This window comes from Myotis nattereri (genome assembly GCF_964212035.1).
Source record: "Myotis nattereri genome assembly, chromosome: 12".
Lineage (NCBI taxonomy): Eukaryota > Metazoa > Chordata > Mammalia > Chiroptera > Vespertilionidae > Myotis > Myotis nattereri.
Window position 1 is genome coordinate 11,640,493 of NC_138087.1, and position 144,179 is coordinate 11,784,671.

Here is a 144,179-nt window from a genome sequence, read left to right on the forward strand (position 1 = left end):
GACCACCTAGGCTATTATTAGTATATACGAGAAGCCCAGTGCACAAAATTTGTGCACAGGTAGGGTCCCTAGTGGCTGCCAGCAACCAGCCGGGGCCTTCCTTCATTCCGTGCCGCCCCCTGGTGGTCAGCGCATGTCATAGTAAGCAATAGAACTCCCAGTCTTCCAATCGAACTCCTGCAGGGGCACTTTGCATATTAGCCTTTTATATCCTATATAATAAAGAGCTAATATGCAAATAGTCATCACACCCTCACGCCATCATGCCGTAACAGCTCAGACACTCAACACTGGGGAGAGAGGATGGGGACCAGCAAGGCACAAATGAGCTCAAAAGAGGAATGGGGACCAGACAGGAACAAATGAGCTTGGAAGAGAGGAATGGGGACCAGCCAGGCTGCAGCCTGGGAAAGGGACAAGCCACACCGGCCCCATGGTCCCGGGCACCTGCAGCTGCAGCCTGGGCAAAGCTGTCCACCCATGGTCCTCTGCAGTTGCAGCCAGCCCAGGTGAAGCCAGACTGGGTCCTGGGTGCCTGCAGCTGGCCAGAGGGAGGGAAGCCTAGGTCCCAGGTGCGGGGCGAGGCAGAGGTGGCTAGGGGTGATCAGGCCAGCAGGGGAGCAGTTAGGGGTTATCAGGCAGGCAGGCAGAGGTGGTTAAGGGTGATCAGGCAGGCAGGCAGAGGGGTTAGGGGCAATCAGGCAGGCAGGCAGGCGAACAGTTAGGAGCCAGCTGTCCCGGATTGCGAGAGGCAGTCAGACATCCCCTGAGGGGTCCTGGATTGGAGAGGGTGCAGGCTGGGCTAAGGGACCCCCACCCCCGTGCATGAATTTCGTGCACTGGGCCTCTAGTATATAAATAATACTAGAAACGGGGAGGTGATAGTGTGAAGCCCAAGTGTGTTCATTGGGGTGACCATCCTGTCACACCCACATCTTCAGGACTTGGTGCTACACTGGGAAGACTGCACCTGCGTTTCCACGGAATTACCAACCCCCTTCTGTTAGGAGGAGAGACAGCATCTGAAAAGATCTGCTCAATAGAGCTCGGGCCTGAGAGATGTGAAGTGGCCTTTTTGTTTATTTTTTACTAGAGGCCTGGTGCACGAAATTCTTGCAGGGTAGGGTCCCTAGGCCTGGCCTCCCCGCCTCCCCACCTCCTCCTCGCTCTCTCAGCATCCCGCCGCTGATCGCCCGCCATGTTCCGCACTGCCCCCTGGTGGTCAGCGCACATCATAGCGAGCGATCAAACTCCTACTCTCCTGGTCGAACTCCCGAGCAGACAATTTGCATATTAGCCTTTTATATGTATAGATTGTCTTTTGTCTATAGCGTATATGCTCTAAATACTTTCTTCCAGGTTGTCAGTTGTGTTCTGACTTGATTTAAAATTTTTTTGTCACACAAATTTATTAGAAATTTCATCTTTACCTTGGTGACTTAAGATGCCACCTCTGTCGTATACTGTTTCTAAATGTATTTGGGTTTAATTTAATTTTATTTTATTTACTAGTGCCCTGGTGCATGGATTTGTGCACACTGAAAGGAAATTAATTAGAAGGTGGCCGGTGGGACAGGACTGCTCGAGACGGGCCAGACACACCCTAGAGCCAACCTCCCGCAGTCCCTCCCTGGCTGGCTGCACCTGGGGTGGCGCCACAGCTCAGAAGGGTGTCTGCGGAGTGAGCAGGGTCCCTCCAGCAGGTGGGTCCCTCAGCCTGGCCTGCGGAGATTGGGCTGAAACCAGCTCTCCAACATCCCCTGAGTGGTCCTGGATTGCAAGAGGGCGGTTCTCGGGTGACACACCCCAGAATCAGGCTCCCTCCTCTCTAATCCCAGGGTGTGTCACCCGAGAAGCATAGCTGCCAAGTCACCACAGCTCTGCAGCTCCTGCGTTGAGTGTCTGCCCCCTGGTGGTCAGTGCACGTCATAGGTACCAGTCAGAGCGTCTGCCCCCTGATGGTCATTGCACATCATAGTGACAGGTTGGACAGTCAACAGTCGCTTAGCCTTTTATGTATATAAACTAGAGGCCCGGTGCATGAAATTTGTGCACAGGGGGTGGGTCTCTCAGCCTGACCTGCACCCTCTCCAATCTGGAGCCCTGACGGCTTAGGCCCACTCTCTATGGTTCTCTGCTGTCTGCGTGGCCTGGCCACTCCGCACCTGCTGCCCAGAGGCTCTCTGTGGATGGGGCAGGATGCTTGCCTTATTGTGGGCTTAATCCCCAGTTGGGGGTGTGCAGGAGGCAGCCGACTGGGGATTCTCTCTCACTGATGATGTTTCTGTGTCTCTCTCCTGCTCCTTTCCTCTCAGAAATCAATGAAAAGATATTAAATTTAAAAAAAGAAGAAGAAGAATGAATAAAACAAGGCAAAAAACAGCCCTTCTCCAGATCATAGTCCCAACCCCTTGAGATTCTGCTTCTTGGAAAGTGTGGACATTTTGGCTCAAGTAAACTCATAAAAGTTCTCTACAGGTTTGAATGTTTTTACATGAACACGACGTATACACCTGCTGGTTTCTGAGGGTGAGGAAACAGAATCAGTCCGTGAGGTCTGCTGTGAAACTGTAGAGGAATCTGTTTTTGCTGTCAAAAGCCAGGTCACCCTTAGAAAGAGTGTAGAAAGCCAGAAATGGGATTTACAAAGAGAAAACAGAAGCAAACAGAGGGATGCTTCCGCACTCTTTTCCACCCAGACAGGCCAGTTTCTCAAACATCCTCCCTCCCTGAAGTTGGTGAACTGTGGCCTAAGGGTGAGGGAGTCAGAGAAGCCCGAGGCGAGTTCTGAGGCCGTGATGTCACCGGAGAGCTTTCTGCATTTGAATAAAGCCTTGGAGTGAGATCCATTGGAATGAATCACCCTGACCTCTTCTCCTCCTGCTTGCTCCCTACCCCACCCCCTGCTCCCCGAGCCCAGGATCTGTCTGCTCCCAGCTGCCTCCCCTGAACATGCCGGGTGCAGGTGGATCCCAGAGCACTGCTCCCCACAGCAGCGTCCAGCTCCGGAGGGTGCCAGCGCCCTGCAGCCTGTGGTGCTGTAGTCCCAGGGACAACAACACCCAGCAATGGCGGGTCCTCAGCCTCCCTCCAGACACAGGAGGAAAGACAACCTAAGCAGCAAGCTTAAGGGACGCACGGGAGGGACGTGCTTGCCGAGCTTCCATGTAGAAGGCCGCACGCGAGTGTTGCCCAGAGGCCCTCCGGGGCCGGAGTGGAAGGCTTGCCTTGTCGCCACAGCGATGAAGCAAGCATTCTGCCAGGCCACTCACACTGCCCGCTCTCAGCAGCCATCCCCCCCCAGGACTGGGGGATTCCAGCGGGCTGAGGGGACTGGGCGCTGCCATCTTGTGGCTATGTGCACCTCCATCTTTGTGACGGAGTGATGGTTAATTTGCATATTATCCTTTTATTAGCTAGGATTTTAAAATCCTCATTTGAGGATATGTTTTTATTGATTTTTAAATATATTTTATTGATTTTTTACAGAGAGGAAGGGAGAGGGATAGAGAGCTAGAAACATCTATGAGAGAGAAACATTGATCAGCTGCCTCCTGCACACCCCTTACTGGGGATGTGCCCGCAACCAAGATACATGCCCTTGACCGGAATCGAACCTGGGACCCTTCAGTCCGCAGGCTGACACTCTAGCCACTGAACTAAACCAGCTAGGGCTTTATTAATTTTTTTAAAGAGAGAGGAAGGGAGAGAGAGAGAGAAAAAGAAACATAGATGTGTGAGAGAGAAACTATAGGTTGCCTCCCGTATATACCCCAACTGGGGATCAAACCGGAAACCTAGGTATGCACCCTGACCTAGAATCAAACCTGAAATATTTTGGTGTACGGGATGACACTCCAACCAGGCCAGGGCCTTGGGTATAATTTTAAGTTTATGTTCTATTCCACTGATCCATTTGCCTATTAACTTACCAGTACTACCCTGTGTTAATTATAGTGACTTATATGTTTTAATTATAGTGACTTATATGTATTAATAGGTAGTAAATTAGTCCCCACATAGCTTTTCTTTTCCAGGGTTTTCTTGGTTATTCTTGCATGTTTGTTTTTCTATATAAACTTTAGCATCAACTTTTCTGACCCTATAAAATGGCTTGTTAGTATTTTTATTGGGATTGCATTACATTTACAAATTAACTTTGAAAGAACTTACATCCTTATAGTGTTCAGTGATTCTACCCTATAACAGAGGATGTCTTTTTATTTTTTCAAGCCTGTTTTCATAGATTTCAGTAGTGTTGTAGCATTTCTTCTTTTTTTTTTTTGTTAAATTTAATCCTAAATACTTAATCTCGTTAGTTGCTATGGTAAATGAGGTCGTCTCTAACATTATGTCTTCTGTTTATTGTTTGTGTATATGAAAGCTATTGATTCTTGTATGTTAATGTTACATCCTGCCACTTCACTGAATTCTTCTATTGTTTAATTATATCATTGATTTTTCTGGAAGTTTCCAAGTACAGTATACTATCATATCATCTACAAATAGAGATATTTTTACTTCTTTACCCATCCTGATACCTCTAATTGCTTTATCTTGTCTAATTGCATGGGTTAATACCTCTCACACAATGTTGAATAGTGGTGGACAGGGCACATCCTTGTCTTGTTTCCAATCCTAGAAGAATTGCCTGCAGTGTTTTTCCATTAAATAAGAAACTAGCTTTAGGAGTAATGTATGTATATATACATTTTTTTCTACCATGTTAAGAAATTTTTCTTTAATTACTATCTTCTTGAGTGTTTTTATGATGAATAAGGGTTGACTTGTTCATTTTTCAGCTTCTGTGGAGATTACGAACTTCTTATTAGATTTATTAATATGGTGTATGATATTAATTGATTTCCAAATACTAAACCAGATCTGCACTTCTGGAATAAATCCCACTTGGTCATGGTGTATTATTCTCTTAATGTGGTATTAACTTCTTTTTGCAAATATTTTGTTTAGAATTTTTAAATCAATATTCACGAATGATTGGCCAATAGTTTTCTTTCTTTGGACTAATTTAGATATCAGTGTTATATTTGCTTCATAAAAGAAATGAGAAAGTTTCCTGCCTTTTTAGTGCACGAGATGGAGGGTTTGGTGAAATGCCCCTGTGAAATCATACCGGCTCAGTGCTTTTTCTTGATGTGGTTACCTCATAGTTTTCTCTGTTTCTTCTATGGCAATTAGTTTCTTTACGCTAACGCTAGTGGGCTCGATTTTGCTCATCTAAACCTCCCTAGGATATTATTTGCATAGAAGTCTGCAAAGTGGTCTCATATGGTTTTAAAGTTTTTCTTGCCCCCGTGGCTATCTCCCCCTTGTTGATATTAATTTATTGTGTGTTTTAAGAGAAAGCTAATATAATATGTGATGGTATGAAAAGAGAGGTTATTCTTTTTCTTGGTACATTTCTATATTTCATTTTTCCCAGTGGAAATATTCACACATTATATAAATGTTTTAAAAGCCATGTGAACAAAAGAATAAGGCCAATAGGACACATATATGCAGAGGGATGGTCTCTACCAGGTAAGTGCCTGCTAAATGGGGTCTATGGCTCCACACACTGCTTGATATAAACTAACATGCCGGGATACAGCCTGAGTCCGCCAGCTGTGTTAAACATTGCATTAGTATTTGGAGCACATTTTGGAAATGATTGCATTGCTAGTTAAATGAGCACATTATTTATGTGCATGCCGCCCCTCTCCCCCAACTAAAGGGAAAGCCTATTTGTGAGGTTAGGGGTAGACTTCTCCCATGGTAGCAGCAGAGGCCCCTGGTTATACCAGGTGTTCAAAAGCTGAGGACTGGCTATTACTGTGACAGGAGTCTACCACCCTGCATTTCGTGATGCAGAGCACTATTACATGTTTTCTTATTTGGCCAACAGAGGATCTCTACTAGGCAGACTTGCAGGGGTTTCTGCATTTTAAGGCTGAAAAAAATCTCAAAGAGATGAAGTGGCTTTGCTCAGCCCTCTGGCCCCTCGGGGTGGGGTTAGGGCGGCACCCGGTCCACTCCTCTGCCGTGCGCTCACTGCTCACCCAGCCTGGCCTCTCCCGGGCCGCGTGTCGATGGTATGCCCCATCACAACGTTTGCTAAACAAGAATGTCAAGAGCAGAAATGTTGGATCGGCAGAACGATTTAGATATTGACCTTTCAAATGCTCACTCAGCCTTAAGAGGGTAATTATGTATTGACTTAGGAAACTCAGCCACTTTAAAAGACTTACTAGAATGGCAGGAATGATCTGTGATGCTAAGCAAAGGGGTCCAGTACACTGTGTTGCTTAGCATTTCCTTTTAGCTGAAAGTAAGTTCTCAGTCATTCCACTCCCGTCCATTCAACAAACAGTTATGAATGCCAAGTATGTGCCAATGGCTGTTGTCAGCCCTGAGGACAGAGCGGCGGTAACCAAGTCTCCACGCTCTGGTGGAGGGAGACAGGTGACGCAGTGAGAATCCTGTAGAGGGACATCAAGTGGGAAAGGGGGCTTTCATCAAGCTGGTCAGGTGAGGTCTCGCTGATAAGGAGACATCTGAGCAGGGATGTACAGGAATTTAGGGAGTGAGCCACACTGGGGAAAGCTAGCTCCTAGCACCTCTGGGTGACGCAGCAGCTGCTGATTTCCATGGCATTTCCCCAAGCCAGCCATGGGTTTGATTGCTAATCCAAGAATAACAGAGGGAAGGTCCTAGGGCAGGAGAGAAAATTCTCTCAGCCATTGTGAAAAGTGTGGAGGAGAAAGCAAGCTCTCCCATCCATAGAGGGCTGCAGGAGCTCACCATCTCTTCCAAGCTCAGAGAATTAGTGTGCTCAGTGTCTTGTCTTCACGTGGTTGCTTTTATTTAAAATAACCTTTCTAGTAAATAGCAAAGCCTATTATGCCTCTGTTGCCGAGGTCAAAAGAAAATATTGACCATTTCATGTATCCATCGATTTTTATCTTTACATCTTCACCATGTGGTCCCTGTCTTTAGTCTTTGTTTTTTAATAAATTGAATTTTGACCTAAAGAACTTACTTAAGCTGCATAGCATGAGGCTCTTGAAAAATGTAGTTGACCCGGGAGAACAAGCAGAAGGGCTGTCTTTTTAGCTGAATGCCTGTTGAGGGAAACTGCCCTCTGTGCTACAGAAACTTGGCTTCCTGCTCCGCTGTTTATCTGCCTCGTTCTCCTGTTTCGCTCACTGGCTGCCGGGAGAATTTCCAGGACACGGGGTCTCTTTGCGTCACTCCCCTCACAGCCCAGTGATCTCCAAACCCAAAACCCAATGACTCCAAACAACACCCTGCTATTACCGTGCATGCTGTGGGTTCACTGGACTCAACTGGGCAACCCTGCTGGGCCTGCTTGCTGTGTCTCCCGCAGCTGCAGTCACATGGCAGGCTGCGCTCAAGCCAGCGGTGCAAGAATGACTGAGTTTCTCTCTCCTTCCCCATCGTAGGTTAGGGCTTCTCCCGTCGTCTGGGGGGCCTGTCCACGTGGCTGTGCGCTTTCTCACAGCTTGACAGCCGATTTCCAAGAAAAAGGAAATGGAAGCCGCCATTCCTCTGAACGGTGAGGCTGAGAATGGGCACAGCACCATCTCCACTTCATTCTTTTAGTTAGCAGGTCCCAGCCGGTCCAGATGCAATACGGGAGGGGACTGCACAATTATGTGAGTGTGGCAAAGTGAAGTTCATTGATAGCCATCGTCTCATCCCTTCGCAGTGTAGCAAATGTACCACCTGAGGAGATGTTGACAGTGGATGGGCAGAGCGTATATGGGAAAACTCTGTACCTTCTGCTCAATTTTGCTGTGCATCTAAAATTACTCTAAAAAAATCAAGTCCATTAAATATGTGTGTGTTTTTAAAATATATTTTATTGGGTATTTTTTTTTTTTTTACAGAGAGGAAGGGAGAGGGATAGAGAGTTAGAAACATCGATGAGAGAGAAACATCGATCAGCTGCCTCCTGCACAACTCCTACTGGGTATGTGCCCACAACCAAGGTACATGCCCTTGACCGGAATTGAATCCGGGACCCTTGAGTCGGCAGGCCGATGCTCTATCCACTGAGCCAAACCGGTTTTGGCGTGTGTGTTTTTTTAAAATGCCAAATGGTTACTAATAATTTTCTGAGAGGGTGGGGTGAATGGACAAATTATGAGGACTTTCTTATCACATATTTTGGTGATATTTGGGGCTTTTTTATTTTTCATATCTGTAAACATTTAATCAGAAAAAATATATAATGTATATATGAGAAAACAAAAGTAAGGGGTGGCTGCCCTGGTTGGTGTAGCTCAATGGTTAGAGCGTCCTCCCACTCACTGAAGGGTCTCAAGTTCGATTCTCGGTCAAGGGCACGTTCCTGGGCTGCAGATTTGATCCCTCGCCCCAGTCGAGATGTATGCATTCTCTCGCTCTCTCCCTCAGCTCCCTCCCTTCCACTCTCTCTAAAAATCAATGGAAAAAATATCTTTGGATGAGGATTAGCAACAACAACAAAAAGTAAAGGATGGCCAACTCCTTTGGGATGAATAATGAAAGACAAAGGGGGCAGAACCCGCCCCTGCCACTGTGTCTCGTGATAGGCCGGACACACAGCTGACGCCAAGTGAGGCTGGCGGATGTCTTCGCTTCGCGCTAACAGTCTCAGCCTGCACACGTGTCTGAGACATGCTGGGCGAGCGCAGGGCCCATCCCCTTGAAAGCCACCACTGCCCCTTTGCCAGTGACCCCTGGCTGGGACTGGGAACGTCAAAGGAGAGACGGTGCCTTTGAGGAGCAAGACCTCTGAGGGGTGTGGAAAGCTGTTCAGGTGCCGCAGGAGGGGTCGTCAGGGGAGGGCCGGCCACTGGGGCAGCGTAGGAAGGCTGGGCAGGGACTTCGGAGGGGTCTTGAGAGCCCATGGGGTTCGCTGAGACTTTTTGAGCCAGCACAGAAGAGAACAGCCGACTGGGTTTCCCCGCTTTGGCTAAATATATTTTTGCTAACACAGGAAAGCAGCCTGGACTTGGACTTGGGGCCTGGTTTCAACACCAGCTTTATGACTCCTTACCTCTGTGACATTCAATGAACACTTTAGGCCTTTTCGCTGTAATTTCCTCCTGGATAAACTATGATAACAACACCTATCTTTCCGGATCCTTCTAAGGATCCCCTGGCATGATGTGGGCACTCAGCTGAGGTTGAGGTGTGTCTGTAAGAAATGAACACTTACAGGGTTTGTAAGTGTATTTGAGGGATTTCTAGGTAGAAACAGGGAGAGAGGGGAGTATAGGACAAGCCTTCCATGCAGTAGATGGACCCTAGAGGGTTTTTAGCTCTGTTTACAGACACTATAAATGTGGAGTCTAATATAACAAGTTAAAAACATTCCCAAGGAGAATAAACTAGTTTTCTAAGGGGAGAAAGTGGACCCCTCAGTGCCAAGCAAAGAAGGAGGAGGGGGAGCTGTGGCCTGGAGAGCAGGGCCCTGTGCACTGGGCCAGGCCGGGTGGCTCTCCCGGTGTGGGCTCTGCTGATGATGCAGAGGTGGGAGAAGAGGCCTGGGCGTGTGAAGACGTCGTAGACGCCTTAGACGTCCTCCCTGGAGCGTCAATGGTTCCCAGAAACGCAGCTACGGCAGCTCTAGAGGAAGCCCTTGGGGACTCTGTCTGGATGATGCAGTTGGCTGCTGATTTCCATGGCATTTCCCCAAGCCAACCATGGCTTTGATTGGCCAACCCAAGAATGGGCTGTAAGCCTCATATCCATCGCCTCAACTGAAAACTCTCTTCCGACAACCACTCAAGTGGGAGGATATGTGTGTCTAGGGTCATACATGCCAGCATTGCTGAAAATGGTGAGACATGGGAAACACCAAAATCCGCGTCGGTAGAAAACTGGTGAAGGGCACGACATTGTGCCAGTTACTGACTTATTGCCTCACACCCCCAACTCAGCCTTCATCGCCTGTTCTACAAAAATGAGTCTGGGCCCCTTACAAACATTCCCTCTTGCCAGCAGATGCTAAGCTCTGGTAGAGGTGGGTCCTGGGAGGATGCAGGGAGAGGGAGAGCTTTTCTCTTTCTAGTTCTGGGGTGGACTGTAGCCAGGCTGCTGCATAGCCTGCCTGTTTCTCCACTGCCTGACTCCTGGTGGGCTTTCTTTCTTTTGCTTTCCCAACATTTATTGAGTACCTACTATGCGCCGAGCCTGTGTTCCTTATAAGAATTCAATGACACCTAAGATTTGGTTCCTGCTTTCATTTTTTGACAGCTTTACTGTATAACCCATATTCCATGCAGTGTCCCCTCCTGCCTGAGAGAAGCCTTCTCTAGCGGTCAGCAAGGGCAGGGGCAGGAGAGCCAGGAGCCCCAGAAGGCATGGGCCTGTGTCTCAGCCCAGGCCTGGGGGTCTAGCCACATAGTGGGCCAGCCACTGAGCTTTGCTCCATGCAGTGTCTAGAGTCTCCCCAGCCCAAGCTGCACATACAAGTGTTCTGGCTCCAGCCTTGTTGATGATGGCTCCAGAAACCCTGGTGCACCCACCCCCCACTCTCCCCCAACCCCTCTGCTTCAGCCTTGACTGCCTGAGCCCGGGGGGCTGCTCCTGCATTCCCAGGGATTGCGGGCCATCTCTGCCCTGACCACCCGGCAAACTTCTCCACTATCCGGTGGGCTATGACCTCACCTTCCTCAAGGGAGTCTGGCCTCCTTCCAACTTTGTTCTTCCTTGGGTCCCCTCCCTCTGGGAGCTTGTTAGAAATGCACAATCTCAGGCCATCCCTAAAGAGCCTTTAGGGTTATTTTTCCACTTTCATTTTAGTCCTCACCTGAGAATATTTTCCCACTGATTTTTAGAGAGAAAGGAAGAGAGAGGGAAAGACAGAGAGAAATACCAATGTAAGAGAAACACATCGATCGGTTGCCTCCTGCACAGGCCCTGGCCAGGGCCCAGGCTGGGAAGGAGCCTGCAGCCGAGGTAGGTACCTGCCTTTGACTGGAATTGAACCTGGAATCCTTCTCTCTGCAGGCTGACACTCTTTCCATTGAGCCAAACCGGGCAAAGAGCTACGTTTTTTGTTTTGTTAATCCTCACCTGATATTTTTTACATTGATTTTTAGAGAGAGAGTGGAAGGGAGGGGGAGAGACAGAGAGAAAGAGAAACATTGATGTGAGAGAGACACATGGATTGGTTGCCTTCAGGCACATGCCCAGATCAGGGCCTGGGATCAAACCTGCAACTGAGGTATGTGCCCTTGACTGGGAATTGAACCCCGGAGCCTTCAGTCCACAGGCCGACACTCTATCCACTGAGCCAAACCAGCTGGGGCATATTTTTTTTTTTAAACCACTTTTATATTTCCTCTTCTGTCATAGTTTAAATATTCTCTGTGTTACATTTTCCATTTAAATTACTATGTGCCTCTGTCTTCTGATTGGATCCAAAATATATGAAGCATTAGCATATGGCCACTAAAATAGTAACATAAATGCATTTGTTGACAGAACTATGTCTGTGACTTTCTAGAGTGAAAAAAGTAGCTATGTAAAATTACATGTGCGCACATGTATGAAGAAGACTAGAGAATGCTTAGGAGATGTTGGCAGTGGTTATTTCTGGGTGGTGAGATTTCAGATGAGTTTTACTTTCTTTGTGTTTTTCGTAGTTTTAATTTCTTTCCATGAATGTATAATTTCACCCAAAGCAATAAAGTTAATTCTTTCCAACCCTCAAAAAACTGGTGACACACTCTATGTTTAAAAGGTAAAGTCCAGCCCTAACCGGTTTGGCTCAGTGGATAGAGTGTTGGCCTGCGGACTCAAGGGTCCCAGGTTCGATTCCAGCCAAGGGCATGTACCTTGGTTGCGGGCACATCCCCAGTAGGGGGTATGCAGGAGGCAGCTGATCGATGTTTCTCTTTCATTGATGTTTCTAACTCTCTATCCCTCTCCCTTCCTCTCTGTAAAAAATCAATAAAATATATTTTTTTTAAAAAAAAGGTAAAGTCCAAACTCCTTACAATGCCACATAAAGTTATTCAAGGTCTGGCCCCTTCCTGGTGGTGCGGCCCATATTTTGCCATCAGCCAATCGGAAGCTCCCGAGGCCCTATCTGTGGGCATGTGTAATTCTCCCTGGAACAGCTCAGTGATTCACCCAAGCCCTGGTCTAAACCTCTCTCCTTCAGCGGCTTTCCCAACTCATCGCCCTTCTCCTGTGTTCAGGGGGTAAGTTCCTCAATGCACGTGGGGGGGGGTGGGGGGGAGGCCTTCACAATGGGGGAGGTGGCCTGACGGTTGCCTGACCCCTGCTGGCCCAGGACCCTGTCCTTCCTGGGTGTCCTGCAACCTTCTTCACTGTGTGCCTTGGTCCCAGGCTGCACACCTCAGCTGTCCCCGCTCCTAGATAACACCAACGTGTCAGCCACAAAAGACAACCAGGCTTCCAGCGGACGATCACGACAGATCCAATTGCTGGTTTGTATTGTTACAGGCCAGCTCCTCATATTTCCCGGGGCACAGACGTCTCTTAGGGAGGCTGTGAAGTGCGGATTCGGACTCAGCAGCTCCGGGATGGCCTGAGGTTGTGCGTTTCTAACAAGCTCCCAGGCCATGTGCAGCCGCTGGTCCCGGACCACCCTCAGAGAGAGAGGCATTGGCTTACTTTTTAGTACATTTCTGAAATCTGATCCGATCAGAAGAGCAGCCCTGTTTCAACATCTTAGTCAATTCAGACTTAACGTGCACACATATAGTTTTTATCCCACGAAAGGACATTTTAAGGGAGGACCTAATTATGGACCCCCCCTCTCAGCTCCCCTGCTGGGCTTATGTGCACAATAACACCTTCTCCCTGCTCGCATAGCTCTTTAAGGAGAGAGAGCAGTCCTGCTCCCCTCCTAGCTGCTAGCCCGGCGCTCAGTAAGAAAGGATAAGGGGTAGGAGTGCAGACTTAAGCCACACTGCCTGCACTCAGACCCAGTTCCAGCACTACCTGAGGCACTCACTCACTGTAAGGCGGGAAGGTACTAGCATCTCCCGTCTCAGGCTGTTACAGGGGTTAAGTGAACAGATAGAAAATTCTTAGGATGATGGCTCGCACCTCGTAAGCACTATATTTGTAAAATTCAGCTATGGCCTATTGGCACATGTGCAGAATAATGAATCTTTCAGAAAAAAAGGAACAATATCACATCTATTTGATCATCTAACATATATTAATTAATTTTCACACATTGATTTGTTTTATTTATATTTTTAATTAATTTTTTTAGAGACAAAAAGGAAGGGAGAGGGAGAGAGAGATAGCAACATCAATGAGAGAGAAACATCAACATCGAACGGCTGCCTCCTGCACGCCCCCTACTGGGGACTGAGCCTGCAACCTGGGCATGTATTCTAACCGGGAATCCAACCAGCGACCTCTTGGTTCATGGGTTGATGCTCAACCACTGAACCAGACTTACCGGGCTACTATATTTTTTTACATGTTCAAAATTGTCAGGAGCACATGTATACAAACAAGAAGTTCATTCACTACACAACAAACATTTCCTGAATGAAAGGCACTTTCCGGGCCCTGAAGATGAGACCAGAAAAGGTAAGGAAAGGATCCTAAATGAATGAGATGCGATGCAGGGCACATCATGCCAACCACATGCCCGAGCTAGTCACCGCCCGCGGGGAATTCCGTGTCACCGCCCAACTGCCCAGCCCGCTAGTCCTGCCTGCTGGGGGTGGAGAACAGTTCCCTCGGGGACCACGGCTGCCACTCCGCCTCGATGTTTAGGGGGTTGACTCCAGACTCCAGCTTGGTCTGGTGATCTGGGCCTGGCTGATGAGAGAATGAAATACCTTTGTTTATAGAAACCAGTTCAAGTCTGGGACCCCTGCCCGTGTTGACATTAAGGTCCTCTTCCTTTTTCTGCTGGGCTGACAACTGTAAGTCTTAAACACGGCATTGCTGGGACCATCTATGAAGAGAAACTAGTAAAAGGGAAGCCAGTGCAGAAGAAAATAAAGTAGAGAAAGTGGGAGGGGCAGAGAGAGAGAGAGAGAGAGAGAGGTCAGGCCCTGACATGGTTTACCCCAATCAAGCTATGCCTGATTCATTCTTGGCCTTTTTTTCGTGGGTCAACCAAGTCCTTTGTTTTATTTATTCCAGGTGGGTTTTCTGTCGCTCACAACTGGAAGAATCCAGAAGAAATGTGGGACCAAAAAGTTCCAAATTCAAAATTATTTAATTCAGCCTCGATGAAAGTTATAACTTATATCAAATTTTTCATATTAGGAACTTCGAGAGAATAAAATAACTGGGCTATGGGCACAGGGCTCTGAGAATGCAAAGCTCGGTGGTGCCGCAACATCTCGTCACCGGAAAGAAGGCTGGGAGAACCTCAGTGACAAGCATTAGTAGGTTGGTCATGGTCCTCTCCAGGCTTCAGCATCTTCTGTCTGGTCACATGGATGGATGCGGGCTTGCTACAAGTCCTTACAGCATCTTGATTGTTAATGGTGCAGGTTCTACAACTCCTAACTTTGAGACTGTGCACTTGCTTTATTCATTTGCTGTGAGAAACTGAATTCGAATTCACCTATCAACCTTGTAACAACTAAACCAGAAACTATAATTTAATTGATCTTATCACAATCAGCTTAGCAGGCATAAAGGACAGATGAAACCCTCTTAGAGTTCAGAAAAATATTTTTGTTCCTGCATATATTATCAAGTATAAACAATTGTAAGAAATGTAAATTTTTTTACCTTTTAAATTTTACTGTTTTGGTTTTATCTTCCCATCAAAATATGAGGAGTGCAGGACTGATTACAATCATCCTAATTTTAGAGAGATAAATAGTAAGCAAAGAGATAGCAGTCATCTACTTGTAAAACCGAGTAAATGGAATGCAGCTCTTTGGTGATTCACATAAACTCACACCTTTCACCGCCTGAGGGGCCCCTCGGCCTTGGCCCTCATCCACGTGTTGCTCCTGGCATGTAATTAAAAGTAATAAAGCTACAGTTTTTTAAACTCTGAACTGATCTCTCTGTGTATTTAAGTCAATATGAAAGATGTTAATGTATTTTATTATTCCTAATGGAAGTCATATGTTAAGTAACTCAATGTAATTTACATTTTATATGCAGTTAAGCTTCACTGCATTTCCACTGGTGCCAATAAACAATGGCTATGGAAGGGAAGGTGGTATGATTCAGCATCCACACCTCAGATTTTTTTTGTATGCCTTATTATCTAAGCTATATGAGTGTGTGTGTGTGTGTGTGTGTGTGTGTGTGTGTGTGTGGTTTTCATCTGTTTCTTTTTTTCTGGTTGGTATTATAATTACTAGAGATAGTTTTTATATCTTGGATTATTAGCAAGTTCAGTCTATTGAACTGACCACATTCAACATAATGTTACCAGTAACTCATGCTAATGTGGTGAAGTTGTATTTTAGGGATGGATTCATGGATGCAATCTCCCAGAAAAATGGTCAGGGGAAAATGTGAGGCTGCTTAAACAGTTACCAACAGCAAGTTCCACATTACCTCTCAGCCCCATAGGAGCTAATACCAGCTAGAGGCCACCATCTCTATTCCAGTGGTTGTAAAGGTATTCTTAATCCTGAAGCAACCAGGATTGGTTGGCTGGTAACTGCTTAAAACACGATTTGGAAATTAGAATGGAGTACTCCCAGGGCATGCCTTAAGAACTTGCCGTGGTTGGCTATGTTGGAAAGGATAGGAGGAGAATGGGGGAGTGGGATGTCTCCAGATGTTCACCAGGAGTATGACAGGCCCATCTCTCAAGTGGCAATGGTTCCTTGATGGTGTGGCTTGGCGATGGACAGCTTAAACATGCCAGTGACAACGTCGGCTTGAAGCGGTGCGTCTCCAAGCATGGTTCCTGGTGCATCTGGTGATCCTGTCATATGAAGAATCTTTGAAAATTTCATTCACCTCATAATGATGAGTGTTGTTAGGACTCTACCTAGTCTTAGGCCTGAATCAAAATTATGATGATGATGATGATGACGGTAGCCATGTTGATAATGACTGTGACCGAGAATTTATACTCTGTGCTGGGCATGGTGCTGAACACTTTGTATGTGTTATCTGACCTACACCTCGCAATAACCCTCTAGAGTTGGTAGCATTATTGTCTTCATTTTACAGAAAATGGAGGCAGAAATGAAAATGGCCAAGGTCACAAAGGTAGTTAGTGGCCAAGCCAGGATTCAAATCATGGCCTAACTCCAAAATATATGCTTTTAAAAAATGTGGTAAAATACACATAAAGTTTATTATTTTAACCACTTTTAAGTGTTCAATTCAGCCGAGACTGGTTTGGCTCAGTGGATAGAGCGTCGGCCTGCGGACTGAAAGGTCCCGGGTTCGATTCCGGTCGGGGGCATGTACCTGGGTTGCGGGCATATCCCCAGTGGGGGATGTGCAGGAGGCAGCTGCTCGATGTTTCTCTCTCATCGATGTTTCTAACTCTCTATCTCTCTCCCTTCCTCTCTGTAAAAAATCAATAAAATATATTTTTTTAAAAAAAGTGTTCAATTCAGTGGTGCTTTGTACATTCACATTTGTGCAACTGTCAGACTATATAATTGCTGAAAGTTTTCATCACCCCAAAAGGCAACTTCATGCCCATTAAGCAGTGACTCCTCACCCCCTTTCCCCAGAACCCCTGGCAACCACTCATCTGTTTTCTGTCTCTATGGATTTGGACATTTCATATGAATAACATCATACAATATCTGTGTCTGGCTTCTTTCACTTAGCATAATGGTTTTAAGATTCATTCATGTTACAGCAGGTATCAATACTTCATTCCTTTTTAGAGCCAAATATTAACCCATTGTGCCACATTTTTGTTGTTGTTTTATACAGAGAGGAAGGGAGAGGGATAGAGAGAAACATCAATCAGCTGCCTCCTGCACACCCCCACTGGGGATGTGCCCGCAATCAAGGCACATGCCCTTGACCGGAATCGAACCTGGGACCCTTCAGTCCGCAGGCCGACGCTCTATCCACTGAGCCAAACCGGCTAGGGCCCACATTTTATTTATGCATTCATCAGTTGATGTATACTTGGGTTGTTTCTAACTTTTGGCTATTGTGAGTAGTGCTGCTACATTCAGGTACAAGTTTTTGTTTGAGCACCTGCTCTCAGCTCTTTTGGGTAAAAAATATAGTCTTTGAATCATAAACCTATGCTGACAAAGCAGGAGACGACCAAATATCTCAAAATCTTCAGACATTCAAAAAATTCTGAGGACCTACTAGCATGCTAAGCACTGGGAATATACATTGCAATGAATAAGACAGGCATCATCCTATCCTCCTCAGGATTGAAAGAAAATTGAGTGAGTAAAACACAGACCTGGCAGCAGTTAGGATTAAGGGTTCCCTTTCCATTTGCTATTATAGGAAAGTACAAAAGGGCAAGGGTGCTCCTGAGCGAGATACTCTAACAGGGTGCTTCTGGATCCAAGAGACAAATACAACCTAGAGTGGCTTAAACAATAATGGCATTTATTGCCTTATGGAATAACTAGAGGCCCGTTGCACGAAGATTCACTCAATAGGCCTTCCTTCCCCTGGCTGCCAGCACTGGTTTTCCTCCGGCACCTGGGACCCAGGCCTTTGGTTCAGCCGCAGCAGCAAGGCTTGGCTTCTCTGCTCCAGCTGCTTTGGAGAAGCCAAGCCTCTTTAGTCTTCAGTCATCTACAGTCTTCAGTCATCTTCAGTCTTGGCTCCGTAACTGCATATACAAATTAACCGCCATCTTTGTTGGGTTAATTTGCATAGTCATTCTGATTGGCTGGTGGGCATAGCAGAGTAACACCAATTTGCATGTTTCTCTTTTATTAGTGTAGATAAGTCTGAGGTAGGTAGGTTCCTGAGCAGGAAAATCAGCAGCTCAGCATCAAGGAACTAGATTTTCTCTATCCCTCTGCTCTGCCATCCTCATAGTTATAACAAGAAATGGCAACTCTAGGCATCATGTCCTCCTCCTGTAACCAGGACCAAAGAACAGAAGTGGGAAGATGGCAGACCCCTTCCCAAACCCTTTTTAGGTATAAGAAAAAAGTTCCCAGATATCCTCCAGAATAATTCACCATCCATCTGTTCTGCCAGATTTGCACCACAAGCCTATTCCTACACTAATCATTGGCAAGGGAATGGAAGTACACTGCATGATTTGAGATTAACCAACTTTGAGGCTGAAAGAGGGCCCAACTTGCCCTGGGGCATATAGCTATCTAATGCCCTAACGAAATACACACTCTGGGGAAATACAAGAGGGAAAGATGGGCAGCCAAGAGTGTATGTATGGGCCCTTGGCAAGAGTTCCAGTTCTTTGAGCTGGGTATTCTTTTTTTGTTTTAATCCTTACCCAAGGACATATTTTTATTGATTTTAGAGAGGGGGGGAAGGTATAAGGACAGGAAAAAGGACTTTCTTTTTCTTTGCTTCACAACTTAAGACAAGCATCTGATAATTAAACTCCAAGATTGTTATCTCCCCTGATTTAAACAGCCAGACTGCAAGATAAGATAAGCTACTCTCAAGGCTGCATTCTTGCATCCCTTCCTCCCTTCTGTTTTCACAACACAGAGTCTCAAGTTAGCAGAAAGTTCCTTCCACCCCCTCCCTTCCCCCCCCCCCCACCCCCGCACCCCTTCAAACAAGCCTCTTTTGAACTCTTCATAACTTTTGCTCTATGCGTGTTTTACAGGCTTAAGAAAAACACTAATAAGATACCTCCCTGACTGCCTCCTGGGAAGCAAACAAACTGTAACTTTTCTTTTTTTTTTAAATTAAATCTTTATTACATTTGTTCCACATTATTACATTTGTTCCTCTTTTTCCCCCCATAACTCCCCTCCACCCAGTTCCCACCCCACCCTCCTCCCTCACTCCCCACCCACTGTCTTCATCCATAGGTGCACGATTTTTGTCCAGTCTCTTCCCGCATCCCCCTCACCCCTTTCCCCCCCAAGAATAGTCAGTCCACTCCCTTTCTATGCCCCTGATTCTATTATAATCACCAGTTCATTCTGTTCATCAGATTATTCACTTGATTTTCAGATTCATTTGTTGATAGTAAGTCTATTTCTTTCACCAGGTAGGGGAAGTTTTCTGTCGTTATTTCTTCAAATAGGTTTTCAATATCTTGCTCTCTCTCTTCTTCTGGCACCCTTATAATTCGGATGTTGGTACACTTGAAGTTGTCCCAGAGGCTCCTTACAATATCTTCATATTTTTGGATTCTTTTTTCATTTTGCTTTTCCGGTTGGGTGTTTTTTGCTTCTTCGTATTTCAAATCGTTGACTTGATTCTTGCGATCCTCTAGTCTGCTGTTGGGAGTCTGTATAATATTCTTTATTTCAGTCAGTGTATGCTTAATTTCTAGTTGGTCCTTTATCACAACATTGAGGGTCTCATTAGATTTCTTGTAGGTCTCATTAAGTTTATCAGCAGTTCCTAGAAAATTCTTGAAAAACCTTAAAAGTGTGGTTTTGAACTCTATATCCAGTAGTTTGCTTTCCTCCATTTCTGTCATTTGAGTCCTTTTTCCTTTGTCTCCGCATTTTTTATGCTTCCCTGTGTTGATACAGTGGTTTTCTGTGTTAAGTGTCCTCTAGGGCCCAGTGGTTCAGCCTCCCCAATTACCTGAGGAGGACACTCTTGGTGCACCCCCTTGTGGTCTTTGTGCATAGTCTTGTTGTAGTTAAGCCTTGACTGTTGTAGGTATCACTGGGAGGAATTGACCTCCAGGCCAATTGGCTGTGAGAATCAGCTGTGTCTGCAGTGGGAGAACTTCTGTGCTGGAGACACCCTTATGGGGCAAGACTTGCTTCAATGGGGCTTTGGTGCTCACTGAGTCTGCCCCCTGAATATGTCCTTTATGGTTCCACGGAGCTGCAAACTGGATGGTCCCACTCTGACCTCTGGGTACACTGGCTCCTGGATCTCTAGGGAGGTGCTAATCTAGCCTCTGCCTTAGGCTATCCAGCAAAAGCCTCCCTGCAGGGCTTGGGTGGGGTGGGTCCCATGGGATCAACTGGATGGGGCTGGCAGTTATGGCTGCTCTCCAAGGCCCCCCTTCTCAGTGTCCCGGCAATCGCTGCAAGCCCCTCCGAGAGAAAGCTGCCCTCAAGTTCCGACTGATGCCAGACAGTCCCGCTTCTCCCGTATGAGTCTGGGTCCCCAGAGACTCGCCTGGAACTGGAGCTCAGAGCCTGAGACTCCCTCCCGATTGAAAACGACAACCGCGCCCTCAGCCACCAGCCCACTCCTGTGCGCCTCTGTACCTTAGTATTTTACTTCCGCACTGCTCCTCCTCTGAGTCTCGGTATGCTTTTCTCTTTCCTTCTAGTTGTAGACTTTCCACTCAGCCAGCCTTCCTGTGGTTCTGGATGATGTCCGTTCCGTCTTTTAGTTGTATTTTTGAAGTGGTTGTTCGAGGCAGCAAACTCCGGTGTTTACCTATGCTGCCATCTTGGTTTCTCTCCTGTAACTTTTCAAGACAGCCCCAGGTATCTGCTCAACTTCAACACAAACCCCACCCTTCCTTGTCACCTAGCAACAGCAGTCATTACTCTTTAAAAGTGGAAGGCACCCTTTGTTTTTTGCCTTGTATTGACGAATGATACAGCAGCCCTTTCCTTGCTTGGTAAGTAAAATACACTTCCTCTCTGCATCTCTTCTTTTACTTGTGAATTCTTTCACAGCCTGTGTCACCATCCAAAACACTAACAGAAGGGAGAGAGACAGAGAAACATCGATGTGACAGTGAAACATCAATTGGTTGCCTTCTATATGCGCCCCAACAGGGGATGAACCTGCAACCTAGGTATGTGCCCCAATGGGGAATCAAACCTGAAACCTTTTGGGGTAGAGGATGAGGCTCCAACCAACTGAGCCACCCGGCCAGGGCTGAGCTTGGTGTTCCTTGAATTCTAGGCCTCAGTTGAATATCTCACAAGAAAAACAAACAAAACCCCATACCTCAGCATGCTCAAGAGTAAACTCATGATTCTCATCAGTGTTCTCTTCCAGTGCTCTAATTCTTTGTGATTAGCACCACCATTCCAGCTGCACCAGAAAAACAGACGTCATCTCACCCCCTCCTTTTCCTCGTCCTCACCCATATCTAGTGTAGCGCCAAGTTCTATTGATAAAACCTGCAAAATAGCTCTTGAATCTACTACTCTCTTCACTTCCACTGCTATCATTCTAGTCTAAGTCTCCATCATCTGCTCTTTCCTGGAGCTCTACAGCAATCTTCTGCTTGATTGACCTCCCTCCAAGCCCTTCATGTTGCAGCCAGGGTAGCCTTTTCAAGTATATGCTCATGTTTATCATTTGCTTCTCACTGCTCTTAGAACAATGTCAAGACCAAACAAGGCCCTCCCCCAACTCTTTGCAACCCAGGTCACTGGTTTTCTTTGAGCGTGTGCCTGGGCTGTGCAATAACCTACCTCAAGACTTCTTCACTTGCCCTTGCTCCTGCTCTTGTCATCCTTCAGATGGCAGCTTAATCAGCACTTACTAGGGGAAGCTTCAGGTTCCTTTTCCATCTCCTAGGGAAGTCTGTGCCTTCCCTTCAGCACACTTTTCTGTCTATATACTGTGAGATCCATAAGTCATGGAGTTAGTATCTCCTACAACATAATGCCTGGCACATAGTGTTAGGAAGGAAAAAAAAAGAAGGCTTTTCTTTTTCTTTGCTGTAGCCTTCCACAACTTACGAGGAGCACCTGGTAATTAATCCTCAGGATTGTTAGCTCCTCTGGTTCAAACATTCCCTCTGTTCAAACTATAAGACAAGTTACTTTCAAGACTACATTCTTGCATACACTTCTCCCTGCTGGTATACAACCCAGGGATAATTAGTTTACAACCCATTTCCCTTCAAACAAACCTCTTTTAAACTCTTCACAACTTTTGCTCTAGGAATATTATACAGACGTAGGAAAAATCATGATAAGACACCTCCCTAGGACATCTGCCGGGATTGTCTCCTAAAGAACTAACAAAGCCAACTCTCCTGATGTCTGCTCAATGTCCCCTAGCGACAGCAGCAGCCAGAAAAACCTCCCTGCCTTCCTTGCCCAAGGCTTTAAAAAGAAGGGCAGCTTTTTTTTTTTTTTTTTTTGTATTTTGCCCTGGCGTTGATTAGCACAGCCCTTTCCCTTTGGGGAAAGTAAAAATAAACTTTCTCTTTACATTTCTCTCTTCTTTTATTTTTTTCTATTGATTTCAGAGAGGAAGGGAGAGGGAGAGAAACATCAATGAGGAGAGAGAATCATTGATTGGCAGCCTCCTGCACGCCCCCCCACTGGGGATCAAGTCCTTAACGGGGCATGTGCCCTGACTAGGAATCGAACTGCGACTTCATAGGTCACGCTCAACCACTGAGCAGGCGGCTGGGCTCTCCTTTTAGCTGTGGATTCTTTCGCAGCCCTCATCACCGGCCGAAAACTCTCACAGTGAGTGTTCAATGGATAAATGAATATACAAACTTCAAAGAAGAGTAGCCAATAATGAATGTTGTGAATCCAGTCCCAGAGAGAACGCAAGTGGTCTCCACGCACCCACACGGGCGAACCTGCCTGGACCACAAACTCCGCGCTCCTCCCAGTAGCTCCGCCCCTTGGGCTCCGCCCCTCCCTGTGAGTCGAGGGGTGGGGCATAGAGGTCGCAGGACGTGACAGAAGCCGGCCTCTGATTGGCCTTCAAGGCGTGTCCGTAGAACAAGGGGCGTGTCTGCGTGCTCTGATTGGCTGTCCGGCGGCGGCTGGGCGGGCATCGGGGGCTGCGCGGGGCCCCGCGCGGGCAAGGAGGGCACCGGGCTGGGAGGGCTGCAGCGACGGGCGTGATGGGTCCTCGCCGCCGGCTTCGCTGAGACTCGCTCGCGTGGGCTGCCCCCGGCGGGCCCGCAGTGCCGCGGCGGCATGAAGGGCTCTCTGGGGAGCCCTGTGGCCGCGGCCGCCGCGATGCAGGAAAGTTTCGGCTGCGTCGTGGCCAACCGCTTCCACCAGCTGCTGGACGACGAGTCAGACCCGTTCGACATCCTGCGCGAGGCCGAGCGCCGGCGCCAGCAGCAGCTGCAGCGCAAGAGGCGGGACGAGGCGGCGGCGGCGGCGGCGGCCGGGGCGGGCCACCGCGGCGGCAGGAGCCCGGCCGGGGCCTCGGGCCCCCGACCCGGCGCGGCCGGCGGCCGGCGGGAGTCCCAGAAGGATCGCAAGGGCCTCCCGGCCCCCGGCGCGCAGCAGCCCGACAGCCCCGGGGGCGGCTCGCAGCCGCCCGGGACGCGCGCCCCGCCGGGCACCTGGACGCCCCCGGGTGAGCGCGGTGGCGGGAGGGCAAGGAGGACTGGGTCACGGAGGTCACCCCTCTGGACGCTGCGGTCGCTGGAACCTGTTCCCCAGAGGAGGGGCCTTTGGAGCGGCCGGGGGGGACTGGAGGGTCCGGGTAGCCCGAGCCGGTGGGGAAGCGCGGGGCGGGCGCTGTCGCCGCTCTGACCTTCCTGCCCCTCCGGGGTGGGGGCCGCAGAACCCGGAGCCGAGCCCCGCCAGCTGGGCAAAGTGAAGGGACCCTGCTGGGCGGTGTGCGGGTGAGGACGGGGTCGCGGGACTCCTGCCGCCCGCCGCGCACCCTCTGCGGGAGCGAAGGGAGAGACGCGGGTGGAGGGAGCCCCACTCAGGCGGCGTGGGGGGAGGTCGGGCGCCCGGGGCGGCGCGGCGGGAGTCGGGTGCGTGAGGAGCCGCGGGGGGAGGCGCGACGGCCTCTGTGACGGAGGGGCCTGGGTGACCGCGGGGGCGGTGACGTCGGCGCCCGCGAATGCGGAGCGTGGCGCGGGGTCCCCGGCGCGTCCCCTGGCCGGAGCCTGCAGCCCGTGCCCTGGCCGGAGCCTGCAGCACTCGGCCGGCCTTATGTTTAGATGCCGCACGTGGCGGCGGTGGGAGGTGTGACCTGTCACTCCCTCCGCTGCTTCCGGTAACCTTTGCAACGCGGCTCTTCGGAGTCCCCTCCCGCTGTTTCGGCGGAGGGAGGGGCGCGAGCATCGAGCCTCCCCCGACCTGCCTCGGTGGGGGTCAGCAAGAGCGCACCTGTGCTCCCTGTTCTCCTGAAATGGGTCCTCGGGTTTGCCCCAGGGGAGTGTGAGTGTGAGGCGTGCGGTTCCACCGCTGCGGCTCGGCTCTGCGGGCTAGTGCCCTGCTTGGTAAACATCGTGCATCCCACAGATTGGCATTGCAGGATGGTTACGGAGAGGTAAAGTTCGGCGTAGAGAACACGGCCAATAATACTGTAATATGTAGACTCATGCGGGGGGTCATTTTGTAACTTACATAAATGCCTACCACTATGCGCGCACCTGAACCTGATATAATAGTGACTGTCAACTGTAGTGGGAAAATGACCGAAAAGTTAACTTGTGCATCCCCTCCCTGGGAAAACAGCTGATGGAAGTACTGGGGCTCTGACTCCTGCAGCTAGGCAATGTTTACCTTTAGCTGTGAAAGCGCAGTCCAGCGATATGCTTGGAAAGAAGTCACTATAATACATTGAATTTATTTAAAAAGTTATTTCAAGACCCCTTGGTAGGCCAGTAAGTTCATGAGCGTGTTTAAATAGAGTGAGACTTGAGATATGATGTACATGTGGTATTATGTTTTATTTTTTCTCGTTTATTTAGACGAATATGGTAATAAAAGAGCAAGGCTGAGCTTTTCCTCCTCCTTTATTTTAATGCAGTTTAAACTAAACTGCATTTAGTGCTACTAACATATCACTTTTTAACCCTTTTAAAATTAAAAATGCCATGCATTTTTGTTATAAAATTTTAAACAAGTTAGAAATGTATAAAGTGGAAATCCTTTATTTTTCCTGCTGTTAACACCTCGTATTTATATACATTAATGCACAAAATTATTTCTTTTTTCTTACTTTTTAAAAAATATATTTTTATTGATTTCAGAGAGAAAGGGAGAGGGAGAGAGATAGAAACATCAATGATGAGAGAGACTCATTGATCGGCTGCCTTCTGCCTGCTCCCGACTGGGGATCCAGCCGCACCTGACCTCCTGGTTCATAGGTCAAAGCTCAACCACTGAGCCACCACAGCTGGGCCTATTTTTTTTTTCTTTCTAAATTTAACTGATGTAAACTGGGTTTCAGTCTGCTTCTTTCACTTAGCTTTGTAATCTAGTATGTTGATAACTTTTTTCTGTCAATTGTTCATGATCCAGGTGATCTGGGTTTTGAGAACTATATTAAAGCTCTTTAATTTTGGTGTTGGAATGGAAATTTTGTCTTTCTAGTTCTTTTTTCAAGTATGTGTTATTTCAGGAGCTAACAGCTCATTAATTTCTGTCTACGCAGTTGCTGTACTAAGTTTATCTGTAATGGATGTTAGAGAGCTACTCTCTCAAAGTTTTGTAGCCCTAATTTATATAGACTGTTCTCTAACACTCAACAAATTTAATTTAGTTAGAATATTGTTAGTGAATACTTAGTGAGTCAAGAAACAAAGTCAAAACATGTTTGACATATAATGGAAACATTTATTAATCTCAAAAGGATGTGGAAATCATAAGATTTTCCGATTGAGGTTTTTAAGTCCTTCACTATTTAGTAATATACAGTTGACCCCTTGAATAACTTGGGTTTGAACTTCTCAGGTCCACTTACATGTGGATTTTTCAATTGACCCAAGTTGTTCAAGAGTCAACTGTACGTTGACCCTGGTGTGAGCCTTGCTCAATAAATTTGTTCTTGAAGTCCTCAGGGGCTGTTTTATCTTTACTTTACTTAGGCTTTCAGAACAATTGTTTTTGAGTCAAAGTTCAACTTTATTTTGTAGAAATCTCATTGAAAATTTTATTGTATTTTGTCCTTTTGTGGGCTTGGCGTTAGATCAGTGAACAGACTGCATGTGCCAGCCTTTTAGTGGAAAAGGCTAGTTAAATTCAGTGTTTGCATTATCCACTTGGAGCTGCTGATCCAGCACAGAAAACAGCTAGGTTCAATTGCAGTCTTAATCTTTTAGCACTGAATTGTGGGGAAACAATTGTACCTCTGTTGTCTTTGTGCTTTGGGTTTTGAAGAAAGAATGAAATATTTGTAGGGTATTGGAACTTTGTTAATACATGTGTCCAAATTATAAAATTTAGGTAGAAAATATTAAGTAGGAAAATGGAAAAATGTGTGTAAACATCTTCCTTAAGAGTCATGTTTGTCTAACTTGGAGTGGAGACCAGCTGTTTAAAAAATACTCATTAATTCAAATACATTTAACATTTTTACAGCCATATAACCAACCAATTGAAGGGTAATTTGTAGAAAAGTCAGAGGTACTGTAATAAAATTATAAATAATGTTTGGGGATCTATTAAATGTATACAAAGGAAAGATAAACATTTTTAGAAGATGATTTTGAAGTGACATTCTTCAGAACATGTTTACCAGGTATTACATGCCTATCAGACACAGACTCTGCTTAAAATTGTTAAAGCATCGAACTGGAGGGGAGTAGAGTATGATGAGAGGAGAGAGCAAAAGGCTGGAATGGCCTGGTCCCCGCCCCAGCTGAGTTCTGGCTCCACGCGTGGGAGATGCCTGTTTGGGCCCTAACTGGCCCATGTATGATTTGGCTAGACAAGTTTGGCCTCATATTTGAGAAGTATGATCATAAATACCAGGAAATAGCAGCAAAATCTGTTTCTAAATTAAAAAAAAGATAATGGTATAGCTGTATTTAAAAACAAAGACCTTAGTAGCTGATGAGAAACTATACTTGGGGTTCTAAAAAAAATATTTAAAGAACAGGATATTAATCTAAAATTTTCTGGATGTAGCTTAGCTGCCATGTTTCAATAAAGCTGCTTTTGTGAAACATCGTTGATTTAGCAATTATCTATATCCCTAGCTATCACAGAGTCATTGTGTAATACCTATACTTACAGGTTAGTTGGTGTAGTCTGTTTAACTTTATCATGCCTTTTAGGACATAAGAGAAAGCTTTGGTAGGCCAGTTACTAATTCAATAGTAACTTAAAACTTTTATTAAAAAGTAGTTGATGCTGGCTGCAGTAATATCAGCAACTTTCCTTCTCTAAACTTCTACATTTCCCCATGACATTGGTTTCGAGAAGAGTGAAATGTGAAAGTACCTGTAAATAACGTGCTGCTGTAGACCTCATGTTCATCTCTCCCCTTTGATGTTTGCTTGCAGGCCAGAAGCGAACTCCTAGAAGAGGGGAGCAGCAAGGATGGAATGATAGCCGGGGGACAGAGGTGACACTGGATAGAGCCGAGCGGAGATCCTACAGGGAATATCAACCTTATGAGACCGAGAGGCAGGCGGACTTCACAGCTGAGAAGGTTACAGAAGAAAAGTATGTACTGCAAACAGGTCTGGGCTAGGAGGGTTTAGGAACCAGCACAGTTTTCAGAGAACTGCTAGCCTTTGTGACCTTCTGTGGTGCCAGTCCTGGGAATAATTTGCCAGTCTAAGTAGCAAATCATATTACCTTAGGTGCCACATGAAGGATCTTCCATTTACCTCCTAAATGACGTTAAGTCTTGGTTCAGGCAATGATTTTACGATAAAAAATGAATTCTTTACTGCTAACTATGAAAAGCACTCTCATAAAAATACTGCACAGGAGTATGTTCAAGTGGTCAGATTTTCTTTTGAAGTTTAGGCTAGGGATATAATTATGTTTTTGATTTAGTATTATTAATGTAGACTATTGATGAATTTATTTTTTTATTTGTTTTCTAAATTGCTTTCAGAGAGGAAGGAAGAGGGAGAGAGATAGAAACATCAATGATGAAAGAGAATCATTGATTGGCTGCCTCCTGCACACCCGCTCCTGGGGATTGAACCCGGAACCCCGGCATGTGCTCTCACTGGAACTGAACCGTGACCTCCTGGTTCATGGGCCGACACTCAACCACTGAGCCACACCAGCCGGCAGTCCTTTAACTTCTTGACTACTAATCCCATTTACAAGTTTTTTTTGTTTTTGTTTTTGTTTTAAATATATTTTATTGAGTTTTTACAGAGAGGAAGGGAGAGAGATAGAGAGTTAGAAACATCGATGAGAGAGAAACATCGACCAGCTGCCTCCTGCACACTCCCCACCGGGGATGCGCCCGCAACCAAGGCACATGCCCCTGACCGGAATCGAACCTGGGACCTTTCAGTCCGCAGGCCGACGCTCTATCCACTGAGCCAAACCAGTTTCGGCCCATTTACAAGTTTTAACTAAAGAATTTAGCTTTGTAAAACTATACTAGAGCCCATTAAAACAAGCCTAAAAAACAAGAAAGTTCAGCAGACTAGCTCAGTGCGAGAGAACTGAGCAGATGGCAACTTCTGCAGATCTGTTCCCTGGCAGTTACACGTTCAAAACATTGAGGTGGTGTATCTGCCCCCACGTTGGAGGTGGGGGCTAGAAAAAGGTTTAATTCTGCCTTTTTTGGTGATTGCTTCGAATTTGCTGTGTAATGGCCTGTTTGCATGCTTATAAAGAGCTTCTGAATCAGAGCTGCTTATTTTAGGAAGCATTTGTGTTTTGTTTTCCTCACTTCAGGAATTCATTCTGTGGACATAAGGAAATTATAGCTCAAAGGCACAAACTCATGTTTGCAGGGTTTTTTTAGTAGCAAAACTATGAGTCTTTAAAAAGGATAAAATAGGTCTTTATATAGTAACATGGAAAGATGCCTGTTAAATGAAATCATGCATGCAGGCAAGGCTAGGGGGAGGGGGGAGGGTGGGATGTGGGGTTATGGAGGGATTTTTTTTCTTTTTACTTTAAAAATAATTTCACATTTACAAAAAGTTGCAAGAACTATACAAAGAGTTTCCATAAGCTATTATCCAGATTCCCCAAATGTTAACATTTACCACATTTGCTCTGCTATGCTCCTCTTCCTCCTCCTCTTTCCCTCAGTCCCTCCCCCTGCACATTCATAGTCTGTCTCTCTGTCACACACACATACAACTTTTTTCTTGGTCATTTTAGATGAGAGGAAGGTGCAGGAATGTCCCTTTATCCCTAAATACTTACATGTATTTACTAAAAACATGGTTCCATGATCAAACTTAGTAACTTCGGTACAGTTCTGTTGAATTCTCTAAGTTATGTCATCCAGAGACTGTTCAGATTCCACCAGTTGTCTTAGTGATGTCCTTTTAGCACAAGGACAAAGGAGTCTGATTCCGGCTCCAGCCCAGGAATGGGCATTGCATTTGGTCTTCTCTAATTTGGAACGGCTCCTTAGTCTCCCTTTATCTGTTATGAATTGGACTTTTTTGGAAAAGGACGGGCCATTTGTTTTGTAGAACAGCTCAAAATTTGAGTTTGTCTGTTATTTCCTCATGGAATGAGCTTACCTGGCAGGAATACCACAGAAGTGATGTTTTGTGCCCTTCTCAGAATATCACATTAAGAATATGTAGGAATTTTTACTTTCAAGGAAATTTGAAATTTTTTTTATGTCATGTGCCATCAGAAAACATATTTTCTTATAATTTCTTTAAAAGTACTTTTCTATTAATAAAGGTCCATAAGACCTTTAATAAAAATAATTTATAGTCTCTTGAAACAATTTGGAAAACATATGAAATTATAAAGAAAATTAAACCACCTATCTTACTGTCTGAGATGATTACTTGTAACACTTTGCCGATTCCCTTCCTTTTTATTTTTATTTTTAATCCTCACCAGAGGATATTTTTCCATTGATTTTTAGAGAGGGTGGAAGGGAGGGAGAGGAGAGAAAGAGAAACACGGACGTGAGAGAGACTCATTGATTGGTTGCCTCCCACACATGCCCCGACCAGCGCTGGGAACCTGTAACCGAGATACATGCCCTTGACCAGGAATCAAGCCCATGACCCTTTGGTCTGCAGGCTGATGTCTGACCACTGCACATCTGGCCTTGGCTAAACCACTTTTAAATATACAGCTCAGTGGCATTAAGTCCATTCGCATTGTTGTGTAACCATCACCGCATCCTTCTCCAGAACCTTCTCGCTTTCCCCAGCTGTTCCCATTAAACATTGGCTCGCCATCCCCCATACAGAAACTTCATTCCCTCACCTGGGACACAGACCCGTGTCTAGTTATTAGTTTTGTTGTACGAGAGCGGATGACGGTATGGAAAGCGAGCTGCTTGGCTCCAAGTTTCTGCCTTCTGCTTGTGCATGCAGAACAAAGCTTCCCAAGCGGGGTACAGGATTCCTCGGTCTCACCAGCCTGTGACAGAGAAGAACAATTTATAACCAGGGGAAAGTGAAGAAGCAATTGAGAATATATTTAATGGGGGTTAGGAGTGAACTTGTGGAACAGAGAAAAAATGATTAAGGAACTCACAGGTCTATATTTAGGGTCAGTTTCAATCACTATTATAGCTTAAATGAATTTGTAATTTTGTCCATATCTGATTGGATTTCATGTAAATTTAGACCTGGTTTTGACTGTTGGCATTATTTTCCTTGTATATTGTTTTGCTTCATTTCCTCTCAATGTTTAGGTATACTTTTTTTCTTTTATGGCCTGATTAAGAACTTAACTTTTCTTTGGTCATTGTTATAGAACTCTGCTTTAGGGACTTTAATATAGAATCAGACTAGAGGCCTGATGCACAAAATTTGAGCTGGGGGGGGGGGCAGGAGGGAGGGTGGTCCCTCAGCCCGGCCTGCACCCTCTCTAATCCAGGACCCCTCGGGGGATGTCCGACTGCCTCTTGCAATCCGGGACCACTTGCTCCTAACCTCTTGCCTGCCTGATCACCCCTAACCACCTCTGCCTGCCTGCCTGCTCACTCCCAACTGCTCTCCCCCGCCCCCCGCCGGCCTGCTCTCCCCTAACTGCCCTACCCTCCTGGTCTGATCGCCCCTAACCGCCTCTGCCTTGGCCCTGCCACATGGCTTTGTCCGGAAGGACATCCAGAAGGTCTCCCGGTCTAACTAGCATATTACCCTTTTATTAGTATAGATTCCAAATTTAACTTAAATATTTAGTATTAGAAGTGGAATGAATCTTAGAGCTATTTTATCTAACTTCATTTTTAAAAAATATGTTTGTGGCCAAAACCGGTTTGGCTCAGTGGATGGAGCGTTGGCCTGTGGACTGAAGGGTCCCAGGTTCGATTCCGGTCAAGGGCATGTACCTGGGTTGTGGGCACATCCCCAGTGGGGGATGTGCAGGAGGCAGCTGATCGATGTTTCTCTCTCATCGATGTTTCTAACTCTCTATCTCTCTCCCTTCCGCTCTGTAAAAAATCAATAAAATATATTTAAAAAAAATAAAAAATAAAAAATATGTTTGTGGGTGTGTGTTTTTAATTGATTTTAGAGAAAGAAAGGGAGAAGGGAGGGAGGGAGGGAAGGAGACACAGAGAGAAAGAAAAACATCAATGTGAAAGAGAAACATCAATCAGTTGCCTCCCACATGCACCTGGACTGGGGACCAAACCAGCAACCTGGGCATGTGCCCTGATCAAGAATCGAACCCGTGACCTTTTGGTGCATGGGATAACGCTCAACAAACTGAGCCACACCGGCCAGGTCCTAACCTCCTCATTTTATAAATGTGGAAACCAGGTCCAGAGAGAGAGACCTGCCTAGGACCCGCTCTCACCAGCTCCCCCACTTAGTAGCCATATGACCTTGGGCAAGTTACCTACCTCCTCTGCGCCTCAGTTTCCTCAGCTGTGGGCAATAGTCGTATATTACAGATTTGTTTGTGCGAATTAAGTGACTGTATGTGAAGCCCTCAGAACAACACCAGGGATAGTATGTGTTCAGTAAACGTTAACTATTAATTCGTTGTTCAGGCCACCATTCTTTCCAATATACTACAGCCATAATAGCCTTCTAGAATCTGTTTTTCTTAAAAAGCCTTCGCTCTTTAATCCACCACTTTGTATTACACCATGTCTTCCTAGACCAGCTGACAGATTTGATCGAGACAGACCCCTGAGAGGACGTGGAGGCCCAAGAGGGGGCCTGCGGAGCAGAGGCCGCGGTGGTCCTGGGAACAGAGCTTTTGATCGTTTTGACCAAAGAGGAAAACGGGAATTTGAGAGATATGGTGGGAATGATAAAATGTAAGTTCCTTTATAAATGCTATTTTCACTTTAAGACCTTAGTCGTACATAGTATGAATCTGTTATGTGTTAATATTTAGTTGCCTTTATATTAGTAAAGAGCTGATCCTGATTTAGCTCTTATTATCAACTTCTCTGAGTTGAAGATTGACTAGAGACCAGCTTGCAGTTTTAGGAAATATTTCTTTCTGTAGAGCAATCAGAACTGAAGACAACATGGGTGGATGTGGAGTTCGCACCTGGGGATCCGGTAAAGATACCAGGTACGCTGCAAATGTGTGCATTCTGTGAACCTACAGTTAAGTGGAAATCTCGATCCTTGCATGCCTTTCATGAAAATTATGTCCTCTGCTGTGCTTGCAAGTGTCTTTATACTGTGTTCTCTTACATAGAGGTTGATATTAGGCTTTTGTTTAGTGAGATAACTTAAAAATGGGTTTGCTAAAATTTATTAAAAACTTACAAAACTCAACTCCAAGAAAACAAACAATCCACTTTAAAAATGGGCAAAGGACCCGAATAGACACATCCCCAAAGTGGACATACAGATGGCCAAGAGACGTATGAAAAGATGCTTAATGTCACTAATCATCAGAGAGATGCGAATTAAAACCACAATGAGAAATCCCATGTCAGAGTGGCTACCACAACAAATCAACTAACAAGTGTTCGCTAGGTTGTGGAGAAAAGGGAACCTTTCTGCACTGCTGGTGGGAACGCAGACTGGTGCGGCCACTAGAAAGCAGTATGGACTTACCTCAGAACATTAAAAATGGAACTGCCTATGATCCAGCAATTCCACTTCTGGGAGTTTATCCAAAGAAGGCCGAAACACACTGATTTGAAAGAATATGTGCACCCCTATGTTCATAGCAGCATTGTTTACAATAGGTAAGATCTGGAAAAGCCCTCGTGCCCATCAGCAGATGAGAGGATAAAAAGCTGCAATACATTTACACCATGGAATACTACTCGGCCGTAAAAAAGAAGGAACTCTTACCTTTCGCAACAGCATGGATGGACCGGAAGAGTATTACGCTGAGTGAAATAAGCCAGTCAGAGAAAGACAAGTGCCATATGATCTCACTCATATGTGGAATCTAATGAACAAAATAAACCAACAAACGCAATAGAAACAGACTCAGAGAACAGACTGACAGCTGTTAAAGGGGAGGGGGTAGGAGGGCTGGGTGAAAAAGGCGAAGGGATTAAGTGAAAAAAACAACCCTCATAGACAACGGTATGGTGATGACCAGAGGGAAAGAGGGGCGAGGGAAAGAAGGAGGGGATAAAGGGGGCGTAAGTGGTGATAGAAGGAGACTTGACTTGGTTAGTGGTTAGTGAACACCCAATATGTTATACAGATGATGTATTATAGAATTGTACCCCTGAAACTTATATAATTTTATTAACTAATGTCACCCAATAAATTCAATTTGAAAAATTCTTTCATTTTATCTTATTTTAGCCAAACACATTTGCCTGTTTGCTGATGGTGCAAGCACATGACATTACATTTGCATATGCTTCAGAATGTGTTTTAAATGCCTGGATATTTAAGAGATGACCATATGTATCCTAGCGACTGGCATATCCAATGTAAAGATGAAAGGTGCTCTATGGCACTCATTTTGGATTGGTTTGTGAGCCCTATACTTTACTTCTCTGTGACCTTTCAAAGTTCTTTTATACATTGCATCTTGATTTCCTGAAATCATGTGCAGATTGAAGCTCATCTGAGGTTCAAATTTGACATTTCTCAGGCATCATGGTACCTCAGATCTGTGCTAGTTTTGCTCCTTAAGGGAGGTGCTCGGTGCTAATGTTTCTGTCATTTCTTGGCTGCAGGGACAGTGCCTGCGTGGTGTCTGCAAAGGGACAGGTAGGAAATACCTCCAGGTAGTGTAGGGTGAGGAAGGGTCACCTAGGACATGTTGCAGGCTGGCTTTCAAGTTGGAACTCTTGAGAGGATCCAGACTTCCACTTTTCTCCTTTGGAATATAAGCTTTTTGCATAAACTTATCTTTCATAAATTTTATCCTTAAAGACAAATGTAGACAGTAATATCAAATGTAGCATTAGATTGACTACCATTGCACATCTGTATTGTCCTTGAAAGGAAGAAAAACTCGTTAAATGTTCTCAGTCGGGGGTTCTATAGGATCTTGATTACAAATCTTTTCATTTATTTTATTTTGCTGTGATAATATATATGTACATTTTTTTGTGATAATATATTTCTTCAAAGTAATACAGGCACCTCTTGAATGATCTGATTTACTACTTTAATACTACCATGCCATTTCAGTTTTATTTGTTTTCCTTTATTAAAATGTTTCTATTGAATTTTAGAGAGAGGAAGAAAGAGGGAGAGAGTGACCTAGATTTGCTGCCTCCTGCACGCCCCCTACTGGGGATCGAGCCGGCAACCCGGGCCTGTGCCCTGACCACTAATTGAACCTGCGACCTCTCAGTGCAAGGGACGATGTTCAACCAACTGAGCCACACCGACCAGGGCCATTTCAGTTTGCATCAGAACTTAAAATTATTTTTGGCTCCAAGAGATTAGTTACCTAAGAGGTCAGTATTGGCTTTGCAGCACGAAGAGATGACCATATGTCTCCTAGCAACTGGCATGTCCGATGTGGAGATGAAAAGTGCCCTATGGCACTCATTTTGGATTGGTTTGTGAGCTCTAAACTCAAAGCTCTTAGGTGGTAATAATCTTTAATTGAGAGATTTTTCGTAGCTTGACTTTAATTGTTTACTTAAATTGAGATTTTGATTTGCCATGAAAACTGTGCAGTATAGTATAGTAATGTGCTACTTTTGGTGAATGAGGAAAGAGGAGAGGTAAGCCTAACCCATAAGTGCGTCCCTGGCTGACCGGGCCCGATGCTGCCGGTTCAGTGTAGGGGTGACGAAGGGGTAAGAATCCTGTTCGAAGATCCTGGCAGTAGGACGAGATCTGTGGGCAGGCTGCTTTCAAAATGGCGGCCTGAGCCATTTCCAGTGTTATTGGTTTTTAGAACAGTTTGTCATAAAGTACCTGTGCTAAAAATAGAATTTGCTCCATCATCGTAATTTAAAGTATAATATCAGATATTATTTTTTTGTGACCAATTAAAATAGGCACCCATAAAGCAATTTTCGGCAATGTTGCCTTCCAGCTTCTATTGTGAAGAGCAGAACAGTTTAGTAATTGAACATTTGGCTGAAATCTGTTTGTGTCATTCATTTGTTTCAAGTGTGAAGTGTGATTGAATTTGAGCTGGGAAACAAAGCTTTGATGTGTTCAGCATAGTGTTGTGGAACATAGGTGTGCAAGCGGGCATTTTCTGTGTTAGAATAACTGAAGGCAAAGTGGACTTGGCCCTGGCCCTGGAGCTGCATCTTTCCTCTGACTAATCCAGCATTGGTGATTGACATTAAACAGAATAACAAAACCTGCCAAAGTAAATTGTGCGTGATATTGACACTTGATGGTTTTGTAGTTGTGGTCATATGGTTCTATAAGACCTGTAGATATAATGTTAATTTTATGTTTATTCACAAAATAATTTAGGTCAATATAGGGGGGCGATCTGTGATTTTTTTTCTTTAAAGTCAATTGCTCAAGATTTAGAAATACTGGTTTTTATAAAGTCTCTTTGTATTCCTCTACTTTTTTCCTTCCCCGTTTCTTTGTAGCCATTTTATGAATGTTTTAAAAAATATATTTTTATTGATATCAGAGAGAAAGGGAGAGGGAGAGTTAGAAACATCAACCGTTTTATGTATTTTTGAAAGCTATGACTGTAAGTGCAGTTATGTTTTTTATCCCGTTGGTTTATTACGTGGCCAAGAGAAAAATAGAAAGTTGGAGTAATTCAGTGCTGTGGCTGCTGATGCTAAAACCTCCCATGACCCCGCAGGGTCAGGCTGAGGTGCAAGCGCCTTGTGAAGGGCCTCCGCGGGGCGGAGCACACGATGTCCTCCCATCACAAGTGCATTTGACTCAGGACCTTTTTTAAAAGTAAAAATTAATCATTCAGACTTTGTATTGAAAAACTGAGTTGTTATTTTAAAAGCTGATGACAATAGCTTTGATTTGAAAATTAAAAATATTAATGTAGCCCTAGCCAGTTTTGTGCAGTGGATAGAGTGTCAGCCCACAGACTGAAGGGTGCCAGGCTCTCTTCCAGTCAAGGGTACTACCTCGGTTGTAGGCTCCATCCCTGGCCCCAGTTGGAGCCTGTGGGAAGCAACCAATCCCTGTGCCTCTCTCACATTGATGTTTCTCTCTCTCTGTCTCCCCCCTCCCTTCCAATCTCCCTCAGAATCAATGGGAAAATATCCTCGGGTGAGGATTAACAACAACAATTAGTATAAAAAGTCTATTCTGGCCCTAATTGGTTGGCTCAGTGGATAGAGCGTCGGCCTGTAGACTGAAGGGGCCTGGGTTTGATTCCGTTCAAGGGCACATGCTCAGGTTGCGGGCTTGATCCCCAATAGGGGGCGTGCAGGAGGCAGCCGATCAATGATTCTCCATTGATGTTTCTCTCTTCCTCCCCCTTTCTGAAATCAATAAAAAATATATATATATTTAGAAAAGTCTATTCTGTTATTGCAATTCAATTTCTTTACTTTAGAAAAAATAGCTTATTTTTTGAAGCTGGGTTCTGTACATAGAGTGTAAAATATTTCTAATGAATATTTAATGTCCATTATATTGACATTATATACTCAAATATATTGACTAATTTTAGCATTTTCCTGAAAATGAAATTTCTTTGCTGGGACTAATTTGTTTCTAAGTTATGTTTAGATAGGATTAATGTTACCATAAAAAGGAAAAATTAAAGTCATATATGTTAAAATTCAAATAGTTATTACCAGCTTGTTTGTAATCCACACTTATTTCTGTGGAATGTTTTTACTTTTATACCATTTTCTAAAAGTTAGATAAGTCATTTTATGGCCCCTATTAATATTGGGAATTTTCTAAGTTCAGAAGAGTTTTGAATATTTCTTCTGGTCCTTTATAATCTGTTTTAATTTTAGACCATTTATAGAAACTTCTATTTCTCAAAGTACCTTTCACATTTGTGAAAATAGTTTATATGGATTATCAATTGAGAGCATTTTGTCTTTTTATTTTAATGTGGGTTACCGGTGTGTGGGTATATAATTCCTTGAAGGATATGTACTTAAGAGAAGGGCACTGTAATATGTTTTTCTCTCTCTTGACTATCTGAGAGCATTGATGTCAACAAGTGTGTGTGACTGGGATGGTTCTTGCTGCTTTCAGTGACGTGGAGCCAGCTGCGCCTATGGAGGAGCCCCCAGTGGTGGAGGAGTCCCCGGATGCCCTGGAGGAGGGGTCTCCAGCCAAGTAGGTGTTTAGCTCTTTTTCCCTTTGGGTTATGGGACTTTTTGTTACCAATTTCTAAGAATGCTTCATGGAGCGGGAAGCTCAGGCCTTTTGTCACATCACAGAGGTTGATCTTAATGTATTCAAGTAATTGAACTGATAAATAATTCAGATCTAATGAGTGGTTAGTAATGATAACGAATTGGTTAAATTCGAGTCTTCTGTCCTGTGTCTATAACCTCTTTTCCACCAACAGCCTGTACGTGACCAGTCTCTCTTGTCATGACCCCTTCTCTTGTCCCTTTATTCTCCCTCCTCCTTTCTTCATGGAGCGGAGGCCCCTGGTCCCTCTCGAGCACTCTTGCCAAGTCCTTAAGCTTCCTGGCCAGCAGGATCCGCCTCCTGGATGGCTGTGGCTGTCCGCCTTCTCTCCGGCACCCATAGGCTGAGCACTGCAGGTCACTGTGGGTTGCCAGCATTCTGAAATGAGTCCTCCCTACAATGACTGCTTTAATCCTTTGCGTCTCCTCAGATCCCTAGCACTGCCCCCCATTTGCCCACACCTGCTTTTTCATCTTCTATATACAACTTGGCCCTCAGAGGAATTAGGAGCCATCAGATGGGAGCTGTGTCACCCTCCCATGCCCAAAGGTGCAAACCTGCCTCCTCCTGCGCCTTCTAGGTAGCGAAAGAGAGGCGCCACAGCTCCTCCCACCTGTTTCCTGCTGACTTCACAGAAACCTCACACTCACTAGCTCCTCCCCTCAGGTCTACTCACCTCCTGCCACCCTACTCTGGTCTTCCAACAAGCATTTTAAACATGCCCCACTTCTCCTATTTTCAATCTCCTCCTTTTGTCCCACATTCTGTCAGCCACCTTTCTTGGGGTGTGTGTTCTTCGTTTTCTCCCCTTTTTAAAAAAAATATGTTTTTATTGATTTTAGAGAGGAAGGGAGAGGGTGAGAGAGATAGAAACATCAATGATGAGAGGGAATCATTGATCGGCTGCCTCCTGCACGCCCCCTATAGGGGATTGAGCCCACAACCCGGGCATGTGCCCTTGGCCAGAATCGAACCCAGGACCCTTCAGTCTCAGGCCGACGCTCTATCCACTGAGCCAAACCAGCTAGGGCTCCCTTTTTACTTCTTATTTCACTCCAGGCCTGTCTCTGTCCTGTTGCTCTCTGAAAGTCCCCACGTCTCCAGGCCTGATGGATGTTTTGGTCTGTTGTGCTTGACCTCTCAGAGCATCTGACTTTATTGATCCTTTTTAAAAATATATATATTTTTATTGATTTCAGAGAAGAGACGAGAGGGAGAGAGAGATAGAAACAAATATCAATTATGAGAGAATTACTGATTGGCTGCCTCCTGCATGCCCCCTAATGGGGGTCGAGCCTGCAACCTGGGTACATGCCCTTGACCGGAATCAAACCTGGGACCTTTCAGTTCGCAGGCCAACACTCTATCCACTGAGCCTAACCATCTAAGGCTTGATCCTTTTTTTTTAAATGCTCACCAGAGGATGTGTTTAGAGAGAGAGAGAGAGAGAGAGAGAGAGAAACATTGATGTGAGAGAAAAACATTAATCGGTTGCCTCCCATATACACCTTGACTGGGGATCGAACCCACAACTTAGGTATGTGCCCTGACTGGGACCTTGTTTTGGTGTGCGGGACAGTGCTCCAACCAACTGAGCCACCTGGCCGGGGCTATTGATCTGAAGGACACCCTGCCATTGGTTTCTGGGATTCCTGCACTCTCTGGCGTTCCTCCTGCCTCTCAGCTCCTTTGCAGACTCCTCCTTGTCTCTCTGGTCTTTTAAAATATGAGTCTTCAGGGCTCTGTCTTAGCCTTCCCTTTCTAGTATCTTTCTGAAGGAACTCACACACTGTACAGCTTGAATTGTCGTCACACACTGACTCAGAGTGTATGCCTGGGCTCCCATCTTCAGCTCGGACTCCAGGCCTGTGGGTCTGCCTCCTGCTGGACACCTGCCTGTGGACATCCAGGCCTCCTCCTGCAGCGCATCCAGGGCTGAGGTCCCCCCTCCTCGGGCCCTCGGCAGGTGTCCATCTTGGGGAGCAGCATTGCCATCCAACTAGTTGCACAAATCAGACTCCGGGAGTCATCCTTGAGACGTCCTTCTTCTTGTCCCTCTCCCCCCAAAATCCAGTCTGTCACTCTGCCCTGATGATTGGTACCTTCTAAATCCACTACCTTCACGTGTCACAGGCTCAGCTGTTGTCAGCTGGTCTGTCACGGTGGCTCCCATGGGCTCCCTCCCTGCATGCTCACCTTCTAGCAGCCGTTGCCACACCAAAGTGGCTTTCACACTGGCGATGAGTTCCATGCCCTCAGCCTTGTGAAGACCCCGGTGGCGTTAGGCCCCTTTTCTGTTCCTTGTCCTGACCCGCATGGTCCTGTGTGTTCTGGCCCCTGCAGAGCGCCTGTGCGTTCTCTGGCCCACCAGGTGGCCCTTATTTGTGTGGCCAAATACCTTTCTCCTGCTCGACCCCCACACTTGGCACAGAGCTTCTCCAGGTGCTGCTGCCTCCTTTTTCTGTGCCTCCAAGCCCCTCTCCCCCACCTTCATCTATTTACCTTTTACTTACCCTTCAGCTTCCAAGAGCGTGTCTGTGGACTCCAAGCCAGTGTGCTGGGTTCAAATCCCTGCTCGGCCACGTAGTAGTTAGGGCAAGTTATTGAATCTCTATTTCCTTCATCTGCAAAATGGGAATAATAACAGGACTACATCAGAGGGTTGTTATAAGGGTTGGTTGCGGGTATGTGTATGTGTGTCACAGAGAGTAGGACCTGGCATATAGTCAGTGCTGTAAAATACCTGCTGCTATTTTTGCTTTTTTTTTTTGTTAATCCTCATTTGAGGGTATTTTTCCATTGATTTTTTGAGAGAGTGGAAGGGAGGAAGGGGGGGGAGAGACACAGAGAGAGAAACATCAGTGTGAGAGAGACACATCGATTGGTTACCTCCCGCATGCACCCCACCCTGGGCTGGGGATCGAGCCTACAACCGAGGTGAGTGACCTTGACTGGAATTGAACACGGGACTCTTTAGCCCGCAGGCCAATGCTCTATTCGCTGAGCCAAATCAGCTGCTATTATTATTGTTACTTATTCCTTGAGTAAAATGCTACAACGACTGATGATTTTGAAAGCTGTTAACTTACCCATTCAAAATTAAGAAATGCATTTAAGAAGTGGGTGAACAGTTAGCAGCAGTATTTAGACAGGGAGGTGGCTCAGGAAGCCGGTTAGCAGTGTGTGTATCGGTGGGAACGTCCAGCCCGAAGGCTGTGGAGAGCCCGAGAAGTCACTTGGTCTGGCCCTGCGAAGGCGTTAGGGGTGAATTAGCCAAACGTCTGACCAAATAAAGCGGCTAATCTTTAAGTTGACAATTTTGTATGGCCTGAAAATCATGTTATAAATACCCAAATGGCCCCTGGCAGAAAAAGGTTCCCCACCCCTTGTGAGAAAGTGAATTATTTTTAGGAAAAAAATATATCCTTTTTGAGCCAATAAACCATTTCTACAAATTTAACATAAAACAGAATAATAGAAAGTAAATTATAGCACTATTCTAATCTCTAGAATTGATTGCAGTACTCTAGCATTGGTAATATTAGACAAAATAATTCTTCCAATTAAACAGTTCCTCTGAAAGACAAAATAATGATTTGGTGGCCATCTCATTGTCTGCACTGTCCTCGCAGAGCTGGTCAGCAGATCTCCCCTCTCTTCTCTGCCAGCCAGCACATCTTCCTCTCTTTTCTGCTCACCGCAGTGGACAGTGAACATCTAGTTAGAACTGCAGAAGCTGCACGGTGGAGCCGCTGCGGGGCCCTCTAGTGGAGACTGCTGGGAAATTCTTGTTTCTGCACTGCCTTGTCAAATGTAAATGATCGCTAACATTTCTAATTGCACAGTGATAACTTTGGGTAATTTCACAGTAGGCTTGTTTGTAAGTGCATTAGAAGATGGTGATGCTCTCTGAGTATTAATCCAACACTCAGGCTTTTGACATTTAGCTACATGTATATCAGAGCACCTCTTGGTTTAGAACTTCTTGAAGGGTGAATTGAATGCATCGGTTTTATAATTTGGGGTGTTTGGGTGTTATACTTAGGTCTCTGATCCATTATTTTAAAAAAGTAATATGTATTTATTTGATCCCTTTTGAGTGGATTTTTGTGCACGGTTTGTGGTATGGATAGAAGCTCTTTTCTTTGCACATCCAGACATTCCAGCACACTGAGCATCATTGCTGAGAACCAGTTGCCCGTGAATGTGGGCATATTCTGTACTCTATTTTGTTGGTCTATCTCTATTACAGTAATATCACACGACCTTGATTACCCTTGAGTCACTTTTAATTTGTTTTCTCTTGCAATTTAGTTGTTAAACAACTAGGTCATGTGTCCAAAGAGTTTTCCAGAGTCAGAATTTTACTGAAACATCCTGTGGGCAATGGTATGCTGGTGAATACTTAATGCCTGGTTCTCTGGGACAAAAAGCCCATATCTGTTGCACTTGCTGGTTTCTGTGGTGTAAATATTCTTAAATGACTGATTTAAAACAGCCAATGTGCCCTAACTGGTTTGGCTCAGTGGATAGAGTGTCGGCCTGTGGACTGAAGGGTCCTGGGTTCAATTCCGATCAAGGGAACATGCTGGGGTTTTAGGCTCAACCCCCAGTAGGGATCGTGCAGGAGGCAGCCTATCAATGATTCTCTCGCATCATTGATGTTTCTATGTCTCTCTTCCTTCTCCGAAATCAATAAAAATATATTAAAAACAAAAACCCAACCAATGTGACATCACTGAACGCAGAGTTGGGGAGAGACGTGCAGTCGTGCACCATCATGTAGTATTTCCATGTGCACAGGTAGAGGTAAAATGTAGTGAAATAATTAGGGAATGTGAGTTGTGAGCATTCATTAACTTTTTAATAATATAGTTAATTATAAGAGTATACAAGTTAGTTTGAAACAATGACTGTGTTTAACATCTGGCTCACAAAATTCCTGGAATTTTAACAATTGGCTTTATGACTTGCTGCAAGCAGGCCAGTTCCAGCACAGCATTTCTAGTAGAGCATTTGGACACGTCTCTCTGTCCCTATGTTTTGTGTACTTCCTGAAAATGAATAATGAGAGAAGTTTAGTCAAATTCAGGTTCTCCCTGGCTGTTGTGGCTCAGTGATTGAGCCGGTTCAATTCCTGGACACATACCCAGGTTGTAGGTTCGGTCCCCTGTCAGGGTACGTACAAGAGGCAACTGATTGATGTTTCCCTCTCACATCAATGTTTCTCTCCCTTTCTCTCTATATAAAATCAATAATATAAAAAATTTGGGTTCAACTTTTTGGCAAAGTTGTTTAATAGGTTATGGAAGGTCGCTGATTATTATTGCCTTTGTCCATTGGAGCTGCAAATTGGTGATAGTCTGTCATTCTTTAGTTATTGGAATTATCTGCAGTAGAACTAGTTGATTGCATCAAGGTATAAGTTTTTTAAGGAAATACAAGATAAATAAAAGGTACTTGTTAAATAAAAGGTTATCCATTTTTAGAATAATGACTTGGTTCCCTAGAGTCCTTCCAAGGTGCCGATCTTTTTAAAGTGTCATTATGAATTTAGAGACTTAAACATATCTAGTGTGGTTCAAGCCACTGAGGTTTTTATTTAAACTGACCCATTTTCTTACTAGAGGGAACCTCTGCAAGTTGATTCTTGATCCTTTTGACACACATTTAGTGGTCTTTGATAGCTCTCTTGCTGTGGTTCCAGAGTCGTCATTTATACTTCCTATCCCATGCTTCATACTGATCCATTTTTCAAAGAGCCGTAGTCCTTTAAGAGAACGTGGTATTTAGATACCATAGTCTGCCCACTAGGGATGCTCACTGCTCCTAGGTTCGTGACTATTTCTAAGACATTTAACTGACAGCAAGGAAATAGATACATACACATATTTTTAAGGTAAAATGTGTTATGAGTTAATTTAATATTTCTCTTTGAAAGTTAGGACTGCAAAATTTTTAGTTAAAATTTTTTATATTTGTGTCTTATTTTTCCATGCTGAAAATCCCAGTTGTTAGTAACATTCTACTTTTACTCATGTGCAACACACAGCAGCCACATATAGTATTATCAACACTACCTCCAATAATGACTACTAAACAATTATATAGAGAGAAATGAGTAAATTCATATTTTAAAGGCACTTTAGTTTCTTCTGTTGGTTATATCACCAGCTTCATAAATAGTTGGATTAATTTGATTAATTTTGCTTTTAAATTTTAGACATTGAGATTTAATTTTAGCCTTTTTTTATAGTTGTGTAAAATATAATTACGTGTTTTCAAAAGTGCAGTCTGATAAAACATGATATTTTTCAACTAGCTTCTATCCCTGCTGTTTCCCTGATTTATATAATAATTTAAAAAAAACTATTATGTGTATACATTTGTATGTCTCTCTTAGGTGAATACTAACATACATTCCATTCCACCTTGCTTTTTCATCCATATGTGCAGGGGATGCTACATAGCACTATATATACAGATATTTCTCATTACTTTTTAAACTGATAAATATTCTGATGTTTAATAGCTATAATTTTCCACCAAATTTCTCTCTAGATGAGTTTGGGTTCTTTCCAGTATTTTGCTATTACAACTTTTAATGTCTTTTCATATTTTTGCCAATATTAGTTTAGGAGATACATCTACACTAATAAAAGAGAAAAATGGTAATTGGCGTACGACACTACCCTTTTCATTGGCTAATCAGGGCTATATGCAAATTAACTGCCAACTAAGATGGCAGTTAACTGCCAACAAAGATGGTGGTTAATTTGCATATGTAGGCACAATGCAGGGAGGCGAAAGGGAAAGCAGGAAGAAGCGCCCTGCCACTGACAGTGATCGGGAACCCAGCGGGGAGCTAAGAGCCGGGGGGCAGGGCAAAGGCGGCCCCCAGCCATGATTGGAGAATCAGACGCCTTTGCCGCCCTGGCCAGTGATAGCAGGAAGTAGGGATGGAGCCAGCAATGGGAGCTGGGCATGGTCGAAGCTGGCAGTCCCGGGAGCTGGCAGTCCCTGGGCCTAAAGCGGAGCCCACAATCACGGGGCCGCTGCAGATGCGGGTCCCCGCTGCCCGGGCCGGATGCCTCAGCCAGAGGCGTCCTGCAGGGGCAGGGGTGGAGCCCGCACGATCGCGGCGCCCCCCGCTGCCACTGCGGGTCCCCGCTGCCCAGGCCGGACGCCTAGGCCAGAGGCGTTAGGCCCGGGCAGGGGTGGAGCCTGCAACTGCGGGGAGCTGGGGGTCCCCTGCCCAGGCCTAATGCCTTGGCCAGAGGCGTTAGGCCTGGGCCGGGACAAAACGGGAGATCGCGGGGAGCTGGGAGTCCCCTGCCCAGGCCTAATGCCTCGGCCAGAGGCGTTAGGCCTGGGCAGGGGCGGAGCCTGCAACCGCGGGGAGCTGGGGGTCCCCCGCCCAGGCCTGACAGCTCTGCCGGAGGCCTCAGGCTTGGTCAAGGGGCCGATCCGGTGATTGGTGATCGGAGGATGATGAGGGTCAACTCCTCTGGCCGAGGCATCAGGCCTGGGCGGGGGTGGAGCCGGGGATTGGGGGGATATGATGGTCCCCTTGCCCAGGCCTGAAGCCTGGGTCAGAGGCGTCAGGCTTGGGCGGGGGGTGGAGCAAGTGATCAGAGGGAGATGGGGGTCCCCTGCCCAGGCATGATTCCTGGGCCAGAGGCCTCAGGCCTGGGCGGGTGTCAGAGCCAGTGATCGGGGGAAGATGGGGGTCCCCTGTCCAAACCTGACACCTCTGGCAGAGGCGTCAGGCCTGGACAAGGGGCCGATCAGGCGATCGGAGGGTGATGGGGTCTACGCCTCTGGCCGAAGCATCAGGCCTGGGCAAGGGGCAGAGCCAGCAACCGGAGGGGTTTGGGGGTCTTCTGCCCAGGCCTGACGCCTGGGCCAGAGGCATAAGGCCTGGGCTGGGGGCAGAACCAGTGATGGGGGGGAAATGAGGGTCCCCTGCCCAGGCCTGACGCCTCTGTTAGAGGGGTCAGGCCTGGGCAAGGGGCCGATCCTGCGATTGGAGGGTGATGGGGGTCAACGCCTGAGGGCGCCCAGTATGTGAGAGGGGGCAGGCTGGGCTGAGGGACACTCCCCGCCGACCCCCCCACCCAGTGCACAAATTTCGTGCACCGGGCTCCTAGTATACACACACACACACACACACACACACACACACAAATAATTTTTATGGACCTTTGTTTTTTTTTTAATATATTTTTTATTGATTAAGATATTACATATGTGTCCTTGTCCCCACGTTACCCTCTACCCCCCCACCCCCCGCTCATGCCCTCACCCCCCCATTGTCCGTGACCATTGGTTAGGCCTATATGCTTGCATATAAGTCCTTTGGTTGATCTTTCCCCCTTACCCCTATCCTCCCCTACCTTCCCTCCAAGGCCCGACAGTCCAATCAATGCCTCTCCGTCTCTGGATCAGTCCTTGTTCATCAGTTTATGCTGTTCATTATATTCCACAAATGAGTGAGATCCTGTGGTATTTATCCGCTCTCCAGTTCCATCCATGCTGTGGCAAATGGTAAGAGCTCCTTTTTCTTCTTCCTCTTCTTAAAGAATACCTTTCAGCATTTCATATAATGCTGGTTTGGTGGTGATGAACTCCTTTAGCTTTTTCTTATCTGTGAAGCTCTTTATCTGACCTTCTATTCTGAATGATAGCTTTGCTGGATAAAGTAATCTTGGTTGCAGGTTCTTGCTATTCATCGCTTTGAATATTTCTTGCCACTCCCTTCTGGCCTGCAAAGTTTCTGTTGAGAAATCAGCTGACAGTCGTATGGGTAATCCCTTGTAGGTAACTGAGTTTCTTTCTCTTGCTGCTTTTAAGATTCTCTCTTTATCTTTTGCTCTTGGCATTTTAATTATGATGTGTCTTGGTGTGGTCCTCTTTGGATTCCTTTTGTTTGGGGTTCTCTGCGCTTCCTGGACTTGTAAGTCCATTTCTTTCACCAGGTAGGGGAAGTTTTCTGTCATTATTTCTTCAAAAAGGTTTTCAATATCTTGCCTCTCTCTCCTTCTGGTATCCCTATAATTCTGATGTTGGTACGCTTGAAGTTGTCCCAGAGGTTCCTTACACTATCTTCATATTTTTGGAATCTCTTTTCTTTTTTCTTTTTTGGTTGGGTATTTTTTGTTTCTTTGTATTTCAAATCTTTGACTTGATTCTTGGGATCCTCTTGTCTGCTGTTGGATCTCTGTAAATTATTCTTTATTTCAGTCAGTGTATGCTTAATTTCTAGTTGGTCCTTTTTCATGTCCTCCATGGTCTCACTATACTTATTGAGGGATTCATTAAATTTATCGGCGGTTTCCATAAAATTTTTGAAAAACCTTATAAACGTGGCCTTGAACTCTATATCCAGTCGTTTGCTTTCCTCCATTTCTGCCATTTGTGACCTGTTTCTTTGCCTCCGCATTTTGGCTGCTTCCCTGTGTTGATAGAGTGGCCCTGCGCTCCAGGTGTCCTGTAGGGCCCAGTGGCTCAGCCTCCCCAGTTACCTGAGGTGGACACTCTTGGTGCACTCTTGGTGCCTTGGTTGTTGTAGGATCACTGGGAGGAGTTGACCTCCAGGCCAATTGGCTGTGAGAATCAGCTGTGTCTGAAGTGGGAGAATTTCTGTGCTGAAGACACCCTTCTGGGGCAAGACTTGCTTCAGTGGGGCTTTGGTGCTCACTGAGTCTGCTCCCTGAGTGTGTCCCTTATGGATCTGAGGAGTTGCAATCTGGATGGTCCCCCTCTGACCACTGGGTACAGTGGCTCCTGGATCTAAGGAGGTGCTAATTCAGCCTCTGCCTGAGGCCACACAGCAGGAGCCACGAAGAGGCTCAGCTGTGAAGCAATGCAAGCCGCTGCGGGGCCTTGGGCCTTCTCTCGGAAGTTCCGGGTCTGCCTGGCTCAGCTGCAGTTAGGTACATTCACATGCAAAAGCCTCTGCCGCAGCCTGGGTGGGGCGGGGTCTCCAGGAGTTAAAGGGCGGAGCAAACAGCTATGGCTGATTCTCCTAAGGAGTCGTGCGTCTCAGTGACCCGATAATTGCTGCAAGCACCTCTGAGGGAAAGCCGCACTCAAGTTCGCCCGCTGCCCAACAGTCCAGCTTCTCCCCGTATGAGTCCTGGGTCCCCAGAGACTTCCTGGAACTGGAGTTCAGAGCAGTCGGGAGCTTGTGATTAAAAAAAAACAGCTGCGTCCTCAGGTGCCACCCCCTTTCTGCGCGCCCATGAGCCGCCTTACCTCTGCACTTCACCTCCGCAGCTCCTCTGGCTCTCAGTGTGCTTTTCTTTCCTTCTAGTTGTAGAATTTACACTCAGCCAGGCTTCCTGTTGTTCTGGATGATGTCTGCTCTGTCCTTTGCGGTATTTTTCAATTGTTGTGGGAGGCGGCAATTTCCCGGTGTTTATCTATGCCCCCATCTTAGTTTCTTCCCCGGACCTTTGTTTTTGAGAGAGGAAGGGAGAGAAAGGAAAACATCCATGTGGGAGAGAAATATTGATTGGTTTCTTCTTGGGGATCGAACCCGCAATGTGGGTATGAGCCCTGACCAGGAATTGAACCCACCACCTTTTGTACCTTTTGGTGTACAAGACAATGCTACAACTAACTGAGCCACATTGGCCAGGGTTGGGATATATTTTAATATTAGCATTTTTCAACATATTTTATGAAAAATTTAAAGCACAGCAAAGTTTAAAGAATTTTACAATAAACACATATATCCACCGGCTAAATTGATATATAATTTATTTATTGTGAAATGTACAAAAATAAGTACATTCATTGTTTTGATAGATGGCATATGTATCAGGTGTAAAATGTTACCATCACCTGGAAGTTCCCTCATGCTTCTTCAGAGGCATCCACTGCTTTGATGTTCTTTCCACCATCAGCTTGGCATTTAAAGTCACTTTGCAATTGTGTCTATTTTGTTTCCTCTGTGATTAGTTTTCTTTCCTGATTTTGCTGAGCTTTTTTATATTATTAACCTATAATCTAGAACAGGGGTGGGCAAACTTTTTGACTCGAGGGCCACAATGGGTTCTTAAACTGGACCGGAGGGCCGGAACAAAAGCAATGATGGAGTGTTTGTGTGAACTAATATAAATTCAAAGCAAACATCATTACATAAAAGGGTACAGTCTTTTTTTTTTCAATAGTTTTATTCATTTTAAACGGACGGATCCGGCCTGCCGGCCGTAGTTTGCCCACGGCTGATCTAGAACCTGAAATTACATTAGCTTTTCAAGGACAGTATTACAGATTTGTTCCCCTTCCTGCTCCTCATTAATGATTTTTTTCTTTTAAGCCTTATACAATTCCTACACTATACACTTCCTTCATTTAAACTGTACAATTCAGTGGTTTCTGGTATATTACATTAAGTGTTATAAATTGTGGTAAGTATATGTAATAAAAATTGCCACTTTAACCATTTTCAAGTGTACAGTTTAGTGGTATTAATTACATTCATACTGTGTGTAACCATCTTTGCCATCCATCTTCAGAACTTTCTTATCATTGTAAACAAACTGTGCCCATGAAATAATAACTCCCATTCCCCTCCCCTCAGTCCCTGATAACCCCCATTCTACTTTGTCTCTATGAATTTACCTATTTTAGGTACCTCACATAGTGGAATATATTTGTCCTTTTGTGTCTGACTTACTTCACTTAGCATAATGTTTTCAGGTTCATCCACGTCGTAGGATGTATTAATACTTCATTTCTTCTTTATTATCTCTTTTGGTGGTAAAATATGTATAACATAACATTTATATTTTTGATCATTTTTTTAAATTTATTGATTTGAGAGAGAGACAAACATTGATTTGTTGTTCCACTTATTTTTGCATCATTGGTTGCTTCTTATACGTGCTCTGACTAAATCAAACCCACAACTTGAGCATATTGGGATGATACTCTAACCAACTGAGCTACCCTATAGTTTTGATCATTTTAAAGTGTACAATTAAGTGACATATAGTACTTTTCAGAATGTTATGCCACTATCGCCGTTATCTCATTTTAAAACATTTTCTTTACCCCACACCCATAAACACTCAATTCCTATTCACCCTCTCCCCTCAGCCCCTACCTTCCGACCCCAGTCCCTGGCTACCACTAATCTGCTTTCTGTCTCTATGAATTTGCCCTTTCTGGATGTTTTATATAAATTGAATCACACATAAACTTTTTGTAGCTGACTTATTTCACATAACAGTGTTTTCAAGATTTATACATGTTGTAATATGTATCAGTTCTTCATTCCTTCTTATAGCCAAATAATACTCTATAATGTAGATAGACCATATTTTGTTTATCTGTTTATCAGCTGATTGACGTATTGGCATTAAGGCTGTTTCTCCTTTTTGCCTATTATAAATAATGATGCTATAAATAGCATTATTGAATTTTTATGTGATTGTTAGTTTTCACATGGGCTTATGTTTTTATTGCTCTTGGATATACTAGTACTAGTGGCCCGGTGCACAAAATTCGTGGGCCTGCACCCTCTCCAATCTGGGACCCCTCTCGCAATCCAGGACTGCTGGCTCCTAACCGCTCATCTGCCTACCTGCCTGATTGCCCCTAACCACTCTGCCTGCCGGCCTGCTCGCCTCCAACTGCTCCCTCCTGCCGGCCTGCTCACCCCCAACTGCCCCTCTCCCCCCCACCGGCCTGATCACCCAAAACTTCCCTCCCCTCTTGGCCCCTAACCGCCTCTGCCTTCGCCCCGCCACCATGGCTTTGTCCAGAAGAACATCTGGAAGGTCTCCCAGTCTAATTAGCATACCCTTTTATTAGTATAGATAAAGGCCTGGTGCACAGGTTGGGGGCCGGCTGGTTTGCCCTGAAGGGTGTCCCGGATCAGGGTGGGGGTTCCCTTGGGGGGCGGGGCAGCCTGGGCAAGGGGTCTATGGTGGTTTGCAGGCTGGCCACGCCCCCTAGCGGGGACCCTCACTCCATGGAGGCATGGCCAGCCTGGGTAAGGGGCTGAGGGCTGTTTGCAGGCCCCTCCCTCGACCTCCGGCCCAGGCGACGGTGACCCAAGCCTCCGGCACACCTGGGCTGGCTCTGTGTCCCTCCTTCAGTGGCTGGTGGCCACCCAAGCCTTCCGCGCACCTGCCTGGACAGCTCCGTATCCTCCACTCACTGACCCCTCCTTTGGTGGCCAGACGGGCTCCATGTCCACAGGCCCCTCTTTGGCGGCCAGCCTGGGCAAGCAGGAAGCTTAGCTTCCTCCATTGCCAGGGGCAACCCAAGCCTCCTGCTCGCTCTGGCTGGCTCTGTGGCTGCCGCTATCTTTGTCCCGCTAATTTGCATACTCCTGATTTGGCTGGTGGGCATTGTGAAGGTACAATTTACATCTTTCTCTTTTATTAGTGTAGATACCTAGGAATGACATTGCTGGGTCAGATGGTAGCGCTATGTTTAAATTTTTGAGGAACTGTCGGACTATTTTCCAAAATGGCCACACCATTTCATATTTCCACCAGAAATATAAAAGGTTCTAATTTCTCCATATCCCAACCTACACTTACTTATTGATTGATTGATTTTTAAAAAGAAAGAGATTGATTTCTTGTCCCGCTTATTTATACCCGCATTGGTTGATTCTTGTATGTTCCCTGACCGAGGATTGAACCTGCAACCTTGGCATATTGGGACAACGCTCAAACCAACTGGGCCAGGGTTCACCAACACTTTTCAAATAGCCTTTTGTGTCTAAACAGTTCAGTGGCGGTGGAGTGATAAAAGTTGTTGTGGTTTTGATTTGCATTTCGCTGATGTCTGATGATGTTGAGCATCTTATTGGCTGTTTACAGACCTGTTTTGGGAAAATGTTCAGAGCCTTGCCTGGTTTTGAGTTGGATCCTTTCTTTTACTGAGTTGTAAGAGTCCTTGGTGCATTATTAGATATAAGTCCATTATCAGATATATGATTATCACATATTTTCTACCATTCTTTGCTTTGTCTTTTTTAATTCCTGATGGTATCCTTTGCAGCACAAAAGTTTTCAGTTTTGGTGATGCCCAGTTTATTTGCTTTTTCTTTTGTTGCTTGTGCTGTTGGTGTCATATATAAGAAACCGTTGCCTAATCCAAATTATGAAGGTTTACACCTATGTTTTCTAGAGTTTCATAGTTCTAGCTCTTACATTTTGGTGTGAGGTAGGGATTCAACTTCTTTCTTTTGCACGTGGATATCCAGTTTTCCCAGCACCATTTCTTGAAGATACTGTTTCCTTTTGTCTTTGGCATTCTGGTCCAAAAAAATCAGTTCATCATAATGTGAGGGTTTATTTCTGGACTTCATTAGTCTACATGTTTATCTTCTTTTTCTTTAAAAAAAAACGAATTTAAAGAGAATATAAAAGTAGACATTTGTGGCCCATTGTTTTATAATGTATTCATGGTTTCCTTTGTTTTATCTCAGTAGCTTCTCCCACTTCCTTCTACAGTTGTCTCATGTCATGTGCAATGCCACCTGGGAAGGGAGTCCTGGTGGTCAGGTGCCTGTCATTGGGATGGTAATGTTCCTGCTTTTCAAAGACGGCTTTGAACACAGATAGGACGCGTTGGCAGTGATGGCATAAAATCATGAAAATAAAACAAGGAAGCTTTTGGCCCAAAGATTTTCTTACCTTCTTTAGAGATGCATGAAAGTATGTTAAACTAATGGCTGTGACTTTTTCTTTGAGAAAGTAGACATTTCAAACCCATCAAAAGTTATTCTTTATGATTAAACTTTCCAGAGTTCCTGAGTTGGAGGTAGAAGAAGAAACTCAAGTTCAAGAGATGACCCTAGATGAGTGGAAAACTCTGCAAGAACAGACCAGACCGAAGCCTGAATTTAACATCCGGAAACCTGAGTCCACGGTCCCTTCCAAAGCAGTGGTGATACACAAGTCCCGATATAGAGATGATGTAAGCATGATGTGCTGTGTCTGGAGCTAATCTCTCCTGATACCTTATTGGAGACGAGAGGGGCCTTTCCACTTCTATTTTCAAAATGGAACATTGGCAGTTGACATTCTAGTTTCTACCTAAGAGTAATTGAGATGATGTGTGACTAATTTTACTGTATCTTTATTGTGAAATAATTGAATCTTGACCAGTTGACCCTTCCTACAAAGTAGTAATAGTGACAGTGAATTTTCTGCTCACCCAGAACTCTGCTGAGACTGTGCAAATACTATATGTTAATTGTACTTCATTTTTGTATCAAGAGAGGTACAGAATGTTTCTGAATGATGTCATTTCAAAGGATGACTACTCTGCATTAACATGATTGGATTACTCTCACCTCTAATTCTTAAAGCACTTAATTGGGAGGGTTGATCATTTGAAACCGGTTGGGGTGCTCTGCCCGGTGACGCCTTTCTATGTTATTGCAGCAGCTTTGCTCCCTTGTGTAACTGCTGAAACTCAGCCGAGGAGCCCAAAGAGCCTGGCAACCTGCTGTCCAGTCGGGGCTGGTCACAGCGCCTCTCCTGTGAGGGCCTTACTGTTCTGGTTTATGTTCAGCTCTGTATCGGAGGCCTCCACTTTGAAAATATATTGACAAGGATGGTCAGTCTTTTTTTAAAAAAAATGTATTTTTATTTATTTCAGAGAGAAAGGGAGAGGGGGAGAGGGATAGAAACATCACTGATCAGAGAGAATCACTGATCAGCTGTCTCCTGCACGCCCCGTACTGAGGATCCAGTCGTAACCCCAGCATGTGCCCTGACTGGAAGTCAAACTGTGACTCCTGGTTCGTAGGTTGACGTTCAACCCTGGCTGGGTGGTCAGAAAGTCTTTAATTACGTTTCTGCATAAGTTACTGAACTTAAGGGCACACTAAAGAATTCTCATTTTAAAATTTATAATTTGCATCACCGCCCCAGCTGCTTATCTTGATACCAGTCTCTTTGTCAGTGATGGTGATGAGTAAATCCTCTCTGCTGGATATTATTCATTTATTTTCTGTTTGAAACTCAGGGATTTTGTACCATGTAGAATTGTCTGGTTCCCATTTACACTTTGTTTTCCTGTAATCCTCACCCAAGGATATTTTTTCCATTGACTTTTTTTTTTTTAGAGAGAGTGGAAGGGAGGGAGGGATGGTGGAAGGAGGGAAGAGAGAGAAAGAAAGAGAGAGAGAGAGAGAGAGAGAGAGAGAGAGAGAGAGAGAGAAACATCGATATGAGAGAGACACATCGATTGATTGCCTCCTGGATGCACCCTGATGAGCCGGGTATTGAACCTGCAACCCAGATATGTGACCTTGACTGGGAATCAAACCCTAGCCAGGGGTGGGCAAACTTTTTGACTCGAGGGCCACAATGGGTTCTTAAACTGGACTGGAGGGCTGGAAGAAAACCATGGATGGAGTGTTTATGTGAACTAATACATGTTAACACTGCTGCTGGTGAAGGAGCGGAGGGGAGAGCAAGAGAACCCTCCGCTCCTTTGGCTCCGTGGGCCGTAGTTTGCCCACGGCTGCCCTAGACCCTTCAGTGTGTGGGCGGATGCTCTGACCACTGACTCACACCCATACAGCTAATTTACACTTCGGTTAGTTGTATTCTTTGAACGAATACTTTCACTAAAGTGTCGTTGATGATACAGAATCCCCTCCCACCCTCCTGTTTGGGTTCTCCAGGCTCTTAGGGGCCTTGACTAGTAAGTTCTGAGCTATCCACTACAAGTGACTTTTTCTACAAGTGGAAATCTCTGAGAGGTTTTTTCTTTTTTTAACAAGTACGTCAGCTGGGTTGGTTCTTTTCCTCTCCGCTCCTGTTGTTTTTGTTCTGGGGAATTGTAAATATAGCCTTGCCTAAAACAAATGTGCTGTCAGGGTGACATGTGCAGCTGACACGTTAGCTGCTCTCCGAAATCCTCACCAGATTCTCCTCCTGGCTTCGGCTCCACAGAGAAGGCTCCTGGAATATTTGAAGCAGCTGGCTGAGCTGAGACACCGAGCTCGGTCTCAGGAAAGCACACATCTTTGTTAATCTATGGCCTTGGAGATTTTAGCCGGAAATTATTCTTAAAGCAACATAAGCCTGTGTTCTGGGCATCCTAAGAGACAAAAGCACTAGGATAATACCTCTCATTCTCTTGGAGCTCTGCCTTTTGCAAAGGTCACACCTAATACTAGTCTGCAAATGGAGCTGGGCCCTCACCGTGCTGTGGCTTCTGACCTTTAGCTCACTGAGCATCCATTCTACATTGTCCCTTGCTGGGGCAGGGCACCTGTCCCCTGCTGCACCATTCAGCTGTTTTCTAAACCAGGAGGCAGCTGTGTATTATTTTGCCTCTTACTGTTTTGTGTTGTTGTTTTTAAAAAATGTTTATTATTTTTATTTTTAAAAGCTTTATTGTTGAAAGTATTACAGATGACACTTTTTTCCCCATTGACCCCATCTAGCCCACACCCGCCCCCTGCTCCAGGCCTTCACCACACTTTTGTCTGTGTCCATGGGTTATGCATATATGTGTACAAGTTCTTTCATTGATTAATCTCTTCTGACCCACCCACCCTCCCCTTCCTTCCCTCTGAGATTCAACAGTGTTCCATGCTTCTATGTCTCTGGATCTATTTTTTTTTAGTTTAAATTCTTTATTGTTTAAAGGGTGACATGTCTCCTTTTCCCCCCATTGACCTCTCCCCAGCCACTCCTGCCCACCCCCCCTACTGTCCATTGGTTATGTTCATATGCATGCATAAAAGTCCTTTGGTTGATCTCTTCTGAACCTGTTTTGTTCATCAGTTTATTTTGTTCATTTGATTCCACATAGGAGTGAGATCACATGATACTTGTCTTTCTCTGACTGACTTATTTCACTTAGCTTGATACTCTCCAGGTCCCTCCATGCTGTCTCAAAGGGTAAGAGAGCCTTCTTTTCCATGGCTGCACAGTACCCCATGGTGTAAATATACTACAGATTTTTTATCCACTTGTCTACTGATGGGCACTTGGCTGTTTCCAGATCTTAGCTATTGTAAATTGTGCTGCTATGAACATAGGGGTGCTTGCATTCTTTCTGATTGGTGTTTTGGGTTTCTTAGGATATATTCCTGGAAGTGGAATCACTGGGTCAAATGGCAGTTCCATATTTAATTTTTTGAGGAAACTCCATACTGTTTTCCATAATGGCTGCACCAGTCTGCATTCCCACCAGCAGTACTAGGGTTCCTTTTTCTCCACATCCTCGCCAGCACTTGCCACTTTTTGATTTGTTGATGGTAGCCATTCTCACAGGTGTGAGGTGATACCTCATTGTCATTTTAATTTGCATCTCTTTGATAATCAGTGACTTTGAGGATGTTTTCATATGTCTCTTGGCTGTCTATATGTCCACTTTGGAGAAGTGTTTGTTTAGGTCCTTTGCCCTTTTTTTAAATTGGATTGTTTGTCTTCATTTTGTTAAGTTGTGTGAGTTCCTTAAATATTTTGGATATTAACCCTTTATCAAATGTATCATTGCCAAGTATGTTTTCCCATACAGTGGGCTCCTCTGTCATTTTGTTGATGGTATCTTTTGCTGTGCAGAAGCTTTTTTTTTTATGGAGTCCCATCTGTTTATTTTCTCCTTAGTTTCCCTTCCCTAGGAGATTTATCTGTAAACATATTGCTATGAGAGATGTCTGAGATTTTGCTGCCTATGGTTTCTTCTGGGATTTTTATGGTTTCACAACTTAGATTTAAGTCTTTTATCCATTTTGAGTTTATTCTTGTGTATGGTGTAAGTTGGTGGTCATTTTTTTACATTTATCTGTCTGATTTTCCCAACACCATTTATTGAAAATACTGTCTTTTTTTTTTTTTTAAATATATTTTATTGATTTTTTACAGAGAGAAAGGGAGAGAGATAGAGAGTTAGAAACATCGATGAGAGAGAAACATCGATCAGCTGCCTCATGCACATCCCCCACTGGGAAGTGCCCGCAACCCAGGTACATGCCCTTGACCGGAATCGAACCTGGGACCTTTCAGTCCGCAGGCCGACGCTCTATCCACAGAGCCAAACCGGTTTCGGCGAAAATACTGTCTTGATTCCATTGTATGCTCTTGCCTCTTTCATCAGATATTAATTGAGTATAATGGCTTCACTTGATTGCTAGGTTCTCTGTTCTGTTCCATTGATCTATATGCCTGTTCTCGTGCCAGTACCAGGCTGTTTGATTATAGTGGCTTTGTAGTGTAACTTGATATCTGGTATTGTGATTCCTCCAACTTTGTTTTTCTTTCTCAAGATTGCTGCAGATATTTCGGGAATTTTTTGATTCCATGTAAATTTCTGGAGTATTTGTTATAGATCTATAAAATATGCTATTAGTATTTTAATGGGGATTGCATTGACTAGGGTGCATTTGGTATTATGGACATTTTAATGATGTTGATTCTACCAATCCATGAACACGGTATATTCTTCCACTTGTTTATTTCTTCCTCTGTCTCTTTTTTCAGTGTCCTGTAGTTTCTGAGTGCACGTCTTTTACCTCCTTGGTTAGGTGAATTCATTATTGGTGTATAAAAATGCCATAGATTTCTGGTTGTTAATTTTGTACCATGCTACATTACTGAATTAATTTATTAAATCTAGTAGTTTTTTGGTGGAATTTTTAGGGTTTTCTGTGTACAATATCATGTCATCTGCAGATAATGAGAGTTTCACTTCCTCCATTCCAATTTGGATGCCTTTTATGTTGTCGTCTTGTCTGATTGCTGTGGCTAGGACTTCTAATACTACCCTATATAATAAAAGAGAAACATGCAAATTAGCCATCCCTCCGCTATGCTCAAGCCATGCCCACAAGCCACACCCACAAGCCAATCAGTGACTATGCAAATTAACCCGACAAAGATGGCGGTTAATTTGCATACGCAGGTGTCAGGCGCCCCAGGAGGCAATGGCGGCCACGGCCACAGGCTCCCGGTTGGGGAGGGGAGGCTGCCCGCGCCTAACCATGCTCGGGGGCTCCCAGGACCTTCGCTGGCTCCAGGAGGCGAGGCCATAGCCACATCCATGGGCTCCTGGGACTTTCGCCGGTCGGGGAGCCGAGGCCCTCCGCGCCTAGCCACACCCACGGGCTCCCAGGACCTTGCCGGCGGAGAGCAGAGCAGGAGAGGAGCGGGTAGAGAGCAGGAGGTTTGGAGGACTTGGCAGAGCAGGAGACCACTGGACATAGAGCAGAGAGAGAGAGAGGGTGGCTTGGAGGGTGCAGCTCCCTCTGTTACCCCAGCTTCCTCATCACAGCTGTGGAAACTGACGGCAGGAAGGAGGAAGTCCCACCCCCACAGAATCAGCCAGAATCAGCCATTGGCCAGACAGCTCTCAGAAGCCTGATAGCCAGGACTCTCTTTCACCTGCATCTCAGACCGTGCGTGACAATAGAGAGGTGGGACTATGTCTAAAGAACAACTGTTGGTACAACATAGCTCTGCAGCTGAAAGATGCCGGCATTACTGACAGAAAATGTCCGCAGAGCAGCGTGCTTCTGATCTTGAAAGAAGGTGGCACCTGTGACAGGATATATCTGAAAAGCAGCTACTGGAAAAACGTCGCTCTGATCTGGTGTTATTGACAGAAAATGTCTAAAGACCAACGTGCCTTTGAAGTTGAAAGAAGGTGGTGGTGATGACAGAATATGTCTAGAGAACAGTCATCAACAAGTACTACCAATACTAGTAGGAACTGCCTTCTCGGTGAAAATGGAGTACATGAGGATGTAATCCTCGAACATAGTTGTGGTGGAATGACTGTTTGATGTGAATTTTGCCTATCACTAAATTTCTCTGATGAAAAACCATCCGATGGGAAATTTACTCGATGTTGTAGCAAAGGGAAAGTCTGTCCAAATGATATACATTTTCAAGATTACCCGGCATATTTAAAAAGATTAATGACAGACGAAGATTCTGACAGGAAAAATTTCATGAAAAATATTTCTTCCATAAATAGGTCTTTTGCTTTTGCTTCCATGGGTACAAATATTGCATCGCCATCAGGATATGGGTCATACTGTTTGAGAATACACGGACAAGTTTATCACCAAACTGGAACTTTACATCCTTTGGATGGTGTTTCTCAGAAGTTTGCTCAACTCTATATTTGGATACAGCCAAAGCTACAAGTAAAAGATTAGCAATGCCAGAAAATCAGGGCTGCTTAGAAAGACTCATGATCAACATCAGCAACCTCATGCATGAAATAACTGAATTAACAAAATCGTACAAGATTCTACATGAGGTAGAAAAGGAAGCCCAATCTGAAGCAGCAGCAAAAGGTATTGCCCCCACAGAGGTAACAATGGCAATTAAATACGATTGCAACAGTGACCCAGGTAGATATAATTCTCCCCATGTAACCGAAGTTGCTGTCATATTCAGAAATGAAGATGGAGAACCTCCTTTTCAAAGGGACTTGCTCATCCATTGCAAACCAGGTCCCAATAATCCAAGTGCCACTAAAATGAAACAAATCAATCTCCTGTTTCCTACATTAGATGCGATGACATATCCCATTCTTTTTCCACATGGTGAAAAAGGCTGGGGAACAGATATTGCATTAAGACTCAGAGACAACAGTGTAATCGACAATAATACTAGACAAAATGTAAGGACAAGAGTCACACAACTGCAGTATTATGGATTTCATCTCTTTGTGTGGGACACGTTCAATCCTATTTTAAATGCAGGAAAATTAACAGTTTATCATGGATTCATATTAAAAAATGGAGACCAATCGGATAAATTTCATCAAAGCAAACCAATCTAAGTTGAGAGTTGAAAAATATAGTGGTTTGATGGATTAACTCAAATCTAGATCTGAAAAGAACAATGTGCCTATTGGTAAAATGATAATAGTTCCATCATCTTCTGAGGGTAGTCCCAGAAATATGCAGCAGCGATATCAGGATGCTATGACAATTGTAATGAAGTATGCAAACCTGATTTATTCATAACCATGACGTGCAACCCCAAATGGGCAGATATTGCAAACAATTTACAACACTGGCAAAAAGTTGAAAACAGACCTGACTTGGTAGCCAGAGTTTTTAATATTAAGCTGAATGCTCTTTTAAATGATTATCTGTAAAGTCCATTTATTTTGCAAAGTAATAGCCAAAATTCATGTCATTGAATTTCAGAAATGCGGACTGTCTCACGCTCACATATTATTGATATTAGATAGTGAGTCCAAATTACGTTCCTCTAATTAATTCCCTTTCATTGTGCATGAATTTCATACACCGGGCTACTAGTGTTGAGTAAGAGTGGTGAAAGCAAACATCCCTGTCTTGGTCCTGTTCTTAGGGGAAATGATTTTAGTATTTGCCCATTGAGTATTATGTTGGCTATACTTTTGTCATATATGGCCTTTATTATGTTGAGATGATCCCTCTATTCCAGCTTTGCTGAGAGTTGTTGGGTTTGTTTTGCTGAGAGTTTTTATCAAAAATGGGTGTTGGGCCCCAGCTGGTTTTGCTCAGTGGATAGAGCATAGGCCTGCGAACTGAAGAGTCCTGGGTTCGATTGCAGTCAAGGGCACATGCCTGGTTGTGGGCTCAGTCCCCAGTAGGGACGTGCAGGAGGCAGCCAATCATCTTATCATTGATGTTTCTATCTCTCTCTCCCTCTCCCTCTCCCTTCCTATCTGAAATCAATAAAAAAAATATTTTTAAAAAATGGATGTTGGATTTTGTTGATTGCGTTTTCTGCCTCTGTTGATATGGTCGTGTGATTTTTGTCTTTCAGTTTGTTTACGTGATGTATAACGTTTTTTGATTTGTGAATACTGTACTAGCCTTTAATCCCTGGAATAAATTCCACTTGGTCATGGTGTATGATCTTTTTAATATATGGCTGGATCTGATTTGCTAATATTTTGTTGTGGATTTTAGCATCGATATTCATCAGAAATATTGGCCTGCAATTCTCTTTCTTTGTAGTGTCTTTATCTGGTTTTGGAATTACGATTCCAAAGAAAGACCTTGGAAGTGTTCCTTTTGTATTTTTTGGTATAATTTCGGCAGATAGGTGTTCTTCTTTGCATGTTTGATAAAACTCCCCTGTGAAGCCTTCTGAACCAGAGCTTTTGTTTGCTGGAAGTTTTTTGATTACTGCTTTACTTTCATCAGTTGTTATTGGTCTAGTCAGGTTTTCTGATTCCTCCTGATTCAGTTTTGGGAGATAGTATTTTTTTAGGGATTAGTCCATTTCATTCTCATCGTCCAGCTTGCTGGCAAATAGTTTTATTCATGGTATTTTCTTACACTCCTGTATTTCTGTGGTTTCAGTTGTTACTTCTCTGCTTTGGTTTCTGATTTTATTTATTTGGGTCCTCTTTCTCTCTTTCTTGATGAGTCTGGCAAACAGTTCATCAATCTTGTTTATTTTTTCAAAGAACCAGCTCTTGGTTTCATTGATTTTTTGTATTTTTTTTTTTGTAGTCTCTATGTCATCTATTTGTGCTCTAATCTTTATTATTTACTTCTACGTACTCTGGGATTTTCTTATTCTCTAATTCTTCAAGTTGTAAAATTAAATAGTTTATTATTAATTCTTCTTTTTCTTTTTAAGGTAGGCCTCTAGTGCTATGAGTTTTCCTCTCAGGACTGCTTTTGCTGTGTCCCAGAGATTTTGAGTTGTTGTGTGTTAGTTTGTTTTCAGGAAGGTTTTGATTTCTTTCTTGATCTCATTGGTAATCCATTCATTGTTTAATAACATGCTATTTAGCCTCCATGTGTTTGAATGTTTTTGGGTGTTTTTACTATAGTTGATTTCTAATTTCATTCCATTGTCATCTGAGAAGATGCTTGATATGATTTCAATCTTCTTGAACTTGTAGAAACTTGTTTTGTGTCCTAATAGATGTTCTATCTTTGAGAATGACCCATGTGCACTGAGAAGAATGTATATTCTGTAGTTTTCGGTGAAATGTTCTATAAATGTCAGTTTTAATCCATCTGATTCAGTGTGTTATTTTTAATAATCATTTCCTTGTTAATTATTGTCTGGAAGATCTATCCATTGAAGTCAGTGGAGTGTTAAAGACCCCTACTATAACTGTATTGCTGTTGATCTCTCCCTTAATGTCTTCCAGAAGGTTTTGTTTTAAATATGTTTAGGTGCTGCTATATTGGGTGCATATATGTTTATCAGGGTTTTATCCTCTTGTTGGATCGATCCCTTTAGTATTTTGTAGTGACCTTTGTTGTCTCTTGTGATGGCCTTCATGTTGAAGTCACTTTTGTCAGATATGAGTATTGCTATCCCAGGTGTGATTTTTTTATATTTCCATTTGTATGGAAAAATTTTTTTCCCCATCCCTTCACACTGATCCAGTGAGTCTCTTGTTTTGAGGAGGGTTTCTTGTAGACAGCATATATTTGAGTCATGTTTTCATATCCATTTAGCTACCCTGTGTCTTTTAATTGGAGCATTTAATTAATTTACATTTAAGGCTATTATTGATAGGTACTAATTTATTGCCATTTTCATGCTTTTTAAAAATATATATATTTTATTGATTTTTTTATAGAGAGGAAGGGAGAGGGATAGAGAGTTTGAAACCTTGATGAGAAAGAAACATCGATCAGCTGCTTCCTGCACAACCCCCACTGGGGATGTGGCCGCAACCAAGGTACATGCCCTTGACTGGAATCAAACCTGGGACCTTTCAGTCCACAGGCTGGTGCTCTATCCACTGAGCCAAACCAGTCAGGGCACCATTTTAATTCTTTATGCCTATGTTTCTATTTGTTCTCATTACAACAGTCCCTTTAGCATTTCCTGCAGTGTTGGTTTGGTGGTGATAAACTTCTTTAGCTTTTTTTGTCTGGGAAGCTCTTTATTTCACTGTCTATTTTGAATGATAGCCTTGCTGGATATAGTAATCTTTTTAAAATATATATATTTTTATTGATTTCAAAGATGAAGGGAGAGAGAGATAGAAACATCAGTGATGAGAGAGATTATTAATTGATTGGCTGTCTCCTGCCTGCCCCACACTGCGGATCGAGCCCATAACCTGGGCATCTGCCCTGACCGGGAATCCAACTGTGACCTCTGGTTCATAGGTCAATGCTCAACCATTGAGCCATGCTGGCTGGGCTGGATATAGTAATCTTGGTTTCAGATCCTTGGTTTTCATTACCTTGAATACTTCATGCCATTCCCGTCTGGCCTATTATGTTTCTCATGAAAAATCAGCTGATAGCCTTATGGTAACTCTTTTGTAGGTAACAAATTGCTTTTCTCATGCTGCCTTTAAGATTCTTTGTATTTAATTTTTTGGCATTTCAATTATGATGTGTCTGTGTCGGGTGGCTATTTGGCTGTTTCTTGCTTGGAACTCTCTGTGCTGCCTGAACTTGTGTGACTTTCTCCTTCACCTGGTTAGGGAAGTTTTCTGCCATTATTTCTTCAAACACATTCTCTATCCCTTGCTCACTTTCTTCCCTTTCTGGCATTCCTATGATGCAATTATTGTTACATTTCAAGCTGTCCCTCACTTTCCTTAAGCTGTCCTCCTGATTTTTAATTGGTTTTCTTTTTGGTCCTCTGATTTTTTTCTACCCTATCTTCTAATTCACTGATCCGCTCCTCAGCTTCCCCTAATCTGACGTGTATTCCTTCCAATTTGTTCTTTATTAGTGTTATGTCATTCCTCATTTCTTACTGTTTTTGTCTTACTGTATCTTTTCTCATGCTGTTGAGCATCTTTGCCATCATTCTGAACTCTATATATGATAAATTTCTTATTTTCATTTCATTTAGCTGTTCTTCTGGAGAATTCTCTTGTTACTTTGTTTGGGTTTGTTTTTGTCTCCCCATTTTGGCTGCCTGTTTGAGTTTATGTCTGTGTATTAGGTAGACCTGCTACGCCTCCCAACCTCTAGTGCAGGACAGTGTCAGATGCTGTTTCTGACTGGCCCTGAGTACCCTGTTTGGAGCTATCAGCAACCCACAGCTTGTGGCTCCCTCTGCTGCGACTGGGAGCCTTTGGGCAGAAGCAAGATGTGCACCAAGGTCTGCTTTTCCTAGCCCTGGGCCCAGAGGAGATAGGCAAAGACTCAAAAGCCTCCAGAGGTCTGCCTCTGCCTGCAGTCTGATTGTTATTCAGTCTTGATTAGCCCCAGGCTATCAACCCTAGCAAGGCATAGACTCCACAGGGTGTGTGGAGAGGGTGGCACAATTGCTTCTCCCATAGGCAAAAGCTGCCTGGGCGGTAATGGTCTGCCAGAGAAAGACGTTCTCTGCAGTATGAGGGAATGACTCAGCACAGGAAATCGGGGTGTCTGTCTTCTGAGGTCTAACCCCAGAGTCCCCAACCCTGACTGCTGCTCATACAGCTCCAGTCCACTCTGCCCTTCCTTTCCTGGAGCCAGGTGAGTGGCTGCACTCAAAATGTTGTGTTGGCCCTTTAAGAGGGTGCCTGCATTTCCAGCCCAGATAACACCCGGCTGTGGTAAGAAGTAGGGTTGTTGTGGCTGGCAGACAACAACCCTACTTTTATCACAGCCGGGTGTTATCTGGGTTCTTTTCCTAGTTCTGGTGCTCTGGGCCGGGGATCCCAGCTTGGGGATTAGACCTCAGAGTTCTCAGTGGGAACCCCCCACAGCTGAGATACCTCTCCAGAACATCAGCTGTCTGTCTGTCTGCCTGTCTGCCTGTGGGAGCCCGGCCAGCTCTTTTGCACCTCCGCACTTCCTACCAGTCTCTACGTGGTCTCCACTTTCTGCCCTTGGTTATCGGGTTCTCGCCAGCCAGTCTTCAGTTGATTATTCAGGATGGTTTTTCTGTGTTTTAGTTGTAATTCCAGTTCCGTCCCGGGAGAGCAGAGAGTCAGTGTAGCTTCCACTTGATCCACTGCCCGTTTGGAATTGTCCCTCTTACTGTTTTTGGTGCATCTTTTCACCAGAGGGCCAGTGCTCCTGAATTGGCTTCCCTCACCGTTTTAGCTTTAAGAATCCATATACTTATGGCCTATGCTTTATTTTAATTATTTTTTATTTTATAATTTTTAATCCTTTGGTGCACAGCACGATGCTCCAACCAATTGAGCCACACCAGCCAGGGCGGCCTCTGTTTTATTTTAATCTGAGACATTGAAGGGGCGGGAATGTTAACCATGAAACCTGCAGTGAACATGTCGTCCAAAGGGGTTGATGTGCTCAGGGAAATTTGATTTTATTTCCTGGACTAGTTGTGGGAATGTTTAACCTTATAGCTCTTTGGAGAGTCTCATTCAAGACCATTCGTATATTTTCTGTAGGTTTATATTTTACTTAAAAGTGAGACTTTTAAAAAAATCCTTTAGGAGTTGAAGCCAAATCAAAATTGGAGAGAATTATTTAATGCAGTTTCCTTTTAAAAGAGGCAGAACTTATTTGACCTCTTACAATAAAATGTGCTTTCTCAAAGAATTTTGTAAAGCAGTTCTTAAAAAGCGGCTGGCATGCTTTGCACAGCATTGGTAGCAGTCCCCAGGTAGCCAGTCTGTTATTTTACCATTTCACATACTCGGAGTAAGAATTGTTTATTGCAGATCATGCAGTCTCTAACGTCTGGTATTTGTACAGTTAGCACCCCGCATCGAAAGGAGTTTCTCCATCAAGGTCTGTTCAACGAAGGAGAATTTTTCCTCATCAAAGTATTATTCGTGAACAAATAAAACAAAAGTAGAATTTAAAATTGTTAATCTTAGCACAATATACAGATATAAAACATTTATCTCAATTGCTGTTAGTCATATCAGATCTTATATCTTAACTTGCTAAACTGATAGAGTTTTTGTTTCAGCTGAATTAATGGTAAGTTAAAGATGTTTGGATTAGGACTGTGAACATGAGAACGTGTGGCTGTGCAACGAGCAGCACCCTGTGCTGGGCAGAGCGGCACTGCCGGCTTCCGCTGCCCGCTGGCCTGCGCCCAGGCCGGCCACACCAGGGAGGCTGCTCTGGCCGCGAGGCCTTAGCCCCCTTGCAGCGTGTCGCGCGGGCCCTGAGCCCAGTGCTGTCCAGGGAGACAGCTGTGTGTGATGCTGTCCCTGTTTCAGATAGTAAAGGGTGACTGTGAGGATGATGCCCATGTGTTCCGGAAGGCGGCCAATGACATCACATCCCAGCTGGAGATTAACTTTGGTAACCTCCCTCGTCCGGGGCGCGGAGCCAGAGGTGGCACACGGGGAGGCCGGGGAAGGATCAGAAGGACAGAGAACTATGGCCCCAGAGCAGACGTGGTGGTAAGTATTTGTGTTCTGAGCCCGGTGGCTTCCTGAAGAAGCTGGGCGGAGGCGGCGGCCTGGGCTGCAGTCTGACTTTGGAGGGTCATCAGGTTCTGTGGTGGACCCCTCTCTGTGCGGGTCTGATGTGGGTGTTTGGAACGGTGAGGTCAGCACGGCCATCAGCTGGGTACAGACCCTGAAGGTGCGCTCAGAGCAGAACTCACTGCATCAGACCCGACCCCAGGCGTGGGGAACAGATCTCCTCCCTCACCAGGGCCTCAGGGGGCGTCCTGGACCCCGAGCTTCCAGGGCAGGCAGGCCCTCTGCAGCCCCCTCTCCACTCAGAGCCCTTCCCCCTCAGCCAGGTCTGCTCTGCCTCCAGCTTCCGCAGCTGCTCTTCACCGCAGGGCCTGGCCTGCTTCCCGAGATCAGCTCGGACCTGCCTGCTCCCAGGAGGCTTCTTGGGTCACGTTTCCCTCCAGACCCGTGCACAGTCCTGGAGCAAGGGGTTGTTTCTTCTCTTTGCAGCATGATCTCCATTGGTAGCTGTTCTCACGGGTGTGACTGGATTGTGTCGGTGGGCACGTCCACTTTTATCCGTTTCCCCAGGGCCTAGCACCAGTAGGCTTAGAAGGTGCTTCCTAAATATTTGGTGCACAAACCCATGAAAGCCTATGTAGTCGGAGTCGGGCCTGAGGCCCTGTGGCCACCGTGGGCCCGGCCGTGAGCCCTGACGACTCTGTGGCTGGCCTCCCTGGCTCCCAGGAGCAGCCCCTGGAGCAGTGCCTACAGGTGGTTATACCTGAGCAAGAGCAAAACACCTCACAGTTCTTTCTGCTTGCATTTGAGGCCAGGTGGGAAAGGCTCTGCTCTGAGAATAGAAAATACACATCCTCTCCTTTGCAAGCGGAGCTCCAGCCACCGCGGCGCTTGTCAGGAGCCTGCTGTTCTGGAAGCTGCGCCTGCCACGCCCTGCTGCCTCCCCCCCCCCCCCCCTGCTCTTCCCGCTCAGCACTGCCGCAGGCCCCGCCCCTTCACGGGAGAACCTGCTCTCCCAGAAAAGCCTTCCCTGACCAGGAGGTGTGCTTGGCCACCAAGTTGTACTGGACACCCCTCCCGCGGCCCCTCCCGGGCGTCTGTTACTGAGGTTCCCACACTGACTTCCCGTCGGTCTCCCTTCACCTTGAGAGCTCCCCCGGGGCCAACTGGGGAGCCATCTTATGTCTCCACGTGGTCAGCCTTCTGTCTGTCCACTGGGTGACGGAAGTGCCAGGTAGAAAAAGGGTCACGCAGGAAGGTTTTGTTCGAGGAGGGGGGCACTGCCAGGCACTCGGTAGCTGGACAGCAGTGAGGGTGAGGGAGGGCACCCTCAGCGCGCAGCTCCTGGCGCTGCCCTGGGGGCCGCCCCGCCTCTGCCCAGCGTGTGTGAGCGCTGGGAGTGGGAGCTGGTGAAATGACAGTTGGTTCCAACACTTTTCTCTTTTAGACACAAGACGTCGCTCCAAACCCGGACGACCCTGAAGACTTTCCTGCTCTGGCGTGAGCTCAGCACCGGGAAGAGACTTCTTGCTTGGGGAAGAGACTCAGAACAATAGATACTGCTTTTCCCCCTTCGGTGTGAATTCATTGCACTTTTGGGGGGGTGGGTGGTGGTGTGGGTAGAGATTTTCCAAGTACAGAGCTCTGTTCCAGTCGGGTTAGTCTGGCACTTTCCCACGGAGGAGGAGCGCGGGATTATATTCTTATTTAAGGACTTACAGGTGAAACAATGTTCAGACTGTGCACCGAGAGACTGTCCGTGGAGAGCCTCCCAGTCTGCTGAGGCGGCGTAGAGACGGCCAGTAAGGCCGCCGGGTGCAGAGCCCGGAACGGGCCTGCGGTCGACTTGCCGTTGACTAAATGTTCCTCTCCTGGGATTGTTCTGGTTTCCACTTGACCAAACATTTTGAGCAGCTGTTGTGCAGCTCTGGTCACCACTCGGACAGAACCGGGAAGCTTGGCTTTTAATGGCTCCCCCGCCTCGTGGAGTCCGCCTGTGTGCACACCCGCACCGCGTTTAGTATCTGAGCACAGCTAGAGTTTGCGTGGTTTTTAGGATGAGTGTTAAGGATGTGGTTTTAAAATTCATGTTATTTAACCCGCCAATCAAATGAAAAGGGATCCAGGCGACAGAGCATTGCAACTTAGAATCATAGCTTTTCTCCTTCAAACGTCGTGTGGGAATGGAGGCCCGTGTGCAAAAGCCCTCCGGCCTGCGGCGGCCTGCGGATGCCTGGGGTGTGGTCAGCACTGCAGGGGTCGGGATTCTTCCGGATGTTCGGGGTTGGGGCAGCCTCAGAGGTTCAGCAGCTCCCCAAGTCCCGCGAGGTTTGGGGTCGGATGGCAGCTGGGCAGGGGCAGCTGTGGCCGCCGCTGGAAGCCGGGGTGATGCGCCCCCACTCGGCGGCAGCAGCCGGGAACGTTTGCCCCTGGGTCAGGTTCTGCTCGCCTGCGCTGCGCCACCTGCTGGCTCGGGATTTGGACCAGAGCAGTAAGGCTGGTCCTCCCTCCCCACGGAAACCGAGAGAGAATGTGAGCGAGAGCCCCGCGGGAAAGTCAACAGAATCGGAGCTGAACCCATTGCCTCGGGACGGGCGGCGGCGGACCATCCCTGTGGCCTCGGGCCGTCACCCCCTTGTCATTACATCCCAGGACGGGGCCACCGACACGTCCACGTCCGCGTGTCCCTCTCCCTGGAGACGACGGCGGCGAGGTGGCCGTCAGGGTCGGCCCGCGGCTGCGTCCTCCTGGGTGGACGTGAGGCGGTGCCGCGCCGTCACCCTTCCTTTGAAGATGAGCAAACCCCCTTTTCAGAAGCGCCCCTCGTGTGGTGAAGAACGCGCTACCAAGCCCACAGCACGGGATCTGATGCCAATGCTGCGGTCTCCCCACCTCCACCGACCCCCGTGCCGAGCGGGCCCCTGGCCATGCTGAGGCCCAGGCCCGGGGGAGCGGGAGCGGGAGCGGAGGGCGGGGAGACCCCCCTGTGCTGCAGGGAGGAGGGCGGCGCGCAGGCTCCGCCAGGCCGTGTGCGCAGATGTGCCATCGGGGCGCGTTATTCCAGGCAGGTTCACCCCACGGGAGACCTGGGCCTGCCGGACTCGGAAAGCGCCTTGAGCGTGTTTGGGTTCCCAGGGAGGGGCGCCAGCCCCAGCCCGACCGGGCCCTTCTCAGCCAGGAGGGCACAGCTGGGCCTCAGGCTGCCAGGGCAGCAGCTGGGGGTGGGGAGGGCGGGGTGTCCCAGAACCTGCGGCGGGAGAGCCCCGCAGAGGCAGCGTGACCTGACAGCTGCCCCAGCGTCGGACAGCCTGGGAGGGCTGGTCCCGCTGCGGCCGGACAGGCTGGATGCCGCCCTGGCTGGTCTCGTGTCGGGCCGGGTCCTCAGCCTGGCGGTGGTGAACACCTAATGCTGTCCCAGCAGGGCAGGCCCTCAGAGCCCCGGCCGCCCTGGGCGCCCCCTGCCTTCTGGTCACTGGCCGGTCCGCCCCGGACCAGGTCTTTCCAGGGCGAAGGCATGCGCTCCCCCTGGACCCCTCCAGGTGGTGGGATCCTGTGGGGAGGGGCCGGCTGGGTCTCAGCGCTGGGCCAGGGCGGCCTCAGGGTCAAGGCGGGAGCCGGCCTCCACGCTGTCCACAAAGAGCTGCGCTGCCAGCCACGGCCCACCCGCCGGGCGAGCAGTTTCACTTGGAGAAAAGGTCCCGTTTCCCGTTTGCTGCCGCCATCTCCCCTCAGCCTGGCGCTCCGCTCCCGCCAGCGGCCAGCAGGCCCGTCCTCCGGGCTGGCGCCACTGCCCCACGGGACGAGCGGTGTCAGCAGTGTCAGGCCTCCCGACAGGTGGCACAGGTGGCGTGGCAGGGCTTGAGGGGTGGAGACAGGAACGCGGGGGGCCGGGGGGCCCTCCTGACACCTCAGCTCCTGACACCTCCCCAAGGCCCTTGCCTGGGGCCCAGGTTGCCATGACTCAAGGCAATAGGACTTGCCTCAACCAAACCACAGTGGCTTTCGAACCCATCACAGCTCTACCATGGGCAAAGCAGGCCCATGCGTGGGGAGAGCAGGTCGAGCCAGTGGAGTTAAGAACCAAGGGCCTTCTAAGCAGTTTCTTTGCAAAAAAAACCTGGCCATTTCAGAGGGCTTCCTTGGAGCACGAAGTCGTGTAAGTTGGGAAGCGCTTGCTCTGAGAACGGAGTGGCCTGGCCCTACACATCAGGCCCTGTTCAGACACCGCGGCCGGAAACCATCTCCTGGAGAAGAGCCACCTGCCCGAGGCACCGAGGACCCTTCCGCCAGGGAGGGCGCTGTCCAGCCCGGGCCGCACACCTGGCTGGTGGCCCTGGTCTGCACCCCCCTCCCAGCAGTTCTTGGCAGCGTTAGAGCAGCAGGGAGGAAAACTTTTAAAGTCTGTGCTGGTGGTGAAGGAGAGCGGGAATGAGCAGGGACGCTGGAGAGGTTTGCAGGAAGACGGTGGGTAGAGAGGAAGGAGAAATGCAAGGCTGGAGGGCCTGGCCCCATCCCACCCGGGTCCCTAGGCCTGGAAGGGCCTGGGATGGCTGCGAGTAGGCTCCTTACGGCACACCTCCGGGGGCGCCCTCCTCGCCATGTCTGTAGGAAGAGCACCCGTGGAGTGGACGGTAGACAGCCAGTGAGGCCATTGAGGGCCTTTTATGAACGTCACAGTTTTTGCATGGACTCTCCTGGGGAGACAGAGGGGCTTCAGCTTCCATCAGGCAGTCCCAGGCCCTGCCGTGAGCAGCACTGTCTCCTGGAGCTTGGGCTTGAACCAGAGAGGTGCCCGCTGGCCCCTCCGCACCGCGGGAGGCCCAGCTCCGTCCCTGGGCTGAAATCTCAAGACCAAGTGAAGGAACGAGGCAAAAACTCTTGCTGAGGCCGAGGCCTGGGCCGGGGAAACGGGTTTGACTTGCGCCTGGAGAGAACGCCCGTTGGTGAGCGCTGCCGTCCAGAGAGACCTGCTCTGGAGGCCTAGTCCCTGCGGAGCCCGAGCCAGATTAACAGCCGGTCTAGAGAGGTCACAGCCCGGGCCAGCCAGTCCTCCCTGGAAAAGGGAGGAGGAGGTTGTGCTCACCTCCCTGACTCAGGGAGGTGTGGGGTGGCACGGACTGGATCCTGCCGGCTGGAGGGAAGACCTCGGGGGCCTGCGCAAGCTCCCTGGTTAACCGCAAGGCAGGTGTGGGGGCGCCACGGTGGGATCGCTCTGCGGCCCCCCCTCCCCGCCCCCCACAGCGCGCGGTGGACACACTGACCCCCCAGCCCGCTGCCCAGGAGCAGTGCCGGAGGCTCCTCAGCAGCTCCCAGCCTGAAGGCGCTGAGCATGTGGGGTGTGGACTGTGCAATGGCTGGGGGCACGGCGTGGGGAGGGCCGCATTCGCCACTAGTCCTGCAGGAAGCGCTGCCCTGCCTGCCAGTGCTGTGCTCCTTATTTTCCATATTCTTGACCTAGAAATATCTCCTGTGAGAATTTATCCCATGGATCACCCAGCATCACCCGGGAAGCTTGGCTGGGAAGAGCAGCGTCCTCCTCCACGTGAGACAAAGCTCCCCCTCCCCGCTGCTCCCATGCAAAGCCTCTTGCCCTTCACGTGTGTCTGGGCACTATGAGCCCGCGGGGTCGGCCCTGGCTGGTGGGAGGCCTCCTTACCTGGACAGTTCTGTGTGGAGGGAGCACGTGTCATCCAGAAGCACGTCAAGGCCACGCAGACTTGCTAGCAAAGACAGGAGACAGTTAGAGGCAGGCGAGGGGCTGGCCAGCACCCCAGGAGGAGCTGGGAGAGGTGGCGAGACTCAACAGGGACATACTGTGCAACCACTCGAAACACAAAGGCCCAGACCTGAATAATGGGGCTCCAAGACAGGACTCCAGCAGGGGTGACACTGGCACCCCGTCCTGCTGTTCATGGCCAGCTCAGCACTGACAGCCGCTGCTGGGGGGGGGGGGGGGGGGGGGGCGGCTGTGCATGGCCACAATCCTCTTGGACGGCATTAAAGCAGTGTTTTTATTTTTAAGTTAAATATGTACCTGGCTCTTAGTAATGGGCCAGGCACTTGTTCGAATGAACCAATATTAACTCATTTAATCCTCACACGAACATACTAGTTATTACCATCTTGGCTCCAAGAACACAGCCAGTAAGAGGCTGTCTGAGTCCAGACTCCGTGCTCTGAACAATGACCCCAAGCTACTTTTCCATGTGGTGAACATGAAAACTTCACAGTTTTCCATATTCTTGACCTAGAAATCTCTCCTGTGAGAATTTATCCCATGGATCACCCAGCACACCCAGGAGGCGCTCACAGGTGGGACTGCTGGTGCAGTGCGACAATCTAAAGAGCCAACTGTGAGGAGAGCGACTTCAGAAGCCGTGGCACTCCGCGGAGCGGGCACAGGCCTGTGCACCCCTCTCCCGCGCTCCCAGCACCCGCCACAGCACGCACCCGGGGGGAGGGGCGGTCCCAGGGTTACGCGCGGGCTGGCACAGGACCCAGCGAAGGCGCTCACGTACTCTGATCTCTTTTAATCCAGACACCGTGCCTTTACGAGTCCGGTTTTACAGAGGAACAGCGCGGGCAGGAGGCACAGAACAGGGCAAGCCTGCTTGAGGATGCACACCGCCTGCTCGTTCCAGGCCACGCGCTCAGTAGGCGCGGGGCTCAGGAGGGGCCTTGTTATGTAGGCGTGCGGCTGCCAGCCTCTGGACCGCCTCCACTTACCTCCATGCGGGAGTTTCTCTCTGCAAGAGTCAAGTTTGTTGTTCTGTTTTTTTGTTTTGTGTTTTTTTTTAATCCTCACCTGAGGATATTTTTCCATTGATTTTGAGAGAGAATGGAAGAGAGAAGGAAAGACAAGACAGAAATATCGATGAGAAACCCATCAATTGGTTGCCTCCTATATGAGCCCAGGCCTGGGCCCGGGCTGGGGCGGAGCCTGCAATCTAGGTACGAGCCCTTGACCTGGAATCAAACTCAGGACTCTGGTACACAGGCCAACGCTCAAACCACTGAACAAACCGGCCAGGGCAAGAGTCAATAGTTTGACCTTTTTTAACACACAAAATGATACTGCAGGTACCAGAAGTGTCAGATACCGAAGGACCATAATCTGCTATCAAAGTCAGCCTTTACCTGATCACCTAGAGAAAAGTATCTTAAATGTAGAAAAAAATTAATTTATTGGAAGCTATGTGCTAGACACTGTTTTGAGTGTGTTGCATGTACTATCTCATTTAATTCTCATACTTACTGTTAAAATAGGAACTCTTTTTGTTCCCACTGAATGGAATCAGGGGTTTTAGCAGACGGCCCATGCTCTGGGCAGTGTGGCCGATAACACAGGAAAGCAGTACCCGCAGGCCAGGCTCTCAGAGGCTCGCCACCCACACTCAGCCCTGGGAGCTGCTCCGAGGAGAAACCCCGCAACTTGCGGTTCCATCCGCAGCCTGGCAGGCCCGGGGCCTTGCCGCCACGCCTGCCCCTCACAGCCTCCTCGGACTTCGAGCTGCTTGGCTCACGCCAACTAACCAAGCTGGTCAGTCACCAGGAGGGCACACGCCCAGCACAGGTCAGTCACGGAGGGAGCAGGTGGGCGTTGTAGCTCCCAGTGGAGGGCAGAGCCCGCAGAGCCCTCTGGTGGCAGGCATTTGGGTAACGGTGAGAAGACAGGGCCCTTTGGTTTGTGCTGTGAAAACTCATATCCCAGCATGAAGCCGAGCCCAGTCCCCAGGGCGCTGGACGCACCTCCGTCAGGACAAGCTGTCCGACACCCGGGCACGAGGCCTCCGTGAAGCCTGCCCCGGACCATGGCGAGGGCAGGCAGGTCCCGCCCCGAGTGGCACCGGCCCCGCCTCGCGCCCAGCACTCGGCCCGAGCCTGTGGACGGAGGAAGGGGCACCGCCTCTGACCTGTGAGACTTCCAGTCCAGGAAGTGACCTTCGCGTCCTCGGAGTGGGTGGGGTGCGTGCAGAGTGACCCCCCACAGGAGCCCCTCACGTGCTCACTGTCTTCTCCCCGGGAAGGTGCTATGGGCCGAACTATATCCCCCACGTTCCTGAATGAAAGCCCTGACCCCCAATACCGTAGAACAGGACTGTTTGGAGACAAGCCTTTAAAAGGTATGTTAAAATGAGGCCATTAGGAGGTTGTCGGGAGAAAAGCAGGGCAGACAGAGGACCCCAGGGACAAGGGCATGGAGAGGCGTCGAGAGGCCAGCCCTGCGTGGTCTGGGCCTCCGGCCCCCGAGTTGTGAGTGGGACGCTGTGGCGGCTCCCGCAGCCCGGGGGGGAGGATTCTGCCATCACAGCCCCAGCAGACGGATACTGACAGCCACAATATCCTCCCACTCAGACTGTCAGTAAGTGAACACAATAAACCTAAAGATTATTTGGTTAATACTTTTAATTACATGGTTATAATTATATAGTTTCCACTCTTCAATATTTTGTATAAAACCAGTTACATTACACATGATATTTCAAATGCAACAATACATATCGAACTACATAGATATGCCAAGTTTACACGCCATTATGAAGCTTTATCTTAAAAAATACCTTCAGGAAAATAAACATTCATTCAACCAGTTCTCTCAGCTTTATAAAATGTGGTTAGAAATCTACATTTTAATTTAAAAAATCAAGACAATGATTGACCAAATACTGATTCATCAGTTACATTTTAAAACTTTTAGTAATCTGTACATGAGTGCAGGTTAGATAAAAGTATGCAAATTATTAATATAAAACCGCAGCACTATGCCAGACGAAGCTATCTGCTGACATTTAATGAGGCGGTCGAGGAGGTAATGTCCTTCAGCGCAGGCACGCAGCCGCCGCGCCCGCAGTGCCCCTGGACGTGGAGAAGCTGACCCGGGTGGGAGAGCAGCAGCCAGCCTCGCAGGACAGCATCAGTGGGAGGCAACCGTTCAAGAATTAGAGTCGGTCTTAAAGTTGTTTTTGAGGAGCACTGCTCTCCCGATACGACACTTACTGTTTAAATGCCGGAAGAGAAGCAGTTAAGCTCCTTTTAGAACAAACATCAAAGGAGCACGTGGCTCACTGGTCAGGACAGGGATTCAGGCGGAGGACCGGGCCCAGCACGGCCCGGCCAGGGCCATGCCCAGAAGAAACCCTTCGTCTTGTGAGAGCACGGGAATGCCTCTCAATCTGCCTGGGCCCCAGAGAAGAGGCAGAAATCCCCGCTGGGGGGGGAGGAGGGCGGGTCAGGAAGTGGGTGGGTGACAGGCTAAGGGGCTCAAGTTTGAACAGAAGGTTCTGGAGACCCAAGGAGCAGGGAGCCGCTGCCCTGGCCAAGGCTGCTCACGCACGGGCCAGGGACTCCGAGCGTTCCTTAACACAAAACAGAAGCCTGTCTGCCCTTCTGGGGGCGCCGTGGTGCAGACACCTGCCTTTGGACCGTCCCTGACTCTGTCCCCAGCACGCTGCAAGGGCACCTAAAAATACTCATTTCTACTTGTAGTTCCACTGAAAACTGTCTGGTGTACGTTCACAGCGACTTAAGGCTCTTAAGTGAAAGGGCTCCCTCAGTCGGACAAGCCGTTTCATATTCCAGAGCAACAAGGTCTCCGGGAACAGGGCTCAGCAAGAGAACCTGAGTCTGGGGGTGTTGAAGGCTCGGTGGGGGTGGGGTGCAGATTCCACTCTGATCCATAGCAAGGACTTCCCCTCAGTCCGACCCAGACACTTCCTGGATCCTAGATCTCTCTCAGAAGTTTGACCCTGTTGCTATGTCTTTTGTGTTCCAAATCACTGGTTTCCTGTGAGTAATTTCAGGAACAAGGCTGTTAAACACAAGGATTTTTAGAAAGAGCCACAGGGACAGCCATTCTAACTGGAAATGTGAGCAGCCACCACAAAAGGCAACGAGGAAAATGAAAAGTGCTGAGGTCGATGCTGACGCCCACATCGTTCACTCTTGGCCTAGACACCGAACGGCTTCCTCTCTGAGAGGGGACAGCACACAGACTTGCTCTGAAGTCATGAAAAGCCAAGCCAGGCACGGTTCAGATGGGCATTTGATTTTCACAACTGCCTGGACGATTATGCAGGAGGCGGCCTTTAGAAGTAGGAAGGGACGAAGAGCTGCCCTGAGGATGCAGCGCTTGTGCTGGGCGGGCTGAAACCCAGCACTGTCTCCCTCCCGGCACCAGGCAGCAGTGGAAGGCTGCTCCTCCCACCCAGAGCTCACTGGGAAGCCATCTCCCACCAGGGGAGTCCATCTATGAACTTCCAGGGGCAAAACCCCTCCATTTTTCTGAGATCTAGTCCCCTGGTGTGTAAATGCGGGCGTGGGCAACCCCCACAGCGCCTGATGGGGAAGAACTGCTTGTTTGGCCAAAACAACGGCATCTCCCACGTCCCCTCAAAGCTGGTCGACCCCCCCAATTACTCTGAGAGGAAACACCAAATGGAGCAAGGCCTCCGGCTACTTGTGCATTCTCAGACTTTACTCTATTTCTACCAACTACTTCTTAGTCCTCATCCTTCTGTTTAAAAGGCAGCTTAAAAAACGGAACTGCCTACTGACCTGGCTCATTCATCTTGCAAGGTGAAGGCATTCTGCCTTTCAGTACTGTATCCCCACCCCCCACACTAGGAGAGGCCGACATTGGCTAACAGGAACTAAAACCATTCACTTCAAAATATTTTGAAAAATATTCTCTTATTTTGGACCATATTTATATTTTAGCAGCAAATAAACTTTTTTGTGTGTGATTGCTTTGCATCAGACCCCGCTGTGCTGCTGCAGGGGGGAGGAGAGAAGGCACTCTGCAGAGTTGATTCCCTAACCGAAGGCCACAGTGAGGGTCTTAGTACAAACTGAAATCCAGATGTGAATACTGTCGCTGAAATCCACCATGCTACAGAGAAAGGCCCTAATAAAACAGTCAGCTTCTTTAAGCGCCCAGTATTTGGAATCACTGTTTCCAAGGAGAAGTGTGGGTTTTTCATGCACTGAAGGAAATACGGTTTTAATTTGTATGACTCAGCAACCAAATAGTGGGCAGCCTTGGAATTCTTCCTTCCCCAAATAACACCAAAGGCATGACTCCACGCCTGCCAGCCGAGGCCAGCTTCCCCTCCTGAGTCTGTGGCTACTGCCCAGGCGCTGGCAGGTGTGAGGTCACGGCGCCCACGTGTCTGCACGCAGAGCTCCCACGGCCTCCGGGATAAAGCACTCTTCGGTGGAACGCGAGCAGCTCGGGGCTTACCCGGCAACGTGACACCGTGTCACAAGCATTACGGTGAAGAGGACGACACCAAACAGTCCATCACTGAGGACCGTTTTGGCAAGGCCTGCTCCATCTCTGTACATTCGGGCGCAGGGCGAACAGAAAATAAATAGGTGAAAGGCCTCCGGCAGACCCGTCCTCCGAGGCCAGCAGCGAGCGCTGCCACCGCAGGGACACACGCACCAGAGCGCCAGCTCCCGCCGCGCGGCCCTGGGCTTACACCTGAGACGACGTGGTCAGCAGCTGCTCCACGTGGCGCGTCTACCAACGGCGAGCCGACCTCTTCCAGTCCCACTTGTTCCCAAGCCCGTGCAGCGATTTAAGCTCCAGGGGGCAGTTCTTCACTGAACAAGCTTCTTAGGTGGAAAGCAGCTAAGGCTTTTGCAATTTTGTTTAGTTTCCAAATAAATTGTGCTAAGTCCTGATGTGGTTCTGTTCCCAGTCTTCCTTCAGTTCTGGTCACAGGTTCCTACTTAACGCAACACTGTCTTAGTCCTGGGAATGGGGGGACTGCGGGAGAGAGAAAAGGACTTTACCATGAAGGTTCTCAGTGTCCCACAGGCAGTGATTAAACACAAGGAAGGCAACGTAATAAAAAATGCTGACATGCTAAAAAGTACACACTTCGTATAATTCTTTAATGACAAATACTTTGGAAGACAGTACAATACCAACCATAAAGACAAACAGGAGAGAAAGGCAAAGCAGAAAAAGGTTCAGTTCTGCAAAAAATAAAAAGAAAAACAAAACAATAAAAACACAATAAGAGGGGGTGGGGCAGAGGCAGAGGCAGCGGAGCAATGAGAGTACCATAATGCCATTAGGGGCATTTGCTGCAAAGCACTCCTTTTCCTTCTTTCCCTCTGAGGAACCAGGCTGTGGGAAGAGCGAAAAGAATGAAAAGATAAAGAAGTGTTACTCGGTTACTCCCAAAGCCAGGATTCGGTCACAGAACGGTGGGCGCCACAGGCAGCTTCCAGCTCAGCCCAGCGCAGTGCAGCTCTCAGGGGCCGCCTGGCACTGCGCCAGAACCACCCGGCTGCCCTCAATCACTGCCCTTGATTCATCCTCACGCTACCTCCCTAGCTTCCGCCCACAATTTATTACCTTCAGCTAAATAGCAGCTTTCAGAGAAAAACTAATGCAAAAGCAGAGTCAGAAAACCAATTCCGATCTGGAGGCCGGCTCCACCAGAGCAGCTCACGCACACCCGTCAGGGTTCTCAGAGACCAGACGGCAGCGCAGAGCTGAGGAGGAAGGTCCAGGGCTGTTCGCAAGGGGAAAGCATCTGGAATTTCAAAGGGAGATTAATGTCTTAAAAGGGTCACCAGCATTTAAACACAAGAACATTGAGACATAACATTCTGGCCTTCTACACGGATGCACGTGTGGATGATGGTGGTAATAAGAGAAAATGAAGGCCCTGAGGCGGTGAACAGTCACTGGGCCTGAGATGCTAACGGACCAGAAGCAGGGACAGGTGATGACGGCAAGAATCACAAATGAGGAGACTGAAGCCAAAAAGAAAGAGGAAGCCCTCACGCGAAGGGCGGTGAAGAGCATGGTTTCAGGGCCGAGGGAGGAGTGCTCCCGCAGGATGATGGGGCCCAGGGTCCCCCAGAGCAATGAGCATTCGGTAGGTTTGGCAGGTGGAGCAGAAAGTGAGGATCCCCAAGGATGCAACCTGGAATAGAAAACCCCTTTTGCATCTGCAGTTTTCTTAGAAAATGGATGAAGTTATGATTTAAAAGAAAAAGAAAAGAAAAAGACTGCCACAAAGAAAGAGCGTGAGCTGCTGGAAGCACGCACCCAGCGGGCGAGCCGCGCAGCCTCACGCGGCGCAGGTGGCGACCTCCTGCAGACCCTCCGAGGCCTCCAGGAGTTAAGCGAGGCCCCGGAGAACGGACCAACTCCTCCCTGCATGTGAGAGCGACATGAGGGTGGTTCCTAGCTCTGGCAGGAGGCGGGAGGTGCAGAGCGCTCTAAGGGTGGGGGTGTCAGGTGTCTGCTCCTTTCACATGTCTGTGGGAAGTTCTCCCGCGCTGTAAACTGTCAGACGCCGAGAGCCGCAGCGGTGGGCAGGGCGTGCGGGGGGTCTCCTCCAGAGCCTCTAGGAACAGAACAGGACAGGACAGAACGGGGAACGCAGTCAAGCTCCCGCTGCGGGGACGCGGGAACAGCACAGACCTGCCGGGGAGAAGGCGGGCAGGCCGGCGCCTCGAGGGCCCGGATGAGCCCCTCTGAAGCCTGCGCTACTCTTTTCATATTGTTGTCTGAGGAAAGAATCATCTCAGCTCATATTCTTCTGTCCTGAATCGGGTCGCATACAAACGTACCCATTCCTTCACCGTCCTCCGACCGGAAGCCACCGCTATTCAGCAGGTAGCGCTTCCGCTGTAGCTCGGCTGCATCGCCCCCTGGAAGCTGGGAGTGGGGCCTGCACATGACGTGTCTGCCTTCTTTGGTGAGCAGGGGACTCACAGGTGACCTAGCACCAGCCCACGCCCTGCAGGAGGCCAAGGAGACCCCGCCAAAGGGGGTGGTGGGGCACAGCGAACCCCAGGGCACCCTCACTGGTTCCCTTCCCCGCCCCTCCCAATCCGGAAAGTCCATTTCAGAAACTTAAAGGAAGCCTCTGTGCTTCTCAGCGCTCTCCCCGGTGCCTGGACACGGCCTTGGGCCATTTCAATGGTAAGTCAGGCACCTCGGTCTGAACTCGACCTCAGACCCTCCGCGCCTCGGTCCAGGGACTGGGGAGGTGCCACGCCCTCAGCGGAGGGGGGCAGGGCGCACCCGCCCCGGCTCCTGGCTCCTGGCTCCTGGCCTCTCCCTGAGGCCGCAGCGCACCATCCAAAGCAGCCGAGTGAAGGTGCCCGACACCCGAGGGAAGGTGCCCGACACCCGGGCGGCGAGGGCTCCGGAGCCACGACCCGCAGAGAGCACGGCCATTCGGACATGTCCGACTACCACCAACAGCTCCCTATTGGACCTTTTAACAGTTAATTCACCTAAAAGTGTCCAAGTTAAAACACTCCCATTTCACTCCATTCACTGTAGAAAAGTTCGGGAAAAAAGCAAATGATTAAAAAAAAAAAATCCTCAACTGTCCTAACTGGTAATATCTTGGCATACCTTCCTTTATCTTATTTCAAAATACACAAATTGAAATATAAACATTTATAAATATTTGTTTATAAATATTTATACATCTATAGGTTTCTATACACATATATAAAGTATCATACATTTATAAAATTGGAATAATAGTTCATAATTGTGCATAGCTCTTTTCATTTATCACTTCGTGAGCATTTATCCAGATCATTAAATTTTCTTTAAAAACATGATTCTAGATATTCATTTGGTATAATTCATCAGTCTTTAGACCATTTCCTCCTCCTTACTGTTATATAAATAACATTTTGCTTTTATAATGTACTTAAGTCTTTGGATTTGGTCAGTAATTCTCTAATATTCTTCTTATGTAGAATTAGTATGAATATTTGATACCTTTCTGAGGAAAATTTTAGATCCTGCCCTGACCGGTTTGGCTCAGTGGATAGAGCGTCGGCCTGCGGACTGAAAGGTTCCAGGTTCGATTCCAGTCAGGGGCATGTACCTTGGTTGCGGGCACATCCCCAGTGGGGGGTGTGCAGGAGGCAGCTGATTGGTATTTCTCTTTCATCGATGTTTCTAACTCTCTAACCCTCTCCCTTCCTCTCTGTAAAAAATCAATAAAATATACTAAAAAAAAAAATTTTAAATCCTAAAATCATGAGTCAGAGCCCAATTCTCAAACACTTGTATGGGGCACAATCACATTCGCATATGGTAAAAGCACGCAGGAAAACTGTCCAAAGAGACTGGCAAAGACGAAGATGGCAGAGCCGGACAATCCCTTTAGGAAGGAACACTCATGGAGCGGCTGGTCGCCAGCCAGTGCTCAGCACCCGACGGCTGCGCCACCCAGAGCCTCGCTCAGCACCTCGGACGGGCACCGCGGGCCCAACCCCCAGGCCCGGGCAGAACAATGAAGAAGAAGCACGACATCTGTGCAGGACGCTGTAGGGAAGCCAGGAGCGCACCAGGACAGGACCACGGCTGCCCCCTCCAGGCTCCGTCACACAAGCATGGAGCTGTCTTCCGCTCCCGGGAGGACGCCGTGGGCTGCCTGTTCCTCCCCCAGAGGGACCTGTTCATAGACTACGGTCATGACAGAGCTCCCGAGGCAACAGTGAGCAGCGGCTGCGGCTGCGGCCGCAGAACATGCCCCACTCCCTTCAGTAATGAGGGGAAGACGCTGGGCTCAGAGGAAAAGAGGAGCCGCGTGGCTGTGGACTGTGGCCAAGGTCAGTCCCCGAGTCACGAGGGATCGCAGCCCCACTGAGCTCGCGTGTCCACCACACTTATGTGCAGCGAGCTCTCCGACAATCCTGCAGCACCTGCACACACAGGGTCCCCCGAGTCCCGGCAGGGAGCCTTGGGAATTCTTCATTGAGAACTTACAACAGGCTCAACTTGCCACATTATGACCCAGAGACCACATCTCCAGGGTTGAACATCGTTTTTGAAAAACAAAACTAAACAAAATCCTGCATTAAAACGGTCCCGAATTCCTGGGATGACCAACACACCAAACACATTTGATTAATTCCCCATCAGAGGGCTCTGCCTTGGCCTGTCTCCATTCCTACCCCCAGAAGGTGAAACTGGACACGCAATGCCTGGAACTGTTCAGAAGCGTCGGATTCTTTTCTCACCTTTTAAAACTGCTTTTCCTTGAAGCAGATCTGGTGGTTCTCTTAGCAATGCCTGCACTGCCAGAAATGCCAGGTTCAGGTGTGTTACAGCTCTGAACACTGGACTGAAGAATTACTCTGAAAACAGTTGGAAAAAATAAGATTATATCACTGAACAATTTCCAAATACTTGACACAGGAAGGCATGGTTGCACCTGAGTGCAAATTATCTGATGGAGAATTGGTAGGATTGTCCACAAACACATTTTTACATCGAGGTCTTTTGAAATGAAGCATCTCATTTCCTTATGAAGGTTAGTTACACAAAGATAAACGAATGACCTGGCATTTCAACAAGCCCCACACCAAAGAATTAATCAGCAAAGCAAATGTTTGTGTCCCAAGTAAAAGTAAATCCTCAGAATTCCTGTCATGAAAACAAGAAATCATTTAAACCCCCCAAATTCAATAGAACATGAATATAAATATCTAGACAATATTCACTCCTCAGAGCTGAGAGTTAAGGGCAATAAACCCGGAATCAATACCAATTTCACATAAGACTTCACATTTTAAAACCATGTTCAAGCAATATGTGAGTTTTGTTCGGATTACAACTACTGACTAAATCACCAAGTACCATTAACAAGAAAGTGAAACTGCCTGAATTCTGTGATACTTGATTTAATTAAACTACGAGAACCTCCAGGAGGCGATGCTACGGGGTAAGTTATACGGAGGCAAATTCATGAATGAGAAAGAACTCCCTGAGATCAAGCCTCCGTGCAGGTGGAGGGTGTTCGTATTCCTCACTCCGTCGTCACGGGGAAAACATCAAGAGACTTTATACACCTTGCTTTTCTTCAAGAGACCGAGATGCTCAAATGCATGCCCCACATTTAGAACAAGTACTCGGTGTTATTTCTAAGAGAAAACACTGGCTTGAGAAAGCTTCCTGCTCTCCTATGCAAACATAAATAACACAGCCAATAACAACGGACTCGGACCCAGCTCTTAAGAGAAAGAAACCATACCAGCCGGCCGGTGTGGCTCCGTGGCTGAGCACTGGCCCAGGAACCAAGAGGTCGCTGGCTCCGGGTCAGGGCACATGCCCAGGTCGCAGGCTCCATCCCTGGTCGGGGGCATGCGGGAGGCAGCCGATCAATGTTTCTCTCTCAATTGTTGTTTCTATCTCACTCTTGCCCTTTCTCTCTCCAAAGTCAATTAAAAAAACATATATTTCAAAAAAAGAAACCATTCCAACAAACTAGTGGTCCCCAGGCTGCTGTCCATCGAGGGTTTCTGAAAGCCTCATGAGACAGCCCCCCCCCCCCCCCCCCCCCCGGCTCTGGTCTTACTGAGGGAAACTGATCCTCGCTAATGAGCCAGTGCTGGGCTCAGTTTTACCTCCTAAATGCGGACTGCGCTGGCATATGCGGACACAGCGGTGCGATTAAAGACACCCACTGCCCTGGCACATGCATTCTATGCCTGAAAACAAAGGATTTATTTAAAGTTTTTCTGATTACATAAAGGAGTGTCTGTCAAAGATGTGAATCTAGAATCTAGAATTTTTCATAAAGAAAAAATAAAACAACAAAAACCAGCCAAGGGTGCTCCCCGCGCAAGGTGGCTTATCTCCATTTCCACAAACGGAGAAAGTGAGACACCTACTCCTCAAATGAGGCCACTTACAGCCCAAAGTACGGACAACTACCGCACCGTCCGATCGTTAATGTGAGGAAAAACATGGGCCAATGCATCGCCTGCTTAGGAAATTTGAGATCTGATTTCTTAAACTGACAATAATATTCAAGACAAGAAATGACCACTAAACCAAATTTTAGGCTGACAGGAAAGTTTTTTGTTTTTTAAAAAAGTATTTTAAAGTATCTATCAAATTAGTGTAAATAATTAATGTGAGCCCTAATGGGTTTGGCTCAGCGGATAGAGCGTCAGCCTGCGGACTCAAGGGTCCCAGGTTTGATTCCGGTCAAGGGCATGTACCTTGGTTGCGGGCACATCCCCAGTAGGGGGCGTGCAAGAGGCAGCTGATGGATGTTTCTCTCTCATCGATGTTTCTAACTTTCTATCCCTCTCCCCTCCTCTCTGTAAAAAATCAATGAAATATATTTTAAAAAAGTAATTAATGTGAATTAAAATAATAATATTAATAACTAATAACTGATGTGGAACTTTGAAATAGAGCATGGTAGACATTTAGAATGCATTAAGTCACACTAATAAAGATTCAGGCCACCAGCTATTTGCATTAACAACAGAGCAGCTCTTACATCTGTAGCTTATGCATCAATGAGGAGGGAAAACCCAGCACCTGCACTTAGATATTACCTGTGAGAACTTCCAGCACCACCTGGCAGGGGATAGGCTGGCAGACTGCCAAGGTAAGCGAGAAGGAACCATTCCCACCTTCAGACCAATCACGTGACCTTGCAGAGCACTAGGCAGCACATGCACCTTCTCCTCCCCACCCTCCCCAGCAGAAGCCTCTCGGGCCCACACTGCGGTTCCCTTTCCTCTCTGCGGGATCTTCCCCAAGTTTGGACATGACATCTGCAACTTGAGGAATATTGTAAAGTAAAAACTATCAAGCCACAAAAGTGCCTTGAACATAAACATTCAATTCCAAGAAAAGAATCCATCAGTGCAACTATGTACTATTTACACTGGCTGTCGACCACGATGCCAAACGAGCTTTCGAAACGACGGGCCGGGGCCCAGCAACTCCGGACGCATCTTCCCACTAAGAGTCTGACGCAGCAATCTGAGGGGTCCGTGGCGTCGCCAGCTCCAGGCCCGCCACCAACTGTGCCCACGAGCAATCGCCTCAAAGACAACTACGAGGACTCTACCTGTTTACCCCATCGTTACCCCTGAAAGCTTCGATTTCTGTAAATTCCAAGTTAATCCCTCAGGCTGAATGGATACTCTGCTGCGGGGCTAGTGCAATGGCGGGTGTTAGTAATAAAAGAGAAAGGTTACGCCTTCCCAGATGGTAAAGAGAAGAGAGCCTCACGGAGCCCATTTAAAGTTACCCTGGGAAATAAATAACCACAGCACCTGAGTGCTATTCGCAGCGCCGCCACCATGTGGAGCTCATCTATTCACGGCAGCTTTGCCGCTGGAAAAGCACCGGGAAGGGTCGTCTATCTTGGAGACACAGTGTGTCAGCTATGCGACAAGTTCGTATTTAATGACACATTTTAAGAAAAGGTCGCAAATAGAAACACGTTAAGCAGCTTTTCCTTAAGTTTGAAAAGAATGAAGTCTGCTAGGTTTCACAGTCTTTCCCGCCATCTGAAGACACTCAATGAAACCATAAAACACGAGTGGTGGTGGCCATGAAATTTTACTTTGGAGGAAGTCCGAGCAGGAACGTTAGTATTTCTTAATAAAACTCCCAGGTCCAAGTTGGAACAAGAAGAGAAATCCTTGAATGGGCTAAAGAAAAAATGTCAGAGAATAAGGAAGCAGCCTGGACGGGAGAGGGCGCATCTCGGCCGCCGCCAGGGCACCGCCGGGCCCGCGCTGGGTCTGGGCTGGGATCCCGGTGAGCTCGCGCACGTTCTTCTGCAGGAAAGACGTCTCTTCTCGGGCACGGGATTCACTTAAGGGTGAGAGGTGTCCAGAGAACACAGGGTCTGTCCATGTCACCCTAAGAAAGGCATTTTGGTTGCTTTCGGGGAAAGAAGGAAGGCAGGAGCAGCGCTGGTCATGCAGAAACACAAACACAGACAAGACTCCAGTCTTCTCTGCTTCCCTCCGTCTGACATCCAGTTCTGAACACTGCACGTGGCTGTGAGGGGAGGCAGGGAAGCGAGGTCGAGGAGAGAGCTCCGCAAACTCAAGACAGACACTTGCTGGGAAGCAGCTGCTGCAAGAGGCGTGTACACGGCCTCGAGGCCTCCTGGCTACAAAGTCCGATTTTTACCAACAGAAGAAAATCAGTGCGAAACTTACTTCTGCTCGATTGGAAAGGATATGCTAAAAATATTTACTCTAGAAACTAAAGAAAAGTTGTACAGACAAGTAATGGAAAGAAAAGCACCCAAAGTAACTGAATATTTTTGAGAGGGAAAGAAATTGCTACTTCCAGAAATCTGTTAAGAGTCAGCACAACTTAAACACAAAGCCAGTGGCTGAGCATCGACTCAGGAGCAGTTCGACTCCCAGTCAGGGCACATGCCCAGGGGGTGGGCTCGATCCCCAGAAGGGGCCCTGCAGGAGGCAGCCTATTGATGATTCTCTCTCATCAGTGATGTTTCTATCTCTCCCTCTACCCTTCTCTGAAATAAATAAAAACATTAAAAAACAACAACAAAAAAATCAAAGTGTGTTGTTTTTACTGTCCCTTGTATGAAAAGAATAGTGAAGGGCTCCCCTCCCTGACACCACACCATGAGTTGAGTTTTCGAAAGAGGACCTTTGAGAAAAGGCAAATCAATAAAGCGAGGAGAGCTGCGAGTGACAAAAGCATGCATCATGGGAATCGGCAGCAGTGAGCGAGGAGAGGAATGGGTGGGACACTTACACAGCAGCTATGTGTCAAAGGGTCCGATGGCTACTGTGCTCTTAAACCATCGAGACAGAATAGCAGGATGGGAAGAATGTAGTCACAAACAATCCACCAGATGACAACACTACACAGTGCAGAGGTCAGCACAGCTAGGGAACATCTGGAAAGGGGCGAAGGGAAAGAACAGATGTTCAAACTGAGAAGCCAAAATAAATAAAACAATAAATAAATGAAGCCATGTGTAAGTTTTAGGCACCCGGTGATGATGCGGAAGGGTGGGAGACAAGGATGGAGTTTTGCGATATTATGTTGGAAAAAAGGCTGTCTGGCCCTGGCCGGCATGCTCCGTGGTTAGAGAGCCCGGTGATTCCCGGTCAAGGGCATGTGCGGGAGGCAACCAATTGATGTGTCTCTCTCACATCGATGTTTCTCTCCCTCTGTCTCTCCCGCACCCTTCCACTCTCTCTAAAAATTAACGGAAAAATATCCTCAGGGGAGGATTAACAACAAAAAAAATGCTGTCTTCAGTATTCAACTAATTTGACACTCGGTAAGAACAGGGCAGGCCCAACCTTTAGTCCAACAACTGCTCACGCTAATATAATTGTATGGCACAGAAATCAAAGCTGTTGTTACAGGGTTGAAATTCTTCAAAAAGCACAATATGCACACACAAAAAACTGAACCAAACCAGAGGGGAAAAGGAGGCAAAACCCACCAACTGATAACTAACAGCCATCCATCCCCTCGGAGGCACCATTGGAAGCAGACCCAGCACAGCGGGGCTGCTCTCGCTTCAGTGGAGCCATATTCTGTATCACCCAGGAGGTGCGTATCCTGAAAACAAGGATTGCAGAAGTACAGGCAACCCAGACAACACGACAGAAGACAATTATCCTTATGGACTAACACAGTAAGTCCTCACTTAACATCATCGATGATTCTGCAACTTTATGCAAAACAAAATATGACAAAACCAATTTTACTGTAGACTAATTGGTATTAACAAAAGTTAATCTCCTACAGCATCTCATCAGTGTTAGGAACAAAGTGACGTCACTGGAGGACCTGCTGTACTGTACACATTTCCTTTGTTGTTTTTCTCATGCAACTCAACTCGGCTTTCAGCTTGGCGTTTCTTACTCCCCTGTCTGGCTTCCAGCAGTGAGGAAGGGACCTCCTCACAGCGGGGAGGGTGGTAACTCCTTCCAACTACATTTCCAAACGGTCACCGACACATCTGTGACCAGTAACAAAAGGCTCCATGCAGTCTTTGCTTTGTGCAAACTATTGGGCACAAACTATGAAGACAGTACAGACACCGTCATCACGTCTGTCACCTTAATCACTGAAGACCAGGTGCCAGGCCCCGGCATCCCATGTGGGCGTGAACCCAAATCTAGACCACACTCTCTCACTCACTCCTGCCAGCAAAGAAAACCAAACCAAACCTGCTGCATGGTCAGGTGACAGGCTTAACAGCTACCCAGAATGTGACCAGTGACTTGGAGCGCTACCGGGCCCCACCAATCCCAATGTTCACGTGTAGGTACTGACTTCACAGTTATCTTAAAGGCAATGGCCTGAATGTCCAGGTGTCTGCCGTGTAGATCTTTATTTGCTCCTCTAATGAAGCTCCTGGCATATGAATTATTTTCCAGAGATGAAAAACACCCGTCAACACTGTACCGCTAAGGGGGGTTTAAGGCTTTTCAAGGCTAATTAGATCTATACTTTTGCATATTCCTGTGTAGGATACATTTCCCCTCTTCATGAAGCATCTCATTTAACCACAACAAACTAGCAGAAATGATCAGTATGCAGAAATAGGCAGCACGGGGGAAGTTATCAAATCTACGAAATCTACTTGAGCGCAGACAGCCACGTACTTGCCATCATTCCCGACGATCACCTCCAGGCCATGGAGCTACACGACCTACTGTCTTCCCGGTGGGCAGGGTCACACAGGCTTTCGGAGAAAATGACTATTTTACAATTTCTAATGACTTTCACTTTCCCCGAATATTGACTATAAAATAAAAACCGGTAGTTGGAATGGTATTTTACATACCATACCTTTCTCTTAAGAATCACATGTTTCTCACTAACTTTCCTTATGATGAGTATTTTCATTTGGATTTAAGTGCCAATAGCAAAGGAAAATAACTTGCCCGCGGTGACAGGGGAGTCAGCCGGAAGGCGGGGATTGAATTCAGGTTTCTCAATCTAAACTGCAGTTGAAACTCTCTCAGGGGACTTTTCTTTCTAAAATAACAACAAAGACTTGGGAGGGGAAAAAATCTCCAACTGATCTCCTTTTCTAAAGCCAAGAGAGCTACAAGTCCGAGCAACAAAGAGATGATGTTACTAGGGTTTCAAAAAGCAGAGGAGAGGGCAAGCAGGCTGCTGCCCAGGAGGGGAAGGTGCTGAGACCGACCGAACGTCCCAGGGCCTGTGCACACAATGGGGGGGCTTTGGCCTTTTCCTTCAAAAGTGTGGCCTCTAAGCCTGCCAACTGTGCCTATGAGGGCGACAGTTTGGGGGCTATTCTATTATTTTTGGGTTATAATGAAAGGGGATCCTGAACTAGTTTTTTTATAACATTTGTAACTTTTACCATTTTACTTGGTTTTAATTTATACCAACAGTGCTTCAGAGCAAAGGGACAGGGTCCTAGTTTGGCTTTGGGGTGAGGGCGAGGCTGGCTCTCCCTCCCCCGCCCTCGCCAGTTCCTCATTCACCATCACTGAGCCCTCAGCTTCCCCCCAGGGCCTCAGACACCAAGGGCAGAGGAATGGCATCTAGTGTCACCTTCACACTTAGATGTCAGTCTTCATTTACTGTGTCTTTTATTTTACCACAAACCCATCAGCTACGAGAGACAGTTATGGCCTCGACTGTTCTGGAAAAGAGTGAGCTGAACTCTAGGCTCGGTGACAGGAAATTTCCCACAAGCCCTATTTAACAAAATATTGGACCAAGTAGAACTGTCATCCCAACTGGAGAAGGCAATAAGCTGTTGAGAAATAAACAGATGCTGCAGATTCTTAAAAACAATACAAAACACCCGGGCAGATGAAAAGCAGCCCAGAATCTCCCTTCCTGGGGCTTCCCACGCGTGGCCCGGGCAACGGCACCTGCCGCCCGGGAAGCTTGCCGGGACGCAGGCCCGCTGCCCCGCCCGCCGGGCCCAGCTCCCCCAGGAGGTGCGTGCACACTGACGTCCGACAGGCTCTGCGTTGGGCACTGCCTGTTGCCTCCATCAGGTCTAAAATGGGCTTCAGTATAATTATTTGGAGGGACTATCATGTTTCTAAATAAAAATAACCCATAAAGCTTTAAATAAAGACTTTTAATAAAATTTTAAAAAAATGGCACTTGGAAAAATTACATAAAATGTACAAGCATTCTAGTTGATGGCAACCCCATTGCAAAGATAATGCTTAAATGGTGCCTACAGTCAACACCGATGCCCTCCACTCACACAGCTCCTTCTCCTGGGAAATTCTATTCTTCCCTTGGGTCTCGGGAGGGCGCCCAGGCAGAGGCCCAGCACAACGCGTGCCTCAGGGGCAAGTCTACGTGAGAGGTTACGATTATCAGGCGATACCAGGGAAGAACCATTCTTAATGAAAAACAAAGGCTTGCTCTTCTCTGCCATGAACATTTACTGTCATTAGCGCCTTATGCACCATATTACAAGATGCTTAATAACTGAATAACTGGCCTCTGTCCACCACAGAATGGGGGGGGGCGGGCTGGAAACTGGGTGCCCCACAACGATGAGAGGTTATCGGAAGGACTAAGTCCAGTGTCACAGGTGGGAGCATCTACTGAAGAATACCCTACAGCCCTGGTCAGAGCATCGCCCCGTCCACCAACAGGTTGCAGGGTTCAATTCCTGGTCAGGACACATATCTAGTCTGCAGGTTCAATTCCTGGTCAGGATGCATACAGGAGGCAACCAGTGTTTCTCTCTCACAACAATGTTTCTCTTTCTTCTTCTCTCTCCCTCTCTCCTTTCCTCTCTCTCTAGAATCAATAAAAAACTTACCTTCAGTTGAAGATTTAAAAAAAAGAGAATACCCTAGGAAAAAAGTATGATGGCTAAGTTTTTTATTCTACTTTTAAAAAAAATCATACTGGATGTTCTGCGAGATTTTATCCAAACTACCACTTACACAAGCAACAAGTGGACAAACACACACTCACTGATCTAATACTTCTATTCCCACGCTAAGCCTTCTTCTGAAACTTGAATACAATTCCTCAAACAAAAAAGTTAAATAAAACATAGAGTTTGATCTATTGTTGCCCTCAAGTAATTTGATGACATAAAGCCACCATGTCACCATGGATTCAATTCTACCATAGTAGAAGAGATTACCTGCACCACAGCAGTGAGTCTAAGGATATTCACCATTTTTAATAATTATGGACAAATCTATTGTTTGTGGTTTACACTTGGTGTGACACCCTGAGGATGTCCAAAGATGATTCCAGAGGAAAAGCATTCCTAAAGCTTTCCTATACACAGGCTAGACTCAGGATGGAGACGGAGATAAACAGAGGATAGCCTGGAGCTTCGTAGGCTATTTAAAATAACCCGATTTAAAATAATTTAGAATCATTTCAAAATGGCCCAAGGGACATGCAACTATGGAGGAAATGTACCCAACAAATGCTCCCGAAGGCCTCAGACACGCACGAGTCACACCAGCCCGCCAGGGAGCCCGGACTCACGTGAGGGGCACCGCACTCGCTTTGGACCGTCTTCTGCTTTTCAGGGCCCGGAGTCGATCCCCTTGCGTCACGCCGTAGCTTTCGTCGTCATCGCTGTACTGTACAAGTAAAGACACACTGAGCCAACCGCCCCGCACCGGCTCACGCAGCAAAGCACAGCAGCTACGCTCATCCCCGGGGCACGCCCGCCCGCTCCGGCCGAACTCTACAACAGCCGCTGCTTTTGAAATAAAGCGACAGGTCACGGTGCAGGACACCCAACCTTCACTTCCACAGACACAGACGCTGATGGCGCTCCTGCTGTAAAACATGACCGTAAAGAGGCATCATGGGCTTTCGATGCTGAAAACATGCCCTTTAAAATGTCACCATCTACTTACCGTCACTTCACACAGCACAGCTACCCCTAAACGGCCGGTTCTCTAGAGTTCCCCACTTGAGAACGGCCGGTCCCCCAGGTCAGCTGCCACAAACGGGCAAGGTGTCGGGCGGGGTCACTAGGGCCACCTACTTCGCTCCTTCACACCCCCCCCCCCCCCCAGCGCCCAGGTGTGAGAACTCCAATGTCATGGACACATCACCTTGTTCTAACTATTTAGCAGAAAGTTCCTAGAGAGGACTCTACGTATAAAAAATGTGACAATAATCCCTCAAAATGTGCTTTATTGCTCGATCTGCAGTTTCCTCCGCGCCCTGAAAGGTTCTCAACAGCATTTAAAGAAATAGCAACAGAGGGACGAGGACGGTTCCATTACCAGCTCAGGTTCCTGCTTGTCGTGATGCTTGGCCCCATGGAGTGAAATGTCGTCCACGGCCAAGAGGAGCTTTGAGACGGCTGCTCTGTGTTTGCCGTTCTCCTGACCCCTTAACTTTTGACGGAAATAGTCTCCTTCCAACCAGAGGCTTGACTGTTTCCTGTCAGAGCATTTAAACAGCATCAACACACACTTTTTGAGGAAAAGACAAACGAACAACGTCATCCTCCTAGAGGCCGTCTGTCGTTATGGAGACTAAGATGTCTACTTCTGATCAGTATCCAGACCCAGTTCCCTCGGAATCACCAAAGCCTTCCATCTACTTACGTCACCAAGAACTGCTGCTGAGGCCCGATCACGGAGCCAGGCCTGCAGATCCTGATCCAGGCGATGGCCTCGGCCGCGGTCATCCTGTAATGCTTCATGATGTAGCAGGCTATCAGGGTGCCCGTGCGTCCAAGGCCAGCTAGGACGGGAAACAAGCCAATCAGACCTGGTCCCTGTTGCGAGGGGCGAGCCTGCCTCCCCAAACAGCGGTCCTGGAGTTCGGGCGCGCACTGCCATCACCTGGAGAGGTCTCAAAACACCTCCAGAGAACGGATTTAATGGTCCCACAATGCCGCCTCGACAGAGATTCCTAAAATCCCCCAAATGATTCTACACACAACCAAGAATGAAAATCGCTTTCTAACTGACGACTCTCAATAAGTACAGTGCTTCTACCGTGAGTTTTCTCTTATTGATAAAATCATATTCCCAAAAACACAGGCTTAAAATCTTGCAAAACTTTCCCCTTCATTCGCCAGTGTTTCTACTGTACTTTTCTACTCGTTTTCACATGATTTTTTAAAAACTGTATTCCTGCTATCCTCCTTGACTCTCGCCTAAACTACTCTATTTCATCCTGCGATGGTAATTTTATGTGTCAACCTGGTAGGTGTGTTTGGGTGAGAATAGTGGACTTTTGAGTAGGTGGATTACCCTCCATGTGGGTGGGCCTCACTCAGTCAGTTGAAGGTATGAACAGAACAGACTGGCCTCCCCAAGCGGGGAGAGGCTCTCCGGCAGATCGCCTCCAGCCTTCACGCACCACTGGCTCCTCTGGGTCTCCAGCCTGCCAGCCACCCTTGTGTGTGAGCCAATTCCTTACCCTAAATCTCCTTCTATGCATCAGACATGTCCTATTGGTTGCTTCTCTGGAAAACCTCGTTGCTACAGATTTGGTACCATAACCACAACAATACGTGAAGATGCGGGAGCGGCTCTGGCACTGGAATTTACAGGCTGCAGGAGTTTCAAGGCTCCTGTAAGAAAACACCCAGACTGCCTTGAAGGAGCTGTCGCAGGAATATGCACGTTAGCACGGATTCTGGAGCGGACGCAGGTGGAAATGAAGGCCATGTTATGGGCAACTAGAAGAAAGGCCATCCTTGTTAGAAAGAGGCTAACTCCCGGCTGCCCTGTGTCCGCAGGCTTTGTGGAAAGCAAAACCGTGAGCGGCGGCCTTGGGCAGTTAGCAAAGGAGATCATCCGTGCGCCAAGGGTTGAAGGTGCAGCCGGGGGTCTCCTTACTAACACGTAAAATACGAGCGGAGGGAGATGAATCCAAGACCTTTTTAAACAAAAAGGAACCAGAAACTAAACATTTTGAAAATTCTAGGCCTACCCATACTGCGGAAAGCAAGCACACATGTTCTAAGACAACACCAGTGGTGTGGCTGAACATGAAACTCCACAGACATTACCCATGGATTTAATCACCAGAAGCCAGAAATAGACACAGAGGTGGGCACGGCTGCCACCACCCAGGCCCAGGGCATGGACCAGGCTACACGGTCCATAACTTCAGGGACAAGGCCACCACCAGAGCCAAGGGGGCGGGCCTGCCTCCCCCGCGGGCCTGCGGGATAGATAATGGAGCCAGACAGCATTCTTCTCATTGACTCCGGGTGGTGGGCACACAGTGCAGTACCCAGATCTTGTAACACAGGAGCCCACACCTGAAACCTGTATGATCACTTTAACCAAAGTCACCCCAATAAGTTTAATAAAAAAAGGGAAAAGAATAGCTTCCCAAAGCCAAAGGGGGGAAAATTCACCAAAGCTTCTGCACAGCTAAGGGGAAATTAGATGTGACTCATGTGATGGCAACAAGATCATTTTGGTCTCAAATAACATTTTGAAAGGACACTAAGAAGCTGTTATTTAGCCGTGAAAGATTGACGAAAGATGTCTTTCTTCTTACTGACCAGGGAGAAGACATCTTTACCCTGGTTGGGAAAAACAAGTCCAGCAGATGCCTGAAAAGAGACATGTCTAAAAATCACTAATCCTCTTCCTCCTCCTCCTCCTCCTCCCCCATTCCCTCCCTGAATTGTTTGGAAGAAATTCCTTTATTAAGCACCTAAAGCATGCTAAGTTTTAAAGGACAGATTTTGCAGCCAATTTAATAGCATGATTCAGATACAGTATTTCAGAGGTTGACAAAATTTTTCTGTTTCTTTTTTTTTTATTAAATATATTTTATTGATTTTTTACAGAGAGGAAGGGAGAGAGAGATAGTTAGAAACATCGATGAGAGAGAAACATCGATCAGCTGCCTCCTGCACATCTCCCACTGGGGATATGCCCGCAACCCAGGTACATGCCCTTGACCGGAATCGAACCTGGGACCCTTCAGTCCGCAAGCCGATGCTCTATCCACTGAGCCAAACCGGTTTCGGCTGTTTCTTTTATAGCTATTCAACTCTGCTGTTTTAGCAAAAAGCAGCCATAGACAATATATAAATAAATATGTATGACTGTGTTCCGATGAAACTTAATTTATGGACACAAATTGGAAGTCCATATAATTTTCATGTCACCAAAAATTATTCCTCTTTTGACTTTGTCTAACCATTTAAATGTAAAAGCAGCTTCATTTCATGGACAAAAGCTGGCAGTGGGCCAGGTATAGTCTGTGATTTGCCTACCTATGCACAACTGAGTGAGAAAACAGGGTGCGGAACTGTGTTTACAGCATGGTTTTCTGTAACTCAAAAACGGAGGCCTACAGATGAACAAAAGGCCGGAATAAATCTAAAACACAGTTGCACTGTTACGCTGAGATTATGGTTGATTTTACTCCCTTTACTTTTTGGTGGTTTCCAGTTTTATTGCTGGCAATATTTTACTTTAATGATGGAAATAAAACATTTTGAAAGAATTAAAAGAAAAAGAAGAGCGTTCGTCTCAAGCCGGAAGGAAGAGTTAGGGCGTTTGCTCTGCGAGGTCTAGACTGTCACCCGTTTCTTCTTTCTAATTCCTCCCATTTGGAATGCGAGTGCCTGTCCCACCACTGCACTTTGGAAGAACATGACTGGTCTGCTGTCCCAGGCTCACAGCTGGGGAGGAATTCTGAATGTCACCCAGAGCTGACTTAGACGATCGGCCTGAGACTTTCAACTTGGACTGACCACGGAATGAGTTAAGACTCTGGGGCTGTTGGGATGGAGTGAATGGTCCTATTTATGTGTGAGAATGTGAGTACTGGGTGGCCAGAGAGTAGAATGTCATGGACTGAATTATGTGTCTCCCCCTCTTCTTCCCCCCCAAATCCATAGTATGTTGACGTCCTCTGTCCCACATGACAGTCTCTGGAAAAAGGACTTCATGAAGGTAATTAAGGTTAAATAAGGCCCCGGCGGGCACTTAGTCCAATAGGACTGGTGCTCCGATGACATGAGGAAGCGCACCAGGAGTGAGTGTACACAGGAGACAGAGAAGGTGGCTGTCGGCTGCCAGGGCAGCTTGCCCAGACACCTACCCGCCAGCACCTTGAATGTGGACTTCTAACCTCCAAAACTATGAGAAAATAAATGCCTGCTGTCTGACACAGTCTGTGATATTGCTATGGCACCCCAAGCACATTAATGCACTTCCTGATCAATCTCACGTTTCACTTGAAAATCCAATCTTCACACTCATCCGTTTTCTTCCCAAAACAAAGATCTGATTATATCAAATCCTCTTCCGGTTTTTAACGGGTCCCCAGGCCACTTCTGGGTTTCACTACTGACATTTAGGGCCAGATAATTCTTTGCTGCCAGTGCGGGCCTGTGTGTTTTAAGATGTTCAGGGGCATCCCTGGCCTCCACCCTCTAGATGCCAGGAACACCCCTCCCCCTAGTTGTGAAAACCAAAAGAATGCCTTGTGACACTGCCAAACAACCCGGGGACCACAAACCACCCCAAAGGAACACCTCAGGTTATATTGCTTATTATAATTTTTAAAACATGAAATAACCCATGCTGAATTTTATTTAAATTATTCATTACTTAAAGTTGTGATAAAATGCATACAACATAAAACTTTCTACTTTAACCATTTTTGTGGATGTACAGTGGGGCCTTGACTTACGAAATTAATTCGTTCCAAGACCGAGCTCGTTAAGGAGCTCGTTAACTCAAATTACTCTATCAACTCAATGCAAAAAATCAGCGGAGAGACAGCTGGTATCTCAAAAAACTCGTTAGTAGGGACACTCGTAAGTCAAGGCCCCACCGTGTCATTTTCCTCATTTCATTTACTTCTCAGTTTCCTTCTAGCTCACTGAGCGTTTTTCAGACAGCCATGTTAGGTTCTTTCTCAGGCAATTCAAAGACCTATGTTTCTTTGGGGCCAGTTTCTGGAGATAGTTTTAACTGTTTGCAAGTGTACAAGCCAGTGGCACTGAAACACCTCACGCTGCTGTGCAATCATCATCAATGTCCCCGTGTACGTGAGACGGCGGCGCTTCCTTTGGTGGGCAGGGTGGGGTGCTCCTAGGCTCGGGGATGTGGCTGGTTTACTGTGGCGGTCAAGTCCTGCATTTCTTTACTTATCTTCTGTCTGGTTTTTCTACCCATATTGAAAGTGGGATACTAACATTTCCAACTAGTATTGGACAATTATTTTTCCCTTCAATTCTGTCCAATTTTCTTTCCCATATTCTGAAGGTCGATTAGACATGTAACATGTTTGTGTTATATCTCCTTACCGTATTGAACCTTTATTAAAATATAATGCCCCTTTTTGACTCATAACCTTTCATTAAAGTCTCTTTTGTCTGATATTAGTATAATCACCTTTGCCCATCCATTCACTTTCAATCTATTTGCGTCTTTGAATCTAAAATTGATTCTCTTTTATTTTTTAAGCCATGCTTCCAATCTCATCTTTTGATTAGAGAGTTTACAGCTTAAGTAACAGTAATATCAGCCATTATAAGTGTTCAATGCATTTACTTTGACCAGAGATCTGTATTTTTCAGATAGTGTCTAGTGACTAGCTAGTGTCCTTCCAGTCAACCTTTAGCTTTTCTTGCATGTCAAGCCCAGTGGTGGCAAACTCCCCTCACCTTTTAGTTATCTGGGAATGTCTTAATTTCACCCCGTTTTTGAGAAAAGGTTTAGCCAGATGCAGGATCTGTGGCTGACTCTTCCCCTCAGCACTGACTACCAAATGTCCCAAAACACGTACACACACTAACGGCTGAGCTCAGCTGATGTTTCTCTTCAGCCAGGTAAGCTTTGAACAAAGGAATTTCACCCTAAAATGCTACTGGAAGATGGAGAAAACAGTTGAAGTACAAACTCTGCCTTTATAATTATTTGCAGTGTGTACACCCTATGTCCCCCCAAAATGTATGCACACTTTAACAGCTGATAACTCACTTCATTTTCATTCCTTTTTAGGTTTAACTGATTTAAAATAATGGGTGAGGCCAGACTAAGCTTTGAACAAAGAAAAATTATCCACTAGACTCTTTTATGGGGATACATAAAATATAAAGTTTATGTTACAAAATCAGAAACAGTTGACAAATCAAAGGCACACAAATACTGAACAAAATGATTCTTGATGTTTAAGATTCCATTGCTTCACATTATTAGCAGTGCCTGGACCAGAACAGTCATCAGTTTGAAAACAGGGGTTGACAAAAAATATTCATTCTGTAGCTTCTTTTAAATTTTAAAAATGAACTGTATGTTAATAAAAACTGACTTTATAATCATTCAAAGTGTGTATACATTTTTTGGGACACCCTATAGATCAACCTTTCGATGAGAAATCTACTGACATCTTACTGGAGTTCCTTGAATGTGATAAGTTGATTCTGTTTTACTGTTTCCAAGATTCTCTTTGCCTCTGACTTTAGATGGATTGATAATAATGCATCTGGGTGTGGGTCTCAGAGTTTATCTTGGTTGGGGCTCCCTGAGTTTCTTTGATGTTTACATTCATGTCTTTCTTCAAATTTGGGAAACTTTCAGCAATTATTTCTTCAAACAATCTGTCTGCTCTGCTCACTGACATACCCTAGAGCCTACCGAACAGCAGGCATGGAGCAGATTATGTGATGAATAAATGAATACATTTCCATGTGCTAAGCCTTTGTAAGGCTATGAACACAATTTAACTTGCTATACTTTTCATACAAAATTAGGGTTTTAAAGCATTCTTTATATGTAGAGCTTTTTTATGTCAATAAAACCACAATAAAGTGGGTTTAAGAAAAAAGCAACTTATGCCCAGCCAATGTGACTCAGTTGGTTGGGCACCCTCCCGGGCACCAAAAGCTGGTGGGTGCCATTTCATGCCAGGGCACATGCCCGGGCTTTGGGCTCGACCCCCAGTAGGGGGCATACAGGATGCAGCTGATTGATGTTTCTCTATCATCAATGTTTTTATCTCTTTCTTCCTCTCCCTTCCTCCCTGTGAAATCAGTAAAAAAATCTAAAAACAAGCAAATTAAAGAAAAAAAATACCTTCTGTAACCACAAAAGCAGCTTCGTGTGTCCTAGCACATCATCTAAATGACTATGGTATATACACAAACATACTCACACATCTACACATACATGCCCACCACGCGTTAACCAGCCCTACAGACATACCTTTACAATGCACTGCAATGGCGCCCTCGGCACTTTCACATATATCCAGAAATTCTTTGACGATCGCATCAGTAGGGGTGCTGCCATCCGCAAAGAAAAGATCATAGTGATCGAAACCAGCATTCGTAAATTGTTTGGCATTATACATCCTTTTATTCAGACGGATAATGGTAGTAACGTTGTGATTCTTAAAATAGGGAATGTAAGCCTCAGGAGAATGTTGGTAGTAACCTACATAAAGAAATTACCAAACGTTGTAAAATGCAGAAAGAAAACAATGATAACAATTTCATCTGTAATTGTGTGGAAACAGTGTCTAGACTGGACATTGAATACCAATCTACAATAATAAAAGCATAATATGCTAATTAGACCAGACAGCCGGACGTCCTTCCAGATGAAGCCGCTGCAGCGGGACGGAGGCAGAGGCAGTTAGGGGAGATCAGGCAGGCAGAGGCGGTTAGAGGCTATCAGGCAGGCAGGTGAGCGGTTAGGGGGGATCAGGCAGGCAGGCAGGCAAGTGAGCAGTTATGGGTGATCAGGCAGGCAGGCAGAGTGGTTACGGGTGATCAGACAGGCAGGCGAGCAGTTATGGGTGATCAGGCAGGCAGACGAGTGGTTAGGTGTGATGAGGCAGACAGGCAGGCAGAGTGGTTATCGGCGATCAGACAGGCAGGCGAGCAGTTAGGGGCAATTAGGCAGGCAGGTGAACATTTAAGAGCCAGCAGTCCCAGAATGTGAGAGGGATGTCCCAGATTGCGAGAGGGTGCAGGCCCGGCTGAGGAACACCACCCCTCCCCTCCTGGCCGCCCCCCCCTCCCCATCCCCGTGCATGAATTTCATGCATCGGGCCTCTACTTTGATTATAAGTGTAAAAAAATAAATTAAATAAAGTTAAATCCAGGCAGAATAATGTACTGAAATGATCAAGTACCTTAGTTAAACTCTTAGGCCTCTTAAAAAGAAAAAGAAAAAAAAAGATGGATACTTTTAATAAGAAAACTACCCAGGTCCCACATTTTTGCATACCATTTTCAAGTCTGGTTTTTGAATAAGGTCCACAGAAGGCAATGAATCGGCCTGGTATTATCCAATTTAAATCTCCATTTTCTGCTTTCTGCAAAGAGACCAGCACGATTCATTTTTAGACGTAATCTCTCCACACCCCTTCTCAATACTGAATGCCTGTGGAACATCAAATCCACTTGCTTTAGCACAAATGCTGTTTATAAATGATGAGGCAGTACACAGAATTTGAGCCTGCTCTGAATTTTCCAGAGAAGAGTCAGTTGGCTTCTTCTGGTCCTAATCGCTTTCTCTGAAGTGTTTTTTGCTTGGGTAGTCAGCCTTCTGAGAGCAACCGACTGCTGGTATCTAAAATATACCTAAGCACTTTGGTGATTTTATCCAAGTAAATTCTCATATAGTTGCTACTAATTAATATAAAAGTAAACGTTTCCATTAGGAGTGATCTGGAAACTTCCATTTCCCTGAATGACTAACCGGCTTCCAATATGAACAATCTTGACTCATTGAACAAAGGAAAAAAAAGTATCTATTCAGGCTCTGGGACTTTCGATATTTACTTTTTATTTGTAGAAACATGTCTGCATCATGTTGCTAACTATTTAATAAGAAGGTCGCTGAAAATTTTTTACTAAACCACCAGGAAATTTGAAATTGTAAGTATACTAGGATCACTGTAGGTCTCTAGAAAAAAACTGAAATTTAAAACACTTTACTTCCTGTTATTAAGTCCTTTCCATAACAATTATTATAAGAGAAATAGAATTCAAATTTAACAATAGAAATGATTACACTAGGACTTGAGCAGAAAGTAGGAGACACTTGAGAGCGAAGAAGAAAACTAATGATAAAAATAAGATCAGTTAGTTTTGCTGGGCGTGTATACGTGTACCTAAGACTAAGTAAGAAATGTACTGAGTTGCTTGAACATCACAGGCCAGGCCCATAACCTAAAACCAAGGTACTTAATTATCAGGGAGAAGAATTGGCGAGCCCATGTTCCATGCTAACAGGCCTAAATGGGAATGAGGAAAGTGTTGCCAGGTATTCTGATTTTCAAGTGGAGACAGAAATCTGAAGTTTTTAATAAGAAACCTGCGGTTAGATTCCATTGAATCATAGGTGATTATAAAATGCATCCTGAATTCAGAGAAGTAAAAATGGGGGGAGGGGGGGAGAGGGATCAAGGAAGCAACGAAACACTAACCTAACATTTCTAAATACACTGTGGAGACCAAACAAAACCAGCCTGTGAGCTCCTGACTGGAGCTGCCTGAATAGTCCCCGTGTCTCAGAGCAATTTCACTGAAAGTAAACACACTTGTGGTGACCTCTGCTCCCTGCCAGCACCGGCATTTCTGCATTAATGAGAGAAGCCAATGAGTCGCTCCCAAGGGGCACACGGGGCGAGGCTTAGGAGTTCTGCTTCCATAGGAAAGATATTTTATTTTAAATGTTTAATTTTATAAGGACAAGCACCAGAAAAGTGTAATCATTAAGTTGCAGTCGATAGTATAAGGTGGCAATGAAATACATATTGTACTTTAGAAATGAATTGCTCTAACAGAGAATAAAGACAGGATGCGCCCTAAGAAATCGCAGATTTTGCTCTTACATTTTGGGTACATCTCGGTAATGACTGATCGCAGCTACTAACCCTGCCCATCAATACAACAGTTTAGTTATGCCTAAGAGTTTACAATAATTAGAAATTAACTGTTAAAGAACAGTTACGTGAGGATTCAAGATATTGCTGCATAAAATGCTGCATGAAATCACCGATGACCAGGGACAATGTCTGCTCCAGGTAACTACAGTAAGATAAAAAGATCAGACCCCACAGCATTCTTGGCTGGAAAAGACCTTCAGCGTAAGCATCTTACTCGTTATCGATCTGGAGGGTGGGATCAACAGTAGAATCAAGTTACTTTTCTTTAAAGAAATGCACTGCATTTCAGTGTGAGGACACCTGTGGTTTCGCCTGCCTGGACTCTTCTTTTTTTGGTCTGTGTGGCTGACAGGGCGGCCGGCACTGCAGCTCCTGGGGGAGCGGGTATGCTCCCCCACCGGCCCCTCCCTTGCTGGGAACATGCAGGTTGAGGGCGAGGGATATGACCTAAGCCAGGCCAAGGAGAGGATCTCCGGTCTCCCGCTGGAGCCTGGATGCCCTTTTCTGGTGAGTTCGGCAACTGGGACCGCCACAGTGGCTGGTGGTTACCACTCCGGAGGGCCAGCCCGGACACAGCGCCCCTCCAGCACCATTTCTGGTGGTGAGTACCTGAATCTGGTCATGTGTCATGCTCTTGGCCTTTTGCGTGTGAAAGTCAATAAATCTTCCCTTTTTTAGTTAAGCCATATGTGTTTACGTTGTGAAATTCACAAGCAGAAGTGTCCTGACTTCTGCAAACGGTAGTGATAAAAACGTATTTTCCAGAGGTTAGTTAGACGATGCCATGGCTATCTATTCATCTCATCAGATTCTGTGCTAAGGGTTTTACAAACATGGTCTCATTTAGGCACCAGATGAAGTCATCATTACTAAAGATGTTTAAACTGAAGCGAAGGGAACAGCGGGAGCGCGGCCTTCCCTCTGGACGGAGGCACCACCGAGGGCAGACGCCCATAGGAACTGGGCTGCGTGCGAGGATCACGCGGGACTCCCTCACACTCTACGCACACCCACACTGCTCAGTGTTTTTAAAAACAGTGATACGTCAGTAATGAAAACATAAGTAGCAGAATTAAAATCAATGTACTTGAAAACTTACTTCATAGTGTTCATATTCATCAAGTCTGAATGAGTTGAAATTAAAGAAGCCATACTGCATTGCCTGAAATCCAAAGGAAAGCTTTTAAGAACAAAGATGCAAATAGTAAATGATTTCCAATCCAATTTCCTAATATCAGGAGGCACCCTCCAAAAATCATTATTATATTCAGATTACGTTCGAATATGTCTTATAAAGGCTCTCCACTAGTTCTAACTAGTTACTAGTACATCAATATTTACTTTAATGAGATTTGATATTTTATCTTCCTTCACAATCATCCTATCTGTGCAGAGCTAAAAAAATCAATCCTTCAACGTAATCCCACTTATTAGATCTACACCACTCAGTCTTCAAATATAATGCACGAACTCAATGGCCCCTACACAGATGATAGAGGAAAGAAAGGTTAATTTGTCACGAACGAATCCCACACACTTCAGAAATAGTTTTGCTTTCGAATTCTTCTTGGGTTAAGAGATTATTGTTCCCTCTACAGCCCAGAGATTAAACACTGAAATTCAAAATTTTGAGGAGAAAAATGTCTTCTTTCAATAAAAAAAACACACACGTAGTTTTCCGTTCTGGGTTGCAGTGGGCAGAGCATGCTAAGTGAAATGAGCAAAGGACCTATACTCTGAGCAAAGGACCTATACTCCCAGGTTTTGGGCTCAATCCCCAGTAGGGGGTGTGCAGGAGGCAGCTGATCTGAGGCTAGGGCGAGCTGGCAGCTTCCAAGAAGCAGTTTTGGAGCCAGGCAGTAAGTAAGCTAGAATTCTTGATCAACAAGGTAATCTTATTAACTAATGTCACCCCAATAAATGTAATTAAAAAAAAAATAGAAAACAGCAAAAACTAGGGGTGACTTTTACAAACCCAGTTTTCAAAATTTAAAGTACTGAACTATCAATGAAAAATATGAAAGCTACAATACCAAGAAAAAGGCCTCATTTTATGAAGTGTAGTTATTTAAATGCTAGCTCCAAGACCAAATCCATGAGGAATTTTATTTCCTTGAATTCAAAATTCTCAATACATGTCATGATATTTGGACCAGAGATGTTCCTAACAGAATGATACAATAAGATGCAGTTTATAGGAAATTTCTATTCTTTGAATTTCATAAGGAGATCCCATTAGAAGTAGCACTAGTAGCATTTTAAATGTTTCAGGCACACAATATTCTAAATCAGTCACAAACAAATGCTTAAATTGAAAATCAGAAGCTGTTGACTTCAATAAAATTAAATATAGTGTGAAAAGTGCAATCTTTGACTTACAGTTGCTAATTAGAACTGACTAAAAACAAAACAAAATAAAAAAAAAAACTAAGTGCAGCCGGTATGGCTCAATGGTTGAGCGACGACCCAGAAACAAAGTCACCCATTTGACTCCCAGGTTTTGGGCTCAATCCCCAGTAGGGGGTGTGCAGGAGGCAGCTGATCATGAAATTTCTCTCTCGTTGATGTTCTATGCCTCTATCCCTTTCCCTTCCTCTCTCTCTAAAAACCAATAAAAACGTATTTTAAAAAAACTAAGGCAAGAATTAATGACAGACAGCTATTCACTGTTACAGACCATTTCTCAGGCCCTCAAAGTTTTTCTGCTATTTTTTGAAAGGTGGTGGGAGATGAGACAAGGGAGACCCAGGGTCCTGACCGTGAACCTGCCAACATTAGCAGCTTCCTGGGTCCATCTGATGGGTAGTAACTCAGTCAGGAGGGATCATGTAGACCTGCCATGCCTCCTCTCCCGACAGAGCCCATCACCTGCCGAAACCGAGGCGTGGGGGGCTGCCTCAGTCACCTCCACCCCTCACAGAGGCGCTGGGCTGAACCCCAAAAGAATGAAAAGGTAGACTAATCAACCTCTGATTTTGTATACTAATTAGTCCTCTCATCTTAATCCACAACATTTCTGTCAAAACTCTCAAAAGCCACCATATTCCAGCATACAAGAGAGTCAAGCTGGGTTCCTTTTGCCTCTGGAAATACAATCCCATAAACACTCGAGAGGTCACTGAGTCATAGTTCAGTGACTTCACGTTCTAGTTTCTTTTGCTTCCTGACATCCAAGAGAGTGAGGGTTACAATTGGGTCCGCTGTGCCCCTAACTCCAGGGGACCCTGTTCTTTGGAATGTGATATGCAGGGTATCCCCTGGTGTCAGAGAAAAGCAAGCAGCCTGGTTATAAAACACAAGCGCTACTTTAAAGTAGCTTTTCAGTAGTGAGCTACTTGGTTTTATATATTAACTAATGGGCTATCAGTGTACAAACTAATGGCTATTCAAATCCTGTGAAATGGAAATTGACTGCTTGAAGACTTAAAACCACATGTATGACACTGTGCTATAAACACGTAAATAGGATTGGTGGGAATCCTATTTATGTATCTTATGCAAACACATAAGTCAAAGGGAAGTTGGAAATCAGTAAACTATTGCCATTCTGTTTTTCTCTGAAGTCACAACACACTCAAAGCCGAGTCTGGATTTAGAACCCAATTACCTAACTGTCTGATTGTCCACTGTTGCTCAGGTGGCTTCTCCACTCATGCAGATGCTCTCAAATCAGAACAAACTTCCTCAGTGGGGGCCCTTCTCATGTTAGTGGGGAAATGGTGGGAGGTCTTTGGGGGGAACACCTGTCTTCTTCCCTGGGCAGTGCTCCATTCCCCAGCACAACGGTGGGGGCGTCCGCAGTCACCTACCTTCTTCACCGCGTGGAAACAGTCCAGAAGGGTAATGAAGAAATTGCAGCTCCCATAGGCAGCGTCTCTGAAATCCCAAGAGCATTGAAATGCGCAGCTCAGTTAATTTTCTGCAGTACATTTACTCAACACAAAGCTGACTAGGATTTAAAACCAAACACGTGCTCAGAGCAAGATCCAGGGGGAAGGGGGAGAGAAGAATATTTGTTGTTTGGTTTTTAAATAAAAGTCACTGATATAAATTTTACTGCCGTTCCTACCTCCTCCAGTAGATACCGTTTTATAAACAGGGATCAATAATGGCCACTTCCTCAATTGTCAACGATCTCTCTGGATCAGCTTGGGCTTTGATGGTTGAGCTTCGAGAGTTACCAATCAACAATATGGACCCCTGCCCCCAAAGGGCAAGGGATATGAATTTTCTCCCCAAAATACAGAAAATACAGTATCAAACTGTTACCAGGAAAGACTGGTTTTTGATTCTGTATATATGTATCTCTGTGCGTGTGTGTGCATGTAAGCACACATGTACTTGTGTATATCTGCATCCAAGTAGGAAAAAGAAGGTAGTATCTGAGATACTAGGTGCAAGCTGAAACACACTTTTCTCCTCTCATTATGCTTTTATAATTTTACACTTTTTAACAATTTAACTGGGCAACTTCTTTCTGATCCTTAAAGGAACACAGTACTACTAAACCCCAGGGATTAGGGCATCAACTACCCTTAGCAGAATCACTCTGCTCTTGGGAAGCGCTAACGTCAGTTTGCAGATAACTCGGCTCAGAGCTGCACCGACACTCAGCAACACTGTCACTACACGGCTCCCACACCAGTGAGGGTCTTGTCCAGAAAAATAAGGCGCTCCTCCACGCCCCCCGCTTCTCCTTTCAACTACCCGGAGCCGTTGCAAAGCGCACCTCGGGGGAATTAAGATAAGATCAATGTAGTTATGCTCATCCTAGACATGCCAAACCACCGTGCCTCTCGGCATGCACATCCGGTCCGTCCTTCTGTGGAACGGTGGCTCCTGGAGCTGGCAACTGCCCGCCTTAGTTGTAACATTACTAACCTGAGAAATCAAACTGCACATTTAAGCTGTTTAATTCTTGCCCAAACCTTAAGAATGTTGGTGGTTAGTGCAGCATTAAACTAACGGCGAGGAAAAGGAAGGGTGTCCCTCTCAGCTCCCACAGTGTCAGAGCTCCCGGCTGGCCTGGCCTGAGTCACGGAGGAATGTGCACGCCCGCCTGCTTGAGGCTGGCGCACGTCTTATAACTCCCACTCTGTTGTAAGCTTCGGAATTTAAAAGCTGCTCTTCTAAAGCCGGAAAAGGTCTGCATTTTACCAACAGCTCACTGACAATATTCAGGAAGGAGAAAAGCAAAATGCGCCTGGGCAGCGATCCTGAGCGCGGTCCCTGGACCCGGGGCGTCAGCGCCACACGAACTGTCAGAAATACCAAGGCCCAGGCTCCCCGGACCTGCAGGGTCAGAAGGTCTAGGGGTGGGGCAGGTGACCGTGAGCGACGTACAGTTTAAGGATCACTGACTACAAAATCAACACAAATACTTGTTTCACAGAAATAATTTCTCATGAAATAGCAACGTCTTAAGGAAGAGAAGCTAGTTAAGAAAGTGAAGTAGTTTCCTCTAAATCAAAATTATCAGTGGAAATAGGGTGAACTGTCCCGTGACGTCCTGAAGTGTTTAGTCATGTCTCCTTCTCAGCCAGGATGCTGTCTTCTTAACCAAATGACAGCTCCTACCCAATCCAGGGAGGGCACGTTGACTCAGTCTTTGCGACAACGTGATACATGCATCCCATGCATGTTTTTGGAGAACCTACTGTGGGCCAAACCTTGCTCTAGCCCAGTGATGGCAAACCTTTTGAGCTCGGTGTGTCAGCATTTTGAAAAACCCTAACTTAACTCTGGTGCCGTGTCACATATAGAAATTTTTTGGTCTTTGCAACCATAGTAAAACAAATACTTATATTTTTTATATTTATTTTTTTAAATATATTTTTTATTGATTTTAGAGAGGAAGGGAGAGGGAGAGAGAGATAGAAACATCAATGATGAGAGAGAATCATTGATTGGCTGCCTCTTGCATGGCCCCCACTGGGGATTAAGCCTGCAACCCAAGCATGTGCCCTTGACCGGAATCGAACCCAGGACCCTTCAGTCTGCAGGCCGATGCTCTATCCACTGAGCTAAACCAGCTAGGGCTTTGATATTTATTTTATATATTTAAATGCCATTTAACAAAGAAAAATCAACCAAAAAAATGAATTTGCGTGTCACCTCTGACACGCGTGTCCTAGGTTCGCCATCACGGCTCTAGTCAGTGATGATCTGACAAGCTTTCACCCGGGCTCGGGGCAGTTCTGCCTCACATGTCGCACTGTCTGAATGGCCAACAGAACCACTCATGTCTGTTCATCAACACCGCGTTCCCCACCCAAACAGTCAGGCTTCTTCAAAACAGCACATGGCAGCTACAAATCTGGATGTAAGCCGTGGTGGGTAGAGGGGGCTTGGCACTATGATCATTTAACAAACTTGGGAAATCGGATGCAAGTCAATGGAGTCTTGCTTAGAAACTGCAAAACAATGTCAAGTTCTAGTTTTTAGGAATAACAGCTTTCACAGGATATTGTGTGCATAATAGCCCAACACCTCAGAGAACCCAGGTACCTATCAAAAGGACAATGTAAGTAAGTTGTGACAAAGTCACTGAATGGAATGCTATTCCATTCCTTCCTATTAGGAAAGTAGTAAGAAGAAAAAGAATCCTCTGCAGGTACCTGCCACAATACAGATACATTTCATTAAGTAGCGTTTAAAAAGCTAGATCCCAGCTCTCCAAACGCACACTGTATGACCCCATTTATAGACGCTCAGAGGCTAGGCCGAAGAAGCGCTCTGCAGAACACCAGTGTCACTGTTTATCGATGTGCCTGTCACTCAGGGACCGAAAATACAAGCATTTTTCTAAACGAAGCACATGGTTGCCATTATATTTTAGGCGGAGAAGGAAAATGGAGCACTTTCCAGTTTAGAAAAGAACATCATCCCTTTCTACCCCTTCCAATAACAGTATTTACGGTGATGGTGGGCTAGGAGGAAGGGGTGGCGCTGGGTTCAGAGTAATTCTGCTACTTTACTAAGACACTAATATACAGTGCTGAGTGCAACAGGTCACTGTCGGACGGACGGCAGACTGTCCTCACAACTCTATTCCGTGGAGCACGTCCGTGGCTGGCCCTGCAAAGTCACTGAAGGAGGAGGTGCTGCCGAACGTGAGGGAGACGCCTCCCCAAGCTCGTCCGCAATCAGGGCAGATCCCATTCCACGGGAAAGCCCGTGCCTTCAGCCAGGCACTTGAGGTTTATGCAACAATCCTAAACCTACGGGCCTGCGAGTGGAAGAATGCGATACTTGAGATCATCCATACAGCTGGCAACAGGCAAAATTATTCCACACATTTACTACACATTCAGCACCATGTAAGTAGATCAGCGGTTCTCAACCTGTGGGTCGCGACCCCTTTGGCGGTCGAACGACCCTTTCACAGGGGTCGCCTAAGACCATCCTGCATATCAGATATTTACATTATGATTCATAACAGTAGCAACATTACAGTTTTAAAGTAGCAACAAAAATAATGTTACGGTTGGGTCACAACATGAGGAACTGTATTTAAAGGGCCAGAAGGTTGAGAACCACTTATTTAGATTATATGGTTAAGTCAAATATTTTGGTAAACAGGTAGAAAAACTTTCAGAGCTTAATCTGATTTAAAGAAAAGAGTTTTTTCCCAAAGATCTGCAACACAATCATACAGTAAGTGTGAGAGGAGAATGGGGGCGTCACCTTCGTGCACAGACATGGCTCATTGAGGTGCTCTGCGCACAGCCATTTGGTTTTTCTAGTAGCGATGTCGCGTCAGCAGCCTCACCCACGGCCTCTGCTGCCTTGTCCCCAGGAGAAAAGGGTTCATTTTTACCCCAGAAATTAACTAGTGGGAAAATTTATTTCTTAATCCCCGGGAACCAAACTCCTCACCAGCTTTGAGGGCCCTAAGTCAGGACCCTCCTCTGACGGTCCCACCAGGGGGCGTGGTTCTCAGTGGAGCCATCCACAAACACTCCAGGGACTTGGGCAATGCCCGAGCACTTGTTTAGTTTTGACACTTGTTGTGGGGTGGAGCTGTCACTGGCATCTAGTGGGCAGAAGCCAGGGATGCTGCCGATCACCCTACAATGCACAGGGCAGCCCCACAACGAAAGACCAACCGTGTACCCACTGAGTAGGCTCGCCCACGGGTTACCTGCCCGCCCCGACATGACTGTTTCCCAGGCCTGCCTTTTGCAGAAACCGCCGCCCCCCCCGTATTCCTGGCAAGGGCCTGCTTAAATGAACCTACCATATCATCTCATATTTACCTGAAAGGAATGTAGGTTGTATCGCCGAGCATTAATATTGAATATGCTTCTTCTGGAGTTCTCCCCAGATATATAACCTACATTGGAAAGGAAGAGAAGGGCAATTTACTTCCACATGAAGACGCAGTGCTGTCGCTGCCAAGCTCCGTACCATTTCTCGCGGCCGACAGAGCCTGTTCCCAGGCTCCCAAGGGCCCCCGTCACCCAGCCCTGCCAGTGAATCCCTTTTTGTTTAAATCTGCCACAGCCTGTTTCTGTTGTTGCAATCAGAGCCGTGACCTACATGAGCCGTTTGTGGCGGGAAGTAGAGAAATTTAAAAGCAGATTTTCTAGCCCGGCCAGTGTGGCTCTGCTGGTTGGGCATCCTCCCGAGTGCCGAAAGGTTGCCGGTTCGATTCCCAGTCAGACACATGCGTGGGTAGCAGGCTGAATCCCCAGCAGGGGGCGTGCAGGAGGCAGCCAGGTGATGCTCTGCTCTCACATGGGTGATGTTTCTCCCCCTCCCTAAAAATCAATTTAAACAAACAAACAAACAAACCCTACAGTGATTTAAACAAATAAATGAAAACAGATTTTCTAGGTCAGGATGTTAGACAGAGCGCATGCTTCCTAAACACCCACTGAAGTGACAGTACAGAGGTGTGTGGGGAATGGGGTCGGGGGGTGGACTGGGACAGGGATGGGTGGAAAGGGGCACAAAAGCAGAACAAAGATTTTGATTAACGCCACCCAGTAGACGTAACCACTCATCGTTCTGTACAGACTTCCTGTGAAACCACACCGCTTCCTTTACCTTCCAGAGAACGTTGCGTTTCAGCTTTCATCTCCTAGAGCACTTCAAGTAGAGTCTATCCCATTCGAGATCCACAGCTGGTGTTCCTTGCATTTTCCAAAAATGCCTTGTTTTCTGCCCCGGCATTTTTTACTATGTATACAGTTTTATGCAGTTTTTGGTCTGCGGTCCCTTTCCCGCAATACTTTATAGATGTTATTCCACCGTCTCCTCATTTCTGGTGTTGCAGAGTATTTTACCAGGATCATTCTCCCTTCCTCCTCTCTAGGAACTTCGAGCATTTCACTGGCATCCCTCTAAATAAGTAACCCCACCCCATTAAGTCTGCTAGGACTTCCTGACCCTCATTCTATCTGAAGACACAACTTTTTTTTTAAAAAAAAAATCCTCACCCTAGGATATTCTTTTCATTGATTCTAGAGAGAGGTAGGGAGAGGGAAAGGGAGGGAGGGAGGGAGAGAAACATAGATCTGCCTCCTGCATGCACCCCGAAACCTGAGCACGTACCCTGACAGGAAGCAAACCCACGCCCCTTCGGCGCATGGACTACGCTCCCACCACCTGAGCCACAGCGGCCAGGGCTGAAGGCACAGGTGCTTCTCCAGCGCACAACCTTCCTGCAGGGCAGGGCATTTCCAATCCCTGTGTGGAGGCGGGAGGAGGCTGCAAGCATTAGATTTGCACATATATCACCAATATCAGATTCCATTCTAACGCTTATTGTAGCTTTACATAAAACACTTTAAATTCTCTGTAGCAAAAAGAACTCACTGAAAAAGTTACAAAAGTTTTATCTCCATTACTTATTATACATGAGTTGTTCCCGCCGCAAATGGTGAGCACTCTGAAGTGCGGATCCGTATCTTATGTTTCATTGTAGTTCTCGTGGTTAGTCCACTATCGTCCACATGGGCTCTGATTCACCAAACTTAAATCAATGTAAAGGAAATTTTAAAATAATTGATAAAAAGCTGATATAAATATATCACTGGACTAAGAGAAATGATAAAAATCCAAGACCCAGCAAGGATATTTGAAATTAAGAGGACATGTCCCCTTAGCTTCCAGATAATATTTTATCAATTTTCAGTTTTAAGACTCATAAATGGAAAATTTCTCCAATGTATAGCCTGTTTCTCAATATGATTTCATCCCATTTACTCTAAAAAGAATACAAAACTATGACTCACTATTCAGAATTTCTAACATTTACCTGCAGCAGTGTACGAACCCACAGAAGGCACTACAAATACCTCAATTCCAAGAATTGCTTTGTTATCCAGTATCAGATAAATTTTCAATTATACTATTACTGACTCATACAAGATTACAATTTATCATGAATTAACCACAAGATCTAATCTCACTCAACATTTTCTATTTGTCTATGTATTACTTTCTCCACATTTACATCTTTTAAGCATCAACCTAGCAATTAACTTTCTAATTTATTACTATTTGAAAAAACAGTAAAACAATTATTTTTTTAAAATATTTTTACTGATTTCAGAGAAGAAGGGAGAGGGAGAAAGAGATAGAAACACCAATGATGAGAGAGTATCATTGATCAGCTGCCTCCTGCACGCCCTACACTGGGGATTAAACCCGCAACACAGGCATGTGCCCTGACCAGGAATCGAACTAACTGTGACCTCTTGATTCATAGGTTGACGTTCAACCACTGAGCCATGCCAGCTGAGCACAAATCTTTTAATAAAAAAATTTTAATCCAGCCCCTGCTCCAATTTCCTCATTTTCTTCTAGTTTTCAACATGCTTCCTTTCTCTTCTAGGACTTACTAGATAACATCAGTCTTTTCTTCGTTCTACTTGGGGACTTCCTAGCAGGTGAGAATAGGGCTCGTGTGTGTGTGTGTGTGTGTGTGTGTGTGTGTGTGTGTACACACATAATTTAAGTAAATTAGTTCGATGAAATCCAGAGACCTCTTTCTGATTTTCTCTAATTGTCTAATAAGGCCTCTCAAATTACAGAAAGTTTTCCTTAAGCACCAGATTAATGATAATTCCTCCTGCCCAAGAATGCACTTCTTTGGTTTTGCTCTTTACTAACACTGCAATGGCATTATTTCCTTCTAACTTCCAAAACAAAAATAGTCTCTAGTACATTAAATTATTGTGGGTTAGCCTTGGAACACAAGTTCAACTCAAAAAAGACAATAATATAATAATTTTTCCTATGAGGAAACATCCTAATGATGAACTTTAAAAAATGTAGCTTTTAAATCCAGTTGGGACAAATACAACCAAAGAAAATGAATAAGAATGAGAAAGAGAAGGAAAAAACCAAACAAAATTCAGCTGAGGAATGCCTGTATATGAATAGATAATAAGTCTATTTACATAATGCTATGGTAAGAATGTGTGTGTGCCCCGCCAGTTCATATGTTGAAATCCTAAGTATTAGTACACGAGGCCTTTGGGAGGGACTTAGCTGTGAAGTGTGCAGCCCTCATAGATGGGACTGGTGCTTACAAAAGAGGCTCCAGAGAGACCTGCCCTCTCCCACAGGTGAGAGCCCTCAGCAGAGCACACGTCACCCTGACCTGACTCCCAGCCTCCAGGCCGTGAGGAGTACAGTTCTGTTGTTTCTAAGTGTCCCAGTCTGGTATTTTGTTAATAGCAGCCTCAAAAAACTAAGATACAACTATCAAAGAAATATTTGCTAACAATCTATCATTTTAAATTTTACACCCATTCACCTGCTTTCCTAGTCAAAAGGCCTCCCCCAAATGAAACTATTCTAAATTTGTCGCTTAAGAAAAATCCTATAAATGGCTCCTCTGTTAACACAAATTCTCAAGTCAGTAAACTTAAAATCAATGCAATTCTATGAAACATCACAGTGTTCCTGACAATTTGGAAGCTAAGTGGTGTCTCAAATTCTTTTGGTCTATTTTCATGAGTAGCCATGCATATAGAATGGCCACTCGGATTCCACACTGCTGTCCAAAAATAGGAAGCAACAAATGGTGAACAAGAGGGACATTAAACAGCTGTGTAGCCTGCTTCCAAGACAGCCCCTGTAATGCCCATCTCCTGGCATTTCCACCCTCATGGGTCCCACCATGATTGGTTGTCTCTGTCTAAGCAACTTATGTTGTAGTTAGTAATGGCCAAGTCTGATTTGGAGGCTAGATCATAAAAGGCACTGTGGCTTCTGCCTTGCTTCCTCATGGACCCCTCACTCCAGACCCAGGGAAACCAAGCTATCATTCCGTGAGGGCACTCGGCCAGATCACATGACAAGGACCTGATGGTATCGTGCCTGCCTGATTGCCCCTAACCACTTCTGCCTGCCAGCCTGATCGCCCCTAACCGCTCCCCTGCCAGACCGATCGCCCCCAACTGCTCTCCCCTGTCGGCCCGATAGCCCCCAACTGCCCTCCCCTGCTGGCCTGATCGCCCCCAACTGTCCTCCCTTGTGGGCCTGATTGCCCACAACTGCCCTCCCCTGCCGCGACCCCCCTCCTCTACCAGGACCGGCCTCCTCTGCACCGTGCGTGCGGAGCCATGGTACCCCCAGGCCTCACCTCATGGAGCAGCTGCTAGGTCACGCCTCCACCGTGCGGCAGCCATCTTGTGATGACGTTGAGTGCGAGGGTGTGACGCCATCTAGGCTTTTATTAGTATAGATACATATCTAGTACATCTGTACAGTGACTCCCAATTTAGATAAAAGGAAATTGGATGCCTGGAGTGGCAAACACTTATTTCCCAAGGCCAGGCAGCTCACAGATGTGAGGAACTGCCGGGAGGAAAAGTGCACAGGATATACTATCTTATTGGTGGAGACATTTTTTTAAGACAAAAAAAATCTTAATTTTAAAAAATCAAATCTCCTAATTTTTAAACATGGGAAAAACAAACCGCTATTTAGAAACACTCCGAGTCACGTGACACTGGCAGGCTGCTACTGTCCGGCCTCGGTGCTGCCTGCTCACTCACGATCACACTGCTTGTGACTGACGGGAGAGGGCCTGCTGCTCCGGCCTTATTTATAGACAAGAAACCAGCTACCTTCAACAACACGGAAACAAGAGGGGCATCCAAACTCCAGAGCTTAACAGGTCTGCAACCAAAGAGCACATGTGGTCAGAGGGCCACTGCTCCTCACTCCTTCCTGAGTTAGCACCACCCGCAAGTGCCCCATGCAGCAGCTGAAGGTCAGGCCGGCGCACCAGGGTGAAGGGAGTTGTGATGAACGGGACCGACGGCAGCCAGCTGCCTCCACCGCAGGCCTGTGCTCGGGCAGAGCCCCAGGGACGCTGCCCCTCTCCGGGGCTCCCATGCACCTCACCTCAGGCTCCCTGGCGCCTGGTTCTTTTACAGCTGCCTGGTTGCTGTTCAACCCGCCGTTCAGGCACTCAGGGAGGGTTTGCCCGGGATGGGTGTTTACAAAGACTCTGGCTGTCCACCTGGTTCTGTCCTCCAGACTCTGTTGCCCAGTCTCGACTGCTGTTTGCTAAACTGGATTTTTACCCACTGTTTCCAGATCCTCTCCCTTCTGTTCCCCTTGTTTTAACTTCTCAAGTGATTCCTGTATCCACCAGCCACCTTAACCCAGCACTGACTGATCCGAGTCCAAAGTAATTAAATCATCATGAAAAAGTGGACCACAGGTTCAAAAGATCATCATTAAATATTAAGTTAAGGCCCTGGCCAAGTGGCTCAGTTGGTTGGAGCGGAGTCCTAGACACCAAAAGGTTGCGGGTTCAACTCCTAGTTGGGGAGCATATAGAAGGTAGCCGATCAATGTTTCTCTCTTTTCCTCTAAAAACATATTTAATAATAATAACATAAACACTTTACTAAAGTAACCTAGGAACCGTTAGATGAAAGCAAATTTGAAAACAACAGTTTGCTGTGTCTTTTAAACTCAGAATGCTTTAACCACAGAAAAATGTTAGAAGCGATGGTTAATTTCCCAGGCTAGCTGTCAAAAGTACATTGACCTACAGAAGAACTGAATACTGATTATCTGCAGGAAAATACAAATGTTGGGACAGTAAGATGGAACCAAAATTGATAACCAGTAATATAAAATGTTAACTTTCTTTTTTTTACAGAAATCTGATTTGTTATAGTAATGGTAGACAGAAGAAGGAAAAAGAAAAAGGCTATTTACTGAATGCTTAATTTGTACAAGATACTCTGCCTGAAATAAAATCAGGGCCAGCTGGAGTGACTTAGTTGGCTGAGCAATGTCCTGTGTACCAAAAGGCTTCTGGTTCCATTCAGGGACAAGGCACATACCTGTGGCTATTCGGGGTCTTTTTATTCCATATGAATTTTTGGAGAGTTTGTTCTAGGTCTGTGAAATATGCCGTTGGTATTTTAATAGGGATTGCATTGAAACTGTACATTGCTTTGGGTATGGACATTTTAATGATGTTGATTCTGCCAATCCATGAACACAGAATATGCTTCATTTATGTCTTCCTCTACCTCTTTCTTCTACATCCTGGAGTTTTCTGAGTACAGGTCTTTTATCTTCTTAGTTTATTCCTACGTATCTTAATCTTTTTGTTGCAATGGTAAATGGGATTGTTTGCCTAGTTGCTCTTTTCTGTAGGTTCATTATTGGTGTATAAAAAAGCCATAGATTTCTGGATGTTAATTTTGTACCCTGTTACATTGTCGAATTCATTTATTAAGTCTAGTAGTTTTTTGATGGAATCTTTGGGGTTTTCTATGTACAATATGATGTCATCTGTGAATAACGACAGTTTTACTTCTTCTTTTCCAATTTGGATGCCTTTTATTTCTTCTTCTTGTCTGATTGCTATGGCTAGAACTTCCAGTACTATATCGAACAGGAGTGGTGAAAGTGGGCATCCCTGTCTAGCTCCTGTTCTTAGGGGAAATGGTTTTAGTTTTTGCCCATTGAGTATGATGTTGGCTGTAGGTTTGTCATAAATGGCTTTATATTATATTGAGGTATGATCCCTCTATTCCCACTTTGCTTAGAGTTTTTATCAGGAAAGGGTATTGGATTTTGTCAAATGCTATTTTTTGCATCAGTTGTTACACAGTAAGTAAAATTAAAAGTCAGCTCAGTCTGAACCTAAACCCCTATGCTTCATCCAGTGGCCTCTTCCCAACAATTTTTATACAACTAGAAATTAATGTTTGTATCTACCAGTACAATAGCACACCATCTCCATTTAAAGGACACATAAAAATTTTAAGAGAAAAATAGTTACAATTATTTCTAAAATGAATATTTGTACATCGTGACTGTGCTAAAGAACCCCTCTGGCCCTGGCTGATTTGGCTCAGTGGATAGGGCATTGGCCTGCACAGACTGAAAGGTCTCAGGTTTGATTCCGGTCAAGGGCACGTACCTCGGTTGCAGACTTGACCCCGACCACAGTCGGGGCGCATGCAGAAGGCAACCAAATCGATGTGTCTCTCTCACATCGATATCTCTCTCTGTCTCTCCCCCTCCCTTCCACTCTTTAAAAATCAATGGAAAAATATCCTCAGGTGAGGATTAACCAGAAAGAAAAAAAGAACCTCTTTTGTTCCCTAAATATTAATAAATGTAACAGTTAATGTGATTGATATGCTTCATTTAAAATTTTTTTTATTTAAAGCCTAGTTGTAAGTTCAGCTATTTCAATTCTTGAATTTAATGTGTGCTATAACTAAAAAAAGATAGGAGAAACTAAGATGGCGGCATAGGGAAACGCCGAGATTGCTGCCTCCTACAACAACTTTGAAACACAATAAAGGGACAGAACGGACATCGTCCAGAACTTACAGGAGGGCTGGTGGAGTGGAAATTCTACAACTAGAAGGAAAGAGAAAAGCACATTGAGGGTCAGGAGCTGCGGAAGTAAAGTGCAAAGGTATGGAGGCTCAAGAGTGCGTGGAAAGGGGCTGGTACCTGAGGACTCGGCTGTCTTTTTGAATCGGGAGGGAGTCACAAGCTCCCGACTGCTCTGAACTCCGGTTCCGGGAAGTCTCTGGGGACCCAGGACTCGTTCGGGGAGAAACTGGACTGTCTGGTAGCGGGCAGAACTCGGAACTTGGGGGCGGCTTTCCCTCAGAGGTGCTTACAGCAATTATCGGGACACTGAGACGCGCACGGCCCCTTAGGGCAGGGCTGAGAATCCACCATAGTTCCTTGCTCCGCCCTTTGATTCCCTGAGACCCCGCCCCACCCAGGCTGTGGCAGAGGCTTTTGTATATGAATGCCCTGGCCCTTTGCAACCTGAAAATTACCTAACAAACTGCAGCTGGGCCACAGACCCAGAACTTCCAAGAGAAGGCCCAAGGCCCCACAGCAGCTTGCATTGCTTCACAGCTGGGCCTCGTCAGGGCACCTCCACACTCCAAAAAAGGACGGGGAATCTGCAGTTCTCTTCATAGCTCCTGCTGGGTATCCTCCAAGAGCCAGTGTACCCAGTGGTCAGAGGGGGACCATCCGGATTACAACTCCTCAGATCCATAAGGGACACACCCAGGGGGCAGACTCAGTGAGCACCAAAGCCCCACTGAAGCAAGTCTTGCCCCAGAGGGGTGTCTTCAGCACAGAAGTTCTCCCACTACAGACACAGCCGATTCTCACTGCCAATTGGCCTGGAGGTCAACTCCTCCCAGTGATCCTACAACAATCAAGGCATAACTACAAGACTGTGCACAAAGCCCACAAGGGGGTGCACCAAGAGTGTCCACCTCAGGTAACGGGGGAGGCTGAGCCACTGGGCCCTATAGGACACCTAGCACACAAAACCACTCCACCAACACAGGGAAGCATAAATAAATGCGGAGACAAAGAAACAGGTCACAAATGACAGAAATGGAGGAAAGCAAACGACTGGATATAGAGTTCAAAACCACATTTATAAGGTTTTTCAAGAATTTTATGGAAACCGCTGATAAATTTAGTGAGACCCTCAAGAAATCTAGTGAGACCCTCGAAGATATGAAAAAGGACCAACTAGAAATTAAGCATACACTGACTGAAATAAAGAATAATATACAGAAATCCAACAGCAGACAAGAGGATCCCAAGAATCAAGTCAAAGATTTGAAATACAAAGAAACAAAAAATACCCAACCGAGAAAGAAAAAAGAAAAAAGATTCCAAAAATATGAAGATAGTGTAAGGAGCCTCTGGGACAGCTTCAAGCGTACCAACATCAGAATTATAGGGATACCAGAAGAAGAGAGAGGGCAAGATATTGAAAACCTATTTGAAGAAATAATGACAGAAAACTTCCCCTCCCTGGTGAAAGAAATAGACTTACAAGTCCAGGAAGCACAGAGAACCCCAAACAAAAGGAACACAAAGAGGGCCACACCAAGACACATCATAATTAAAATGTCAAGAGCAAAAGACAAAGAGAGAATCTTAAAAGCAGCAAGAGAAAGACAGTCAGTTACCTACAAGGGAGTACCCATACGACTGTCAGCTGATTTCTCAACAGAAACCATGCAGGCCAGAAGAGAGTGGCAAGAAATATTCAAAGTGATGAATAGCAAGAACCTGCAACCAAGATTACTTTATCCAGCAAAGCTATCATTCAGAATAGAAGGTCAGATAAAGAGCTTCACAGATAAGAAAAAGCTAAAGGAGTTCATTACCACCAAACCAGCATTATATGAAATGCTGAAAGGTATTCTTTAAGAAGAGGAAGAAGAAAAAGGAGCTCTTACCATTTGCCACAGCATGGATGGAACTGGAGAGCGGATAAATACCACATGATCTCACTCATTTGTGGAATATAATGAACAACATAAACTGATGAACAAGGACTGATCCAGAGATGGAGAGGCATTGATTGGACTGTCGGGCCTTGGAGGGAAGGTAGGGGAGGGTGGGGGTAAGGGGGAAAGATCAACCAAAGGACTTATATGCAAGCATATAGGCCTAACCCATGGACACGGACAACGGGGGGGGGGGGGGGGGGAAAGAAGGGGGGTGAGGTCATGAGCGGGGGGGGGGGTAGGGGGTAATGTGGGGATAAGGACACATAGGTAATATCTTAATCAATAAAAAATATATTAAAAAAAAAGACAGTTGACCATAAATGATGTATAAATAAAAATGCAGGAATGATTACACTCATTTTTCTAATCCCACTCACAAATGATGTGCATTTGGTTAGTGAATTTCCAACTTCCCAAGTGCGCAGAGATGTTCTTAAAAACTAATGGGAAAGTGCTTGCACATTTTCAAGATGTTTACCAAATGAGTTCAAAACCCACTAATACTTTGTTTGGATGATTTCAAAGCAGGCTGTAGCCTAGTGGTGCAGATTAGTTGAGTGTTGTCCCATGCACCAGGAGGTCCCAGGTTCAATTCCCAGTCAGGACACATGCCCAGGTGGTGGGCTCGATCCCCAAACAGGGGGCATGCAGGAGGCAGCTGGCCAATGTTTCTCTCTCTCTCTCTGTGCCTCTCTCTGAAATAAATAAAAACACATTAAAAAAAATACTACATTCCTTAAAAGAAAGAAAGCAGGCTGTAAAATTTTGTTTTACGGTTATTAATATAGCACTTTACTTGGAAACTGGTAATTGAAGGGAAATTACCATTCATTCTGTCTTTTCAGTAGAAATTTTGGTTACAGGGTGACCAGAGAGCCCCAACTGGATGAGGGAAAGCTAAATCCCATAACAGAAAGCCAGCCATCCTGGCAGGAGCGTCGTCCAGTACATCCAAAGGCTGTGGGTTCAATTCCTGGCCAGGGCACATACCTATGCTTCAGGTTAGATCCCCAGTTAGGGTGCATATGGGAGGCAACAGATAGATCCAAAATAATACCACACAGAATACTTTTAAGCCCCAAGGAGAAAACCATACACGGAAGGGATCTGATGGTTAGCACCTAACCCAGCGGTCATTTTTACCATCACTAATGATAAGTCGGGTATTTTATGTTTTCTGATGTAATGCAACGTATACTACCTAATGCATACGCCTAGAGATACAACTTGCAGTTCACAAAAAATACAGAGAATGAAGAAACAAGTTTTAAAATATCACAAAGAAAAAAGCAGAGAAATTCAAAAGGTGGGACATTCTACAAGATAAAAGGATGGTTCCTTCAATAAATCGGCCTTAGCAAAAGGGGCCACGTGAGAGAGCTCAGGAGTGCAGCCACCACGTCCACCTGCGTCGGGGATTGGCGTGAATGTTTTGGATTCACAGGGGAAATACGGATATAATTTGGGTATAAAGATGGCGAAACGTGTATTAAAACCGAAGAACAGATCACTCACTGAAAAGAGCAGGTGATGGAACTATACCAGTGGACACAAAGCACGGTATACACACATACATGTGCACGTGTCCTACTTGATAAATAGAAAAGAGGTGTTTCTTTTTCAAGTAAAATGTCCCAAATTTCTTAAGTGAACACATGGGTTTTGTACATGACGCCATTTCTTTTTTTTTTTACAACAAAATGAGAAAGTTCCAAACTTTTATTTGTGAAATATTTTCTTAGTCATGAATTTGTTATGAAAAGAACTTACTTTTCCATTGAAGATTTCATATCTGAAAAGACAGGTTAAGTACCACCACCCCAACAGCTAGCTCGGTTAGCAGCCACGGACTTATCACAATAGTCTCATCACAAACTGACTATTTTGTAAAATGGTATGGTTCACTCATCTTTTTGCAAAAGAAAACTTCACTTATCCTTTATGTTCTTCAGCTCTTTTACAGTGTGATTCAAAAGACTTTTAGTTTCGCCGAACCAGTTTGGCTCAGTGGATAGAGCGTCGGCCTGTGGACTGAGGGGTCCTGGGTTCGATTCCGGTCAAGGGCATGTACCTTGGTTGCGGGCACATCCCCAGTAGGGGGCGTGCAGGAGGCAGCTGATCAATCTCTCTCATCGATGTTTCTAACTCTCTATCCCTCTCCCTTCTTCTCTGTAAAAAAATCAATTATATATATATATATATTTTAAAAAAGACTTTTAGTTTCACGCTAATTTGATACCAAAGATTCTACTATTTGAGGTAGTTGATAAATCCATTTACGAGGCCACATCAAGTGCGATACCTGGAAAGACACGGAAGACCAATGAGCAGCCCAGCTGCTCCTCTCACTTCTTACACCACGGGTGGCGCCTGCCACGTGGCAAAAGCCCCGGCGAGCATGGCATGTCAACCCCATTTTAAGTGTCGGCATGTAAAGCCCAAGCTCGTGCTTAAGGATAAAATGAATAGAAGGGCTGGTGCTTCACTCTCATGCCCCCTCCACGCCCCGTTAGGGCCTTTCGAGTCGGGAGGATGAAGGGAGCATCATTCCTTTGGGAGGCCCAGAGTGTGAAAGGCAGAATACTAACTAAACTAGTAAGTCACTTGGAATTGACTTCTCAACAGTTCTTCTCCAGCTTTTTTGTCTGTTTAACATTATCCCCCTCCCCCCCAGTCCTCTAGGCAATCACTAAAAAGCCTTACTGACTCCAAAATTCCTCAACAACTCCTGAAAAAGTTGTCAAGGCTGAAGATAAATTTTTAGGAGAATTCTCATCATCTCACTACAAATTTCTAGTCAGTGGATTCAATCAGATCAAAACCTTCACGTACTTACTCTGATGTCAATTTTGTGAGGTATCCACATTACATCTCGACACTCCTTTGCTACTATTTCCTTTTCTTAATGTTTCCCTCCCGTTTCCCCGCTAGCATCATTACAGTTCCATGCTCCCGCGTTCGCCTGCCCTTCATGGCTGCAGCGACCCTTGCTACAGCCAAGAGTTGTACTCCTCCTGCCAAGCTGGCCTCTAGCTGGGCCAGGAATGAACTTAAGTGGGTGTCCAAAAGGCTTACCTGGCACTTTCCTAACCAATCAAATCAGTGCTAACCTGAGAGCATGAAGTCCTGAAAAGATCTGTAATCCAAAAATATATAAACTCCCCCCCCCCCCAAATTAACTTTGCCTGATATGAAAAAGAAACAACAGGCCCAAAATGGAGTCAGAGTTGCTAAGCCGCACTAAGACTTCATACCTAGCGCAACTGCAGTTTCGGCCGTCCCAGGAGTGAAGTTCTAAACCCATCCGTCTGGAATGTCCAGGTCAGCATCAATGAAGTATCTGCCTCAAAAGACCTCGCCCAAAATAACCCACTGCCGCACCCTCCTCCTCCTCCCTGCTCACAGCGCCTGGGGCCCCTTCCATTTACCAGGTGGGATGCTGCCCCCGCCGGCACTGCTGAGAAAGCCAACGAGATAGTTAACGTTCCTGGGCCGAGTTTATATCTAACAATATCAAAATACAAACTTATCTGAAGTCAAAAGGCCAACTCCAAACTGCAAACAAATATGCCAACAAATGTTCAATGAAGATTCCAAGGGGTTGTTATTGTTTTTAATCAGCAGTAAAAACAACAAAATTTAAGAAGAGAAATAAATGTCTTATTTATAAAATGATCAAGTGTTTTAATTTTGCTTTTCTGACAACCCTTGGTTCCCACCATGCCCACAGCTACCCTCTCAGGGCTTCCTCACACTGAGGTCACCAGGTCTGATTCCCCAGGAACGCCCTTGGGGACATCCCATCGAACCCCAGACAAACTGCCGCCTAAAAACAGCGCAGGAGGAGCTCTGCAGTTCCGCTCCGGAGCACGCTCCCCGCCCTGGCTTCTGCCCGCCGGTTCCCCCTGGGCAGTGTAAGACAGGACCCCTTCGCCAGGGTTCCCTGTAATCTGTTATAAACCCCAAAACTCTGGCTGTCTCCCCTTTTCTGTAAAGCTGTCACAGTTTACTCGAATCCTGGGGTTTCTCCCCAGTGACTCGCCAAGTAATGGGAGCAAATGCCCGCGTTACAACAGCCCCCTCTCCATCCTCTCTTTTTCTTGGGACTGGCGTGGGCTCTTTCCCCCTGGAGGTTTTTACAGCTCGGCACAACAGCCGAAAAGGTGGGAAAACAAACTAACAGCAGCACACCTGGGGAAGCTTAAGAAATCAAGTTCTGCTAGACACGTTCTACAGCCTGTGTTTCACAAATGCAGCGATGATAATAGAACTTAGTTACCTCAGAATTATTTCTCAACCACTTTTGTGGGCACAAATAGGAAAACAACCCCCAAAAGGCCTTGATCATTGCTGTGAATTAGTTTCGACATAGAAAAAGAAATTATTCAACTTTGAGGTGAAATTTTAACTAGTACCACCAACTTTTGGTCTAATCAATGTGAATTCCCCATTATCAAACTATACATCAGAAAAGATATGTATTTTAAAAGGGAGGCAGCATGACAGAATCAAGTAACAAGCTGAGGGAAGAAAGAACTGATCTCAGGAACAAAAACAATCCCTTTGTGTTTTAAATCGAGGAGAGTAATTACTACACCTCGGTGGGTGGAGGTGGCAGAAGCACCCTCGCTGTGCTTCTCCCCTGAATGGAGGAGCTGCTTCCCTACCGCTAAAAGATGAGGCCCTGTTCCCTGGGTGGGGGGGTGGGGGTTAAGGGAGGGGAAGAGTGGGAGGGAGTGGACAGGGGAGGCTCAAAATCTAGGCCAGTGGTTCTCAACCTTCCTAATGCCGCGACCCTTTCATACAGGTCCTCATGTTGTGGTGATCCCCAACCATACAATTATTTTTGTTGCTACTTCATAACTGTAATTTTGCCACTGTTATGAATTATAATGTAAATATCTGATATGCAGGATGTATTTTCATTGTTACAAATTGAACATAATTAAAGCGTAGTGATTAATCACAAAAACAATATGTAATTATATATGTTTTTTCCGATGATCTCAGGTGATCTCTGTGAAAGGGTCGTTCGACCCCCAAAGGGGTTGCGACCCACAGGTTGAGAACCGCTGATCTAGGTGCTAGAGAAAAACTGACTCAAAATAATAAGCCCACAAATATCTTCCATGATATTCACAAATCAATGAAATTCATAACTCCTGTGTAAATATACATGTTAGGTTAGGTGGCTCAGGAGGCTGCATAAGAAATAAAAAGTCGAGTATATCAGAAAAGAAAGAAAGGGAAGGTTTATTCTGCGTCCCTGGGACACCCACGTACCCCCAAAAGACAGGGCACGTGGATTCATGCCAACAGGGAGGGGGCGCTTTTTTTATACTGCGGTTGGGTGAGGGGCGGGGACATGAGCTGAGGTATTCAGCTGAGGAAGTTTCAGCTGCAGGGGTCAGCAAGGTATTCAGGAAGGAGTCAGTATCTGTGTGGGGGTCGTGGGGAAGCCAGTATCTGTGTCTGGCACGCTGATCTGTTAGAAATGCCAGGGAGAGTCCATTATCTCATCACACGTCTGCATGTATCCGATCCTGGGCTCTCTCGGACCTAACAATACACACGTCCAGTGGCCCAATAGACAACCACTCAATGCCTGTGTAAACTAGGGAGAATGCTACCCACTTCCTACAACACTGACACACCGCGCTCTCCTGCTAGACCTTCTGATGAGGATGAAGATAATCTTAGAACCACACCTTAGCTAGGAAAAACTTGTATTCAAACTATAAAGCACTCTTACCTCATTTGGTGTATTTTAATTTTTAAAAATATATATTTTTATTGATTTCAGAGAGAAAGGGAGAGGGAAAGAGATACAGAAACACCAATGATGAGAAAGAATCATTGACTGGCTGCCTCCTGCACGCCCCACATGGGGATCGAGCCCACAACCTGGGCATGTGCCGTGACCTGGGGAATCAGACCATGACCTCCTGGTTCATAGGTTGACGCTCAACCAGTTTGTCATGCCGGCTGGGCTGAGGGCATTATTTTCTAATCTTAAGTGCATAACAGCTGGTCAATTTTTTTTAACAGACTTTTTAAAAGCGGCTTTAGGTTCACAGCGAAAGGAACATGAAGGACAGAGGTCTTCCCAATGCCCCTGTCCCTGCATATGGGCAGCCTCCTCAACTGGTCAATTTTTAAAAAGCAAAACATATTCCTCTGGAAAAAAATCAAAACATCATCTTAGAAAAAATAATTTCGCATTTGCAACGGCGAAGGTGAGGTACCACTGTTGTATGCATTTCCACTAATACATGAGGAAAGGAGTTAAACACTTACCATGTAGCATCCAATAAGGAAAGCAGCATTTGCTTGTTTTCTCTGATCAGGGCCAGTAAAATGAACAATTTTCTTCCTTATCATTGTAATGGACTGCATAAAGATACACAACTGTTAGTGTGTTGTTTCATAATTGCAAGTTTTCTAAAACTTTATTTTGTGATGAAGATAAATTCCAAATCTCAGCATTCATATTAGCAAGACCTTTAAAAATACTAACTTTGATACCCCTAAGTACCGAGTACCTTCCCATAAAAGGCATTCTTAGGTTAGAAGAAACGCACAGTTAAGGAAGAGGGAAGGAGACAGGAACAGATATAAAGTACAGACAGATACAAAGTATAGACAGAATAAATAAGAAGCAAGGGGTAGGGCAGGGCCAACTGTTTGACTTAAGAAAAAACAACAAACCTATTCCCAAGACCTTTAAATTAAAGTAAAAGGGTATATAAAACCGGGCAAAAGTAATTCTTTCTGTTAGACATCAGTACAGTGATGGGGGGAGGGAGGGCGGGCGGGGGAAGGAGCGCAGAGACGCCCGGAGAGCGTGGGGGGCCCTGAGCGGAGCTGTTAGTGCCCTGCCCTGATCTGATGATCAAGAGGACGCCCATGTACATGCAGTTTGTGAAAATTCACTGAACTGTACCCTCATGATCTGTACACATTTCTGCACACACACCGCACTTCAATAAAAGTTAAAAATGAAAAGGGTATCCAAGTTAAAACCCAGAGGAACACATGCTGAGTTAGCACTTGGGCACCTGAACTTCAGTAACATAGGTGGGCATGGATTCGGGTGAGGGTGGGGCCAGGACACATGCACTTCAGGGAGCTCGAGAGGCCTCCGTGAGTTAGGGATGGATGTGAGCGTATGTTCCTGTAGTTGCTTACGTGGAGTGAGAGAGCCAGGTTGATTTTCAAAACGGAAACAAGTCCAACCAGCCATAGAGCAGCACAAGCACAGGGGACTCTTAATCCAAACTCTCAACACAGTTTTATCACTACTAATTGAATAGGCTGTAATGTTTTGACCAGTTTGGATGCTCAACACCCTACAAGTTGTGCTGGTAAATGATAAAACGTTAAAAGGGGGGGGGAGGGGGACCAATACATTCTTAGTTGACCCGAAGGATACAAGTCCATAGATGGCTGAGTGTGGGGGAAAAATTCTTTCAAAATTAAAGCAAAGGAACACAAGTGGGGGGAGAGGACATTATTGTTAGCTTCATAGCCCTGCATGAAACAAAAAGCCTGCCACTGGCAACTGGAAAAGGGAGGGGAGATGGGGAGACGTGAACACATAAGACCATAAATGCTTATATTCCTATTTAAGAGGAAAAGCCCAGAAAGAAGAGTCTCCATCTCTATACGAATTCGCAGTGAACACACATATAACACAAGAAGAAAAGGCAATGCTACAACTTCCACTTTACAGATTAGTAGCTCAGCTGACAGGTGCTTCTAACATTTATGATGTGAAATTTTAGGTTTGACACTCAAGCAAAAAACACCTGCCTTACCCATAAATTTTTAACATAATTTCATTTTACTTGAAAATAATGTTAATTCTTCTGTGTAGTAGACTGGTAAATCATTCAGTAGACTGAATAAAGTTGTTTTTAAAAAGGACCTGTCCCCAAATCCAGTATTTTTGACTTGAGAATTTAAAATGACTCATTAGGAATTGCTAGCAGTATATACACTTCCCATTGTGCATGACCAGTCATTCCAGGTTTTTAAGATAAATGGATGGAGCCTGAAGCTTACAGAAATACACTGTGGCAGCACTCAGTGACAGCCTCACAGGCAGCTGTCTGCCCTTGCTTTCCCTGCTCCTGAATCGCATGTGTAAACGGTCAAGGTGAAGTCACAAGGAGTACAACATCAGGGGAGAGTCGAGGCAGGACGAGAGAGAGACCAGGGGCAGAGTCTTCTCTGTTCGCTAGCACTCCCTCCTATCGAAGCGAAGGCAGGAAGAACAACGACACAGCAAGGGACATTTCTCTTGTTAGGTTTCAGTTCCCTTAGGTCAGACAGTAAGAGGTTTACTTCATTAAACAGTTTCCACTTTGGATTTCAAGTATTTGAGCATCACTAATCCAAGCCAGAATCAAACGACCCAAACTCAAACTGCTCAATCAAAACTGTGGAAAACTAACATATACACGATGCCTTTATAAAACAAGAAAACCACAAGTATGCCCCAAACACCACTGCAGCAAAAACACGGCATTTCCTTTTTAAAACTGATGTGCTTTCTTTACTTTTCCCTCCCCAAGCCCGGGCTAACAATGACTAAGTCAAATCTTATGTAAAAAAAGACTTTACCTTTAATTTCTTATTTATCTTGCAACAATATCTGTAAAGCATTGCCAGATTGAGTGGTCCAAAATCTGCGTAGAAGCTTTAAAAGTAAAACACAAAAACATATACGTATATTCTAGATGCCCCGAATATTAATGCCTTTTTGGAGCTACAAGATCAAATTCAGACAAGAAAGCATACACCAAACTGTTATCAGTCATACTGCCTAAAGAAGTGGAACAGATATTCTGGTAAATAATGCCTATTAAAAAAATGGTTCAACACCTATAACCTCAAATAATATATGAAAATGCTTTCTGAATAAAAAAAAAGAAGCTGTTTTTCCACTGGTAAAGACACATCTTAATACATTAGCTTATATTTCATTGTACTGTAAACTATTAGCATTTCAAATATAAGTTATTAAATTTAGAAAGATTCTTCCATTTTGAGTTTTTCCCCTAAGGATCTACTTTATTACTAAAGGTTAAAGGAAAATTAAAGGAAAAACATCCTGCAATTATCAGTCAACAGATTTGTAATCTTCCAAGGTTATCCTATTTATAAACATACCTTTAGATTCTTCAAAATAAAATAAAAAAGTTACTAACAATCTTTTAAAAACCAATACTTACTTCTCATATTCAAGTTCATTATCTATGGTGAAATAATGTACATTTGATGAACTCTTTGGTCTGCTGCAGAGAATGGCAAAACAAAGGCGATCTGAAATGGAAAAATTGCAATGTTCCTTCCTTCAGGTTATTTTTTAAATTTTCATATATCATGATACAACTCTTTTCAGATTAAGTCAGATTTTTATTTTTTCCATACAGGTTTTTGATGGTAAGGATGCCAACAGATACTTTCAAAAGGTTCTATTTTGATGAGTGAAAATAAATAAGCCTATTTTTGAAAGGAGCAATTGCCTTTAACCATAAGTTTCAATAAAGACAAGTGACTTTTCACGTAGCAGTATGGCTTGATTTCTGGAGGAAACTCTCATGCAAAACTTTACTTCCTCTGTACTAAGAAATCTGAACAAATGGCAGTGTGCACTTGATGGCTAGCCAGCAACCAGGTGGCTTTCGCTATGCATCAGTGTTTTCACGACATCCTAAAGAGTCATTCAATAAGAAACCATATTTTAAGTAAAGAGCGCTTTCAAAACTGCTTCAAAATTAAGGTTTAAGGCTATAGAACATCAGCAACAAAATGAACCAGATGTTTATCCAACTGTTCTTAGGGATCACTACTACTTCTGTAGTGACGTTTACAATTAGACAAATTACCATTGCAATAGAAGCAGTGAGAGGTATCTGCATGATGAGTGCGCCATGAACTTGTGTTGCATAAACGCAGTTAGGCAGCCATGAGGTGAGGGTTTAGAAAGAATGATAACTGGTGCTAATAATGTTCTGAGGCTCCAACCTTCCTCCCCCGCTTCAACCCAGAAAGAGTTGCCTAAAAATCCTGGCAAAGCAGTTACCTGCAATACCCAGTTGTAGCAATACTAGCAGTGCTAGTAGATATACTTACACTTAAATTGTAGCAAAATCAAGTCCAGCCTTTAAAATAGTAAGAAAAAAGGACGCCAGCTGGCATCCTTTGCCCAAATGGTAATTGTCAGCAATTCAACTCACGCAATGGCTGTATTTATTTCCTTGTAAACTGCTCAGCTAAAATGTCTTGCAACCACAAACACTCAGAAGGATGACGGGCTTAATCTTTGCCAACCACAAATTACCCTTGATCCCCGTGCAGTGACCACAGATTCTGCTCCCTTGGGTGGAGACGCAAGTCACCTGCCAGCCAGGGGCTTCCTACGGCACAGGTCTGTTCAGTCACCCCAAAGCAAGAGCGCGCGAGGGGCTGGGAGTCCGGGAAGGCCACCCACGCCCAGGAGACAGCGCTGGCCCGGCCAGCCCGGAAAGCTGAAGGCACCTCCTGGCCAGCAATGGGCCTCCCCCATCCGGCCCCGCCTCATGCCACCTAAAGACGGCGTCCCGGGGGCGCCCCGTCCCCTCCGCACTCACCTTTGATCACCTCGGCCACCCGCCGGGCCCCCGAGCCCTCCCGGCTCATGACTCCAAAGCATCTGGAAGGCGGGGCGGAGGGAGGGCGGGGCCGGGCGGCCAGGGAACCACCCGACCCGCCGCAGACAGAGGAGGAGCCGCGACCACACCCCCGAAGTTTAAAAAACAAAGTTTAAAGGGCCGGGCCCCCGCGGGGGGAGCGGTGTCCGCCCCGGGCCACCGACTCCACCGCATAGCGGGGCGCCACCCCGGAAGTTCAAAGCTTCTGGAAGGGCCGCAGCGGGCACGGCCGCCACCGCCAGGCGCGGGCTGAGCTTCGCCCTCCGCGACAGCGGCCGCCAGCGCCCGGCCCCCGGCTCCGCCGCAGGAGGCTGTGCGGCGCCCGCAGGAGGCGCCTCTGTGCAGCCCCGGCGCCGGGGCGAGCGCGCAGCTCCGAGCGCGGAAGGGCTTCCTGCGGGAGAGGGGCGAGGGCGAACCTGGCCGCTGCCGCCGGCTCGGGGCGCTCCCTCACCGCCCTGCCGCTGCCGGCAGAGGGCGCAGCATCCAGGCCGGCGGGCGGCGCAGCCCGGGGACGCCTAACTCCCCCACCGGCGCCCGGCGCCCGCCTCCTACCCCCCTCTCCCGCGCCCGGCGCCCACCTCCTACCTCCCCCCGCGCTCACCTCCTACCCCCCCCCTCCCGCGCCCGGCGCCCACCTCCTACCTCCCCCCGCGCTCACCTCCTACCCCCCCCTCCCGCGCCCGGCGCCCACCTCCTACCTCCCCCCGCGCCCACCTCCTACCCCCCCCTCCCGCGCCCGGCGCCCACCTCCTACCTCCCCCCGCGCCCACCTCCTACCCCCCCCTCCCGCGCCCGGCGCCCACCTCCTACCTCCCCCCGCGCTCACCTCCTACCCCCCCCTCCCGCGCCCGGCGCCCGGCCAGCAGACCTGCGCCACCCAGAGCTGCGTCCTCTGTCAGGTGGAGACCCACGGAGTGTCGGGCTGGTTGGGAGTGCTGGCGCTTTATTTACAATGAACGTGTCTTCACAATAGGTCAGAATTTTAAAGTGAGCCCACTACTGCGGTCAGTCATTCCTTTAAAGGCCTTAGTATGGTTATAAAACAAAAATTCCGACACCATGCTAAGCAACCATTTAAAGTATTGTCTAAGCCTATGTTTCTTATAGTCTCAAGTGAAAAATAATTAAGATACAGTATGAGTACAGTCCCAGTTTAGTTATAAATAAAAAGTGTTACTTTAATAATCCGTGAAAAATTTTGCAAAGACCTCCCTTAAAACAGACAATACAGCAACAACTCTTTCCCAAGAATGACACAGTATTTACAACCCCAATACAATATATACATCACATATCACCTATATGTTTGCCTCAAAAGTAAAACTCCCTAACTTGATTCCAAAACTCCAGGTGAATCAAAGACTTTAAACAACAAAACCATGAATTCTTTTTTTGTGGGGTTCAACTGGAGAAGGCCTTTCAAAATAAAGTCTAAACGCCACAGAATCGACTGCTAAATTGATACCCACTTTTAAAAAGGCCTTGTAGCAACAAAGTCAAGAAATAAACTGGGAAAATATTTTAAATTCATCTCATGAAGATGCCTGTCTTCTTTCAACTTTATGTTCTTTAAAAAATAACAAAATGCAAAGTTAAACTACCAGGTCCTGGTTTTCCTTCAGACTGGTAAAAACCAAAGGAGTTTGGAAAGGCTGTGTTGGTGAGGTTGCCGGTGTAGGAACAGAAGCTGCTTTAACCTCCATTCATGGCAATTCAAGGCAACAGACACTCTGCCATCCCAAAATATACCTTTAGGAATATTGATTTTTTAAGCTGATTATTAAGAAACGAAAATCTCAGAAAGAACCTCTGAACCTTACCCCCGTAAGGAATTCAGATAGAAGCACCTGCTTAAAAGAAGGGCGTATAGAAATGAAATGTGGCGGACGAGAGAGCTGCAAAGCCTGCTTGTTGGCCTTCCCTGTGTCCCCTTGTTTCTGGGGCGGCAGCAGGAATCTGTTTCCGGCCCGCTTGCTCTCTCTACTGGTAAATTGTCTGCTTCCCCTTTGAAATCCCAGACCCTTTCCTCCTCCTCCTTTGTCCAGAATGGCATCTAAACCTCAACTGCCCAGTGTCTCCTTGGGTATCATAGTCTTATGGCACCCCCACACGTGTATCCAAATAATTTCAGACGTTTTCTACTGTTCTGTCTCCTGCTGCTTTGGCTACTAGCCCAGCCAGGACTTAGGAAGGTGTGAGGAAAGTTACTCTTGCTGCCCCACAGAACCTTTCATAAAGGAATGGTCAGAATACCCAAAACTGCAGGAGCTAAGCTCATAGGACAGATTGTTATGTTCTGTGCCTGCTTGCTAAGAATATTTAATAAATGACTGTTGTGTGAAAAATTTTTTTTATCTGAGATTGGTTAAGCCCCACCTACCTAGAGTTTTCCTGCAGGAAACCTGCTATCTATCAAGAAGTCCTAGAAGCTGTGCAAGACCAAATGGTCTCAGGGCCGTTTCCATCAGTGCAATACAGAGAGACCTGGGATCAACATGTCCTATAACATTCAGTCATGGCAGTCAGACACTTGAGCAGCCAGCTTCAGCAGACAGATCTTTTCCTAGGACCCTAAGTCAAGCACTTTGACGAACTCTAATGTATCTACCAAAATAAGCATTTCAGAGGGGAGGGAAGGTAAGTAAAGGATCTGTCTCATTTCAGATTTCAGTGAATAAAAGCCTTAATTTGATGAGTATGTTTAACATACAATTGCCTTATCAGAAGCAAATCCTTACAATGCTTGTTCTTACCTCCAATGGTATTTCAAGGCCCCCTGAAAAATGCTTAAGACTGACCACCGTTCTAGGCCACTAGTCCTATCAATAAGTACTTTCTTCTATAGAAAAATCTGTCAGGGGGATTTTTAAAAATTGTCATGCTAATTTGGCTATGGTTTCAAGGAAATGGTGTAGAGAAGAGCGGCCTAAGGGTACATATTAAATTATTTTAGATGTTAACCAGGGCAAAAGATTCGAAGACACTTTATGAAAGAGTTTATATGAATGACCTATAAGCTCATGAAAAAGGCATTCAAATTGTAGCAGCTTTGGAACGCCAGAAACTGGAAAGACCACAAATTTCCATCAACAGGAGAAGGGATAAACCGATTTTACTATATTCATACAGTGGAACATTGCTCAACAAAAACAAAACCATGACGTGCTGATATACAAACAAAATGGATGCATCACTAAAACACTGTGCAGAGCAAAGGACACAAAAGAGCTCATGCTGCATGACTCTCAGAGCATAACGCCTAAGAACAGGGAAATTAATTTATACCGACAGAAATCAACAGTGGTCCTTTAGGTAAGAGGGAAAGAGGCCCAGAGGGAACAGTATTTCACAAGAGTACACACTTCTCGCCTGGACAGCATGACTGGATGATTGAGAGTTGAAGTATGAATCAGGAGGTCGGGGTTCAATTCCACTCAGGACACATGCCCAGATTGCGGACTCCATCCCCAGTGTGGGGCATGCAGGAAGCAGCCAATCAATGATTCTCTCTCATCACTGATGTTTCTATCTCAATCTCCCTCTCCCTTTTTCTCTGAAATCAATCTATATATATAAAAGCCTAAGCGACCATTACGACAGAACTATCGGAACGACCGGTCATCCGGTCACTATGATGCACACTGAACACCAGGGGGCAGATGCTCAATGCAGGAGCTGCTCCCTGGTGGTCAGTGCACTCCCACAGCCAACCTTTTGCGGCCCCTCCCCCAGGCCACCAAGCCCCCTCAATCGGCCCCCTCAATCAGCCCCCATTGGGGGAGGCCGGGTGGCCAAACTCCCATGGCTCCTGCCCCCTGCAGGTCTACCCGCTCCCCCCCCCCCCCCATAGGCCTTGATTGCTGGCCAGGCCGAGGGACCCACCCATGCACAAATTCGTACACTGGGCCTCTAGTAAAAATATATTTTAAAAAAACAGTATACACTAGTTAAAATTCACACTATACACATAAACCTGTGCATTTTATTATGTGTGAGTTATACTTCTTTTTTTTTTCTTTTTAAATATATTTTATTGACTTTTTTACAGAGGGATAGAGAATTAGAAACATCAAAGAGAGAGAAACCTCAATCAGCTGCCTCCTGCACCCCCCTACTGGGGATGTGCCTACAACCAAGGTATATGCCCTTGACCGTAATCGAACCTGGGACCCTTCAGTCTGCAGGCCGATGCTCTATCTACTGAGCCAAACTAGTTAGGGCAGTTATACTTCTTAAAGGGTAGGGGCAGGAAAGAATTTTAACTACATGAAAAGAATACAGAATTAATATCAAAGAATTTTGATGATTTTATCTTTTTATATATTTTCATTGATTTAAGAGAAGAAGAAGAGGGATAAAAACATCAATGATGAGAGAGATTCATTGATCGGCTGCCTCCTGCACACCCCCTACTGGGAATCGAGCCTGCAACCCGGGCATGTGCCCTTGGCTAGAATCAAACCTGGGACCTTTCAATCCACAGGTTCTATTCACTGAGCCAAACCAGCTAGGATTATCAAAGCATTTTCTATAGAATATAGTTAAGAATTATCTTGACCTAATTTAGTGTATTGTATAAACTATGAATAGTATATTACATTGCAACTTAAAAAAAAAATCTACCAGAGAAGATAATGTGGCTAATAGAAAGATTCTTTCAAAAAATCCTGAAATAATATTTTTAGCTTTTTTATATTTTTATTTTTTAAAATTTATTTATTTATTTTATTTTTATTTTTTTATTGATTTTTTACAGAGAGGAAGGGAGAGAGATAGAGAGTTAGAAACATCGATCAGCTGCCTACTGCACATCTCCTACTGGGGATGTGCCCGCAACCCATGTACATGCCCTTGACCGGAATCGAACCTGGGACCTTTCAGTCCGCAAGCCGACGCTCTATCCACTGAGCCAGACCGGTTTCGGCTTAGCTTTTTTATTTTTAATCCTCACCTAAGGATATATTTCCATTGACTTTTAGAGAGAGTGGAAGAGAGAGGGAAAGACAGAGAGAAATATCAATGTGAAGGAAACACATCGATTGGTTGCGTCCTGCACACGGCCCGGCTGGGGAGGAGCCTGCAACTGAGGTACCTGCCCTTGACTAGAATCGAACCCAAGACCCTTTGGTCCGCAGGCTGATGCTCTATCCACACAGCCAAACCAGCTAGGGCTATTTTTATCTTTTAATGGAAAGATTATCTGCCATTCTTTAAAGTCAATCAACCACATAATTTTAAAAGTACTCTGGATTGAGAGTTCCAAGAGAAAACTGTTAATAATACCATGTTATATGGCTCCAACTGAGACTTGCTTCAGATCTCATAAAATAGCAGATAATCTGGAGCTCTTCATATATCTCTTGTCTCTCTTCATCTAAAATACTGAGCCACTCATGATCCAACTCTCACACTACCTGGAACACCGCGGCCCAACAGAATGTCCACGAGGACGGGAATGTTCAGTATCTGCTACCGTGGATAGCGGTGGCTATACAGGACAGCAGACCTAAGGGGACTATTTCCTCTTAGTCCACCAGTTTCTAATCTGCGAACAAACAAAAGGCCTCCCAAGTGTCAGCAAAACAACAGCGAGGGAGCTGTGGCTTTCCTCCTGCTTTTAGGGTCTTTGGTTCCAAGAGCCTTGATCCTAACATCCGACTTTGATTTTTCTCAGCAACTTGAAGAGAATGAGTGTGGTGAGAAACACACCTTACCTAGCACAGTACCCACGACACAACCAGCACTGGGTAATTGTCTACTTAATGAACAAATGAATAAATAAATGGAGGGAGGGCTAGAGGAGAAGGAAATTCTCATTTCCTGAATACATCCTAGTCTAGACACTTCACACATACTGTTATTTTTCAGATTCTCATGATCTAGGTCAGTGGTTCTCAACCTTCCTAATGCCGCGACCCTTTAATACAGTTCCTCATGTTGTGGTGACCCCCAACCATAAAATTATTTTCGTTGCTACTTCATAACTGTAATTTTGCTACTGTTATGAATTGTAATGTAAATATCTGATATGCAGGATGTATTTTCATTGTTATAAATTGAACATAATTAAAGCATAGTGATTAATCACAAAAACAATATGTAATTATATATGTGTTTCCCGATGGTCTTAGGCGACCCCTGTGAAAGGGTCGTTGGACCCCCAAAGGGGTCGCGACCCACAGGTTGAGAACCACTGATCTAGGTATTATCGCCCTCATTTCACAGGTGAGAGAGCCAGAGCCAGGGAGATTAAGTAACTTTCACAGGGCCACTCAGCAGTGACAACGGAGAAAAACAAAGCTTTGAACAAATATAACCAATGGATCCTGAATCAGTTTACATATAGGAGCATATATGCCAGCATTAAAACAAAAAAGGCCCCAATTTCTCATTATTATATCACGGTGTGGCTTCAAGGAAAGCCAAAGGAAAAATAATTAAATGGCTCAGGTAAGTAACTTCTGAGCTGCTTGTTTTCTATGATGTGGCTTTCAAGATTAATACTTTAATTTACTTTTCAAAAGGAAAGATGGGGGGAAACACTACAACCAACACTGTATAGAGATGCTGTCCTGAGCTTTTCCAGCATTAACTCCCTTCGAAGCTCTGCTTCCTTGGGGAGTAGAGGAGGGAGGACCGAGACACCACAAAAGACACACCCTGGGGTCCAGAGGAGACAAGCAGCAGAGACTGGGATGTTCACCCAGAGGCCCTTCTTGCCCCGCCATGGAGCGTGCGTCAGTGACGGCGCACACCACCTTTACTGACGGGTCACTCTTTTTAACATGACAGATGTGTTCAGCAGTAACAGTTAGCTCTCTGCAGCAGTCCTACGTGAAGCAGGAAGCCCAAGGATTCTAAGAAAAATTTGCCTATACAGTAATTTGAGGAGAAAAAAAACAATCCGGGCTGAGATTAACATAATTTTGAGTTAGTGTTCTTTATGCTCTGAAATTTGAAGTTTGATTTTTTAAAAATAAAATCTTAAGAGAAATCATTAAAAATCCAGGAATTTAATGTGAATGCTGAATTATATTTATTAACTATTTTATGACAAAGTGCTATTTAGCTTGTAACTATGGAGCAGCTTTACACTTTACAGTGTCATTTAGAGAGTTGCCACCGGAAAACACTGCCTGAAAGCAGAGTGTAATCTTCCTGTTGAAAAAATCACCAACTACTGAAAATTCTGATAAAATGTACACCGGGTGAGTATATCTTGTTAAGGTTGAATGAATGTGTGCAAGCACTGTGCTTAACCACACAGCCTAAATAATAATTCCAAATATCTGTTCCACTCCTAAAAGTAACCCTTACATTTGTCAGATGAACTTATTTGGTTAAGATACAGCTGAACATTCTCTGACATGTGGATTCTTAATCTCCAGGAGCCTAGTATATTCCAGCAAGAAATACCTATACAATTATCAACATTAACATTAGCATGCAAATAGAAATAGATGTGAGACTGAGGTTTTTTTAAAAAACCATAAGGGGTTTTTCTTTGTGATAAAAACAGCATAACAGCCCCGGCCTATGTGACTCGGTTGGACACTGTCATCCTGTGTACCAACAGGCTGCCAGTCGATTCCTGGTCACTGGCCTGGGCTTCAGCTGATAATGTGATCGATATTTGGCCAATCAATGTTTTGCTTTCACATCGAAGTTTCTCTCCCTCTCTCTAAAAATCAATTAAGTTTTTTAAAAAACAGCATAACATAATTTACCATCATCATAACCATTTTAAGTGTACACTACATTAGTGTTAACTATATGCGTATTTGTCACACAACAGATGTTTCAAACTTTATATCGAAAAACTGAAACTCTATACCCATTGAACATTAGCTCTCCCCTTCCCCTCCCCCCTTAATGGCAACCACCACTCGCTTTCTGATTCTAAGAGTTTGACTACTTTAGATACACCTCATAGATCAGCGGTGCTCAACCTGTGGGTCTTGACCCCTTTGGGGGTCGAACAAACCTTTCACAGGGGTCGCCTAAGACCATCGGAAAACACATATATAATTACATATTGTTTTTGTGATTAACCACTAAGCTTTAATTATGTTCAATTTGTAACAATGAAAATACATCCTGCATATCAGATATTTACATGACGATTCATAGCAGTAGCAAAATTACAGTTATGAAGTAGCAACGAAAATAATTTTATGGTTGGGGGTCACCACAACATGAGGAACTGTATTAAAGGGTCGTGGCATTAGGAAGGCTGAGAACCACTGGCCTAGATGGAATCACAGTGACTTTTTGTGACTGGCTGACTTCACTCAGCATAATGTCTTCAAGGTTCATCCATGTTGTAGAATGAGACCGAATTGCCAGTTTTCTTTAAGGCTGAATAACATGCCAGTGTATGCATATACCACACTTTCCTTATACACTCATCTGTTAATGGACATTCAGGTCACTCCCACTCCTGGCTACTGTGAAAACTGCTAGTGAACCTGCAGCTCTCTCTGAGATCCTGTTTTCAGTTCTTTTGGATGTGCAGGGTGGGACAAAAGTGGGTTTACAGTTGTGAATACATGAAACTCAGAGTTTATTCTTCTATTATTACTTATTATATTTTTCTCACTTGAACAATTGTAAACCTACTTTTGGCCCATCTGTATGTACCTGGAAGTGGGATTGCTGGATCATATGGCTCCATACTGTTTTCCATAGCAGAGGCACCATTTTATATTCCCTTCAACAGTGCACAAGAGGTCCAATTTCTCCACATTCTCACCAACCCATTTATGTATGTATTTATTTTATGGATAGTGATCATCCTAACAGGTATGAGGTGATGCCTTATTGTGGTTGTGATCCGCATTTCCCTAATTAGTGATATTGACCATTTTTTCATACGCTTATGTGGAATAATAGAAAATATACGTATTGGTCTCTGCCCCAGTTCCTGGCACAGACTCCTAAACCCTAAGTGATAAGAACACTAGGAGTGTAATATTGCTCTGATATTAGGTCTTTGACCCAGCTCCTGACACAGGATACTAAATCCCTTTGAATTTCCTGGGCACTAAGAGTGTCTCATTTTGATGAGGTGACCGGACAGGAGGCTGGTCACCAGAAGGACCAAGCCCTACTACAGCTTGGACTTCTCAGCCCCGCCCAGATTCTCCAGAGGAGAGTGGGGCTGGAAATGGAGCTGGTCACTGCTCATGCCTACATGAGGAAGCCTCCGTAAAATTCCCGATGACGGGGTTCGAGGAGCTGCCAGGTTGGTGAACACATGGAGGTGCTGGCAGAGTGGCAGGCCCAGGGAGGGCATCACAGCACCATGCCCATCCCACATACCCTCCCCGACATGTCTCCATCTGGATACTCACCTGTATCCTTTATCATATCCTTTTATAATAAACTAGAGGCCTGGTGCACAAATATTTGTGCACTCGGGGGGAAGGGGGGGCCCCTCAGCCCGGCCTGTGCCCTCTCACAGTCTGGGACCCCTAGGGAGATAACGACCTGCTGGCTTAGGCCTGCTTCCGGGTGGCAGAGGGCAGGCCCAACCCCTAGGTGCAGCCCCTGGTCGGGCTCAGAGCAGGGCCGATTGGGGAGTTGGGGCGCTGCCCCCTGTAATGCACAGAGCAGGGCGGATCGGGAGGTTGCGATGCCACCCCCAGTCACACTCAGGGTAGGGCCGATTGGGGGGTTGGGGCGCCGCCCCGTCACACTCAAGGCAGGGTCGATGGGGAGGTTGTGGTGCCACCCCCTGTCACGCACAGAGCAGGGCCAATCAGGAGGTTGGGGAGCTCCCTCCTGTCATGCACAGAGCAGGGCCCATCAGGGGGTTGAGGAGCTCCCCCCTGTCACTCACAGAGTGGGGCCGATAGGGGAGTTGGGGCACCGCCCTCTGTCACACACAGAGCAGGGCGGATCAGTGGGTTGGGGCGCCTTCCCCTGTCACGAACAGAGCAGGGCGGATAGGGAGGTTGTGGCCCCGCCCCCGTCAAACACAGACCCGCAGGGCGATCAGGGGGTTTGGGCGCTGCCCCCTGTCACATTGATCCCGGTGCCGGGAGGCCTCGCAGCTCCGCTTATCCCGGTGCTGGGAGGCATATTACCCTTTTACTATATAGGATAGAGGCCTGGTGCACGGGTGGGGGCCAGCTGGTTTGCCCTGAAGGGTGTCCTGGATCAGGGTGGGGGTCCCGCTTGGGTGCCTGGCCATCCTGGGTGAGGGCCGGAGGGCTGTTTTCAGGCTAGCGGGTGACTGAAGCTCCCAATCGCTTTTTTTTTTTCTTTATTCTAGGCCAGCTTTAGGTCTGAGGCTTGGCTCCAGCTCTAAGGTCTCGGCTGCTGAAAGCAGGTATCTGGTTTGTTTGGGTTCTATAATCAAAACACTGTTTCAACTCCAGCTCTGATATCCTGGCTGGCTGAAAGCAGGTTTCTGGAGTTTGTTTAGATTCCATACTTGTAACAATGTTTCAAACTGCAAGCTCAGAGGCCAGTAGCGGCAGGCGGGGAACACTGGCTTCCTCCGTCACTGAAGCAAGCAAGCCTCATGTTCGCTTCAAGCTGCCTGGCCGCTGGCCGCCATCTTGGCTGGCAGTTAATTTGCATATCGCCCTGATTAGCCCATGGGAAGCGTAGCGGAGGTACGGCTAATTACCATGTTTCTCTTTTATTAGATAGGACTAGTAAGTGTAAGTAAACGGTTTTCTGAAGTTCTGTGAGCTGAGCCGTCCTAGAAAATTAAACCAGAAGGGTGGTTGTGGAACCTCTGACTTACAGCTGATAGGTCAGAAGCACAGAGGGATGGGACTGGTGTGGGACTGAGCCAGTGACCGTGGGGCTGACGCTATCTCCAGGCAGTGTTAAGTGATAAGTGGTACCAGTTGGGTACTGGAAATATCGAGGGGAACACTACATAAAGTATATGATTCTCTAACCACTAAGCTATATACCTGAAATCAATACAAAATAAAATTGGGGAAAAAAATTGAGTTAAAGTATAGAACTGTAGAGGAGAGACTGACCCAGGATGTCAGACTACTGCCTGACCCTGCCTCACACTCATGCTAGATCCAGTCAGATCTAGGCCAGAACACAGATTGCTTCCCACACCCCCTCAGAGGCTGTCCTACCCCGCCCTGTGCCTCAGGTGTGCTGGTTCCTGGAACAGGTCCTTGCCCGCCCTGGGCAAGTATGTAAGGTGTTTTCCCCTTAGTTGGGCCAAATCACACACCAGGACCTGTATCCATGCTGCCCTGTCCTATATAACCCCTAGTGCCTGGCACCTGGTATGTAAGTTCCCTTAATAAACTCTTTTTAAAAAATACATTTTTATTGATTTCATGAAGAAGAGGGAGAGAGAGAGAGAAATATCAATGATGAGAATCACTGATGGGCTTCCTCCTACATGCCCCACACTGGGGATTGACCCCGCAGCCCTTACTAGGAATTGAACTGTGACCTTCTGCTTCATAGGTCGATGCTCAACCACTGAGTCATGCTGGCTGGACAAAATTTTTATTTTTTTGTTAATCCTTACCTGAGAGTATTTTTTCCATTGATTTTTAGAGAGTGTAAGGGTCGGGGAGAGGCAGAGAGAGAGAAACATCTATGTGAGAGACACATCGATTGGTTGCCTCCCATAGGCACCCTGACCAGGGCTGGGGATGGAGCCTGCAACTGAGGTACATACCCTTGACTGGAATTGAACCCATGACCCTTCAATCCAGGGACTGGCACTCTAACCACGGACCGAACCTGGCTAGGGCTTACTCAACTCCTGATGTAATGCTGCCCTTGTCAGCCTCTTTCTTTGGTCTGTCGGCCCTCGGAAGTTTTTTCCAAGGACACCCAGCTAGTGTCACAGAATTGCTTGGTGAGGAGAAGACACCTACACACTTGGTGACCAAGAGCGTCAGAGGCAGGTGTTCTGTGTGAAAATAAAGGAGACATAAGGAGGGAAAAGTGGGGCATCTTTTTCCAATACGGCTTGTTGGCCATTTGTATATCTTTGGAGAACTGTGCTTTGCCCATGTCTTAATTGGTTTGTTTTTGTTGAGATGTACTTCTTTATAAGACTTCTTTATGTATTTAACCCCTTATATTTACTCATGTAACAGATATTTACAAATATCACTCACAAATATTTTTCCTATTCGACACAGGTTGCTTTTCACTATTGCTTGTGTCCTTTGATGTGAACAAGTTTTTAAATTTGATGTACTCCCATTTGTCTATTTTTGCTTTTGTTGCCTGTGCTTTGGGTGCCAAATCCAATCAATCGTTGCCAAATCCAGTGTCATGAAGCTTCCCCCATGGTTTCTTCTAGGAGCTTTAGAGTTTCAGGTCTTACATTTAGGACTTGAATCCATGTCGAGTTAACTTTTGTGTGGTGTGAGGTAGGGAGCCAACTTCATTCTTCTGCATGTGGATATCCAGTTTTCCCAACACCATTCGTTGAGGAGGCTGTCCTCTTCCCTATTGTGTAAGACTGAGCAGCTCTCAAGATCATTTGACCATATACATAAGGGTTTACTCTGGGCTCCCTTCTGTTCCTTTGGTCTGTGTCTGCCTTTATGCCAATACCACACTCTTGGTTACTACAGCATTATATTATGCTTTGACATCAAAAGTGTGAGGCCTCCAGTTTTGCTTTCCTTTCTCATGTTTGTTTTGGCTATTCAAGGTCCTTTGAGATTCCCAATGAATTTTAGGATATTTTCCTACTGAAATTGAATTACTATTGAAAATCAGATTTTTTTTCTACGCAAAATATGCCATTAGAATTTTGATAGGAATTGTACTGACTGTAGAGCTTGTGAGTAGTATGACATTTTAACAATATTAAGTCTTCCAATCCACAAGCTCAGCATGTCCATTTGTTTCTATTTTCTTTAACTTCTAGAAGCAATGTAATACTGTAAGTTTTTAAAAAGCCACTCTATTTCTATAGCAAATTCCTATTCACTTATCAGACAAAGGATCCATTCACTGAATATGATCATCTTTAGCTCTACTAACTTACTCTAGGTAGTTCAAACACAGATAGCTAGAGAAAGATATAAATAAGAGTCTTATTTACAAGAGCTATAATAAGGTAACACGCAAACAAGATCAGAATGATCAATCTCTACATTTTAATAATTAAAAACAAAGCCCCTCGGTAAGCATCTATAATGTAAATATAATATTAATGCAGTTAAAGTAATTCTTCATCTTTATTCTAACATCTAAGCATTGAGGAGCCACTTCTACCTTCCAAACCTTGTGGTGTAGGAATGTGGAGTCTAAGTTAAATAAAATGAAAATGTTTTCAAGAGTTCAGTTAACTTTTCAGAAATTAATATGTGAAATAAAAGAGGGGAAAATCCCATTTATAAAAATAACAACAAAAAATAAATACTTGAGGAAAACTTTAACAAGTATAAGATATCATATGATATGAAAATTTAAACACAGTAATGGGCTTCCCAAAAGAAGACTTGAGCAAACAAAAAGACATGCATGTTTGTGGACAGAAGATCCTCATCCTAAAAATGTTCTTCTACAAGTTAACAGTCATGTTAACTAGCAGGATTCTGTTTATTGATGGACGAGTCAAGTTGATCCTAAAGTTCACATGGAAAAATAATGCAAAAATAAACAAGAATAGCTGGGGGGAAAGATTTTTTTGAAAAAAGGTCTAAAAAGCTTTCTCTGCCCAGCCAGCATGGCTCAATAGTTGAGCATCGACCTACGAACCAGGAGGTCAGGGTTCGATTCTGGGTCAGGACACATGCCCAGGTTGCAGGCTCGATCCCCAGTGTGGGGCGTGCAGGAGGCAGCTGATTAATGATACTCTCTCATCATTGATGTTTCTATCTCTCTGTCTCTCTCTCCCTTCATCTCTGAAATCCATAAATATATATAAAAAAACAAAAATAAAAAGCTCTCTTTGCTGCACACCTGAAACTAATACAAAATAATATTGAATATTAAAAAAAAAGCTTTCTGCCAGCACCCAGACTTGGTCTTCTGGTGTGGCCCCTTGAGGTTCATGTACCTCCTCCAGGACCTATGAGCAATAAATGTATCTATTTTTTTTAGAAATTTGAAAAGGAGCTAGTACTACCAGATATTAAAATGTAGCAAAAGACTTCTACTACTAATACAGAATGTTCCTGGCACCTGATAGACATATCTTA

The 144,179-nt window shown here is 45.9% G+C and overlaps 2 protein-coding genes across 3 annotated transcripts; one reads left to right on the forward strand and one right to left on the reverse strand.

The window, feature by feature from the left end:
* The first annotated feature begins 22,819 nt into the window (after window positions 1-22,819).
* On the forward strand, window positions 22,820-68,027 carry HABP4 (hyaluronan binding protein 4). Of its 2 annotated transcripts, XM_081103867.1 has the most exons (8): window positions 22,820-23,361; window positions 27,254-27,416; window positions 31,984-32,145; window positions 32,340-32,408; window positions 37,436-37,519; window positions 52,378-52,549; window positions 65,678-65,863; window positions 67,332-68,027. In XM_081103867.1, exons 1-8 carry the CDS (start codon window positions 22,971-22,973, stop codon window positions 67,386-67,388), a joined length of 1,284 nt encoding a protein of 427 aa, XP_080959993.1. In that variant the 5' UTR covers window positions 22,820-22,970; the 3' UTR covers window positions 67,389-68,027. The 2 variants fall into 2 exon arrangements, with proteins under 2 accessions (XP_080959993.1, XP_080959994.1); XM_081103868.1 differs by lacking the exon at window positions 32,340-32,408 and having other exon boundaries at window positions 22,882-23,361.
* Window positions 68,028-76,560: 8,533 nt separating this feature from the next.
* On the reverse strand, window positions 76,561-128,675 carry CDC14B (cell division cycle 14B). The gene is made up of 14 exons (XM_081102902.1): window positions 128,557-128,675; window positions 127,946-128,021; window positions 125,618-125,710; window positions 109,790-109,866; window positions 105,341-105,407; window positions 102,631-102,693; window positions 99,866-99,953; window positions 98,837-99,067; window positions 92,246-92,384; window positions 91,919-92,078; window positions 91,164-91,261; window positions 81,905-82,021; window positions 77,955-78,020; window positions 76,561-77,654 (listed from the first exon to the last, which is right to left on the reverse strand). The coding sequence occupies exons 2-14, from the start codon at window positions 127,985-127,987 to the stop codon at window positions 77,618-77,620; spliced, it is 1,278 nt and encodes a 425-aa protein (XP_080959028.1). The 5' UTR covers window positions 127,988-128,021; window positions 128,557-128,675; the 3' UTR covers window positions 76,561-77,617.
* Between the last annotated feature and the right edge of the window lie 15,504 nt (window positions 128,676-144,179).

Coding starts and splice junctions, on each gene's coding strand:
- CDC14B (XM_081102902.1), bottom strand. CDS start 127,987: ATGCTTTACAGATATTGTTGCAAGATAAATAAGAAATTAAAG. Junction 125,711..127,945: donor AGATAAATAAGAAATTAAAG/GTAAAGTCTTTT, acceptor ATCTTTATGCAG/TCCATTACAATGATAAGGAA. Junction 99,068..99,865: donor AAAAACCAGACTTGAAAATG/GTATGCAAAAAT, acceptor TTCTTTATGTAG/GTTACTACCAACATTCTCCT.
- HABP4 (XM_081103867.1), top strand. CDS start 22,971: ATGAAGGGCTCTCTGGGGAGCCCTGTGGCCGCGGCCGCCGCGATGCAG. Junction 27,417..31,983: donor GAGAAGGTTACAGAAGAAAA/GTATGTACTGCA, acceptor ATGTCTTCCTAG/ACCAGCTGACAGATTTGATC. Junction 32,409..37,435: donor GGATCCGGTAAAGATACCAG/GTACGCTGCAAA, acceptor TGCTGCTTTCAG/TGACGTGGAGCCAGCTGCGC.